This window comes from Pithys albifrons, chromosome 6, assembly GCF_047495875.1.
Source record: "Pithys albifrons albifrons isolate INPA30051 chromosome 6, PitAlb_v1, whole genome shotgun sequence".
Classification (NCBI taxonomy): domain Eukaryota; kingdom Metazoa; phylum Chordata; class Aves; order Passeriformes; family Thamnophilidae; genus Pithys; species Pithys albifrons.
In genome coordinates, this window is record NC_092463.1 from 38,985,440 (window position 1) to 39,087,344 (window position 101,905).

The 101,905-nt window shown below is 40.7% G+C and overlaps 1 protein-coding gene across 1 annotated transcript; it reads left to right on the plus strand.

The window, feature by feature from the left end:
• Positions 1–3,951: 3,951 nt before the first annotated feature.
• On the plus strand, positions 3,952–98,680 carry LTK (leukocyte receptor tyrosine kinase). Its single transcript, XM_071559450.1, has 29 exons — positions 3,952–4,031; positions 40,798–40,911; positions 44,858–45,013; positions 45,667–45,889; positions 52,837–52,976; positions 54,899–55,036; positions 62,662–62,814; positions 63,877–63,977; positions 65,566–65,732; positions 69,728–69,822; positions 74,724–74,825; positions 76,084–76,261; positions 76,781–76,931; positions 78,990–79,121; positions 79,650–79,806; positions 81,107–81,289; positions 81,828–81,926; positions 82,421–82,573; positions 83,315–83,425; positions 84,085–84,271; positions 85,021–85,111; positions 87,207–87,271; positions 90,178–90,307; positions 91,487–91,584; positions 93,804–93,896; positions 94,476–94,577; positions 96,479–96,613; positions 96,968–97,058; positions 97,779–98,680. The coding sequence occupies exons 1-29, from the start codon at positions 3,989–3,991 to the stop codon at positions 98,550–98,552; spliced, it is 4,362 nt and encodes a 1,453-aa protein (XP_071415551.1). The 5' UTR covers positions 3,952–3,988; the 3' UTR covers positions 98,553–98,680.
• The last annotated feature ends 3,225 nt before the right edge of the window (positions 98,681–101,905 follow it).

Here is a 101,905-nt window from a genome sequence, read left to right on the forward strand (position 1 = left end):
TGTGTTCTTGTTAACACCTTTATTGTCTGATATTTGAGGATTTAATTTGCATTGAAACCAAGTCACACTTAACAATTAGATTTAACCCGTTGTTACCTGTTATAATTTTAAGGGGTAAAGCCTGACCATTAACTATAATGCACCATTTGGTGTAACTGATGTTATCTGTGGCACTGGCCCCACTTACTTTTTGTAAAGGTTTGCCCTCGGCACTATCTGCAGCAATCAAAATTCATATTTTGTTTGACACCAGTTAAAGAGCTTGTGTGTGCACCAGATATAAAATCTAGTCCTGGACAGTTTTACTTTGTAGTTCCTTTGTAAAGTAATCCAGAGATCATGTGTCTAACCATCATCAGATCTTGCTTAGTTTTTATGGAACATTGAATTAATGTATTTGAAACCAAAATACTTTTGTAGCCTTTTTGCCTGTGGGAAAGGTTAGACTGAGAATTTCCAGGTCCCTTAGGCTGTAAAGAGTTTTATTATTAGTTTCAGCTCACATAGTTCTTCCATGCATGAAGACATGAAGCTTTAATGGCTGTGGAGTAAAGCCAAAGCTTCTTTCTTTCTTTATTTATGTATACTAACACACAATTTGTTTTATGGCTAAGTGACTGCTCTCAAAGTCTGACTATAGAACCTCAAAAATTGTCAATATCCTCAGTAGAAGAATCCAAGGGCAAGTTAGTTTTGTGCTTAGACATCATCTTGATGGCTGAGATATCTTTGGTTAATGTCTTCAGATTTCCAGATGTTTTTGTGGCAGTCAAATCTTATGTCTGTTAAACAGTTTTGTAGAGCAGCATTTAGGATGCTGAAGCAGGTTGACTGAGCACAAATTTCTTTACATACTTTGTTTCAAACAAGTCTGTACTTCTTCATCTTAGTGTGTCCGGTCTGTATTATCTCACAACATTCACCTTGCTCTGCTGGATATTATTTCTGTCATAAGGAATTTTTGTTTAGCTTTTGCTTTACATCTTGTTTTTCATGCAAGGTTTATGAGATCTCCGACTGCATTTTTCTCATATTTTTCTTAGTTCAAAATGTCATGATACAGATTTTTGTACTGGCTATGCTATCAAAAATGTGCTTTATCTTTTTATGCAATGAGTAGCCCAAAAGAGAACAGTATCCCCCAAAGCAGGTGTTGGAGCCAGGTGAACATTTGCCTTGCCTTGTGTCCATTGTAGAAAAGCATTTGCAATCAATAACCACAACAACGCTTTCTTCTTGCATATGAGAAATATTTTCCACTGTTTATAACTTTTGTCCCCTGAGTGTACTTGCAAGTGAAAACTCCAACTTTCTTTCTGTCAGTGACTAGACCCTCATGGCTGGAGCTCTGCTTGCTTTGCAGCAAAGTGCCTCATCTCCCTTCAGTTCTGAGGGATTTTCTTGGTAGCATGGCAGGAAATTGTCTTGTAACCCTGTTCTGAAAGTTTTTGAGATGTTACAGGGTTAGATCAAAGTTCTGTGCTACTCTCTGTGTTGTGTTTGCAGCTGTGCATGCCCTCAGAAGAATAGAATAGGATAAGCAAATTTGCAACCTTCTCCTGGGCTCCAAATATGTTGTTCCTGTGTTGCTCAGCCAGAAATGGTATCATTATTTAAGACCAGTGGTTTTTTTCTGTTGCTGGTATCCGGATTCTGGCAGTGCATTAGTGCATAAGTGCCCAATTTAAAAGCTTGCAATTGTAACAGTTGCTTCTGGACTGAACATCAATCAGTTCAGTTGTCTGATGATGCAGCATTGTCCATTGCTCCTAATTACCTCTACAGGGGTTTCCCCTGCATCAGTGGTGTTACTGCCATCCTCTTGTTGTTGGGCATTTTCTCTTGCTATGCATGCTCTTGTATAATTTGCAAACTGTTGGTGAGTGGCACTTGCTTGTAATTCCTGCCCCTATTTCCAAATGCTGGGCATTGCTCAGTCTTCTGTTTTCATGATCTGTGTATCTTCTTGTTTGTCCATGTCCTGTCCTTTATCTTTAAAATCTTTAATTTCATAAAGTAACATTTTTTGTCTGGACTGGATGACATTCTTTACTTGGCAGATGTGGATTATCTTGACGAGGATTAATTACGGACCTTCCAGTAGACCAAAGTCTACTTTCCTGAGCCAGGACTCAACCTTTCAGAACTGTCTAATGAGAGAGGTGGTCAGAGATTAGTCACCTTCTCCTCTGCTTTTACTCTACACTTAAAAGCATCACATGCATCTATCTCTCTTTAATAAAATGCCTCATAGTTCTATAATGAACCTTAGAATTCATCTGTCTTTGCCAAACTAACTGAAAACCATGGAAAATATGAATATCTTTAAAACCTGTAATTATCAGAAGCAATGTTATTTCATGTGTCTCTGCTGCTGCTACCAGTTCTTTGCACATACAGATTATTTACATTTCTGTTTATGGGAAGGTTCAGATAAGTATGGAAATTTCTGAGATGCCTCTACTTTTTACCAATTTGAGGAAAAAAATTACCTGCTTTGCAATTGCAGAGCTTCAGCCAAGAAAGTTATTTATGAAGTGATGGAAAGCTGGCAGCATTTTTTCTTTTTTTTCCTTTTTGTTTTTTTAATGGTCTTGGTCTATTACTTAGCTTGAGGGACAGTTTACATAAATGTAATGAATAAGCAAAAAATACTGTCTTTCTTGCTACTATACTTTTGTAATTGATGTGGCCATGGACGAAAGCCTCAGAATGGTGTTTACTTCCAGTCATCCAGGTTGTGCTCAAAAATATGCCCCTGTAAATCTTTTGAAAATAGTAATGTGCTGCTGAACAAAGAACAAATTCATAGATCTAAATACATGGTTATGGTACAAAAGTAAATTCTACCCTTGAACAGTGCATAATTCTCAGAGATATCAGTGGAAGATTCACAGAAGGTTAAGTAAATTAGTTAAATTTTTAGTCTAATCTATGAACCACAATTAAAAATAGAATGCAGGCTTCTGCCTGAAAAGTGCCAGACAAAGCAGACCTATCAGGGTTTTAATTTATGTCAGCTCCAAATCTCTCCAGTGCCGGCATCATGAATGGTATTGTACTCAAGAATCAGGTACTACCTGTTAAATTCACAACGGCCACAATAAATTATGGTAATTTGGACTATAGCACTCCTAAATTAGAGTAAGGATATCCTCATGGAGTATTAATCAGAAATAATGTATTCTGATTATTAAAAAGAATAGCAACTTTAGAATAAACTTCCTATGAAGGAAAAACCCACATGCAAACAAACTGAAGGTAGAGTGAACTGGTGTAATTGAAAGGCTGATGGACCAGAAGATAAAGGAGTTTAACAAGTAAAGTAATTGAAGAGTGAATGCATAGGCTTGAAGGTGGAGTATCTGTGCTTTACTGCTCTTCAGGTCCTCACTGCACCTCTCTCCAACTGAGGCTGTCTTGTTCAGGAGTTAAGTAGTTTTATACGTGAAGTTAAGGGAAGAAAGGTGAGTATCTAGGCTATATAAGTAGGTCTATATGTATAAATAGGTCTGATTTCTCTTTCAGGACAGTCAGTGAACAGACTTCCAGGTCAAGGGGATCCTTGCTATCATCTTAAACACGAACGGAGTTTGGTTCAGGCAGTTCATGTGTCTCGTGTGTGTCATTGAGCCAGCTGAAAGGGACTGAGAAGGAGGAACAACCCAGTAAGATGCTGAATTCAGCTTTTTCTAGTGACTACTAATGCCTAAAAAATTTATAGATGGATGTGTTCCTGTCTGAAGAAACTGCCTTGTGGATTTGCTGATCGTACAGGAGCGGTATGCAAAACGGGAGGAGGAGGAGGGAAGGAAGGGAGGGTGGCTCTAGGACCCATACGAGCAGGAGGTGGGAATTCTCCTGCAAGGCAGCAGGAGCCCGAGCCCGAGCCCGGACTCAGAGCTCCAGCGGAGCCCACATGAAGAGCCTGGCGCGTCCCCTCCAGAGCTGCGCACCCAGCTGGGACCTGCCCACGCCCCGCAGAACCATGGAGTGGCCCCCACAGCTGGTGCTGTGGGTTATCACAGTGGGTAAGTAACTTACCTTTCTTCCCTTCCCTTTCCTTATGATGCAAAGCCCCTCTTATACCCAGAGACTCGGACTTATTTCACTGCCCCTTCCCTTTTGCCTTTAAAACCAGAAAAGCCTTATTTTTCACAGTAGAGAGTTGAAAAAGGAGGGATGAGGAGTGAAAGTACTGGCATGAAACATACATAAAGTCAGTGATATGTAGGAAGACAAATCATGGTTATTGATTCTAAGTAAATTTTGTTCACTGAAATGAGTAGGTGATCTGCAATTTTAGAAAGGCACTGCTGTTGAGGCAGACACTGTCATTGTACCAGCGTTCAGCATGAAACTAACAGCTATAAACTAGGACCATTTTGCTTCTCTGGGTACTGGACTGTTTTCTTCAGGACTATTTTGGAAAGGCAGGTGAAAGTAAAGCTCCAGAGTAGTGAAGGTTGCTTACAGAAAAAGGTGTAGTTTGGAAAGGATGCTTTGTCTGAGGAGAGAGATGAGGGACACAGATAAAGGGAAAAGAAGGTGACACTGGGACTATGAAAGATGGAGTTATGAGCCCCCATCCTAAAAAGTGGTGCTCAGGCTGAGTTTTGAAAGGAATCTTTGTGCTGCTCTGTCTGTCAATGTCAGCTTTGATTCTGAAACACAGCAAGAGAAATGAAAGGACAGCAGGAGAGAGGAGGGAGATAATAGGAGGGGAGCTGCAGTAAAAGGACAGAAGTTGGGAGCTAGCATGCACACAAGCCATGATGGGACAAGAAGGTAGGAGTGGAACACATTTACTACATGTGCACAGTGGCAAGCAAGCTTGTTATGAAAAATAGGATAGAAAAGCCTGTATCAGGATATGCTGAACTTTACAGAGAGTTGCAGTTATGGTAGTACCCCCAGCGCAGAGACAGGGACTACAACTTGACCATTAGACGAGGATCAGGAGACACTTCTGTATTTCAGGCAGGAAAGGAGGAAGAGCAAACAGGTTGTTGGGTGCTAGAGCTAGATCTTGCTAGTGCAATGAAATTCTCTCACTGGCTAAATGATAAGCTTGTATATATTTATTTTTATATGAAGACACAGCAGGACATCAGTTTTTAAGTAGGTTTCATTATTTAGTTCTATTTACAATTGTATACCAAGGCATAGTACAGAGTTTTTAATTTCAGACTTCTTTTGGCCTGTTACTCCTATTGGGAGGATGGAAGTTGTTTTACTTTCAGAGTCCCAGGACAAGAGTATCTCATGCAAGAAGAGCTGTATGTCCCCATAGCCTCAGTTTTTATGGCATGTGGTCTCATCAAGAATTAATAAATATCATCCCAATGTTTTTGACAGAATGACTTTCACCACGCAAATAAGGTTAATATAAGGAACATCTATATTTGCTGTGTATCCCAGTCTGTGATATAAAGCATAACTGTATTAGGGAGTGAGATTTTAAAAAAGTGTGTTTCAGAGAGAGCAAGTAAAGAGCTAAATGAAAATAACCGTACATTTTACAATCTCTGTCCAATCTTCTGCCAAAAATAATCTTAATCACCCAGGGAGAGACTTGGATGCATGAGCCTTTAACTGTGTAACTGCTGTCACAAACTTCACATGGGAGTTCCTTGTCTCATGGGGCTATTATGGTCAGCTTTCAGACTCTACACAAATTATTTTAAAAACCACTTGTGTTTCCACTGAGGAATTTTTGCTGGAACATATTCTTGGAGTGGCCTTACATTTTCTTCTTTATTTGGAAAGCCCAAGGTCTTAGTGATGAGGGAATTTGCTGATCCTCTTTTCTCTCTTTTGTTTTACTGACTGGCATATTCCTTTTTAGTGAGTTCTGCCATAAAAGTATGATTTCAGAGTTCCTATCCATTGAAAATTTTTGGCACACCAAAACACTGGAGGATACTGGAACTCTTCTCAGTGCAAAAATTAAGACTACGAGAAAATTCAGAAAGCTGTAGAGAACAGCAGCAGAAAAACCCTCAGAAAAAGAACCCCCAAAGCAACAGTAGGAAAACCAGGAAAGGATTCAGTGCACAGACGTGCCTTGTTTAGTGTTAAACTGACTTCGTAGTCATTCAGAGACTGAGGTTACACACTAGCCCCAGGCCTCCCAAGATGGCTTGGAAGAAGGTGAAAAAAGACACAAGATGAATATTTGGGAGAATTTTTCTTTTTATTTTAATTTTCTTTTTATTTAAGCATTACTTTGAGCCTTCATATTGGATGATTTTCTTCGATTATTTGAGCTTTGTGGAGGGAGTAGGTCAGTCCTTTTCTCTTCTACAAGAAACCAGGTTGTCCTTGGCCAGATGTAATACTCTTGCCTTTGAATGTGGAAAGCCAACTATCTACAAAATTACAGTACAACATACATTCTAAGCAAATCTCAAATACCTTTCCAAAAGTATGATCATGCTTATGTCATTGTTCAGAGTTTAGCTATTGACTATAACCACAGTCCATGAGATAATATTAGTAGAGGTATTTTGTCAGGACTTTCTTTTCAGGCCTTTCCAACAATTGTAGTGGGGCTATCACAGAATAGGGTCACTTATATTTAATTTCAACCTGAGAAATGGTTATGGTTTTGGGTTTTGTTGAATCCTTTCTAAGGCATAGAAATATAGGAAGGTTGATGACAGGTTTAGAAGTAAGACAACCAACTTTTTGCTTATTTGTGGAATGGTATATTAGCATGGCAGTGATGAATGTCCCATTCCTGAATGCTTGCATCTGCCTAACAGTTTTCAGAAGCCCCAGATGTTTTGTTTCTCTTCCTGGGTGTATCTGCCTCTCAGGACTGAACTGACTTGTGTTGTGGAGGGAGTATAAACTGGTTCAAGTTTAATCAGTTCACATGTACACAAAGATATAGGAGTACCTCATTTTGTTGTAAGCCAATTTATAATAAACCAGTGCATCCATCTCATTTAGACAAACCTTTAGTGCTTTGTGTAACCCTTTCTTTGGATGAGAGTATGCCAAGACTGGAAGGGCTGGGAGCCCGTGTTCTCTTTTGCCTCTTCATTGAAGAATTTCTCTCTTATTTTCTTCTTCTTGTGCTTATTTCTGCTCAGTTAAAGTAGCACACAGCTACAGTAGTGGTTTCACTTAAATTGTTCCAACCAGGATAGCACCAAGTGATCCTTGAAATTTGTTTCAGGAATTAGATCCACAGTCCTTTACGCTAGAAATGACAGCATGTGTCCATATACATGCCCTGTCCAGATATGCAATTCAAGGCACTATGACTACCATTGGAAGTCAAATATTGAGTGGATGCCTTGAAATAAAAACAAGACAGTTCTTTTCAAGTTACAGACATTACAAAGTTGAAGACCTTTTGAAATACAGTAGAAAAGGATAGGATAGATATATGGGAATTCTACAGCAAGGGAGCACATGCAAATACTGGAGATTTGTAAACTACATCAGGAGGGAGGACTAAGTTAGAGGAGGAAGAAATCAGGTAGTGAGCCGTGTGTGCTCTTACTTTAGAGCTGAAAACAATGTCTTGAACTCAGACATAGGAGAAATTCATCCTTTTGTTTGTGTTACATAGCTGCACAGTTTCTAATGAGTCCATAAGATCAAAGTTGGAGAAAAGGATGCCCCACTCCAGCGAAGTTTCAAAAACATTCCTCTCCCACGCCCTGGAGTCCTAAATAGATACACAGGAGGGTCCCTGTCTTTAGCCTTCTTCTATGTGTGGCAGGGTACATGCTGGCTGTGCTGGTGTGTAGAAGTGCATCTGTGATGTCTGTGACAAGAGTGGAGAGAAATTTTCATCTTGAATTAATTTTAGTGAAAAATGCTGATATAGTAACACTAAAATTCTTTATAAAGCCTTCTAGGTTTTGAATTGTTATGTTTGGCTCTTTGTTTTGTGCATGCACCAGTCAGTTAATATTGAGACATTCAAATATGTCTATCTGTTTTAATTCCCTTTTCTTTTTTAAATCCAAATTTTTGCTCAGAGAAGTCTTTATTTTAAAAGTGTAAAACATGACTTAATATTGAATGTTTTGTTTTGACCTGAACTATTCTAGTTCAGCACTCCCTGACACGTGTCTCTCTTTGAAATTTTATAAAGCTTCTGAAAGATTTTTTTATGTTGACCTGTGATGGGTTTTGGTTGGTTGGTTGGTTTTCCATTTTGTATTAAAGCTGCACAGTTATTTTGTAATACCTCATACCGATTTGTACTTAGATTTGTGCTTGCAAGTGTTTATCCTTAGGCTGATGTTCATTATTGTACATACAGGCAGTGGTTGGTACTGTTTGTAGCTTGGTATTGGACCAGATTCCTCAGAAATAAAGGAAAAAAAGACAACTTTCTGCAAACCTTTAGTAAAAACAGCTGCACAAAGCAGATGCTGAGAGGTGAGATAGATGAGCTCTTTCCAGGAATAAATGGAGAGAAAAGAATACATGGGTTCTTCATAGTTAACTCAAATTGATGGACCTCTGTGGGCATACAGTTAGAACAATGTAACATCTTGCCTTCTGTATCTGGAGACTTTTATCTGAGACTCTTACAAGTAAGCATGATTCCTGTATTGAATCCTTAAATCAGAGGAGGAAAATAATGACATTAATTATGTTAATTAATTGGATCAGGCTCATAGTCTTTTCCTGCCTCTCAGCATCAGTCCTTCCTCTTACAATTCCTCTTCCTCCCATTTCATGATAATTGCTCCTCTGCTTCTCTCCTCTCCTGGCATAACAAACTCAGTGCTTTGATGTGGCCTGCTGTCAGCAGGACAGGGAGTGCACAAAGATGAAACCTGTGGCAGGTAGGAGAGCAGGCCAGCTTGGAAAAGGGAGTTGCAATGTTTGATAAGAGGTGACTTGCAGCTGGTCTGACAGATGTGCTCTGAGGGCATAGGGAGCTGAGGTCTCTGTAACAGCTCTTAAGAGAGAGGTAACAGATCACACTGGTGTGTTATGTGCTGAAAGAGGAACATGTAGAGTCCTTTATTCAAATTGTGACTGGTGCAGCACCATTAGAGGTTGGAGGGTCTGTGCCTGGGAAATGTCAAGTTCCTGCCTTTTTATGATGGAAACACAAGATGGAAGCTCAAGGTGTAGGACTTTTACAGTTGAGCAAATGTAGCGTCAAGACCTCCACAGGTTTCTGCAATGCCTAAAGTACTACAGCTCCCAGGCAAGTGACTGGGTGTCACTGAAGCATTTTACCTCCCTCAGGTGTGCTGTTTCTCAGAGCTTTCCTCAAGGTGCTGTGCCTCCACACTGCAGCTTCTCCCAGTGTGTTTCACACCAGCACAACTGACCCTCACGGAGTAAAGCAAATAGAGGGAAACGACATAAAAGGAAACAGAGGTGACATTCCAGCCTTCCTCACCTAGAAAAAGCAACGCTGCCATGTGTACTGAGCAAATAAAGAGCTCAAAATTTCAGTGAGATGCTCACCCACAGGCCAGGTTTTATCTTTCTAGGAGAATTTCAGGTTGTTTTCTCTATGTACTCCTTAACATAAGTCTGACTGAAAAAGCATTAAACTACAGAATTCTCTGCTTGTCAGTAAAAAACTTGTTAAGATTTTCAACTGGCTTTATTTTAGGCTATTGGACTGCATAATTGTTATAGGTCACTTCCAATTGAACTATTCTATTCCACGTAAAAGTAAAAACTCTGAAAATGGTGCTGATTGACTTTAAAATCTACTGTACAGCAGGTTCATCAGAGTTAGAGGTAGTCAAGAATGAGACTGAAGTATAGAATTATAGAATTAAAAGTGAAGTCTTTTCAAAATGCACAGTTTTATCCTTGCCTAACTTTTGCCCTATCTAATGGGACAGCCATGTCTTTCAATAAGACATCACAGATTTTCAGCTAATTAGTATCTGAAATCCCATAAGCTTTGGCTTATCAGCCAAGAATGATGCATTTATTCATGCATTTCAGTTGCTCAGTTAGGTTTTTTGGTTCTTTTTCTTTTCTTTTTTCTCCCCCCCCCCCCCCCCGGGCCCAGTTGTAGCACAGCATGTGTTTGAGGGCATAAACAACTAAAATTTCTGGGCTAAAAGCATCCACACCTCTCCTTTGTGTCTATGTTTATGGTGGTACATATTTATATATTAAAATTATTGGAGTGATAAAGTAACTGAGTGAGAGTGACACTAGGAAGTGACATGAAGGGATGTGATGCTGGTTTTTGGGGCAGAATTAAATGCAGGAGATGAGAAGTGTCCGTTCCTATGTTGTCCTGATGAGTTTTTATGCTATCCTGGAACCAAAAGTAACCCAGACTGGAATCTTTTTCTTGCCTTGAATCAGAACTGACCCAGTCATAGCAGTCATATTGGAACTTCAATGAGAACTGAACTGGATATGTTAGTGATTAAGAGTCTTAATTCTCTGAAATCACACTTCCCACAGTAGAGATGTCATGGGAAGCACCTGTTTCTGTGCAGTAATGCAGATCTGGTTTGGGTGGCTCTGCAGCTTTGTGACCAAGATCTTTTTCTGTATGCTGAGAGTGAACTCTTGAGTGATTGGGCACTGCCCTTTGTAGCTCTGCCTCACAGTATCTGCTTCTCTTTCCTGGGCTTAGGGAGGCGGGAGGAAACTGGGGGTATATACAGAGAGGATACAAGGTGGCCAAATCTGAGCAGAGGAGGAGGAACTCTTGCAATGGAGACCAGGATCCAGCCAGTGTGATTTGGGATTACCAAAGAAAGGGTTAGCAGCTGTCAGCCTGAACTAGAGCAACCTCAGGCAGAGCAGAATTCAAACTGGAACTGAACTGAACAACTGCTTTGCTTCACTGGATAATTCATTTGGCTGTTTTGCAGACTGTGACGCCTTGACTAATATTTTAGACAATGTAAGGAGCATGGCTGATTATGCTTACACACTTCTAATACCTTAGCTGTATAAATGGCTTTTTATTTTGTGTTTCTGTTGTTACATTTAACTGCAGTTTTAATTTTCCAAGTATCTACTACTTATATTTTTTTTCCTACTGAGCTCTGGGTGATTAAAACCTATTTGTTCCTTTGACTTTGGCAAATAGAATCAGAGAAAAGCATGACCATTTGACACTTCCGTGGTCTTTAACACATTTTTAGAATTTACTCTGTGGCATTCTGGCGTGTACTGTGCTGGAGTTCAGATCTCTTTACATGAGTAACACTTTTAAAGTATGTAATTCACAACAGGAGCATTTTTTGTGTTTATAGTCACTGCAGGAGCCCAAATAGTATTTAAAATCTCTGAAAGAAGCTTTCTTTAACCCCATGCAGGCTAGCAGTTTAATGTCTAAGTTTAATGAGACTCTCTCCCCTCTCTCCCCTCTCTCCCCTCTCTCCCCTCTCTCCCCTCTCTCCCCTCTCTCCCCTCTCTCCCCTCTCTCCCCTCCCTCCCCTCCCTCCCTCCCTCCCTCCCTCCCCGATCAGCAGGCTTGTGGGGAGAATTGTAAAGATAAAAGGTAGAAAATTGCTGGTCTGACGTAAAGGCAGTTTAACAGGGCAAGCAAAAGCTATGCATGTAAGCAAATCAACACAAGGAAGTAGTTCACTGCTTCCCATGGGCAGGCAGGTGCTCAGCCATCCCCAGAAGAACAGAGCCCCATCATATGTAACAGTGGGAAGGCAAACACTATCACTCCAAATGTTCCCCCCCTTCCTTCCTCCTTTTTTACTTCTCCTTCTATATACTGAGCTTGATGTCATATGGTATGGAATATGCTTTTGGTCATTTTGAGTCACCTGTCCCGGCTGTGTCACCTCCCAGATTCCCCTGCACCCCCAACTTTCTTGACAGTGTGGCAGTACAAAAATCAGAAAAGGTCTTTGCCTTGTGTGAGCGCTGCTCAGCAATAAAAAAAACCATCACTGTTTTCAACCCTGTATTCAGCACAATTCACAAAAAACACAGCCCCACACCAGCCACTGTGAAGAAAATCAACTCTACCCAGCCAAAACCAGCACACAAGAAAACAGAATTTCAGAGATAGAAGTGGTGATTCTTCTCCTGGTTTCCTAGGGCTCGTGAGACTGAATGAACATGAAGGAGGTTAACATTTGGGCAATGTTTAGCTCATCTCTCCAGCATGCATGCCCATCTCAACCTCTCTGGCCAGCCCTGAATATCTTTTTTTTCCTGAATATCTCCTCACAGTCATTGAAATAAGTGTCTTGTGAAACGAACCTGTGTGATTAGATGACTGAATTTAGGCTGTCTAAACACACCCTGATACAGCTGTCTGTATATCCTGTCTATATACCCTGATATAGGGATGTCTGCTTTACCTTCTCTGCAATAGAGGAAGTGCTCAATGCCAGCCTTGTCCAGCTTGATGTCAGTGGGCTGACAACTGCCTTATGAATTTGCAACACTGTGAAAATACCTACAATCCTGTTTTCCTAAGCAGGAAAATACTGCTGTTAACTCTCATCGGGTTATGGTTTTGACCCTTATTTTTGGACCAGGTTAGTTTGTTTTTTCATCCAGCTAACAAAACTTTCAACAGTTTTAGAGAACAAAATCCAGACTAATAGTCTGAATCCTATCATTGATGCTGCATTTCTGAGGAGTAAGAGACACATCATGATGTTTTGTGGGCTTCAAGTCTCTTCTTAGATCTTTAGACAAAATAGCCTGTTTTCAACTTTGACCCATGTATAGAGTGTTATTAAGAGGAGGTGCTCTTAAACATTCAAGGATAGGACTGAACCTGTTCAGAAGGTGGAGAGCTGGGGTTTACATTTATCATCTTAAAGGAAGACACTAAAATAGTTTTGAGCCCAGGCTTAAATTTTATACACAAAATATTTTACTGGCTCTGGCATGCACAGAAGTGTTCCCATGAGTTTAAAAAAAAAAAAAGTCAGCTACATTTAAGAGTAGTCTTAAGCAAGTCCTTCCATTCTTGGAGACCCAAACACACAAAGGAGCAAGAAATAAAGCTGGTGAATGTACCTTTGCTTAGTCTTTCTGAGCTCAGCAAAGGGTAAAAGTATAGCAAGAACTGTTTTTGTGGTACCTAAGCTATCTAAACTCAGGTTTTGCATCACAAGATAGGGTTAAGAATTATTAAATTAAAACAAACATATTTATGAGCCATCTGGTTTCTGAGTCTTTCCAGTTTGTGTTTGCTATCCTGGGTAACTATTAAGTCATTTTTGTTGCTGTAATTTTCATGTCATTACATGGCTCCAGAAACTGCATGTTTAAGAAAAACACTGCAGAGAGCTGAATTCAGAATAGAATTACAAGCACTGGCAGCACTGGAGACATTTGTCATTCTTTCAGTCATCCTAACATACTACTAAGAGTAAATGTATGAAATAAATCAGTTTTTTCTTTTAATATGTCCTTAAATTCAAGTTGGGCAAAGAAAGATGGAAGGTTATATTACCTGTTTCATTTACAATACGGTAAGGGGAGTCAGATTTCCTAGAACTGGTTTCCATAAGGGTTTGGAAAGGCTACTTAGGCCTGGTGCCTTAATCCTTGCCTTATTTTGTCTGTTTTATCTCCCTTATTCTGACGCAGTGAGACTTAAAATAGTATGATCTAGTTCCTTAAAATAGATCCAGTGTGCAGAATTTTAAAAAATTTTTTTAAAAGTATAATTAAGGGGAATCTAAAACTTCATTTCAGCAGAAATTTACTTTTAAAAAAGAGGCTTATTCTTTCACATTGAATGTTGGGTTACTGACAAGAATCTTGGAACAGCTTTGACTTTTCCATTGGTGGAAGAAACACAAGTGTTCTCCTTAAAGGTTTGCATTTGTATTGCATTTCCATACTGTATCCTTATCTGCTCCTGAGAAGGCACTGCACCAATGAATAGATGTAGAATTCCCTCTTGTTTCTCTGGTGACCTGATTAATATTTTTCATGCCAGCCTGATCATTTGTATAACAATTTTCAGAGTATAGTTTCAACTTAGGAAAAAAGAGAAGATAGCTGTAATTGCTGGTGTTTGTTTCCTAGGTACAAAAAATATTGGTGTTATTCCAAAAAAACCACTTCTGTGAATGCTGACTAAAAGACACTAATCAGCTTCTCTTTCTCAGTCCCCCTCATCATCTTGACAGATCTGTGTTCCAAATGTTAGGAGTTTTATTAAGTCAAATTTAGTTTTATGGTCTTGTAACTTTTCTGACTATTTCACCTGCTGTGCAAAGCCATTCCCAATAATGCACACTTTGTCAGGCCTACTGCCACATCTTCATCTTTTGTTTGTGGCTTGGTACCTCTTACACACAGTGGGTGGGAGTGCCTGGCAGGCTGAGCTCAGTGAAGGATGCACTGGTGTCTTTAGGTCTTGTAAGAAGTACACGGCTTATTTCTCTGGTTCTGTTACTCACACCTGGCATGAGTTTTAAGAGAATGCAAAACAGTCCACCTCATGTCTCTATTCCTTGAGTTTCAAAACCTAAATTTCCAGATGTGTAAAGTGGAAAGAATAAGTGTATGCAAGGTATAAAGCACACATTACTCTGGCTATGTGTGCTTTGAAGGCAGACATTACTTACAGCAGCAGAGAATGTTAGCTGTGATGCAAGGAAGACATCTCAAATCTTGGCTGACAAGATGTTTAATACACTGCTTGAATATGTGCTCAGTTTTACATTCCACCTTCTTATCCTCCTTAGAGCATTTGTTTGACTACTTTCCTCTTGTGGAGTCCAGCAAGCATTGGAAGGCTCAGCTGTTAGGAAGCCCATTTGGGAGTTTCAGCTGGCACTGGCAGACTCCACACGCTGCTGGAGCATTTGCTGGCAAAGTTCTGGTCTCTACCTTGGAAGCTGGCAACAATTTCTAGCTGAGGATGTGAGGAAGGTGTTTGAAAGGTGTTTGACTCTAGGGCTGACAGGGATATGCTGAGGAGATAATGGTAGGGGTAGTTGTTTTTCCACCTTTGTTGGCATGGTAACTGCATCTTCTTCAGAGACACAGGTCTGGGCACTGCACTGAGTGCCCTCAGCATGTTGATGTGGAGGTACAGCAGTGCTCATGACTGCCTTCAAAGCCAAATTCAAGCTGCCCTCACAGGGCTGTACCAGGGAAGCCTGCCCCTACTGGAGTCCTGGGAACTGAGCTGGCTTCCTGCCATGCCCCAGAGTAACTCCAAAACCTAGTCTGCTCTGAGAAGACTCTGAGTAGGAGACAATGAAGTAGAAATTCAGTGTCCCAACTGCATTTACTCTCTACCCAGACTTCCAAAAATATTGTTATATAAAAAGATACAGTAAAAGATTCTTGCTTGGATACTTCAGATGTGGTCATGGCACTATGTTAGGTTACACAGCACTCTTTCTTAACACAAGATGGAATTCTCATCTAAGCCACTCCTATGTGGAGGAATACACATAGATATAGACATATACAGCTCTTTGCCTGTGTGCATGTGTGTAACTTGGTTATGTGTGACTGTTGGTTAATGCAAATCTATAATTGTCACTGTTATAATTACAGTAAATTCTATTGGATTGCTTTTTAATTGTTAAATGATTTAATGATTAAGTGCTGCTAAACCCTTCTGCATCCTTATCTTTTCTATTTATGTTCTTTGATTCTATTTTGACTTTTCCTTGTGTGTTTGATTCATGTGGTAAGTAATAAATTGAAACTTGCCACTAAACTCTGTTACAATTGCACTTTCACAAATTCATATTAAGGCTTGCTTCTTGCCAACACCTTATGCTGTAATTCTTTAAGCATCACAAACATTTATTCACAGCACAGGGCAATGCAAATAGAATCATATAATCATTTAGGTTGGAAAACAACTCCAAGATGGAGTCCAACTCTTAACCCAGTACTGCCAAGTCCACCACTAAACCATGTCCCCGAGTTCTACATCTGCACGTCTTTTGAACATTTCCAGGGATGATGATTTCATCACTCTCCTGGGCAGCCTGTTCCAAGAAACTTCCCACTGTCCAATCTAAACCTCCCCTGGTGCAACTTGAGGCCATTTCTTCTTGTCCTATCACTTGTTACCAGGCAGAAGAGATAAACACCCCACCTTGTTACAACCTCCTTTCAGGTAGTTGTAGAGAATGATAAGGTCTCCCCTGAGCCTTCTTTTCTCCAGGCTAAACACGCCCAGCTCCCTCAGCTGCTCCTTGTAAGGCTTGTGCTCCAGGCCATTCATCAGTTTTGTTGTTCTTCTCTGGACATATTCCAGCACCTTAATGCCTTTCTTGTAGTGAGATGCTTCAACATGTGCTTCCAAAAGGATATACTATCTACTACTGACTGTGCAGTTCCCTCAGAATGCATGCTTTGTCGCACTTTCTTGTTAGTGTAAGTAAAGTGATGTTTATACTCTGCTTGCAAAGGAGCAGTAGCTTTTATTGGCCAGGTAACTGACTGCTGTTGCCATAAGGGTTCTTGAAAGTGTTTGGAATACTTCTAGTATTTATGGTGTTATTTGCAACTTTCTGATGCAGAGGAGTTGAGGCTTCTTCAGAGGGATCTGGTACCGAAAGGATGTTTTGAGATGTGTAATGCCGTGAGAGCTCTGGAACATGTTCTGTTGAACCCTCTCTTCTCTGCTGGGACAGTACCTACTGGAGTACCAGGTGGGCAGTGGGACTCTTGACAATCATATACAGTACTACTCCAATACTTATTTGATCTTTTCCTGTGGATGGTAGTCTGCTAATTACAGCAACAATTTAGGCTCTTTAGAGCTTAAAAGGTAAAATGATATGCTGGATGAGCAGTCCAAGCATGACCTAAATATACAGAAACTGACAGGTTGACATTTGGTGGGCCCGGTGAGTCAAGGAACCCATCCTTGTCTAGTAGTGACTTTCTTGATATGAGAAGAGTGTGCACTGAAAGTGTAGTAATTGTGTGGAATTAAAGAATGTTTCAGGCAGTTTCAGACCACTGTGAGGTGTTTCATCACCTTTCAAGCTGTCTTCTATAAGACTCCATGTTAATATACTGCACTGAGGGCGCAACCATATTTGCATTAGGACTTGTCATGATTCAGGCTTTTAGTGAGGATGAACAGAGAAGAAAACACCACAAGTTCTTGACCTCATGTTATTTGTTTTCTTCATTGTGCTGGCTGGTGTCCTGGAATCAAACAGCTGTCTGCTGTTCATCTTAGCTTATTCATTTGGGGACTGAGGAATAGAAACCTAATTTTTCTCCCTTGTGTGTGGACAGGTTTGGAGTGACTCCTTGCCAGCAAAAAAACTTTAGTCACAGGCCAGCAATAGCCAGCAACAGTCTCTACTGGGATATATAGTCTTTTTCGTAATTCTCTGCTAAAGACATGGTTAAAGATGAAAGGAGCTGATGGTCTCATACCATTTCCTCTCCTGTGATCTCCAGGGACTGAGTGCTGCTCTTGTGATTCCAAAAGAACTTGGTAATTCAGAAGGTAAGCAGTGGTGAAGCAGGTCTCCGGCAGGTCCTCCAGCAGCCACACTGTTTCATGAATTCACTCTAATAGAAGAAGTTAGTTTTTCTTCTCAAACAAACATAAGAGCTTCAGTTGAGATAACCAGAGTATTCAGTATTTATATGTTCTTTTTATTTGCATCAAATGTTTTTGGTGTGCTTTTTTCTCAGCCATATAAGCTCTTTCCAGATATAACCAGAAATGCATCCAATTATGTTTCCTTACTGTCTGCAAATTAAGCTCAGGAGTGATGGGAGGGACTGTCCCCAGTCATTTTCTTTCAGGCACTAATTTGTTCATTAGCGTTTAATCAAATTATCCATAGTCTGAAAGGAAGTCAGAAATTTTTCCAGGAATATTTGTTTCTTTGCAGACACTGATTCTGGTTTCTCTTATTTGTTGTTCTTGCACTGATTTCTCCCTGGACCGGTGGTCTTTTTTGTGACATTCTCATCTCCACCATGAAGCTTAAGATAGGCTGAAACATCTTTGAAAGGAAAGAATAAGGGGGACTCTTGTCTTAAAATGGATTAAATCATTGCTGGTGTGGTCTAGCTATTAGTCATTTCAGCTTTCTACTACTCATTCTCTTCCATAAAGCTGTCTGAGTATAGGAACTGGAGGTATTTTCAAGGCAGTTTGTAGGTGTTAGGAGTATCAGAATAGCTGTGCCAGCCTACTCGAATAATTCAGAAAGTTGTCAAACCCCAAAGCTCCTCCTTGCGGTAACGAGAGACAGTAATATGAGGTCCTCTTTCTTGACAGGGAAGAAATTTCTAACTTCGCCATTTCTATTTTGACACTGATTCTGAAGGGTTCCTTTACAGGAAAGGAAGACCTCATTATATTCAAGGACTTCCTGTCAGAAGTAAAAGAAAAGCCTTCATGTGAAATATCCTACCTTAGCTGCATTCTAATTGAGAGGTGTGGTATTGTAGCCCAAAGATCTTGTCTCCAAACCACACTTCACACTCTAAACCACACCTTACTCTCTTGGAAGCCAACAGTAAAATAAAATGAAATTGAAGAAAAGGAAGGATCCTTCTAGTCATAGTAATTCTTTATAACACAACTGACTGTCTTCTGTTTCACGTGTTCTGAGAACATGGGAACATTTGACTGTCAAACCCACTGCCTTCTATATTGCTTCATTAAGGCGTAAAACAAATAAAAGAACTGAAATGCAGGTGATCACTCTTCTTGTTTGCAAAGTCAGTTTCCTACCAAAAATGAAGTGGTACAATTCATAAATCTTGGTTATGTTGTTTTAGGCCATGAGCAAATACTTTGTCAGTTTTTTCAACCCAAAGGTGATTATTTTGGATCAAAAAGTAAAGTTCAGGTCTTGGCACAAATGACAAAACTGTCTTTGAAAATAAGAAAAAAAATGCCAAAAAGCTGTAAGGTAGTCTAAGTCATGCTTGACTTTTAGTCCTTTCAGGAAGTTCTGAATACCATGGCTGTCCCACCCACTAGGAATCTCTTACACAAAGTTCGTTGCTCACAGCAGTAATCTCAATTGCAGTTTGGAAAAGATTCTGCACCTCTTTCTTTGTGCTGGCTGTGAATGAAGGCATTCATGCTGGAGAGTCCTCTCTCAGATGGCAAATGCTTTGAACAGTGTGAATGAGCTTAGTCCTAATCCTTTCCATAAGAGAGCTGTGCAGATTTTAGAAGACTGCCCAGATTCACCTTCCTCAGAAGACTTGGTACTTTGAACAGTGAAAACATCACTCTTTTTAATGTTCAGCATACCATCAGGACTCCATCCTTATTAAGTTGTCTCACTGTTAAGAAGACTGTTGATTTGAGTTAGTATCCTAGCCCTGTTTGCACAGATTAATTTCCTAATGAGTACTCCAAGTCTGAGCTTTTTTCCCAAGGTCCCTGCTAGTTTACAGTTTTAATTTTCAACAGAGCTGTCACCAACTTCATACATACCTTAGACAGCGACTTTCTTGCCATGCTACTGGGGCCTGTCAGGCCTCGTTGACAAAGGACATCAACAGGGATTTCTAAACCAGTCTCCCACTTCTTGTTGTCCTGTGCTGTTTAGGAAGGTCTTCTTGATCTCTATTGTCCTTGCTTGAGATACTTTTCCCTCCAGTTAAGCCCTTGATTTTTGACCTCCTCAGACTGGATTGCTGCCTGACTGCCCCAGCACTACAGTTGTTTTCAGCTGCGTTGAATTGGTGACTGTGAGGTTACCTTGTAACTTAGTGCTCCTGTAATTGCTGTACCTCGCCATTGCTGTGCACAGACCTGCTCAGCTACAGAGGGCACACTTGTGGCCAAGGCCACAGCAGGGTGGCTTCAGGCAGCTTGTGTATCCCAGCACTTCCCTTTTTTACACTCTACTTCTTTAATCTTCTTCACTTCTGGGCTGTGGCACACCATGACCAGGTGAAACTGCCTCAATACTTCGGGTGCACTGATTTCTGCTCTCTACTTCTGAAAGGGTGTGTTGTGATGATACAGAACTACCAACTAGTAGCTCCTCCTCATCCTCATGTCTCATTTTGTCTTGTGGTCATTGTTTTCTTGTATTTTTACTTATCTGTTGCTTTTTGAGTGTCTTTATTTCTCTCTTGCAATTAATCTGTGGCATTTAGGACTAATGTGGCATGATTTGTAATTTAGTTATGGTGCTTTTTTTGTCTGCTGGGCTAGACCATGCAAATTATACCTCCAATTTCTTCATTATAATTCATTTAAACATGAAACATAAAATTCACGTCCATTTCTGGAGAGAGAATGGAGTAGCAGCCTATAGCAGCCTATAAGATAATTTTTGTCATTAAAATAAAAAAAAATCTCTTCTTGCTTTATTAGGGGTTGGGATTTTTAAAAAATGTAAATTGTCCTCTTGTTTGACAATTATATTATTTGCAAGTCTTACATTCTTTTATTTGCATCCCTAATTAAATATATGTTTTTATGTATACATAAAATTGGAAAATTAGTCATTCTTATCAAACTTCAAGCAGTTCGTCTGTCTCTTCTTTGATCCTATCTTTCCATCCCTCTTCTCAATTCACATGTTTTGGTTTAGTCATAACCTGCCTTGCAATATTCCTTCAGAAATCAATAGATGTCTGATCTAGGGAGGGTCTCTATTCTGATTTTCGGCTTATGCTCACATGCTTAACATTTGCTTCTTTATGACTCTTTGTTAATTGCCATGACTGGGTTTCATGATGCTCATTTGTCTCTTCCTTGACATGATTTCTAACCATTTCTCTCCATTCAATATGAAGGAATGTCCTGGGAAGTAGGTGGTTAGGGTTCATTACAGATTAACCAGAAACATTTTTCACAGCAGTTATCCTAGTGATCTACCTAGTCATAGTTGAGTGGATGTTTATGTGAGTTCTTTCTCTTTTACTTTTGTTAATTCCTTTGCTGGAGGCTGTGCCAGTCCTGATAGAACTCTGCATTTCCCTGAACTTCATATAAAATTTTTTTAAACTTCAAATTACCCCCTAGAGATCCATTTCCTTGGAAACCATTGTTTTTTATGCCATGTGACTGCTGGACAGGGTCTGCTCCTTCATATGTATCTTCAGGATTATTCTTCAAAGTAACTTGTTGATGTCAAAGTCCTTCACAGCATAATATAAACATTCTCACCTTTTTCAATGTCCTGACTTTTCTTTAGTGGCATGGACAAAAAGAATAGGATGTGACCCTGAAGAACTTACAGGATGCATCAAAGAATGAGCAGGATTAAAAGTGGTTCTGCTCTCTTTTTTCAGATGACAGTCTGGGCTCTTAACACGTGTTGGGGTACAAAGTGAATGTGTGACAAATCAATTCACTGTGTGGCACTTTCAGCCAGCCTAAGCCAGTTAGTAAATGAGTAGTTTAAGGTAGTGTACTAAACTCTTCCTGTAATGATTTCCTCTCTCTGTTAACTAGCTTAGATTTAACACCCAAGTACTAGGTGGCTGAAGTCATAAATCCCATTCATATATTTACTGGACAATTTATGGTAAGACATAGTTTAATCTCCTAGTAGTACTCTTATGTATCCCACCTTTTAACAACTAATGTCTATGAAAACTAAATTTTGATATGGAGCAATTGTAAACTCTCCTTCTGGAAAGGAATTTGGCAAATACTGAGGGGAGACTTGTGGCAGTACTTCCATATTTTCCTGGCAGTGTTGCAGAGAAACTGTAGAGGATGGAACGTTCCATGCTGCTCCATACAGCTGCTGCCAAGGTACCGGTGCTAGGCATACTGCTAGATGAAAAAAAATCCTGTATTTGTAGTCTCATATGAAAATATAATTTGAGAAACATGGTGCTTTCTGACAAAGGAAAACCACAAGACTACAAGCTCTGATGCAGCTGTGTAAATCTGATACGTTAACTGGGAAGCTAAATTACAAGTTGAAATATTTGTATTGTAACAGAAAAATAGGATGAAGCAAGTTACTGAGAAAAATAGGTTGGACACGAGAAAGAAAATTAGTTGTTTGTAAGGTTGTATGAAATACATCTCCCTGGCACACAGACTGTAAACAAGAGTACATAAATGTCAGTAATCAGATTGTTTCAAATATGATGGAAAAGAATTCTCTTAAAAAAATAAGAAACAGAAAATTCAAAGATAGTATGCTTCTGAAACTTGCTGTCCATGAACAGACCTAGAAGGTCTCTGTCAAAGGACATCAGTTTATTATTCTTTTCTATTACATGTCAAGCATCTGAATATCACCATGGAAGGCAGGAGCTTGCTGCCCTAACCCTTCCTGGTCTATTCCCTGGAAACCTGGCATGTTCTTTAATATCTGTACCAAACAGTGGATTGTAAAGAATGCAATACCAACAAATAAACTAAAAAATACCATTAAAAAGAAGAGTAAAGAGGTAAGCTAGGATATGTTTTCTTACATGTTTAGTCCAAAAGATCTCAGAAGTAATTTTTTTGCTATGTTTTGGAAAGCTGGTTGAGTATGTCCTTGTCATTAGAAAATCACCAGGTGCAGGTGTGATTTTAAATTCATGGGTTTGTTGCAAATTTAGGTTGTGGGGAAACTGCAAAGAATTCAGGAGCTGTAGGAAATGTTCATGCGTGCAAAGCCATTATAGGCTCCCAAGAATAAGGTGGGTTTAAGATAAATTTCTATTCCATGAAACACTGTGTATTTGCCTGCATTTCTATTGTTAATTAATCAAACCTAATATAATTTTTCCATTGTTTTCCTTAAGATTGTAATCAGGATCCAGCATATCATTTGGGTTACCTTTTACGCTTTTTAGGTGTCAAGAAAATGCTCACTTTCTTTTCGTACTGAGATACTTCCACCATTGAGGCTTTCTAAAACGAGTGTTATGGCAGAGGTACCACCAGCCAGTTTGTTAAGGACTTTTAAGTTCAAGCTGTCTAGAGCTTGATTTTTAAACTGTTTCTGCCTGAGGAGGTAGTGCTCTTACATTCTTATATGGAATTTCTGTATTGTAGGAGTTCTCCCCCTCATAAACACAGAATCTACTGTTAATGGAATGATTTGCCTTTTCAGCATGATTATTGAGAACCTCATGATTTCTATTTGGTAAATATCCATGTCTTTATTCCCTCTTGTACTCTGTGCTACCTAATACTAAGTGATGTGCATTCAAATCTCCCAGGTCTGAGGTACCAGTGATGTTATATGGTGTGTCACTGATTCATCTCTAACACGGCCTTTCCTTCCTATGCAGGTTTATAACCTCATAGCAGCTTCCCCCATATCTCAAGAGTTTTGGAAAGGTGTGTACCCAGGAGCCAATTGCAGAGACAGATACACCTGTTGCTGGTTCACTGGATATCTGTTAATAATTTGATACTTCTAACCTTGCTGAATGACCTCAGATTCTCTTTCTTCTCTGTATTAGAGAACATTCATCCACTTCTTTAATTTCTGTACTGTGGTTATTTTATTGCTCATCTCTATCCTTGTGGTTATCTGATATATGTCACTGTCACATGAGAATAAAAGCAGCAACCATGACTTCTTAAAACCAGTTGAGGAAGTTTTGTGCATACATCAGCAAAGAAAAGGGTGAGAGGTTAATAAAAAATGCTGGTAGATTCGACAGATAGCACTTTCAGCTATTACACATGTGATCAAATAGATAATGGAGTTTTGTCAGCCACTAAGGTGCATCAAAACACCAGGTGTCTGATCACTACAGGATGTGTAACATAGAAATGAATGTTAATTCTTGACTGATGTGAAAAGAATGAATGTTGAATTCTGCATTAGACAGCATCCACTGTCCTTTGTGGTAGAAATGTTGCAAAAATACATAATTTTCATGGAAGCAGCTGAATTAGCAGAAAAGCCTTAAAAGAAGGTGACAACAATGTAGAGCATATGAACATCTTACTATACTCATTCTTGGGTTACCGTGATCAAAATTCCATAACAAAGGAGTTCAGGTATCATGAGAAGGCTTTGATGTGCCTGATGAAAGAAAAAAAAATGAGGTTTTCTTTATTATTTTCCACAAAACCTGTGGAATTGGGTGATTTTGAAATTAGCAGAAAGCATTGAATGGCACAAAGGGTATTGGCTGCTCACTCCTTCATGAGGCTAGATTCTTTGAACACTGATAATTGCAAAATAGGATTGTGACCTGACCAAGGAAAGAAAACTTCAGAGACTAAGTGATAGGAGTTTGTTTATGGGTAGAAATCACTAAACACTCAAAGCCTTTGTTACAGGCACTGTAGCAGCATCTACACTTCAGAAAATGGTCAGAAGTAAGACTAGCAGAGCAATAGTTTTTATAATAACAACGTGATACAAGAAAGAGCTTGCTGCACTCTCTTAGAACTCGCTTAAGGGTTTAATGTCAGCCTCGAATGTCAAGTTTCTCAACAGCTGTACCAAGACCAGTGTGCTGGATCAGAACCAAAGTGCAGCTTCATATCAAAGGAAAAGAGCCATCACTTTCCATCTCCTGATATAGAATGGATGAAAAGCAATTGTCTGTGTTAAACTGGTGATTAACTGGTGCATTCATCTGATGATTTCAGAATTTGGTTATTTAAGATATCATCATTAACCTACTTGATTTATTGATCCAAATTCTTTGTGACCTAGGCTCCCCTATAGTTAGATTTTAATTTAGAGAAGCAAAACTGGTTTTGGCTTAGTGATATCTTGGTTTGTTCTTAATACTTACTTAGTATTTTTTGGAGAGAATATCTATGCATAGGGCATAGCTCTACATTTTGTGTATTGTTTGTTCTTTAAAACTCAGAAGCCTTCAGGGAAAAAAAATGTAATTTAGCTGTGGTGTTTGAAAGATATGGCACTCTTTTTAAATTAAATCCTTTGTTCCCACATATTGCACAATACTTCAAGCAGCAGGGAAGTAATACCCTCTAAGTTGCAGCTTGTTCATTATAAAATCCAAAATTAGCTAATAACAGGTAATTATCCACAAGCTGCCAGTCACTCATTTCAGCAAATCTCTTAAATGCTCCAGTTCATATGCAAAAACCCCAGTCCTTACTGTACTCTGAACTGAATTAGTAGAAATATAAATAGCTAAAGAAAATAATATCTAACCCCACAATGTTTGGCTCCACTGAAATATCACTTTGCTCAAAATGATTCATCAAATTCACATATTTGGGGACCTGGTTGGAATTCAATAACTTCTACATTTAACAGGATTCTCCAGCGAAAGTCAATTAATGCTGAAATGGTTGGGAGGGAATACAGTGTGCTAAGGAGCCAGAACAGAGGAAAAGTTACAATAATGTCTTCTGTGGGTAGGAATTAAGACTGGGTTTCAGTAGAGAGGAGAAAGGCTCCTGCAGATCAAGGCCTGTTTTGCAGGAAGGAGAAATATGTGATCTATCTAGGAGGAAACTTTGAGTATTTGTTGCTTGGAAATATTGAGAACATTGAAAAGCATTGCTGTGTCACTAATGCTACAGTCTGATTTCTTCATGACATTTTGTCCAGTTTGGTGTCCACACCAGACTATGTGTACTTTATGTCAGGGTGGTGTAGCCTGCCCAGGCATGGAATCATCAAGTGTGTGACTAACTGACACCAGTTTTACCTGAGCAGCCAAGTATGCTGCAAAAACCAGAGGACTACAGGACCCACGGAGTCCCCTGGGTTACTGCCACAAGTCCAGACAGTGCTGTCATACAGATTTAGATGAGAAAGGACCACAAAACATTCAACCTGTACTGGGACTGCTGGAAGGGTGAAAAAAATCAAGAGCTAGCTGTGATACTAAACTCTCAAATCTGTGGCAATGGAGCATAGCTTCTTACAGGTTTTCTGGCCCAGGACAAGTGTAGGAGCCAAGGATTAAGGCTGATTCCTTTTCCATGTGCCAGTTGTATCATTCCACTTGAAAAAGATAGTTGCCTCATTAAATAATGATGTGGTTTAAACTGTATCACAACAGCTGCTGTGGTATTGCAGGAGTGTCAAATAAAGTGGGTAGCTGAATGCGTGCTCTGCTTGCGGGAGCAGCAAAAAATAATAGTATGAATTCTTTTCAGTGGCTTGATTTTTCTAAACCTCTGAAATCAGTTTTGGACAGTTTAAGTAACAGTATCACACATGCTAAGATTCTTCCTCTTTAATGGAATATAGTGAAAGGAAGTTACTTTTCTTAATTTCTAAAGTGCTGATTTAAAACTTTCCAAACGAATTGTCCCATATACCAGATCTACCATCAAGGAAATTAAGTACTCACTGTGCAGCATGCCTGATGCCCTGATTTTTTGAGGTAATAAATAAATTCCTTGAGCCTCTGTAGTTCAGTTATTAGATTGATTTCTAAAGAAAGAGCAGACTTAGGCTCTCAAACCAGTAACAGTGTTTTCTAGGAATGTCTCTACCAATGGAAAACATAATGAAAAAGTAAGATGTGCTTTTAGAGTATTTGCTGATCCCCTTCATATGAGTTGCAAGTTCAACTGGATGTTCACTGATTTGCCTTTCCCCCTCCCACTGTCAAATAGTCCAATATTACTGGGAATGCCAGAAGAATAATGGGCAGAAGAACCTTTATTCAGTCTTGGTTTATGTGTTAAATGCAAAAATCATCAAGACAGGATATTCTTCACAAAGTCTTACAGCCACCAACAGATTGTGACTTTTTCTGTCTTTTCTTAAGGAAGAGGCCTCTCTTTTTTCTGGTCCATCTAACATTGGCGTACAGTACACGAATGAAGCAGGTGTGCAGAAAGCTGTATGACATGGGCTCCAGGACCTTCTTTTCATGGTCATTGCCTTGTCTGCTGATTCATAATAACAGAGCTCACAAACTGGGTGGAAGGGGATATCTTTTTGAGAGGAGCTAGGATGCATAGCTGACTATTTTTCATTTCTTCCATTTGCAAGACCTGTGACCTTTCTATGTCCTCTGGAAAAAAACCCCAAACAACAACAACAACAACAACAACCAAAACAAAACCCCAGCTAACTGAGAAATAAAGATTGTAAGGTTTCCCTGTCTTGCTTGAGGGTTTCTGAGCTGAAGATACAAAGCAATGGGTTTTCACACACACGTATCTCAGGAAAGGTAACTGAAGTGGTTGTTGAGTGTGTATAGATTATAAAGTAACTTTTAAAACATGCTTAAGAGCATTATGGCTTCAGAGAATGTGGGCAGAAGAAGGCTGCTGCTTTTGGGAAGGAGAAAGAACTTTTTCTCCTATCAGACATGTGATGGACATTAGTATCAGGAATTACAGAAAGTGCACTGAAGAAAGGATCAAATTGTCTGTTGAAGAAGAAATGTGTATCCTTTCCTTTAACCAAAATATCTGGATTTTTCCTCCAAGAGATCAAGTAACTTTAGTGTCTTTTTCCATATGTGACCTAAACCAAGCTTTTTCCCCCAAGGATATAAAATTGAGAGCCATTTTCTCACATGATTTAGAGGAGTGTATACTGCATATTCCTTCTCCTTTTATATTCCTTGGAGAACATTTTCAGTACACAGTGTTGGACAGTGAATGCCTTTGGTCATTATTTCTGTCAATAAGAGAAATGTGATTTGTACCTAGGACTACTGTCCTTTGCATGCACCTGATATTTCCTAAGATTCCTAGTAATGACATGTCCTTCTCTCAGAACTAGGGCAAAGTATCCCAGGCAAGAGCAAGCCTGTCACATTTCAAAAGTTTCTGTCATCATTAAAACTCAGTCTGGCTCATTTCTTACATTTATCAATATCTGAGCAAGCCTTTGACAAAAACACTGATTTTGGGGAACATAATGTTTCATATAAGAATATGTTGCAGTCTACATAGGATAGAGCCTGATTCTATTTTATCTGCATTATCTATGTGGAATGTATTATTGATCAGAGCTTCTACCTATGTCTAAGCTGTTAATAACCTATAGCAGAGCTGAAAATCGGACCCAGTTTTTCAGGTCTTGAGGGTTACTCTTACCCCCTGAATTTCATAACAGATGTTTCACGCAGCTTTAAGAAACCACAGTCTTGTATAGCTTAAAAAGAGGTGGACAGCAGCCAACTTTCAAATAAACACTCTCTGCTCTTTCATTAAAAGAAAACATTATCATAATATTAAATTACAAGTCAAATGGTGAAGGTATCTTTTCTTGTGTATGAGATACTATCCTTTGAAGTCATAGAGCCCAGAGTGATTTTCACATGAGGGTGACCAAGAAGGAAAAAGGGAAAAAGTAAATAAAACAGTAACATTGGTTGTTTTTCACATTCCTCTCCTGGTTATAGAAACACATGTGTTTGGATAACAAGTTTCTTGTTACCCACATCTTTTTCTTTCCCTGAACTTTAACACCCCTTATTCTTTATTTGTTGCCTAGGATATGTTACCTTTCCGGTATGCTTCTCCATATTGACAAAAAGGGCTAACATTGCAGCTATACCTTTGTAAAATATTTTGAAGTCAGATATTCTGTTCAAACTATCATTGATGCTGTTATGAGAAACTGTAGGAAGCTTGCCAGTGAATCTACCTGAGATAAAGGAGAAATTTCATGAAAGAGCTGATAAAAGACCAAATTTTGTCCTGTTACATAGACAGAAAGTCTGTTAGATGAAAGAAATTACTAACAACTAATCCTACTGATTATTGCTATTTTTCTTCTTTTTTGAACAATGCAAATAGAACTTCTCACTCTTGGACTAGCACGCTAGCACTGTGTAGAATACAGAACCAGGTGGTCAAGATGGGAAGTCAGGAAAGAGACCTGGCAAAGCAGCGTCTGAGTCTGCCTCATTCTACATTTGCACCAACAACTTAATTGGACTTTGATTTCACACAGTGGTCTTGTGCCCTGACCCCTTCCAGCTCAGCTGGGGGGTTTATCTGGAGCTGAGAAGTGTTTTAGTTGGCAGCTGCTGACTATGTAGATCATCATGTATCACAATACATTCTAGATGCTACAAGAAAGATAAATCTATTCTGTTCTTGAGTCTACTTTGGCTTTTCTGGTTCGGAATAATATTTTAAGAATCCCAGAGACTTACTTTTAATGCAAATTGTACAGTTGCTACCCATTAAAGTTTGCTGTTGACTGTCTTGGAGAAATTCTGATGTCCACTTTTGCTGTCTGGGTAACTGGGTGACATTCTTGGTAAAGTCTTGCTGTTCTGGTTTCTCAGCATGTTAGTGTTTTAACTGCTTCCCAGTTCATTTGTTATTATGTGTGAAGGCATCATGCATAGTAGTAACAATTGCATTCACCTGTGAATCTGAATTGTTATAGTGATGAAGGATATGTTGCCAGTTCCATCACATCGAAATACTTGCTATTTGTTCAGATTACCTTGGTATATTTGAAATTTTTGTTCAACTTAATGAACCAAAATGACCATAGTAGCCTTAACTATAATAATCCAGATATGGTTTATAGTGTTTTGCTCTGTTATTAGTGTGAAACTGCACTTCGGAAGTAACATTAATGATAGTAGCTTGGTAATAATAGGTACCATTTCTGAACAGATTTATACCAGCATTAGAACAAAGACAACCAGGAATGTCCCAGTTCTAGCACCTCTCTCATTCTACTCTATGCTCTACCTACTGCTGACTTCACTCCATTTGTACTATGTTAGAAGACAAGTTTCGAGCCTCCTTCTGACACTGTCATACTCAGATCAGTACTTCAAGTCACATATCAGCTTCTGATAGCAGATTAAATTTTAGTTCTAGGAGGATAAGAATTGGGAGTTTTTACTGTTGCAAGAATTTTTACTTTCATTACAGAGACTCTTCATGTACCTACCAGCATTAGATGTAGCCATGTAACTGTAAGTGTCCTTACAGAATTTATATTTTAACAGCATTTTCCAGTTTCCTAGGAAAAAAGTCAAACATCTGGACCTCTGCATCTCCTCCCTCTTTCTTAACCACTCTGCTCAAGTCATGTGTGGATGTATGGGTTGTTTATTTCTTCTCTTTTTAAAGTTGCTTTGGGTGGGGGAGTGGTTTAGAGGAGTTTATGTATTAATTTCTTTAGTAGTGAATTTGTAATACCTACAAGTTATCTTTTTTGATAGATTTATTTAGACCTTTCCCAATCCCTTGCTTCTCCTTGGGTTGAGATGAATGTCATCTCCTGGGCAGCCTCAGGACAGATAAATAAATAGAGATGAGTAGAAGGTACTAACTAGCAGGCACTTTCAGTCTCTGTCTTTCTTTGGGGTTGATGTAACTCTTTTTCCCTCTTGTTTCTCATTAAAAAGAAGAGAGAGGAGAGTAATTTAAAAACTGATAGGTAAAGGCAAGGAGAGTCTAATCTTTTTAACAAAGCCATCAATCATTAGTAAGGGTGTTGAAAGAAAAGGAGGTAGAGTAAGTTCAGTATTATATGATTACTGCTGATTCCATAAGGAGGATTTTGTGATTTAGAACAGAAAAATACAGTATGCCCAATAGCAGGAAACTGCTGAACAATATTCTTAAAGATTGGTATGAAATGGGTACCTACTATTTACTGATGGCATTATGGGTATTGACCTGACCTTTTTATAATTAAATGTGATTTTTTTCAGCTTAAAACATGTCATCTGGTGCTTTTGCAAACTGGCTATATTTTTTCACTGCCACATCTTGGAAACAACTGTATGTATTGAGCTGATTAGTTTATATATTCTCTATTTAGTTTAACATTTGACTCTATTCCCATTGTTAAAAAGAGGTGGATTATTTTTCTGGTTTCACTGCTGGGTAGACTTGTGCAAATATGAATATTATATTTGTATGTGAGGGCACAGAGCATAACTGTGAGAAGCACTTTGCATGGAGCATTGAGTATTAACATGGGAACCATCTGGGAGCATGCAAGTTTTTAGGCATCTTTCTTCTTTTACTTGTACGCTTTCAGTGTTGCAGAATTCACTGGTAGTCACGTGCCCTTCAGCAGTGAGTGGATTTTAGTAGATTTTAACAAAACTAGGAGATGACACTGTGTCTGATATGAAGCTGCAAAAGGATGGAATTACCTGCCATGTATAGGTTAGCTTCTGATCCTTCAACAATCTCCAAACAGATTCATCAGAAGTTGAATGTGACAGAAAAGCTTGTACGATTGGACGGGTTGAGAAGGAAATTAGTGCTGGCTGTGACAGTTCTTCCTTTTCCAGGTGAACCACCAGTGTTGATAAGATAACAGTAACCAAGTCTTTGCATCATACTTTTCCTTTGTTTTGCTTAAAGCACCTTCCCCAAGAGGTTGATCCTATCACTTGTGTTGTTATACACACTGACTCAAAGGGTTAATAGCAGGACAAGAACGGGAACCTGCCCTGGAGCAGTGTCTCTGCTATACGGTGCTGTGCCCTTAAACCCTCTGTTTCTTTCCTGGAAGAGTTACCAGAGAAAGTTGTGTATCTAACAAACTCTGCTTTTTATGATGTACGGAGCATCCTTACAGCTGACTTACTCTGTTGTGCAAAGATTAAGTACTCTGAGGGGAATCCTTAGATGATGAAGAGCTGTTGGTAGTCATTTTTGTGTGGAAAGTAGATGAAGGAAGAAGTGCAGGAAGTGCCTTTGTGCTTGTACAGTCTTTGTGAGCAGAGCAGCCCCTGAGGGATTCTTGGAGCAGGGCATAGTTTTAGAGCATTCCTAAGGCTCTTACTAGTAAAACAAGAATGGATAGGGACATTAAGCAACCTCGAAGAACAAAGGAGCTCAAGGAAAGCTTTAAGTCACCTTTGTTCTCTCCACTGATGTTATGTGAAATCCAGTAATTTAAAATAATTTTCTTTTTACTCATTTCAATTCTACAGGATCAATTCCATATTAATTGCAATAATTCAGTCAAAAACTGAATCTGAAAATTATATTTCTTTTACTTTCTTGCTGGCACACAATTACTATTTTGCTGCAAAATGTTGCAGTGCTGTTACATGAAAGCTAAGGAGTGGGGACATGGAGCTCCTGCCACAGGCCACAAAATGCGGAGACATCCTGAAGCTGATAGCTGAGCATCTCCCACAGGGCAGCTGTCTAGCAATTATTTATCCCATTTCCCTTTTACATAATTCTATTGGTTGCTCTGGGCAATTTACTGAAGTGTGGGGTGGGGTGGGGGGTTTGTTGTGTTTTGTTTTTTGGTTTTTTTTTTAGCATCTAGATATTCTGTCTCATGGGAAACTGATTTTAGAACTATTATTTTATTTCTAATCATGATGAAGACTCAGAATCTTAATATTTTTCACAAACCAAATTGTTCCAAATTCATGCTTTGACTTAATCAAAATGAGTCATTCAGTATGACAGTCTGTTTTGAGAGCATGAAAGTATTTTTCTTCAGCTAGGTATTATGTCATTTTACCATATTAATGTTACAAACTGAACTCAGAGCAGATTACAGGATAAAGATGACACATTCAATCTTAACAAAATGCTATAATAGTTTCCACGAGATTATTTGGAAGATATTACTGTTTCCTATTGAATAATGAAACCAACGTTTCCGTACAAAGACATGCCATGGGAAAATGGTCACAGCTCAGCATTTTACAGTCATCAGCAGAAAGTGGGGTTTTGGGTAATCTTGTGAAGGAGCCCTGCCCTTTAGCTTTTCAGTTGTCTCTGCTTCTACAAGCTTTGAGTTTTCCTTCACCTTCCATTGTGACTAATTATGCCTCTCACATCTTCATATGTGAATTCACACATTCATATCTCCTTTTAAACTGCAATTGAAAAACCCTATAATGAGTGCTGTTCTAAAGGAATATAACAATTACATTTCTTCCTTTTCATTTATGTGAAAAAGCACAACGGTTTTGCCTTGGAAGGCAAAATGTATTTCCATCATGTATTCTTGGTTCTTCTTTGTAGCTGCTTGAAAACCTCTATTAAGAGTTGAATGCATCCCTCTAAGTTTTTTTAATCTCAGAGTTAAATATCTAATGTAAGCCAGACATCCAAGTTATGTTCCCTCTGGGATGATGGTTCTTTGGCAATTCATTGTAAAGCAGGTATCTTAGCGCCCAATTTCATGTTCCTTTTCCCTGATGACAAAGCCAGCTTGAAAGGCTTGCATCCTTCCTCTCTCCAGCTTGTTGTCCTTCTGGTTTTGGCAGGGGATAGTGTGGCCTGCCTGTAAACTAGATTGAAAATATTAAAAGGTTAATCTGAAAAATTTAACTAATGAGAAAGGGAAATTTTCTTTTAGAGTGGATGGCAATTTTATTGCAGAAAAATAAAGAAGTGTTTTGAGGTTTGAAAAGAATAGAAAAGGTTCTGAGGAATCAAAAATACTTTTTTCCCCACTTCTTTTATTCACTTAACACTTTGGATTTTTTTTTCACTTTCTTCTTTTTTCCACCTGTGTTTTGGCCAGTTTTCAGGAACCCAAGGAGATCCATATTCCTCATGGGATAAATATGGTTCTGCATCTCTTAAATAATTCTGTATTTTTCTTTCCCCATTAATGTGAGTGGAGGAGGAAGGGGAGAAAAGGTACCAGATTAAGAGTTCAGGAATTCTGCTGTCTCTGACACAGGTGTGTTTTTGACATTCTAACAACCAGCCCAGCCTGAAAAAAGAAGAGAAAGTAAAAACTAGAGCAGAATGGACTTGCCCAGAACAGTGCACAATGCAAAACCTACCCTTTTTTATCTGTTACCAATAAGCTCTCAGTATTATAAAACTGGACATACAAATATTGAGCAGCTGTGCTATAAAAAGTGAGATCTTTCAAAGTTAATGTGACAATATGGGCACGCATGAGTATGTGCATGTGAACACTGCATAAATAGTAGATTAGGGGGATGAAGTAGATATTTTTGGATTTCAAGAAGTATTTTTGCATCCTATTTCTCAACTGCAATTAAAATAGTAATTCAGATTCTATTTCAGTAGGTATAAATGTACACTGAAAACTGAATAAGAAATCATAATTATCAAGTTGCTATTCAAAAGCAATATGCCACATGAGGGAAGTAGTATCAAGAGGAGGACTCAAGAATTCCAACTTGCACCTTATCCAATAGGTGAGGTTTCTGAGAAAAATATGGATGGCAGAGGCACAACTTTTTCTGTGTGAGTTCTGTCTATTAGCCTTAGCACAGGGATGGAAACCTGCAGTGTCTGTACTTAGTGCCAGAGCTTAATGAGTCTTTGATTTTTAAGTGAAGCATAGTGATTTTATTAGAAACAAGTATTTGATGCATGAAAGAATGAGTATGGACTCTATAAAACTTTGGTTGCACAAAATGACTCAGAAAACATCACTGTCTAGGGAAGGAACTGGCCACTGAGTGACCGAATAGAGAAAGTGAGGAAAGGAGAGACAAGCAAGGAAATGAGAGACAAAGTAGCACTTTGTGTAACTAGAGGAAGCAGGCACGCTGTGAGCAGCAGGAGAGAGGACTGCAGGAATTCTGTGCAACCATAAATGTCTAGTCATTCAGCATGTCACGGAAACTGCAGATGATCTTTGGCAATCCAAGTGTATATTGTAACAGGGAGTTACTGGCTGTGAAAAGCTCTTCCAACTGATCCACTTACCACCCTTCAAGAACATTCTTGTCAGTAGTCAGCAGGTGGGCAAGGAGGTGGCATTCTGTCTCTTGTGGATGGCATACCAGATGGTATTTCAACATCTGAGGAGGTTCTTTGAAGTAAATAAGCATCCACTACCAAGTATAGTCCATACTAGCATAAATGACTGGGTTTATTTTCTCAGAATGTAACTAACTCTTAGAAATCTTGTTATGGTGCCAAACAAGGTACAAGGCATATTTCTTAGATGTGATTCATGTTCTGCATATACAACGGTACAGAAAGTCAAACAAACAAGCAAGTAAGTCTCTATGTATTCTGCTAGGGAAATAAGTTGTATAAGTCTTTGGTCAGTGAGATGCACATCTATATTTTCTGGTGAAAAAAGACTGTATGGTTTGACTGGCCTCCAGCTCACTGCAGGGGAAGCAACCTTCTAGACTTGTTAGGCCAGACTTTTTCAGGTGGTGATAAATTAGAAACGAAGGGAAATTATAGAAAAGCAAGAAATGAAAACACTTGTTTAGCAGAGAGTCAAAGTGTCGAGAATATCATTAATCAAGGCACCAAAGACTGAAAGAGGAGTTCTTTCTTCAACTGCCTATTGCCAATGTGATGAGGCTGGCTAATAAGCAAGTGGTTATAGAATGCAATTACTAATTTCTGAACCTGTAATCTCTCAGACTAGCTGGGAGGATTTCTGTGGTTAGAATCAAAGGTCAGGAGTATGTTTGGAACAGCACTGTACAGTAAAAATGATATTGCCTCTTTCTCCAACCATTGAAAAAAATTACCTTGAAGGACAATTAATACCTAAAATAAATGTTGATGTGTTTGCTGATGACTGCTATAGACTGTCAAATCCAGCTAAAGATCTGGATGAAATACTAACTAGCCTGTTGTGTGCAAGGGGAGAAAAAAAAAGCCTTGTGTGCGTGTGTGTGAAGCCTTCAACCCAAGTGGAATATTGGTGGTTTCATTCTGCTAGTATGAGAGTATATTTGCAAACATTGAGTAGATGACAATATCTGAATGCAAATCCTCATAGCAATTATTAGGATAATATTTTACATCCCTTCTCAGGAAATAAAGAATTGATGTAAGAACTGACCTCAGCACTAAACTCGGAGGTTCTACAAGTGGAAGTGCTTGTGCTTGAATACACCTTTCTTTGAAACAGAATAAAAATTTTAAGTGGTCCGATATTCAAATAAATAGACTTTAGTGCCTAAATAACATCTGAAAGTGTTATATCTTGATACTTCCAAAGAGGTAAATCTCCCAGAATTTAAAGCAGTGTCATATTAACACAGTTGAAAGAAAGTCTGTAGATAAAAAAATTCAGACAATAATTGAGTTTGTGTAAACTGCTGGAAAGCCACAAACCTATAGTTGAAAGGCTATGCTATTACAAAAAATAAGGAAAGGCTACATTAGTTGCAGTAAAAAGAATTTGAAAAGTTGGAAATTTAGCAATATAGGAAGAAAGCAAATGAAATTAAGAAGAAACCAGCAATAAGCCTAAGGAAAATTTTCAGGTAAAGAAAGTATCTTAGCAATGATATGACTCTGTCATAGATGTATGTGGTAGGTTTGTCAATAATAGAGAAAAAAAAGAAAAGTGTGCAGTAAATATTTGTTTCCTAGGAAAAAATAAACCAAGCAATTGATTTTTCATTGTCACATAGAAATAATGCAATAGCTTTGTTAACAACCCAAAAACATTGTGAAGAACAGTTATTAAAATGCCTAATTTGTAAAACAATTGGTAGATGTCTTGGCTGACTTGGAATTGATTTCCATCATGGGTTCTGTAAGTATTTTCTGTAATTTTCTTCTCTTTTGCAAAGTAACATCAGAATTCAGGAAAAAGTCAGCTCTGCTGGTATCTTAATGCTTTCCCCCCCCCCCGTAAGATGCTGAAAGAAAAGGAATTACCTTGTCTGTGCTGGAGGCTTCTGATTTTACTGTGGTTACAGAAAAAGATGCTGTGTGGTTAAAAGACACCACATTTTTGCTGTGACACTTGACTGTTTCTTTCTGATCATTTTATGTTCCTTAATGGCAGACTTAGATTAAAGTCATGAACCTCCTTCCTCTCCATCTTAGATTTTTTTCACTTAAGTGTCTTTTGCTGATCAATATAGAGAAATCATGGAGTTGAAAAGAGAGAGTCCTTATTATTTGTTTAATGCTGAAATTCATGTCATACAAAAATTACATATAAATGTGTGTAAGGACATGATGTGGGGCTATCAGACACATCTCTGGAGGTTCCAGTTTCTTTTAGTGTCTATGTGCGCTAGATTTTCATTTCAAAGAGTTTGAATGAGTGCAAGAGAAAAATAACTGAGATATAAAGTAAGGCTGTAGACTGGACTGGAGTGCTGCAAAGCTGCTACTATGAGTCCTCTTCTGCTCCACCATAGCCAGAAATTCCTTGCTATGAGGAAATAAAAGAATGGGTGCATGTTTCTGTGGGTGCATATGGACTGAGTCTGGAGGTTTTCTGTTCAAGTGTATTTTGTCTCTCAGTGAATTCAGCCTTTCTTTCCTCTCATTGGCCCAGTTTCTTAAGTGGCATCTTCTTTAGGGTGAATAGAGTTGTTCTATGCATTAGAATAAACCCTTCTGGCTTTTTGCCAAAATGAAATCAAATGTTTTTGTTGTTTTGTACCTTGTTTGTCTTGGCCAGCACCAATGGCAATGGGGATTTTTTTCCACACTAAAGGAGGAAATTTGTGTTACATGTAGCTTAGGACTCCATTCATGGTAATCTGCCACTGGACCTTGCGCTTGCTAAGGGGAAAGAAGAGGAACATCCCAAAGGTGTTTGGTGTGTGTGTGTGTGTGCACGCGCATGCAAGTCAAGCATTTTGATTAAATTTTAGTTTTATCAGGAGGAATGTTTCTTGCAGAAATTCTGCTATGACTGTACTATGTTTTGTGAGTCCCATGATATTCAGGTTATTTCCAAAATACACAAGCAGCTTGGAGTGTGTGAGGAGATGAGTGGGTGGAACAGACTTTACAGAAAGCCCTGAAGGAAGTAAATACTGAAGCTACACCAGTGATTAACAAAGATCGAGAGATAAAAAACTGAGCAACATCTCAACAGTCAGAGAACATAAGTTAGGCGGAGCAGATTTCAATTGTCAAGTTATTTTCTCTCGATGGCAGAATTTATTTTAATATGGTGAAATAGAATTGTTGGCAATATATGGCTGGTTATTAACACAGATTTTTCATATAGCAACCCCTTCACAAGGTTGGCCTATGTTTTTGAGGATTTCATTCTGATACTGAAGATGCATTACTTATCAGGGCAGTGTCCATGTCTTATGTGCAGTGCAGAATCAACTTTTCCAACAATTATGTCCCTACATATTAGAAAATAAGAACAGGGAAATGTAGTGTTTGGCAATGGGCCTGTGGAGCCCCCAAATCTCTCATCAATACAGCATGTGTCTGCTCCAGCAAGATGCTGTTCTGTTCTAAAGTTCCCTGGAGCCCCTTGAATAACTGCCTTTAATAATATAATAAAAGATGGAAAAATACAGCATTTTCATGCCATGAAACATTTCACTGTGTAATGCACATTGTCATATGTATTAAAATGGAAATTGTTATAACAGTGTAAAATCAGACCAAATATTGCTGAAAAAACTGTACACAGTAGTAAGTGAAAAAGTTGAATATATGTTCATGTTTGGAGAGCTTTTCTTTTTTATAGATCTTGAGTCCTGTTTTCATAATATTACAGAATATTACTGTTCAAATTAGTTCTGTTGAGAATATCTCAGCTGTTAGTTGTGATATATATATATACACATATTTGTCTCAGCTGCAATTCATGTGCCTTGGGTTTCTGCGCTCTGACATGATTTGACATTTATATATTGCTGAACTCATAACCTACATGGCCAAGGTTTGAAAGAATTAATTTTGCATCTCACTGACTGTAAACACCTTTTGAAAACAAATATGTTTGGTTTAGCTGACTTATTTATAATTTCTAGAAAAGACCAGGGATTATTTTAAATACAGACTACTGCATGCTTAGTTTGGAACTTTTGTATTCTCATATGCATGATTAAATAAATAAAATAGCCATTGTTGGTACGAGTTGTTCCAAAGAAAAGTCAGAAGGTACTGAATACTTAATTGACAGAAGTACTACAATGGATAATGATTTTGATATATTTGTTTTACTTTGAAAAACAGAGTTGATTCAGAAGTATAGCCCATTTAAAATTAGCTAATCTTAGCATTCTGGATCTACTACTCACATTGGTGAAGACAAGAATAGTTTTTATGGCCTTTTATATATTCTGAGATTTTGGTTTTTCTTTCCAGGGCAACCAAACTTTACATCAGGACTCTATTATTTGATATGAATAAAAATGCGCAAATGTGTATGAATTCGTGCCATAATTATGATCAAATGTCACAGTTACTAATGGAGGTTTTTATAGATCCATGACAAAAGGATCCTTAAGACAGAGCAGTGCAGGGGAGTTAATAAGAAAGGTATAAGAAAGAGTACATATTACTAAATATCAGATACTGTAAAGTTACCTGATTCCTTTGAAAACCTAGCCTCAATGCCTGCAGTAAGAAAGAAATCTGTTTCTTGGTTTTGTGCAGTGATGCAAAAGTTTCATTAGTGTTGACTTCAGATGGGGTGTTCTTGTGTGGTGACAATGAGAACTCTTATACAGGTCCTCCCAAGAGATTGCTGTTAAATCCATGTCATGTGTTGTATAGATAGCACATGTTTTACAGTAGAACTCTTCTAATCATAGAAACATGGAATGGTTTGATCAGAAGAGGCCTTTAAAGTGTACCAGTCCAACCACCCTGTCAGAGGCAGGGACGTCTCTTTCACTAGATAAGGTTGCTCAAAGCCCCGTCCAGCCTGAATGCTTTAGAGGTGTAATTGTTGCCTGGCAGATAGATCATAGAATCATAGAATCGATTGGGTTGGAAAAGACCTCCAAGATCATCGAGTCCAACCCTTGGTCCAACTCTAGTCCATTTACTAGATCATGGCACCCAGCGCCACGTCCAATCTGTGTTTAAATATCTCTAGGGATGGTGAATCCACCACCTCTCTGGGCAGCCCATTCCAATGCCTGATTACTCTCTCTGTAAAGAATTTTTTTCTGATATCCAACTTAAATTTCCCCTGGCAGAGCTTAAGCCCGTGCCCCCTTGTCCTATTGCTGAGTGCCTGGGAGAAGAGACCAGCCCTCACCTGGCTAGAACTTCCCTTCAGGTAGTTCTAGACAGTGATGAGGTCACCTCTGAGCCTCCTCTTCTCCAGGCTAAACAACCCCAGCTCCCTCAGCCTCTCCCCATAGGGCTTGTGCTCCAGTCCCTTCACCAGCCTTGTTGCTCTTCTCTGGACTCGCTCCAGCACCTCAATATCCTTTCTGAATTCAGGGGCCCAGAACTGAACACAGTACTCAAGGTGTGGCCTCACCAACGCAGAGTACAGGGGAAGGATCACTTCCCTGGTCCTGCTGGCCACGCTATTTTTGATCCAGGTCAGGATCCCATTGGCCTTCTTGGCCACCTGGGCACACTGTTGGCTCATGTTGAGCTTCCTGTCAATTAGTACTCCAAGGTCCCTTTCTGCCTGGCTGCTCTCCAGCCACTCTGTGCCCAGCCTGTAGCGCTGCAGGGGGTTGTTGTGGCCAAAGTGCAGGACCCAGCACTTGGCCTTATTGAACTTCATCCCATTGGAATCAGCCCATCTCTCAAGTCTATCCAGATCCCTCTGCAGAGCCCTCCTGCCTTCCAGCAGATCGACACTCCCTCCCAGCTTGGTGTCATCAGCAAATTTGCTGATGATGGACTCAATCCCCTCATCTAAATCATCAATAAACATGTTAAACAGGACTGGACCCAATACAGACCCCCTGGGGAACATCACTAGTGACTGGCCGCCAGCTGGATGCAGCTCCATTCACCAGCACTCTCTGGGCCTGACCCTCCAGCCAGCTCTTAATCCAGGAGAGGGTACACTTGTCCAGGCCATGGGCTACCAGCTTTTCCAGGAGTATATTATGTACTGTTACTGCAACATGGACAGTACAGGAATATACTGTGTCTTTTAAGATGTTATATACTGGTAAAAATGGGAGTGTATAAAGAATAGTAAAGAACATATTAATAAGTAAAATATTGTGTTGTAGTTGTGTTTCTGGGAAGTGGTAGGGCTATTCTGAAATATCAGGGCAATACTGCACCAATACACCGTAATGAGGGTGGGAGCAATGTAACAGGGCTTTGTTGAATATGTGATCATGCTTAAAATTATGCAAGAGAGGCTTGGTACAGAAACATCAAACACATTCCCTGTTCTTTTTATTTTGTTATAGTTGTTGTCTCCTGTTCTGGATCACAAGAAGAAAACTCTTCTTCACCAAATCCACCTCAGAACCTGTCCCTGATGAAAAATAGGATGGTTTCACTGCATCAGCGTTCTAAAACAGGTATCATAAGTCCTCTTCCCTCCATCATCCTTATTCATCCTTCAGAATCGAGGTGCAAGATAGATGCTGGTAGTCACAAACATCCTTTACCAGAAAGCTGTGACACTGTATTTTTGACTGGAATTGGAGCAATGTCTCAGAAAGGCCAGTGTAAACTTAAGGGAATTCCTTACTTCCACATTAAACAAAACCCAAACCAAACCAAACAAAGCAAGGTAATGAAACCACAAACCACCCTCCCTCCCAATCCCCCAAAACCCATCATCCCTACCCTAGACAAAACTCCCAAACCCAAACCCAAAACAAGAAATAAAAAACCAAAAAACCTCACCCCCAACATAGCAGGAAAAGGAGAAAAAAGGAAACCCCTCCCAAATCTTCATTCAGAACACTAAAATTCACCAGATTTGGGGTTGAGAATTCTTTAAATTAAAGCTAATTAGTGGAGCTGCTTTCCAGCAACCATAGAACAAACTATCTTTCTCGATACTGAATGAAGTTTTCTTTTCAAGTGGAATTTTCTTTTTCTAGACATTGTAAAAGCACAGTGAGCTGTGAGTTTTTTAAATTTGTGTCTGTTGCTTCTTGTCCTGTCAGTGGACACTACTGGTAATTGTCTGGCTTCTTCATTTCCTCTCATCAATATGTTAGTACACATTGATAAAATTCCCCTAAAACTTCTCTTCTACAGACTGAACAGTCCCAGCTCTGTCAGTCTCTCCTCTAATGAAAGATGGTCCAGTCCCTCAGCCTTCTTCCTGGGCCTGTGCTGGACTTGTTCCTGTAAGTCTGCATCTTTCTTGTATTAAGGAGCCCAGAGCTGGGCACAGTACTCCAGATGTGGTCTTACCAGTGCTGAGTTGAGATGAAGAATCACTTCTCTTGATCTACTGACAATGTTCTTCTTAATGCAGCACGGAGAGCTGTTGGTCATCTTTGTTCTAAGGGTGAATTGCTTGCTCATGGAGAGCTTGTTGTCCACTACATCCTCAAAGTTCTTCTCTTCAGAGCTGCTTTCCCGCCAGACAGGCCCCAGAATGTACCAGTGCAGGAGGTTATACCTCCTGAGGTGCAGGACTTTGCTTTTTCTTTAAGATGTTCCTGTTGTCCTGATCCCCAGCCTATCTGGTCTGCTCTGAATGACGGCACAGTCATAGGGTATGTCAGCTGCTCCTCCATTTTGGAACCTCTGTGAACTTGCTGAGGGTGCACTCTACCCCTTTTTCAGGTCCTTAATGAAGATGTTAAACAGTAAAGAAAGGCCTGTGGATGTTAGAAATGTCACACCTTCCCCCCAGGAGGTGGCTAGGTGACCTTGCCTTGCCAGAGAAATGTTCCTTATAGTGCCATCTCGCAGATATATAAGTCTTTAAAGTCCTTCATGACATACCCTGGACTGCCCATAAGCTTTCTTCAATGTAAACTTCTTCACTGCATTTTTGCAATGTCTTAAGATATGTCATTTGCTGATTGTAGTAATATAGAGATATCTGCTATACTTTGTCTTAACTTTTCATTTCTGTCATATTTTTCCTTTTTGCTGACTTGGACATAAAGTTCTCCAAGTCCTTAGGTGCTAAGGAAAGCTGGATATGAAGCACCCATAAGTGGTACAAAATGATGTCAGAGGTTTCAGCTTTCAGTGATTGTCTTGCTGTGACTGTGACTGTACCCAGTTCTTGTGCTCTGTGATTTATGTTAAACAACAGCTTCTTGTTGATCAGTCTTTCCATCACAATACAGTGCATATTGTCTCCTGTGGGAAAAAACAGTTGCTTTTTTATCTGATGTCAGAAACTTTTTTGACCGATTTCAGGCTCTTAGAGGTATTCAGATCCTCTCTGGCCTCAGGCTGTGGCAGGTAGGCTTTGTAAAGCCTAGAGAGTATGTGAATTAGGTGCTTTTCAAGCGGAAAGTTGTGTGCACCTGTCTTAGCTGTGAACTGCCTCGTTATCTGAGGAACACTCAAAGGATTAAGTCTGCAATGGTACAAGCCTTGCTACTGTAAATTGAAAGTATTGATAAGATTTGATGAAATTACTTTGTCATAAATAATAGTTTCAAGTAACTATATTAAAAAAAGAAGAGGATTTTTTCCCCTGAACTTTCACTTTTGTCTCTTCCACTGTCATGCTGTTGTGAGAGAAAATGCTTTCTGAGTTTTATGACCAACTAGAAAATGATCTAATAAAAATACTACTTGTACTGTCAATGAGTCCATGGATACTGAGTCAACTGTCAATAAATCTGAAGCAGCACAGCAGGTCTGGATCAGGACTCTACTTTGTCTCAGAGTCATGGAGTTTCTGAGCTATTGAGATCCCTAAAGCTGTTTTACTGGATCATCCAACCATGAAGTTGTGCACAGACATTTGTCCCTAGATCCAGCAGACCCAAGAGTGTGGCTCGTGTCCTCCTTTCTGTGCCTTGCTGGAAGCTGGCATTGCATGCACACACATACATGCATAATTTGCCAGTTCATCTGCTTGTAACTTCCATTAAAAAATCATGGGCTGAACACTGCAGAGGACCTTTGCTAAGAGCTATGCATTTGATGAGTTGGGCTAAGAAGATATTTAGATGGTCGACCCAGGTGTTAGGTTGAGAGAGGAAGCAAGCTGATCAGAAGTTGTTAGGGAGTGTCCAAAGTCATGGAGGAGGAAGTGACTTCTAGCAGGAGCCCACAGCCTCTCCCAGCCGACAGTGATAAGAGACTCTAACATCCATGTTTGTCTTACCCCTGTAGAGTACTTTTTTTTTTTTTACAGTGTTTTGTAAAAATGAAGGGATAGAAATTACTTCAAGAATTAGGAGAAAACTTGTCTGCTTTTGCTGTTGTGCTCAGAAGATGCTTTCCTTTCCTCTTTTTTTTTTTTTCCTGAAAGTTCAAGTGAGGTATAGGCAAACTTCTAGAGGCTCTTCTATTTTTCATTTCTCTCCCACCTGTGTTGCCTGCACAACCGCATCTCCTTGTTGTACCTCTGACCTTATTTCTGTTTTTCATATCTGTGTGATCTCCTCCACTGGAATAGAGCTACCAAAGGGATAACTTTGTGTCATTCATGTTTGCAAGATCTGAATACCCTCAGAAAATCAGAATCCCAAATATGAATGTTTAGTCTCTTACTATTTCTCATATGGCCTGGGGATGCTTCAGTTATTACTGTAATATTATTATTACTACTGAAAATAAATATCATGAAAGTTAATATCAGCTTACGAGATCTAGTCAGTTCCACTCTGTGTGGGAGAGCTTTGTGCAGTTAACATCCCTTCAGGGACTTTATATTAGATTGATGAGACAACAATGAATTATTTTTTGTCTGGTTTATAATATGCTGATTATGAAAAATTCTAGCCAGGATGATCTAGTGGTTTTGGTGCTGCAAACAGACTCTGGAGTTTATTAAGAGGGTGTTTTTATCCATTCTGCTGGAGGAAAGCAAAACTGTTTTTAAAAGATAAAAATAAAAATTTTGTAAAGCTTGCATTTCTCAGCTATTCTGCTGGAGACTGTGTCAAGTTCTTTATATTGCTAAGAGAGGGTTGACCTTAGAATACCAGTTCTGCCTCTCTGCCAAGATACTAAATCCATAAAGTTTCAATTTCCTTGTTGCACTAGGCACTATTCTCATTCAGGATTTTGTGCACTTCTAGTCTAGACCTTCCGCTGATGTAAATTCACTGTTGATACCAGTGGGAGGACATTGACTTATACCTGCCAAGAACTTGCTGGTTAGTTTTTCATTCTGGCATGTTCTTTGACCTGCTCTGGGAGATTTTCTGTTGTTATTGCCCAAGATAAACTTTTTTTTTCCTTCAACTCTTCCGTTCCTTGAGAGATATAGCTCCCATACACTGTACATCTGCTCATGTATGTGTCTGTGTTACCCCTGCCCCCTGAGTTGTGGTAAGCCTTGATGAAACCTTTGGTTTCTCATAACAGAAGTCTCTTGTATCATCGGCTCAAGCTGTTCATGGGTGGCATCTACAGACGGTTTTGGAAAACCAGACTGGGTGTTATCTTCCATTGGTGTCCTGATGTCTCAGGAGAGGCAGCAACTGCTTCTGGAAAACAGTTCCACCCATAGAGATGTTGAAGGTAGGCAGAGTTACAATTCCCCTTGAATGGACATGTTCATTCTCTCAGCTCTCGCTGTAGCTGTGGGTGGCAGCAGCAGGAGTCAGAGGCTGAGGCCTCAGGTCCATGTCACTAAAAATACAGCCACCTGCTCGTTGTGGTGCAGAACTCCTAAAGCGGCTGTCAGGACCCCAGAGTCAATATGAACCACGTAGAGCAAGTGTGCTGCCTGAGTTGTGTATGTATGTACCCTGTAAACAGGCAGCTTCTTTATATGTTCGTTTGGTATCTCCCCATTTTAGGATAAGCTACTTTTGCTTATAGCAATTGGATTTTTCTTTGGAAACTCAATCCTTTACAAGCCAGAGCTGGTCCCACATGTCTGCTGTCTGACTTGCTAAGTCTTTGGCTTTAATTTTGTTGGACATGTCTTCACTCTGCTTTGTTTGGTTTCTTCTCTTCTCATTTCTTCTATCACTTCCTTACCTAAAACCTTATTTTTTACTTTATTCTCCTTTCTCTATGTTATTTTTTTAGGGTTTTGTGCATAGTCCTCTCTTTTATTCTCATAATTCTTTTCTTCAAACTCCTTATCCATTTTCCTCTTATTGATCTCCCATCCACACTGTGTGTCTCTTGTTTTGTTGTTTTCTTCCTTTTTTTTCTCCTCACAGGGGACATTTTCCTCCTGAACACCAGTAGGTTCCCAGATAGATGTGAGTTCAGCCTGCATAGCCCCATCTTGCCTGGGAGCTTGGACTCTTGCTTGCTGGAAATGGCCATAAGTTCACAGGATGCTGTTCCTCTCCTTCAAAGGTTCACAGTTGAAATCAGATATGTGGAGACAAAGAAAAATACAATTATTTCTCTGAGAGTTGGTCATGAGGAGAATGCCGGGTAAGACAATCCATTTTCAACTGTTAAGCCTTTGAATTGCATGGTAGAGAGGAGTTCTTCCACGCGACTGTTTGTCAGTGTCTTCTCCCTTCTTGAGATCACTGCTGCCATGTGCTGGTTTAAAGGTAAAGTGGCAAAAGAAGTGAACCCAACACAAAAGAGATTATAAGAGATTACAATTTAATAAAAAATATTACGATAAATGCAATGATACAAAGAGAAATTGTTTTTAACCCACAAACTGCAGAAGTGTAATCCAGCACCGTGGGGCACAAACAGAATGGTGTTTGTCAGCCCCTGTGCTGAGACTCACATGGTTGCCCAGAGTCCAAAATAAAAGGAAGTGAAAAACCTGTTGGTGAGGATGATGATCACAGTCCTGCAGAGGTTCTGCTCCTCCTCTGGGTCCAACAGATGGTCCCAGAAGTCCCCAAACCCCAAGATAATATACCCTCCAGGTGGGAACACCCAGTTCCTCCTCTGGGGGGAGGAGAGTTCCACAATGGGTGATCTAACTCTGTGAGTCATGGAGTATTTTTGGAATCATTGATGGTCCATTAGCAGACATGACCCCTCAGGCTGGGTGTGGAGGTACTAATGCCTTCCCAGAGGGGAGTTATCACAGCTCTTATCTCTCAGTCTTCTTTCGCACCCAGCTCACATCCTGAGGAGTCATGTATGCTCTGGGCAGCTGCTGCAAATTGTCCATTGTTAACAGTTCATGGGAAATGATAGAGGGTGTAGAATACACAGCTTTGGTCACAGCCACATAGTGATAAACTGGTCCCGACTGCCAAACTAGGACACTATTACAGCAGAAAATGAAGGCAGAACTCTCAGGGCCAAAGCACACAGCCCTCTGGTAGAATGTCTGTAACAGATCCAGGTTTTGTGTGTTCCCTTCACGAAGAACACACTAGCTTAGATCTCATTCTTTTCCCCTCACATTTAGAAAGGTGATGAGTATTTAACTTTCTCACTAATGCTAGAGCTACAGCTGTAAAATGCATTTAGTCCAAAGACCACCTTGGTTACATGACTGGTATCTGTAAGGGTACAGTGGGTCCTATCATTGTTGCAAGGGTCACAATTCTCGTTTTGAAGTGAGGTTAATTTTACCTCTTTAGTAATTTCCTCCTTTCTAGTAGGTTCAGAACCATCCACTTTTACTTCATTTGTAGAGTCCAGGCAAGGGAAAAGCTGGGGCTAGAAGTAAGAATAGCTGAAGGAAAACAAAATAAAGTGCAGCAACCCCAGATCTTGTCTTCTACTCCCTTTGATCTTCCCAATATTTTACTTTCTCATTCCTGTGTGTAGCAGAATGCAGTAAGGAGGAGAAATGGGCAAAGGGAATGAATCACAACAGCAAAAGAAGGAGAAAGTCCACGTGTCGGCTAATTTTGCCATTTTCCATGTGTTTGTTTTTCCTTTGTTGCAATCCAGCTTGTAAGAACCTGGGTCAGACACACAACAGAGTTTTTTATTTCCATCACCTGACTGATTCCCATGGAGAACTTAAGCATTAGATCCCAATTTTTGTTTTCTTTGAATTCTTTGGCACTCTGCAGGCTGCCATGGTGATCTGTAGCCAAGAGTACCAGTCAGCCAAAGATAGCAGAGTTCAGCTTAAAATCTTTATTTTTTTCTTTTAAATATCTCTCTCTCTCTCTCACTCTCGCTTTTAGCTGTTGCTCACTTCCTTCCTTGCTACTCCTTCCCCATCTTCTTGCCAGTTTCACAGGAAATCTGTTGCATTTTTTGGAATTTGTTTCTAATGTCCTTTTTTACCTATTGAAAGCTGCCTTTGCTGCTTTGAGTGTTTGACAGGTCTCTACAACTGCAGGCCAGACTGGGTTTTGCTAGCAATCACTGCAGCATCTCTGGAATGAATCACAGATGTTGTTTAGCAGCTTATTTGAGCACTGCAAAACAATTCTATGTGAAGTCAAGATTATCATCTCCCTAAAAATGTTGGCATTAATATTTATTAGAATGGAATTAGTTAACTTTACTGGAAGTTGGCAAAGACACTGGCATTACTTTTTCTTAGAGAGCGAAGTTACTTTCTGATAAGCTCAGAAAGTTTACTCTCAATGTTTTAAACATGGAAGGTGACTGAATACTGTTTGATATCAAGATAGAAAGGAGGGATAGAAAACAGACAAAACAGAAATAGGAACCATGTTAGTCCAAATACCCTTCCTTTTCCCACTCATTACAGGAAAATGTTTTAAAACTTGATACAATTCTGAAAAAAATCTGACCAGGCAGGCAGAACAGGATTTATTTCTAACACAGTGACTGAGTTCTTATTGCTAGGCAGGTAGCCTGAAATGGACATTCTCTCCATGATTAAGGTTTTAACAGCATTGGTTGTTAAGAAAAGAGGTCACCCTGAATTGTTCCCGCTTTATAGAGGTTTTCCATATGGAGTTTGAGTTCTACAAGCTGTTCTCTGTTAACAGAATGCTGCTAAGCAATTTAGAACAGAACAAAGAGGACAATGAGCATGTGACCTTGAGACAGATGCCTATGTGCAGTATATAGTGTAACCATTGACAATTGTACCAAGGGATTGTCTTGAGATCACAGTAGAAACCTATACATAGAAAAAAAGTTGGCACATTTTCCAGATAATCAGGAACTCCAGAAAATCCTGCTTCAATCCCTTTTGTCACCTTTCAATTGCATGATCAAGGTCACCATCATGAACTTCAGTGTTGTTACAGTAAAATCAAAAGTGAGCAATTCAGATCTATAGAAAACCCTGTGACACTTAGCTATCAGCCAGAGGCAGCAAGGAGCTCAGCTGCTGCTGGCTGATAGGGAGGAGGTTACTGTCCAAGAATTCACATAGTAAGAATTCACAAGATTCTGCAGGTGCAGGAAAACAGCCAGGATAAATAATATAAACATGGGACTTGCGAGAGATAGGTCCTAACCAATTAAGTATCTAGCGTGGTGGTGTGTAACTCTTTTAGCCAATAAGCTGTAGTCCTAACCCCACATAAACTGTGTGCTTTGTGTAATAAAATGTCTTCACTATAAACTTCATAAGCTTGTTGGTGAAGTCCTTTCTCTCCGCTGAAAGTTAGTTTACTTTACTTCAGCTGCACCAGACTGCTTCATTGAACTGTCCTCTTTCTGCACCTAGAAATCTTCTCCTGATGGTATTTTCTCCTTCAGGATCTGCCAGCTACACAGGTTGACATCCATGTGCACACATGGGTTTCCAGTTAGCCAGCCTCACAGAACTGTTTATTTCTTAGGTTTTTGTGTCTTCTCCCTTTTTTCAGAGGGTTGGTGGTGATAAAATGCTCCACCAGCTTCTGAGTCACTTGTAGAAACTTCCCGTCTTTGACACTTCTATTCTACTAATGTGGTAGTTTCTATCCACATGAGTTATTTAACTCTCCTACTGTACAGATGACATGAGAGTAGTCTGGTAAGTGTCCTCAGAAAGTGCCTGATGTGTACTGACAAAAATGAGCACAGGCATTTCAATTAAAGACAGTATCTAGAAAAGGTGAGGCTGTCCAGCTGGTATATAAGACTACAGTTTTTGAACACTAATCTGGGAGCATGATTTAATTAGTGTCCCTCAAGCCTCTGTTGAACTTTCATCCCAAAATACACTGGATCAAAGAATAACCCTCTAACTGGTTGGTGAAGGCAAGAGGGGTAGGCATGTGTTCTTCTCTCTCATGTATTTCCTTTTAAACCAAATAGTTAGAACTGGATGTTTGTGAGGACTTTCAGGCAACATCTTCTTGTATGTAGAAAAATAATCTAAAACTTCTAATTTTTATGATTGCTGATTGAATCCAGAAACATCTACAATACATTGCTTTGTGCAGTAACTCATGCAGTGAGACCCCCTAATTTAGAAAATGTTTCAGCTTTCTTGTTCTTCTTTATTCCATTTTTCACTCCTAATGAAGAAATTGTTGTTCTTTATATTGTCTTCCTTAAAATTAATCCTCAGTTACCTTTAATGGATATGGAAAGTCATTACATAGAAAGGATTAGTAAGGAGAGGGAGGAAAACATTTGTTCAGCAGAGGAGATGGAGAGGCTAATGGAACCCAAAAGTTGAAACTCAAATAAAAGGTTGAAATTGAAGTTTGCAGGGTGAATCTTGAATCTCTTGCCTTAAGCATTAAGTAGCTTGCAACTCCAAACTTTGTATCCATGCAAATTTCTCAAAATTAAGTCAGACCCTGAAAGCTTTTCCATGCATACAAATCAATTTTAACATCTGTGTTAAGAAGAAGAGTAATATTACCTCATTACTTGAGATCTGGTTTGACATAAAATCAATAGTAAAGTTATTGCCAAGCTTGGAAGCCTGTTCCAATGATTCATCTTCTGCTAGATCAACAATGGGTTCGTTCCTGATTCCATTAAGAAAATTACATTGGCTCTGACTAGCCCTGTTTCAATAGTGGGACCAAGCAAAAAGGTGCAATTATTTACAGCATTAGAAATCTTGCTGTGGTTGGATCTAGTGCATGAGGCTTTCTCTGAAGGGGAATACCTTGATGATGATGAGACTCCATATACAGAAGTACTCTGTGTGATGCAAAGCTTCTTGTCACTTTTGCAGTCTCTGGATGCTTGACAGCTTTTGCTGTGGTGTTATAAATGGAGTAAATTTCAATACCAGGGATATTTCAGTGCAGAACTATGATGTTTCACGGGACCTGACTCAGAAGACCTGCCAATTAGAGAAGCAGTAGTTTGAGGTGGTGGCCTCGCTGTTCTACCAGATGCCTCAGTTCTCGAAGCAGAGATGACAGAATAGTCTTCCTAATTTGTGGCATTTTGGAGGTCGGTTAGGTGACTAGTCCTTTTATTTTGATATATACATCAAGTTCCAAAGTGTCTGACTCATAAAGCATACAGGATTAAGGTGCAGCAGCTGAACTAGTCATTTCAGCTGTGGGGCTCTGTAGTCCTTACTACTAAATATAACACTGTGAGGGAGAGGCCACATGCTACAAGTTCCTGCATTCAGGGGTGCGTCAAAACTGGTGACACTGTGATGTCTCAGCTGGAGGGTGGGTTGTAACTTGGTAGAGGTACTAGAGCTATGCCTCAGTGCTTGGAAGGTCTAGTATGCCTAATAGGTAAATTCAAAAGTTTTAAAGACTGTCTTTACCTTTAGTGCCTTGCTGAGCCAATTAGATTAAAGCCCATTCATTTTTGTGGCCAACAGGATGCAATGGGGCTATGAACAAAGCTGTGTCATGCAGCAGAAGTGATGAGTCCTTGGTCAGTGCTGGATGGCCTCAGATGTTATCCTACAGTGTTGTGGAAGGGGATATATTTTTAACAGTATTTAGGAGTTATATTAAAAATGAAAGCAAAGCAGTTGTTCTCCTTTGCTGGGGAGCAGAGATGGTGCAGTTGTGATTCAGGGCTGTACATTTCTGAAGCTGAATTATATTGACCTATTGAATATAATGTTATGTATATATTATAATAATTGAATTCATTACCATGAATTCCAAATGAGTTTAGGGTATCAGTGGGTATTTATGTGTATGTACAATGGTGAAAGTGGAGGTAGGTGGATGCTGCAGAAAGGCTAGTAAGAAACTCTATTCTGCAAAAGTTATATAATTGGTTTGTGGAGAGCAGAGTGCAAGAAAGGGTGATAAAAATTAAAGTTGCTTTGAATTTTTTGAAAGTTGCAAATGAGGTGATCTGTGATTTTTATATTGAGTCCAGTAGAGATGTGTTTGTAGTCTGGGTATTGCCTTCTAATGTGTTTCTAGTGCAGGACAAGGGTTAGATGATCACTTCATGCAGCTGAAGGCATTTTTCAAATAAAAAGTAATGCTAGAAGCAGAGCCTGAGCAACCATATTAACACTGTGGCCTGGCCTTCTTATCACCCCACTGGCACAGACTTAGGTCACATGTCCAGTGTAGCCCCATCAACATCAGCAGTGTGTACAGTATGGGTAAATTTATCTCCATGTGGAGAAAGAAAAGAGCTTAGAGCAATGATTGCTTTGTCACTATGTTCGCTACAATCCCTTTACAAGATAATAACATATAGTTTTAACTGCTTTTTACTGTCTTGTTAACCTGAGGTATAAGGACAGTTTTTGAAAACAAAAATGAAGTAAGGATATGTTTAAGAATCTTGCTGTATTTTTTTTAAATGACACCTGGATACCCTGAGTTTGAGTGAGGTACTTTGAAAATTCCCATTTTGTATCTCTCTCTAGTTTTTGATGTCTGATAACCATCTTTAAAATTAGAGTGCATGGCACTCATTGGCCTGTCTCTGAACTGTCACAAGTTCTTAACAATTGGGAAACTTGTGCAGTCTAGAGCGTATGGCATTTGTTCTATGTGAAATGTAAATGGCCAGACCAATCTTGAACACTACTTCTCTTTCTCCCCTTGCTTTGTGGGTGCATTGTAGTGTATTAAGGTGGGAAATTAGGTAGACAACACACAGAGAAAGTTTCTTACTCTTGACACAACCAAGAAACATTCAAGGCCAGACACTTCCAGAACATACAATGTCAGTGTTGGTTGAGGAGATCCCAAGACTTGTGCAGCTGCTTGGTTGATGTGTAGTTTCAAGAGCAAACAGAACACAACCCTATATGTGGAAAGTAAATGCTGCTGTGGGGGATGTCCAAAATTGATGATGATTTAAGATCCACTTAAGAGTCAGTGGGAATGGCTGGATTTTTTTCATCATTAGCAATCAGCTCTGCAGCAAAGATAATCTAACATGACTGCCTCAGGCTGAGTATCACTTGTTTTATATTCTCATCCATTTGTTAATTGGAATTTACATTCATTGACTTATTTTCCAGGTAGGTACTCTTACTTCTCTTTGGTACAGTGCGGAATCCTTATCGTAGAGATTCCATGAATTCTAGTCTCCTCTGTGTATGTCTATAACATTTTGTTGTCCTCTAGAATGAAATGGAAATACCTGGTGGCCCAAATTGGACGAATAGAAAGAACTTTTAAAATCATCCTGCTGTATTCAAACTGTGGAGCACAGGAGGCTGGACTATTGGCAGTGGGCTCCTTGCAACTCAGGAACTGCTTTCATGGTATGCTGCAAACCAGACAGGTTTGGAATAACCAAATGCATCCTCACCAAAATGGATGAGTGTGATGAGGGGTAGTCAGGCAGGATTTAAATGAAAGCTGAATCTCCTCGGGGATTTCTGGGAGTGCTTACCTGTCAAGGATCTCATCTGCATGTATGTATATATATGTGTTCCAAAGGCAGGGTTGAAACTCAGAATTATAGAATCAAGTGATCCTCTCTGCTTTTCAGCTTTGCTTTGCTTGATCTTTGAATGGGAAAGTAAAACCTCAAACAAACCAAACCAAGGTTTATACTGCATTCAGCAACAAGGATGACAAAAGTTTTTATTAGATTACTTTAGCATTTAATATTTTTCTTTTTTAAATAATCAAGAACGTAAGACTACTCTGTGTCACCCAAGCCTTTTCCATCCTTGGGCTTTATCTTCCAAATCTACAAGAAAAGAAACATTGATCTGCACTCCTTGACTGTGTTCGCTACTGCTAGGTTGAGTATTTCTGTCTAAAATGAAAATAACTGGAAAGTAATTATTTTTTCCAAAGTACCGAATGCTCATCTCAGACCTCAGTTTTACCTGGAGCTTACAGTTTTGTTGTGAATGTCACACAAATGATCCTCAGTAGCCGTGCAGAACCCTGCTGATGTCATTTAGGCTTCTTGAAGTGTAAGAGTGTGTTAGCACAGGCAGCCTTCAGGCTGGACACATTATCATCTTCACTTCCTTGATTTCATACATTAGTATAATGTTACTGCCTCTGTTTTGGAGACTCTGTAGAAATATCTTGGAATGTAATGTAAAAAGAAAACGCCAGTTTCACAGAGCAGTTTCATAATATGTCACGAGATTGGTTTTGATCATATTTGAGATTTAATTGTACTGCCGTCATTAATATTTTTATTTAACTAATGCTATATTTTAATGTAATTATTTTACAGTCCTGGAGTTTTGAGGGTGTGCATAGAGCCTGAAGCACTATGCTCTTAGTCTCTGAATAACTTGATGCATATGTCTAGCACAACAGAGTATCATGAAACAAGACTATTTCAGGCTATGTACCTGGATTGCTACAGAAGTATTCTTTTCTCTTTCTTCTGCAATTGGTTCTCTAACAGTAGTAATAATTCCAGTGGAAGTTCTGTTAAAGGGCAGCAGGTCCAGAAGAGATCTACACAAACCTGCCAGTCCATAACAGACCTGTGCACACATGAATCCACAGGACAGTCTGGGTGTATTAAGAGTCATGCTTTTGGGAAATATCAGGCTTAAAAATACTGTTCAGTGTGGTTGGTGTGTACCTATGCAGTCAGTCAAATGCTTCCAGAGTATTACTGACTAGACTAGCTGGGGTGCACAAATAAAGTTCCTGCACAGTGAATCAACTTGCTGGGGAAGCAGCTCTCTCCACAGGCTGGATGCCACTGCTGGAAGCTGGCACAGATATGAGTTAAATTAAACCTAAGTCTCAATAGGACATAGCAATGTGTCTGCCAGGACTGGAGCTAAGTAGGCATTTCTGCCTTCAACAGCAGAGTGTCACACAGCAAGCCACAGCTGCCTGGCAGGTGCACAGTCATGTGTGCAGAACAGAGGAGCACGTCACGGTAGAAGTTTGCAAGGTCCTTCATTAAAGAAAAATAAAGTCTTCTAAAGATAGGACAAGCACAACAGGAGCAGACATGAGAAAGAAAGAAGCAATAAATTTGGTCTCCCTGAGAGCTCAGGTGATCTGCAGGAATGTCATTCTGGATAGAAACCTGCATTAAAAAAGCAGAGATGAGCATCATTTATCATCCAAAAGACTATTTCTGAGGTCCTACCTGTGAAGGCTAATAAACATGTAGGGCCATACACATTCTGTCAACTCATCTCATCTCTGGGCTTCTTTCTCTTTTTTTTTTTAATTTTTTTTTCTCCATTAGATAAAGAAAATCAAGATCTTTTTATTTATGACAAAGGCTCCACCTTACCCTGCCTTCATGGAGGCTGCATCAGCCACCTACAGATCTGTGAATTCGCCAGTGATTGCCCTGCCAAAGAACAGGAAGGAGCGAGATGTGGTGAGTATGTGGCATGACACTTTGTGGGAACCTTCATCCCATTAGAAGAAATAATTTAGAGTGAAAAATAAGTAAAATTGATTCCATCTTTAGATTGATTCAGTATTTTACCTCCTGAATTAATTTGGCCCATTTGAATTAATTGGATACCAATTTTCTCTTTGAAAATTCACCCTAAATAGAATAAAATGGATTATAATTTTTTGATTGGTTTTAGTTTTTAAATATTGAAGGAAGGAGCTCAATGACCTGCCTTTCATAGTGTGCTGGTTTGAAGGTGAACCAGCAAGGGAAAATGAACTCACCACGAGAGAGATTATAAGTCAGAGCTAAAATTTAATAATAATATTACAATAACAACACTGATACACAAGGGAAATTGCTTTCAACTCACAATACCCCAGCAGTATAACCCAGTGTCCTGGGGCACAAACCCAAGGGGGTTTGTTTGCCCTTCTGCTGAGACCCCTGTGGCTCCCCCAAGTCCAGAGCAAAAGGAAAAGAAAAACCTGTTGGTGCAGGCGAGGGCTGTGGTCTGGGCGAGAGCGGTGATCTCCTGCTGTCGAGGTCCTGCTGCTGCTCTGGAACCGACGAGAAGGTCCTGAGGTCTTCTTACCCACCACTTATGTACCCTCAGGGAGCACTCAGTCCCTCCCCCTGGGCGGGGACTCACACAATGGGTGATTAACTCTGGGAGCCAGGGGTTGTTGAGCTGTTGATGGCCCATTAGCAGCTCCGCCCCCCTCAGGCTGGGTGTGAAGTGATAATGGCTCCCTGGGCAGCTGCTGCTAATGGCCCATTGTCCTTGGGGAATGAATAGAGGGGGTGGAATACACAGGTTTGATCACCACCACACAGGGTTAGCTGGTCCCTCCAGCTGAACTAGGACATTATCCACCCCTTATTCCACTCCATCTAGTCATTCCCAAATTAACCCCCTTTTTACCTATACATATATATACACATGTATACAATGAAACATTACAAACTCTTCTCGCTCAAAATTAGGTCCCCTTGTGGTACACAACGTGTTTCTCCATCTTTTTGCATTACCCACCAAGTGCAACCAGGTCCTTGAGCAAAGACAATCCCTCGGGTGGGTTTGCCTTTGTTTGAGGTGGGACTAACCCAAACAGTCTTTCCTAACATACCTCTCATATGGACCACAGGGACTTTATCTCCATCTACAGTATTCAAGAGTTCTGATTGGGCAGGGCCAGCTCGATTGATGGAGCCCCGGGTGTTGACCAACCAGGTGGCCTTTGCCAAATGCAGCTCCCAGTGTTTGAAAGTTCCCCCACCCAACGCCTTCAAGGTTGTTTTCAGCAGTCCATTACATCGCTCAACTTTCCCGGCAGCTGGAGCATGGTAGGGGATATGATACACCCACTCAATGCCGTGCTCTCTGGCCCAGGTGTCTATGAGGCTGTTCTTGAAGTGGGTGCCATTGTCAGACTCTATTCTTTCTGGTGTGCCGTGTCTCCACAGGACTTGTTTCTCAAGGCCCAGGATGGTATTCCGGGCAGTGGCGTGAGATACGGGGTATGTCTCCAGCCATCCAGTGGTTGCCTCTACCATGGTCAGCACGTAGCGCTTGCCTTGGCGTGTTTGGGGAAGTGTGATGTAGTCAACTTGCCAGGCTTCCCCATACCTGTATTTCGACCACCGTCCACCATACCATAGAGGCTTCACCCGCTTGGCCTGCTTGATGGCAGCACATGTGTCACAGTCATGGATAACCTGTGAGACACTGTCCATAGTTAGATCCACCCCTCGGTCACGAGCCCATCTGTATGTTGCATCTCTGCCTTGATGACCAGAAGCATCATGGGCCCATCGGGCTAGAAACAATTCACCTTTATGCTGCCAATCCAGATCCACCTGAGAGACTTCAATCCTGGCAGCTCGATCCACCTGCTTGTTGTTACGATGCTCCTCATTAGCCCGGCTCTTGGGTACATGAGCATCTACGTGACGGACCTTCACACTCAGCTTCTCTACCCGGGCAGCGATGTCCTGCCACATCTCAGCCGCCCAGATGGGTTTCCCTTTGCGCTGCCAGCCGGCCTTTCTCCAGCGCTCCAGCCATCCCCACAGAGCATTGGCCACCATCCACGAGTCAGTGTAAAGGTAGAGTCTTGGCCACTTCTCTCGTTCGGCGATATCCAAAGCCAGCTGAACAGCTTTCAGCTCTGCGACCTGACTTGATCCACCTTGTCCTTCAGTCGCTTCTGCAACTCGACGTGTAGGACTCCATACAGCTGCTTTCCATTTCCGGCTTGTCCCTACAATGCGGCAGGAGCCATCTGTGAAGAGAGCATATCGCTTCTCCTCTTCTGGTAGCTGGTTATATGGTGGGGCCTCCTCAGCTCGTGTCACCTGCTCCTCTTCTTCTTCAGAGGACAATCCGAAACTCTCACCTTCCGGCCAGTTGGTGATGATTTCCAAAATCCCAGGGCGATTAGGATTCCCTATCCGGGTTCGCTGTGTGATCAGAGCGATCCACTTACTCCATGTGGCATCAGTGGCGTGATGGGTAGAAGGAGCTTTTCCTTTGAACATCCAGCCCAACACTGGTAGTCGGGGTGCCAGGATGAGCTGTGCCTCAGTGCCAATCACTTCTGAGGCAGCTCGAACTCCTTCATACGCTGCCAGGATCTCTTTCTCAGTTGGGGTGTAGCTGGCCTCAGATCCTTTGTATCCCCGGCTCCAGAATCCCAGCGGTCGTCCTCGAGTCTCCCCAGGTACTTTCTGCCAGAGGCTCCAGGATGGGCCATTCTCCCCGGCTGCAGTGTAGAGCACATTCTTCACATCCTGTCCTGTCCTGACTGGCCCAAGGGCTACTGCATGGGTAATCTCCTGTTTAATCTGCTCAAAGGCTTGTTGTTGTTCAGGGCCCCACTGGAAATCATTTTTCTTCCGTGTCACAAGGTAGAGAGGGCTTACAATCTGACTGTACTCAGGGATATGCATCCTCCAAAAGCCCACGGCGCCTAGGAAAGCCTGAGTTTCCTTCTTGCTGGTCGGTGGGGACATAGCTGCTATTTTGTTGATCACCTCTGTTGGAATCTGACGACGCCCGTCTTGCCACTTCACTCCTAGGAACTGAATTTCCTGAGCAGGTCCCTTGACCTTACTTCGTTTAATGGCAAAACCAGCTCTTAGGAGAATCTGGATTATCTTCTTTCCTTTCTCATAAACCTCCCCTGCTGTGTTCCCCCATACAATGATGTCATCGATGTACTGTAGATGTTCTGGAGCCTCACCCTTTTCCAGTGCAGTCTGGATCAGTCCATGGCAAATGGTGGGACTGTGTTTCCACCCCTGGGGCAGTCGATTCCAGGTGTACTGCACCCCCTTCCAGGTGAAAGCAAACTGCGGCCTGCACTCTGCTGCCAACGGAATGGAGAAAAAGGCATTGGCAATGTCGATGGTGGCATACCACTTGGCTGCCTTGGACTCCAGCTCATACTGAAGCTCCAGCATGTCCGGCACAGCGGCACTCAGGGGGGGTGTGACCTCATTGAGACCACGGTAATCCACCGTCAGCCTCCACTCTCCACTGGACTTTCGTACTGGCCATATGGGGCTATTAAAGGGTGAGTGAGTCTTGCTGACCACCCCTTGGCTCTCCAGCTCACGAATCATCTTGTGTATGGGGGTCACAGAGTCTCGGTCAGTGCGGTATTGCCGACGGTGCACTGTGGCTGTGGCCAGCGGTACCAATTGTTCTTCAACTTTCAGCAGTCCTACAGCAGAAGGGTCCTCTGAGAGGCCAGGCAAGGTGCTCAGCTGTCTGATTTCCTCTGTCTCCACAGCAGCTATGCCAAAGGCCCAACGCAGTCCCTTTGGGTCTTTGAAATATCCATTCCTTAGGTAGTCTATGCCAAGGATACATGGGGCTTCTGGACCAGTCACAATGGGGTGTCTATGCCATTCCTTGCCAGTCAAGCTGACTTCAGCTTCCAGTACAGTCAGCTGTTGGGATCCCCCTGTTACCCCAGAAATAGAGATGGATTCTGCCCCGACGTATCCTGATGGCATCAACGTGCATTGTGCGCCAGTGTCCACTAAAGCTTTGTATTTCTGTGGGTCTGATGAGCCAGGCCACCGAATCCACACAGTCCAATAAACCCGATTGTCCCTCTCCTCTACCTGGCTAGAGGCAGGGCCCCCCTAGTTCTGGTCATGGTATTCACTGCGCTCTCCCTGTGAATATGACCGGGAGGTTCCTTCAAGAGGATCGGGCATAACATCATCATTCCTATACTGTCTGGAGCCTTGCCCACGAGAGACCGGAGCAGCCTTCAGCCTTGAAGAATTGCCTGTGTTAGTTGTGCCTCTTTGCAATTCACGTACCCGAGCTGCTAAGGAAGAGGTGGGTTTCCCATCCCACTTCCTCATATCTTCTCCATGCTCATGGAGGTAAAACCACAGATTGCCGCGTGGAGTGTACCCTTTCTCCTTAGCTGGGAGACGCCTGCTTCTGATGGCGGAGACTCTTGTTTGTTCTGGAGAGATATGGAAGAGTCCTTCCTTAATCTTCTCTTCCAGTTCAGCCAGTTTTGTTTCCACAGCTGAGACATGGGCTCGTAATGGAGCAGTGACAGTGTCTTCATAAATCCTGAGTTTGCTGACCAGTGCACCCACCTTGTCTTCTCCCTCTCTCCACTGCAATGTTGCAAGGTAGCGAGAATACATTTCTGGCCCAAGTCGTGCAAATTTTAACCACATCTGGGATGTGCACTGGACACCATCTGGACTTTTAGGGAATCTCTCATCCTCTGAAAAGATTATCTCCAGTACGGCTAATTCCCTTAAGCACCGGATACCTTGTTCCATCGTGTTCCACTGTCCTTGCTGTACGTGGAGGTCCTCCTTACAAAGATATCTCTCCCTCACGCTTGACAACAGTCGCCGCCAGAGGCTGAGAGTTTCCTGTCTCTTTCCAATGCCCTGATCAATGACAACATCTCGAGACAGGGATCCCAGCTGCCTCGCCTCACTCCCATCTAGAATTGTATCATTGGCTGCAGCATCCCAGATTCGAAGTAGCCAGGTCAAGATGGACTCATTTGCCTGTCGTGTGAACTCTCTCCGGAGCTCACGCAGCTCTCCCAGGGATAGGGACCGGGTGATTATTTCTGGCTCCATTTCTTCTGCTTGAGATGAAGGTCCTGACTCTTCCTCGTCATGCACTATACGAACTGATTTGGTCTTTGATTTTCTTTTCTGGACAGGGGCAACTGCTATCGGTTTCTGTTGTCCTTCTGGCTTCTCCATGGTTTGCGTGGACATGGTGCTGGTTGATGTATCTCTCTTCCTCTCTGGCTCAGTCATGGTCTGGGTGGACATGGCGCTATTTGATGTATCTCTCTTCCTCTCTGGCTCAGTCATGGTCTGGGTGGACATGGCGCTAGTTGATGTATCTCTCTTCCTCTCTGGCTCAGTCATGGTCTGGGTGGACATGGCGCTAGTTGATGTATCTCTCTTCCTCTCTGGCTCAGTCATGGTCTGGGTGGACATGGTGCTGGTGGGTTTGCTCCTTTTCTCCTCCTCCTGATGATGTTGTACCACACCAAGCAGTGTGCGGTAGGCAGTGGCCAGGGCCCAGCAGGTTGCTGTGAGCTGCACATCTCTGGGACTACCAGAGCATCTTCCTTTCACATAGCTTAGCATTTTGGCAGGGTCCTGCAGTTGTTCCGGGGTGAATTTCCAGATCATTTGAGGAGAGAAGGTCTCCAAATACTGGCCCATATCTTCCCACTTCCCGTGCCACTCAACATCATCCGCTCCCAGGGCAGGCCTCCAGCAAGTCTCCTTAGAGAGCCCAGTTCTGACCCTAAACATGGTGTATACAGTACAGAGGAGACAAAGCAACACTAACAGCAGGATTATGCTGTCCCTAACATCAAAAGGAAGCTCAATATTTTCAATGATTGTTGTAGCAGAGGTGAAAAGGTGGAAGTAACCATCTCCGCCTGTTTTCCCCACAGTCTGGGTGCTATTTTTAATGAGACCCCAGAGGTAACAACCCAAACCAGGACAGGCAGACCAGACTGAATATACATTCACAATGAAATTCATTGCTTCTGATGTTATGACAACATAAACATAGTATATTAATAAAGCAATTTTTATCCTTCTCCCTGGTATTAAAGAGAGCATCAAAACAGGCACATGGTTCCCCATGTGTCGAAATATGAACAGGCCCAGATACACCATCCACATGAATACATCAAGCAACATGGTAGTCAGGGAGTTTCTGTACCCAAATACACAAAATGAAATTGTAGTTCTGACTTCTCTCTCGTGCCCCACGTTGGGCGCCAAAAGATGTGCTGGTTTGAAGGTGAACCAGCAAGGGAAAATGAACTCACCACGAGAGAGATTATAAGTCAGAGCTAAAATTTAATAATAATATTACAATAACAACACTGATACACAAGGGAAATTGCTTTCAACTCACAATACCCCAGCAGTATAACCCAGTGTCCTGGGGCACAAACCCAAGGGGGTTTGTTTGCCCTTCTGCTGAGACCCCTGTGGCTCCCCCAAGTCCAGAGCAAAAGGAAAAGAAAAACCTGTTGGTGCAGGCGAGGGCTGTGGTCTGGGCGAGAGCGGTGATCTCCTGCTGTCGAGGTCCTGCTGCTGCTCTGGAACCGACGAGAAGGTCCTGAGGTCTTCTTACCCACCACTTATGTACCCTCAGGGAGCACTCAGTCCCTCCCCCTGGGCGGGGACTCACACAATGGGTGATTAACTCTGGGAGCCAGGGGTTGTTGAGCTGTTGATGGCCCATTAGCAGCTCCGCCCCCCTCAGGCTGGGTGTGAAGTGATAATGGCTCCCTGGGCAGCTGCTGCTAATGGCCCATTGTCCTTGGGGAATGAATAGAGGGGGTGGAATACACAGGTTTGATCACCACCACACAGGGTTAGCTGGTCCCTCCAGCTGAACTAGGACACATAGTTATTGCTACTTCAGTGAAAGGCAAAACCTTATTTTACATGTCTGCAGCTGGATGAGCATTTCATTCTGGACGCAAGATCTAAACCTTCCCTTCAGTGGAAGGTACTAATTATCTTTCCAGTGTCATTGTCAGTGTCATGGTCACCAACAATGTCATCAGTCTTTCCTTACAAGTTCCCAGTTCAGAGTTCTTCTTGCACATCAGGACAGAGAAATCCCCTGACAATATATGAAGTGCTGAGAGCATTGTTTATCTTTGTTGCAAGTACAGTGGCAGAGATCAAAAATAATCTTTTGATTTGCTTTCTTTTAAGTGGACAGAGAAAACTGTGATGCCTGCAATGCCATATGCAGAAAGGCCTTTACAAACATATGGCAGCAATTTACTACTCTTTAGATTAAGGGAGCTACAGTTTTGCACAGTATCTAGAGAAGAACAGCACAGCAAAATCTCAAATACTTACAGAAGCAAATATTGGCTTTCTGATGGTGACTCTGGAAATAAACCAATGAAACCTATTTTGACATTGAAAAACTCTGTAGCATAGTTTGGGTGGCTTGGACAACCACAATGAATTTTCACTTTTGTTGTTGTTAGTGTACTTCCATAAACAAGTTTCTCTATTTTCCCGCTTTTTTTTATTCTCCATTGTAGACAGTCTCCCAGAGGGCTCACACTGCTCTTTCGAAGAGGGTCTGTGTGGCTGGACACTGAATGAAACTGCAGCATCTCCTTGGTCTATTCAGGTCTTTTCTGAAATGACTCAAGATGACCCATTTGTAGGGTCTACCTTGCAAGCCACTGGTGGTAGGTTCCTCATAGTTCTCTGTCACTCTCTGTGTAAACATGTACACAATAGCCTTGAACTTAAGTTTTTTAAGTTGGCTTAAAAATTTGGGCATCATTGCCAAATGAACTTTAGCATCAGTATTACGTATAACAACTTTAAATATAGCTAAAATTAGCTTTTGAAATTGAGTCAAATCTTATCTCAAACATTTTCTGCAACAAAGTTAACACAAAACTATGAGACACTAGGATTCTCCCTCACCTTCAAAAATCATACAATGAATTTTTTTCTCTCTGTGTATAACTCTTCCCTCTGTCTTATTCTTATGAGCTATGCAATTCCAGTGTGCTTCAGCAGCAATATGATAGCTGCTGCCTCACAAAGCAAAAATTGCCCAACAGAACTAAGCAGCTTGTAAAAGCAAATCTTGCCAGACTTTACCAGTGAAGAGCATCACATGCAAGCATATCCCAAGTGATCACACTCATTCTGGGCCATAAAAAACCACAGTAAATAAAGAGTCAAAACATTCCCAGAACTGCAGAACTGTCAGCTTGGTAAGTAAGAAGGAGAGAGGCCAGACTCTCACAAACTTGTGTTGCAAGTCAGAAGTGCTAGCACACATGAGTCTTGCCTCACAATTCCCTATCAAAATGAACGGAGTGCACAAGCGTGTCCTGTTTGCCTCTTGAGATCTTGTATAAACTGTCCTTGGGAACAAAGACTACAAATAAGCCCTTCTGGACAGGTGTTTTCTCAGTAAGAGTCATGGATGCTAATGGTATGGGAATTAGGGGTTTAGATTGGTATAAGCCCCTGTATGCAAAGATCTTGAATGTACCTGAGGTTTACACACTCGTTCCAGGAATGGGTTGGGCATATTGGCTTTTGTGCTGCTAAAATCTACCAGAGTGCTTATTATAGCCTTGCTCTGGATTTGCTTTTAAGCCATGCTTACACTTACACTTAGGTGTGCCTACTTACTTACATTAGCATTAATGATGTTAAATTATTTCAAGAGATTACACAAAAAAGCAAAAGATCATTTTGTCTTCTCTGATTCACTTTTATGTTCATAGGGCAATTCCTCTACCTGCGAGCAGACAGCACTCAGACAAGTGGTATGGCTAAGGCTTACAGTACCAGCTTGCCCACCAGCATTGCCACTGGAGACTACCAGGTATATCAGTCTGTCTTAACATCTTTGTGGAGTAAGTCATCAGGTTCCAGGCACTGTTTGTACAATTAGCCCATTCTCCTATCCCTCTGCACACTCTGCAAAACACTGGAAAGCAGAAGAGTTAACTATACTGCCTAGCTAGCTACCTGTTGAAAACTGGAAAGGAGATGTGAGGTGCGATCCCATTAAGTGAAAGCAGGACCCCCAAATCAATTATTCATTATGGAAAACTCCCCAGCCTAACTGTACCAACTATTCCTCTGAAAAGTACCCAGTAGCCGAATGGTGTGGGATAGCCCTGGTTTGTAGAAAAGGGAGCTGGCTGACAGGCCTGTTGAGCCATTCAGTGTACCTGCTGCTGAGAGTTCTCTTCATAAACTGTTTGATAGTTTTATAGGAGTTAATGAACTTGACAGTTTCATTGAGAGCAGGTGTGTGAAGTTAGAGGGATTAGATTTTCCAGAAACAGACATAGGTAATAAACTTCTGTTCACATTCTTCAGGAATTTCAAACGGTAAGGGAAACCTGGCCTGGATAAAATCACATGACTTGTCTTAAGCTCAAGTCTCTACAAAAAGATTTAGGCAGCTCTGAGATGCTGAAATTAAAAATATTGAATATTATTATAGTCATAACAGTTAGGAAAATTAAGTTGCAAGTTTGAGCTGAAGTCTAGCCTTGCCAGGGGAAAAAGAGAAAGCTTTGGTGTTGCCTAATTAGAGCTGGGAAAAGAAATACAGTGCAGGTGCCAGAAATGTAGCTTCAGCATTTATATTTATTTGTACATCAAGGTCATGTTTGCTGGGTAATTCCAACAAAATAAAATGTGCTTGGAGACATGTTCACAAAACCAGTAGAGGAAAACAGTGGCTGTTGGTTACTGTGTAGAGGTCACAGGAAATCTGGATCCATTCTCTCCTTCACTGGCAAGGATTTGGACTCGCATTTCAGGAGCAAGGAACTTTCACTGGTTGTTCTTTGCAGCACATGTCTGTGTGTTCCTTTTCTGGATCTCTCTATAATATAAAGAGCAGCTGAGCATTCAAAGCAAAGTAGAAATGGCACTTTGCTCCTCCTCTGCAGCAAACTGGAAGTGGTTGCTCCAAAGAAAGAGAAATGAGTCTTGTTTCAAAATATTCTTTGGCCTGGTGATCAGATTGTTCACCTGTCATATGGCTGCCACTATACAGATGGTGTCTATGAGTTGGGGTAAGTATATGGGTTGAGGTTTCCTGCCTCTAGAGGAAATACCCCTCCTTTCAGGGATATTTGGGGCAGGACAGCTCTCCCCTCAAAGAAGGTGATAACAAGGAAACCAGTGCTCTCACCCAGATGGTGTCTGAGGCTGTGGATATTGTTGTCAGTGACTGAAGAACAGCTGCCCAACAGGAGTGTCAGTAGGGTCTTCCCTGAAAAAATTCTGTGCTAGGAATGCAGCTGAGTCATCCACAATCAGTGAGTGGGGGTTAGTGATCTCTAACAGTTTGACTGAGACTCAGAGATTTGTTGTCTCAAATCCCCAGGAAGGAGAGAAGTGACTTCCTTTCCCTTTTTGTCCCAGGTTACCATTCTTTTCCTCTATTACAGATCCAATTCTCAGTGCATGTTTTTGGCAGCTACAATGGTACAGTCTCCTTCTCTGTCAAGGAAGAGAAAAAGGAAGCTCCAGTCACTTTGTCAATGTGGGAAAGGGCAGGGAGCTGGAGTGACCACTGGTTTCTTGTCACCTTACCAATGCCAATGCTTCAGAATCGGTAAGAGCTCCACCATCAACATCCAGGGCTTTTCCTATAGATTTAGTAAACTGTTACTATCTTTATTGTGATATGTCCCTTCCATTCTTGCCTTCTTTCAGGGCCTTTTCAAGTCATTTCTTCTTCCTTAGGAAGTATTCTGTTGCACATGCAGATCTTTGTGCAAATACACAGCTTAGCTCAACACAAGCCCACACCATGTAACTGCACTTCTGTGCAGTCTCAGACAGTACTTAGGTTTTGGGAATAGGAAGCGACTGCACTAGAAACATTTTACCAGCCTGAGAAAACCAGTGTGCTCCCAATAGTGAGGTGTTCCCAGTAGGTAAGCAGCTTTATCAGCATAGCTGCACTTTGTACTCCCACAGTAAAAAAACAGTCATGTGAGTCAAATGGGTGGTAAACCTACAGTTTAACCAATGCAACTGTCTAGTCTGGGATCTGTATCAGTGCAGCCAAGGCAGCTGGAGATCATTTTTTACCACATCACTGATACATCAATCTCAGGAAAAGACTGTTGCCCAAATCTGCCTTACACTAACGTTTTCACAGTTTTAGATGTGAAAATAGAGTGTGCTGTTGGTTGTCAAATGAAGTCAAATATTGAAGATTCAAAGAATTTCAATGTGGTCTAACTTTTTTCAGATATTTCTTCTCCCTCACCTGTGTCACTTCATCTCAAGCTTTGTAGCTGGTGTTGGCAGCTGGTTATTTTGCATGACAGGAACGTTATTTAAAATTTATTCAATCTGTTCTTTTGCATATTCCTCATGAAAGTCTGTTTCACATGAAACTTAAGACAAAAAAACTCCAGATCTATACATATACTGAATATGGAATACTGAATATGAGGTTCCTTTTGTCATCAAATATTCTTTGCATCTTTGTGTAAAAGGCCTTAAGGGATTTGGGTGTGGAAGTGATGACAATTCAGAGGCCACCAGTAGTAAAACCCAGAGAGAGAAAGAGAGTGATAATGTTGTTCTTTCTAGTTTAATTACATGATTACCTTTGGTCTCACTATTATTTTGTGTTCATTATATGCACCTTTTCCATGAATTATTCATTTAGGGTAGGATTAGTCTGCCTGCTGGCCCTGGTATTTACTATTCTTGGCTGACTTAGTCTAGAGCCCTGGGAATTAGTATCTCTTTAGTAATGCATATGTAAAGTATGACCAGTGAATTTCTCCAGAATAGCTCTTTTCCCAAGGCACTTTCATGTGGACCAATCGCCGCAGAGACCATGGGGTTCTTCAGAGGTATTTATGCTTGTTCCCTGAAGTCTCCAATTTCTGTGTCAGTCCTTAGTTCCAGTACCAGGCATGGAAGTGTCAGGGATTTAATACCTCCAAAGACATTTTCTTAAAATTTTAACAGATTCCCATTCACATGGAAGAAAAGTTCATCTCTGCCATGTGACTCTCTATCTCACAAATTTCACTTCCCACTTCCAATATCTGGTAGCACAGAGTGCTTAAAAAGTTATAAGCACTTTTGAGAAGGTCAGAAATATGAATCCCTGCATTATCTCATCCTCAACACCAGCAAAACCTTTTGACTGCTAGAAAAGTCATACCAAATCACCCAAAATAGAAAAGTTCATCTGAAACTGGTTTAAGGTTAGTAAAGTTGCAAACAATTGTAAACAAATGTGTATAACATTGCTGTATAGTCTTAGTACAGTTTGGTATAAACCATCATGAATGACTTTTCTGCCTACTTATGGGTGCTTTCAGCTTTCTGTGTTAATGCAAATTCCAGCAATGTTGTGCTTATGGAAATTTTTAGGAAAGATTTTGGACTGTCACGTTGTTTTTCTGTATCTCAAATCTTCTGGAGATTCTCTTGCTGTAGGAAAGGGCTATATTTTACTCTGATTTCTTAAAGGGATGATAGCCAGTAGTAGGTAGGAAAGAGACAGATCACACAGAGAGCAGGCATAGACATGAATTGTAGCACAAGTAGTTGCTGTAGGAGGTCCTGAATTTGATGAAGCCAGAAGTAGAGAAGCCTTAACAGAAGGAATGATAAGGCCATGGAGGTGCTAGATAGGTGCTATGTAGCCAGAGCTTCCTCCAGTGAATTAATTTCTTAGGAGAGAAGGAAGACCTGCTGCACAGCTCGCTGGTCAGCCTCCCAGTTGGACATCTATTTAGTTGGAAAACTGCTTCTGGTGATCAGCTGGGAAATTCACTTATTTTGGTTCACACCACACACAGGGAAAAAGACTACTGTCAGAAGAAAATCAAACAGGCAAAAGACCAGACATCAGAGAACTGGAGAATGTAATATACTGGAATCAGCAAAATAAGTTCAATGAGCAGGAACACTGGAACCTCCTCTGGTTAACACAGCACAGAGCCCAAAATACAAATTCCTCCCCTTTTTCTGAAGTTATGAGGAAGACGAGGCATATAGAGGTCAGAGTTTATGAGATATCTGTTCTCATGCACTGGGGGAAGAGGATCATACCCCAAGCTCCCGTTTTTACTCAGCTGAAGCAGAAATCTGTCTTGTAGTGCAATGCCATGGACCCTCTTCTGCTCTGTCTCCATGGACCAGGCACAGCAGATTGATCTCACCAAGGGTATAATGCCATGTGAGTGAGTGCCTTAAATAAGGGGTAAGCTGTTGTGTTGTATCTACATCTGTGGGTTCTAGAAGCCCCCTGGTTTGGGCTCATGGTCCTGTGACTCTCTTCCATCAAATGACTGGGGAAATTACTGTGTTGTGCCAGTGGACTTATGTACAAGGTTTGAAAATATGAAGCTATTGCTAAACCTGATAACGAAGAGGAGTGTTTCTGTAGGAAGGGAATCTAATGACAAATTCCCCACTGATCCCACAGCTCAGAGAATGGTCATCCAAAAGACTATTGATTTACATTCACTGCACCAGCATTTACTCCCAGGGTGCTCAGATCCTCTAAGTGTGGATGCCTTCATTTAAGCAAAAAGGCTCATTCATGGGTTGGAGTAAAAACAGCTTATTCCTAAAGATTTTGGCGTGGTTATGCAACCTTATACTGTCTGTGGATATCAACCAACATTTAGCTGGTGGGTGGAATACACACACTAATTTTATTGCCACTAATCTGGGACAAGTGAGTTCTTAGGCTGAATGATTAATGGGTTAGGCAGGGCAGTGCTCGATCTCTAGTAAATCACCATTGAGACTCCCTAGTGGCAGCAGTAGACATCCTCTCCATGTGCTTTTAATAAGCTATAAATGGACTGGACATCAGACATCTGTTTATTTCTAAAATTTAATGAAAAAAAATTCAGTCCTACTGTTAAAAGGAAATCCATTTCCTTTCTTCCTTGTGAATTCAGAATGTAGCAATGCACATGGGGCATGACAGAGTACCTAGATAAGTAACTAAACACCTTCTCATAGTGGAAAAAGATGAGACAGCTCAGAAAGCTAACATTTCAGGGAGTTATGGCTGAAACTTAACAAGTCTTGACCTTCTGAAATATTCTCGTGTTGCCACCTTGTTGAGTTATACTGTCTGAGGATCAGGCCCAAGACATTTGGATATTCTGTTCAGTTTTTACTCTATCTCTTTAGGGGTGGAAACGAGGATATTTTTTTCCCTTTCCCTTTTACACGTTTAAATCCTTGACTGTTTCTGGTAAATGAACACAGACGGTTGTCTATGTATAAACTATTATCTGGGGGAGAGTAGCTGGTATTGCTATCTGTGTGTACAGACAACAAGGGAAGTGGGGCACTCATTCTTGTTCCCCATGAAATGTGGAGTTACATAAATGTTGGGTGATCCTTACTAGGAGCTGGTATGTATCTCAGATTTACAGCAAACCCTTTTGGCTGCTCAGCAGGAAGTGTCTGGAGGAAACATTGTAAATAGTGATGATCATGTTCCATGATAAAGAAACATTGTAGTTTTAGGGTTTGGTTTGGTTTTTTCTACTTTTGCCTTTTTTTTTTTTTTTTTTTGGTCTTTCCTAAATCTTCTGTCTTATTGCAAAGGTTTCAACTGCAATTCCTGGCAACCTGGGGCTGGAATTCCCAAGCTGACATTGCTATCGACAATATTACATTTGGATTGGACTGCTTCACTAACGGTGAGCCACTAATGTTGCAGGATCTCTTAATGAATTTGGGTAGTGTAATCAGCATCCTGCAGATCCAGGACACACGTTCTGTCCTCCACACAGAGTGCACATGGATCAGTTGTGTTAACTTTTTCAGCACAATGCAATTTCATCTCAGACTTACCGAAGATTGCAAGGCAATTTTATGGTCTGTTGGAGTCTCCTAGCGCTCTTTTTTTGGTCTGACCTGGGTTATCCTGTATCACATAGTTGAGACCTGTCTGTGTGTCTTGGCAAGAAACACTAGACTTATTCCTTTACCCTAAGCGGAAGGATTACATCACACTGTTCTTCCCCAGTCGCTGCTGACCTCTGCACCCTGGCAATTGATAGCTGAAGGGAATTTGTTGAAATCAAGGGGAAAAGTCACCATATTTTAGTAGAGGAAAGGAAGAAAACAAAGGAATAAAGTGACTCTCTGACAATAAAGTTTAGATTGCTGCAACAATTTTGTTTTACACTATGAGGAGGTACATTCACTATCACTGCCAGATATATAACAAGTTTCTTTGCTTCCTTTCTGTGAACATGACTGGCAACTATATATTCCACAGAAGAATGGAGCCATTGTACCATGTTAAACATGTTATCAAGAGTTGAATATTCTTAGCAGACAATGGGAAAGAAGTTAGATACTTGAACCATTTGCCAATACTAGAAATTACCTTCTTTAGGTCCCTGGGGCAAAGACATATGCCCTGTTATAAAGGAACTGGAGGATATGTAGCACTTGAACTGTGACTTCTGTGGCTGACAAAATGTGCATTGGTGGTCCTATGCCATTCTTCATGTGTCACGACATCCAGTATATCAGCATTTAGGGTAATAACCTGTCCCTGCAGTGGCTAGCTGTAGCCTAACATAGTATATGAGAAGGCTTAGGCCAAAACCGACCTGTGTTAAAAGCTCATCAACAAAAGCCCCTTTTTCTTCCCACCCTTTTCTCATTTGGTTCTCCTGTTCTCTGTCCCTTTGTTCTGTGGGCACTGAAACCACCTTTCTATAAAATGCTTAGCATGCATAATTTTGTTTGAAATTAGGAGGAGAAGCTGTTCCTTAATGGCAATGTCATTTGTTCACTCCAACTCCTTAAGAGCCCTGTCTCCCAAACACCTTGGGACCTCCACATTCACATTTTATTTTGAAATATTGAGGAAGCTGAAGGGGGTTATTCCACATGTGCTCATGTCAGCTAATGTGTGCCCAGCTGCTGGAGTTTACTGCCTTCCTGAGAGCAGATACAACTGTCAGTTTACCCACAGACATTTTGTTGGGTCTGGTGTAGATATGTATCCTTTGGCAAATAGGTGGGGTGTAAATGCCCCTGTAGCAATGTTATCAGGGTTTGTCCATTAGACCACCCAAGTTACCGTGTACTTTCAGCTGGTGTAAATCACACTGACGTCAAGGAGCAGTTGGTCTTTACCCCATCTGAAGGCACGACCCAGAGATGTGTGAGTCACGCAAAAGAAAGACATCATGAAGGAAACATGTTTCTCGGAAGCCTTGTCCTTGCCACTGTTCCTTGAATCCTCTTTGCAAATTGACGCTTTCTCGCCTCTGAAAGCAGCTCCTTGTATTTGTCTTCTCATGACTTTAATTCAGTTAGGTTGCAGAGAAGCCCAGCAGCTCTGCTGTGCTTTCAGTAATAAAATTATTTCTCCCTGGCAAGGACAGGTTTCAGATGTCAGAGACAGAGCCAATTAAAATCAAAGCAGTGAATTCTTTTCATGAGAGCAACAGGAAGGATGTATGGCAGGAAGAAAGGATTTGCTACTTGCTAGGATGTAAATATTATTTTCTCCATCTCTTTCAATCTTTAGTCAATTCTCTACAAAACCCAGTGCAGACTGAACACACTGTTTATGTATGCAAGATGGGAAAGAAGGTGAGGTTTTCCATATACCTCAAAATTGAGAGGAAAGTTTCAGTAAGACTTAAAAGGAGAACAAGTGGGTAGTGAGGGCAGTGCAAGAGACATCAATAAGGACAAAAACCAATCAGACCATTCTTTGGACACCAGTTCCTGGGCATTGACAGATGTTTTCACTCTGAGTGAGATGGAACCACCATTTTGTTTATACAATCACCCTGTGTAAGATGGTGTCAAAGACCACATGACGCGTGTCTGTCTGGTTCATTGCAAGAACATTAGATGGACAGGCATAAAGATATTTAATTGCTTTGGTTAACTAGTGCTGTCACAGGAAGAGCTCTGAATTTTTAGTGTCTAAATATGAAAATGTGGACTGGCGCAGCAAAAGCTGTGCTGATGTTTGCCCTCCTCACTGTCTTTGCTATTACTTTTTTGTGCTCTGAACATTATATTGTTCCAATTGTTACCAAATTTTACTGTCCTGGCCTAGTAATTACATTTCATTCTATGCATCATTTCCCAAAGGACTCATTTATAAATGACAAAACTGTCCAAACAGAGCTTTTGTATAGCATATCTATCCTTCTTGACTTTAGAGTCCCCAGCCCAGCGAAGTCTGATACTGTTGATCAGTGAGTCTCTTTGCTTGAATTGAATGGTAGGCAGCGGTTTAAGCCTCCTTCCACTGATGGAAGAAGGTGTTGACTGGAAATGCAATAGATCAGCCAAAGAAATGAGGAAAGAAGAAGCTGGTGCAGCTTCCCATTCTCTGTCCCATTCTAGGACAAGCTGAAGAGTCTTCCAGGAATACTGCAACCTGCTTTAGTAAAGTGGGATCTCTGAGGACACCATTCACATCTTGAGGATACTGTGAGGCATCTTAGATTAATTTCAGCCACCAGACCTCTATTTTCATTAAAGTCCCAGAGACAGAGGAGTAGGAGAGAATTACTTTAGCTCTTTGCCTGCACAAGATGCCTTGTCTTTCTCCTTTAAACTTCTTTCTGCCCCTTTTCAGTGGGGAAATCAACATTTGCTAAAACTCACAGAAAGAAGTTCCATGCTCTTCATATTTTTCTGATATAGGTACACCTTAATACAAATTAAGTCTTGTTCCCTTCCATTCACTTACAGTCAACATGTTGGCTGTTAGAAGAGGAAGTGGAAGCTAAAATAGACTGGAGCACCAGCCCCTGGATCCCAGGACTACACTACGTTTGCAGAAAATGTCACCTTACAAATTCATGTTGGACAGTGCATAAAATATCAGCCTTCTATGAGTTAACAGCTCATGTGGACAGAGCTCTGTTCAGCCAGTCTTGCAGCTTGTCTGCTGCTGAGCACAGAGGAGACAGAAATTTTATTCCAGAAATTGAGGGATTGAGACTGGAGAAGGAGGAAAGACTGTTTGTTTGGAAATGAGTCGGTGCCTTAGGATCCTCAATTGCAATGCTGAAAAAAATACCTGCAGACACACAGATCGACTCTTTATTTTAGAGAGTCATTTACATTCCTTTACTCTGCAAACGTAATCAGACTTCTTGTACATCACTAAGTATCTGAAACTGTTGTGACCCTTGGGATTCATAATTCAGTGCAGGCCTTGGGAGCATCTTTTCTGGTCACGCATTGTATTTTTCATTCTGTTTTCCTTCTTGTATTGGATTAATTTCATTTGGTTTTGGTTAATTCCATTTTTCACTGGCTTGACAATTTCATCTATTGAAGTTCTCTATGTCAGTATGAACAGATTGTGTCAGTACAAAGCTTTCTTTTACTTTCATCCATCAATGTGTTTTCAATCAGACCTGGGGGGAATATTCTCAGGAGTAAGAGCTCAGCAAGGTCTCCATGCTTCAATTAGTTATTTGGCCTTTCTGACACAGCTAACAGGGGTGTTAATTATCGCTATTTAGAGCAGTGGCTTTGTGGCAGAGATAATTGTCCAGCTGGAACTGAGTGAGTCTCTTTTGAACAGAGCATTAAACAGCTGTTAGATTCTCACAACTGGAACAAATTGAAATATTTGCAGTGTTTTTCAACTGATGAAAAATGTTCAGTATTAAATTAACTGAAGGCTCATAAAATGGAAGAAAGCCTGTCATTTTTCTTATAAATATTTTCCAATCAAAAATCTGCATTAAAATGGGTAATTTAACTATCAAAACAGAATGCTTGCAGATTATAAGGCAAGGGTTCAGTTATTACTTTTTCCTGCTGTAAGGCAACATTGGTTGTGTGTTCTCAATGCATTCAGGTGGTTTGGATCAGCAACTGATTTGAAGTCCCTCCTCTCTGAGAAAGGGCTTATTTTTCAAGGCCTATTTCACTGGTCAAAAATGTAGTGTTTTGCTCTGTTGTTTTCAAAAAGGTCCAAACATTTACAGCTTGTGTCAAGGGTAAGCTGCTGTTTCTTAACTGTCTATGTTAGTGAGACTTGTAATATTATTTGGTGTTTTATTCTCCAAGCAAGGTCTCAGGTAGTCAGAGTTGGTTGCTGAGAGGGGAGTGATCTGTTAGGTTTGTTTACTTACCATGACACCACTCAGAAACAAAGATAATGACTTTTGCTCTCACTCTCTTTTACACCTCCACTCATTTGACCGTCCAGAATTGTCACCTGTCTGACCAGCAGAGGATCAATACCTGGTATCTATTCTGTCACATTATTCTTTTCCTTAAGTCTCTTGTAATCACAGCTAGTGCAGTTTTCTGTCCAAGGAGCTTATCCTGCATGAGATAAAATGAAGGGTCTGTGTTCATTTGTGTGAAGACCCACTGACTTCAGCACTGATACAAGTAGCTAACCCTAAGACATGGGCTCAAAAGAGTAATACAAAATTATGATTTTTTAAAACACTTTTTCTACCCCAGGTAATATATACTTAATTTAGCCAAATGCTTGTACTTAATTCATTCATGTAATCTTGAAAATTTCCATCTCTCTTTTCTACCATCCTCCCATATCTCTCTTCTATTCTACAAACTATTACAGAAAGACAAGCAAATCATTTTGGTGGGAAACGCCAGTACCCACGTGAGATTAATATCCTGGATGAGCATCTTCTGAACCCCCTGGAAGAGCCCTCCCTCCCAGGTACATGATTCAGTATTGGAAACCTGTTTCTTGGCTACAAAAAGTGGCTCTATTCCTGTCTCCTGTGTGTGATTTGCCTGCCCCATAGCAATAAGGCAACTACATGTAATCCCTGCCAAAGATCTGGAGATCATGTCAGGTAGTCTGTGTTTGGCTATGGGAAAGCAGTTTGCTGGAGCCCAGTTCACCAGTCCTTAAATAGCAGGTCCTCTTCAAAGAAAAGCAAAATCTCTTTAAGTAAAAGCAGAAGATGTATGACTCAAATTAAGAGTGTACGAAAGGCAGCTCAGAAACAAAAGGTGTAGACTGGTACAGAAAGCTGGAAATAGAGATTTACTGGGATTTGGTGAGTAATGAAGTTGAACAAAGTAAGTGCAGAATAGGGGTGTAAAGATGAAAAACCAGGAAAGGGAATTAAGTGAGGATCAGGAAAAGATCTGAAGAGTGGGTTTATCTCCAGTCCATGATTTATTAAATAGTGTGCAGGAAATAAAGTGAGAGGGAGAAAACACAAACAGTGACTATACACAGAGCAGTAGTTGTCCTATGACTAGAACAAAGTGGGGACAATATAAGTACTCTGTGATCTTATAATTAAGAGTTGTGTCTTAGTGGATTGTATTATGAGGAAGCTTCATTAAATTGAATGAATAAATGTAGCTTTAATATGTACTAATTTTCAAGTCCTCATATTGTGAATGCAAGTTTAAGTATTTTTTGTATGATTATACTTATAATAAGAATGTGATCAAATAGATGTGTTGTTTTTTTAAAGCCCTGTAGGCAGTATGTACCACTGCAATGAGGTCTTTCCTTTGATCATATATTTTTTATACAGAAATGGTTAATGTTCTATGTGAATAATAATAAAAATAATTGTAATTTTTTTATCAAAATGTCATTAAGGAAAGATATCAACAAGAACAGTAGTTTGTTTCACTTGTACTTGTCCTTTGGTTAAATAGGTCTGTGAGTTATTGCACATGTGGCTGGAAAGCTGCCAGATGGAAAAGGCCTTGGGGGTGTTGGTTGAGCATGAGCCAGCAGTGTGCCCAGGTGGCCTCCGTTTCTGGAGGTATTTAACAGATGTGTATATGTGGCACTTGGGGACATGGTTTAGCGTTGGACTTGGCAGTGTTGTGTTAACAGTTGGACTCAATGATTTTAGAGGTCTTTTGAACCTAAATGATCCTATGATTGTGTCTGAAAAATAAAGGGAAGCTCACATTTGACCCAAGTCTTGCAGTTTTGGTCACAGGAGATGCAACTGTTGTTCTCTGGTGGTTCACAACCTGTGGTGCCAGTGGTCCACATGGGCCAACTCAAGCTCAGTGCGACAGTGCCTATAAGAATAGCAATGTGTCAGTGACTGTGGAGAAGGAGGGCAGGCTCCGAGGAGTGCAAGTCTGGAGAGTGCCAGCCACAAACCGATACAGGTGAGTATCACTGTGTCCTGGATAGGCTGCCACATTTAACTACTTTTTCTTTGTGGAGTTTCAGCAAGCATAAGTGTGGGACAATCTGTACTGAGAGGGTGGATGGGAAAAAGAAATAGGAGTGGTAGCTATAAGGATCTGTGTTCTGAGCTACTGTGAACCATGGAAGGGTGGAGTGGTGCCTTGGAGATCAGATGAGGAGTAATAATGGGTGTGCAATCAAGTAGAAATGCTGCCATCATTTTAGTTCTAAAGCCTCTGACTTCTAGGTTGGACTATACTAGCTCATGCTCTTTGCACCTGAAGTCTCTGCTTCCTGTACTCTGGTGTAGGATTAGTCTATCCTCTTGAGCAACCTGAGCTACATGTGTCTCAGAATAAGAATAGCCATGAGCTGCTTCAGGAGAGGAGCCTGATCTGGAGCAATGCCTCTGGAAAAGAAGGCTGAGGAGATCTTGCAGATGGACTTTGGGGATGGGAAGTGCAAGAGTTTCTTTAACTACTTACTTTTTCTTGCAGGATTTCTGCCTATGGAGCAGCTGGGGGGAAAGGAGCCAAAAACCACAATAAGAGGTCCCATGGAGTCTTCATCTCAGCCACCTTCCACCTGGAGAAAGATGAACTGCTGTACATCTTAGTGGGGCAGCAGGGAGAGGATGCCTGCCCTGGGGTGAGGGCCACCAAGCATGTATGGGCAGTGACCTTGCAGATATGATTCAGTGGGTGGCTTGGGGTTTAGAGATAAAAGACAGACATCCCACTCAGGAGAGTGGAAAGAACCAACAAAGCAAGTTAGAAAGACTCAAAACAAATATAAAGAACTTTGAAAAGAAAAACAATCCCAAAATGCACAAACAAACATGAAGCACAGAGGAACTTTGCTTAAGTGCCCTGTCTTTGAAATAAGTTCTTTGTCAGCTTTCTTGTGCTTATTTTAAGCAGAAACCTAGTAGGTGAGAGTGGTGTGCTCCCTCGTCTGTTTTTCCACAGCTTAGGTTTCTCCCTGTCTGCCAGGATTTCAGATGACTTACTATTATTTGTGGAAGCATCCAGCAGTGTTGTGGCTGCACTGTGTTACATACATTCCAAGCTTAGAATCTAAGGTCTGGATTCAAAGCCTATCAAAACCAGTGAGAATCTTCCCACTAACTACAGTGGCCCCTGAATTAGCTATTTGTAGTGATGAAAAAAACCCTTAGAAGAAATGGATATGAATATGTGTCTTCTAATGCTGGACTCAATGATTTGAAAGTCCTTTTATCACTTAGGCTCAAAAACTGCCTCTTTTCAGCATGAGTTCTTTGATACTGCCTTTTTCCAGAAATGTGGTCTGGTAAATCCTCCCCAGGAACAAAGCTGTTTTGTCTTTTCCCCAGAGACTGATGTGTTTTGGAATGCATAAACTTTTCTTGTAGGCATTCAAAATTACTGTTTACCTTGCCCAAAGCATATGATACCTTACCCTCATGCTGCAACAGATTCTAAAACCAGCTTTCCTTCAGTTTATATAGTACAAGAATTGCATCTCTCTATCTATACATTTGTATATTTGTAGTTCCCTTTCCAGTGTGCCCTCTGGTCTTAAGTCATAATATGAAAAGTTGTCCATTATTCCCTTGCATTTCAAGACTCCAAATTATGAAATATAACCCCCCACCAACTCCCTTTGTCACATACTACTGGAAAAAGTTTTAGTGCGTTTTTCCCTCTTTCAAAGCCCAACTTTCTTTAGCTTTGGAAATCCTGATGAATCTGCATTTTGGGTAACAAATTTTTATCTTCCATTTTTTTCTGAAGAAGTTCTGTGGCTCCAAACCTTTATTTTCTCTCCTTAGATTTGTGACAGTTGCTTTTCTCTGGTCTTCATTTACCTTATCATCTTTTGTTCTCTTGCTTGAATTAACCAGACAAATGGCTGCACCAACTAAGAAAGGCCAGTCTCAATCATGAGATAAGATGCAATTGGCAGAAACTGGAACATAGGATGTTCACTTGAACGTGATGATCATTTTCTTTGCTGTGAGGGTGGCTGAGCACTGGAACAGGTTTCCCACAGGGGCTGTAGTCTCCTTCTCTGGAGATATTCAAAAGCTATCTGGATATGATCCTGAATTATGTGCTCTAAGGAATCTGCTTGAGTAGGGAGGCTGAACTAGATGATCTCCAGTGGTCCCTTCCAACCTTACCCTTTCAACCATTCTATCATTTCTTGTGAATGAGAGCACACAAGAAGCAAAACTGGTGCCACACAGGAATAAGAAACTGGATCTCCAAGTTATTCCTCCAAGACATGTCATTCTTAACTATGTACAAGTGACCTCTGTCTGCTTTATGCATTTATCACCTTGAGAAATACCTAAAAGTACAGCAGTAATAGAGTTCCAAGAATTATTCCATAATGCAAAACATTGTAATGATTTTGGTTATAAGAAATTCTAAATGTCTATGTGAACTATAAATTATATGATAAAAATAATGAGTTACCATTATTATATTTTCACTTGCATGTATAATGTGAGTTTGCAGATCAGAGGTAACAAGACAGATCTATCCCTCAGTTGTTGGTCCTTGCAGAAGAGTTCACTTTCCATAAAGATAATCTACATACTGGTTTATATATGTCTGATATACATGGCAAACATTATGATATTATTATACAGAAATATACAGACAACTCTCAAGAGTTGGACTTCATGGATACTTGAGTGCATTTCTCCTCTCCTTCCAGAGTAATCCTGAAACACAGAAGATCTGCTTAGGAGAGTCATCTCTCATTGAAGAAGATTACCAAAAAAAAAAGGCCCTGAGGGAATGGGCTGGAGGAGGTGGGGGTGGAGGAGGAGCAACCTACATCTTTAGAGTAAGTATTTCTTCTTTGCATCCTGCCTTAGTAGTGTCCAGCAGAGCAACTAGGTCTCACTGTTAGTCATGGCATATGATAGCCAAGTCTTTTAAAAAAAGTGATGTAAGAGGAGTCTCCCTCTTCTGTCTCTCCACCCAACTTCTGTCTCTCTTTGGTTTTTGTCTTTTTAATTTATCTCTTTTCATATCCCTGATCATATTTGTCACTATCACTAAGCTAGTTGAGCGGGTTTCTCAGTTCTTAACAGCTCAGATCTGGGAATTATACCAGGATCCAACATTAATACTGGCAGCAGTCCTAAAAAAATGAATCCCAAAACCTTGGTGTTCAGTTAAACAGTTACTTTTGTATACAGCAGCATGATGCAAAATATTTTTGTAATGATCCTGTGAAACAATTAGTAGCACTGCCCTGACCTTGGACCACTCTTCTTTGGGATGCTTTCGTGCTCTTTGATGAGTTTATGTGAGTTCACATAACTAAGGGATGTGAAGTTTTTCTGATGTTTGATGGGGGGTTTTCCAGCAGAAAGATGGGATTTTCGAACCTTTGCTCATCGCAGCAGGAGGAGGAGGAAAAGCCTACCTGAAGGCTCAGGACAGCTCCCTGGATGATGTACCCTTGGAGAAATTTGAGAACAGCACTGCAGTATCTGGAGTCAGTGGAAGGACTGGGGCAGCAGGTGAGATACTAAAAACCACACAAGGTCTGAATCAGATGGCTGAATACAGACATTGTCCTGTGGGCATAAAGTGAAGGGCTTCCCTTTTGATATTTTGGAAATTTTCTGTGGCAGTACTTTTTAGAAATATTCTAGATAGTCTGTAAAAGTGTCACCATATAAAGGACAATGGAGTGGAAAGGTGATGAGTGCTCCAGTAGAGACTATTCCATAGGAGGACTCCTTTCTTCTATGAACAGACCCAGTGGAAAAGACATTTGGGGTATGCAGCCTGTAACAATGGCCTTGAAAAGAAGATTTTTCCCTGTTACTGTCCTGAAACCCTATGTCCTGGTTCAAGAATGATACTTCCCAGTTTAGTGCTGCCACTGAGACTCTCCAAACAACATGCAGCTTGCTCTCTGCAATGTGGTGGAGAGAATTGGAGGCACTAAAGGTGAAAATCACAGGTTGAGATACAAACAAATTACTGGAAACAGTGAGATAAGAAAGTGAAGAGTAACAACAACAATATTAGTAACAAAGCATATAAAATAGGCAAAGGATCCACATGTAATTGCTCGGAATCAATTTTATCCAGCTGTTCCCCCCAGCTTGGAACTGTCATTACCCCACTGCTCCCTTCACCATCCTTACTTGACCGTACTGAACCCCTTCTCCTTGGAAGAGACTCTCTTCCCCCCACCCTGGAAATGATGTGAGATGGTGTAGAAAAACTTTTGAGTCCTAGCTGTGCCCTCTACCAGCTAAAAACCTATTGCGCTGTTCTGGCCAGATCCAGGACACCCTAACAACAAACAATTATATTATGGGAATTATACCAGAAATGGAAGCTTATTTATAATCTTGTGTTGGCTCTGCCTGGAATCCATACCTAAGAGACAAAATAAATCTAGTGGTTGTCCATCTTCTGCTGAAATAAATTCACAGAGGGGCCACTAACCTGAAATGAAGAAATCCAACTTATTTCCCTGGGGAACTCAGCATCCCACATGGCTGAAACCCACAACCTGTTATCCTGAAGTAGAGTGGTGGGCTCTGTATTTCTTTAGTGCCACTAGAAATTGGTGCTGAGGTGATGGCTTATGCAGCATATACCACAGGCTGTGCTTTAGATTTCACTTGGTTGTTACCTGTGGCAGCAAGGAGTTTGTCTGTATATTCTTTTAAATTAAAGAAAAATTACCTTGAATGTAGGCACTTAAGAAATTAATGAGGGCTAATTTCTGTCTTTCAGTAGAGCACCTCTGCTTGTGCTTCCCTCACCTGTTCTTGTTTTGTTTTCTCACTCTGACTGAAGGTGGAGGTGGTGGCTGGCAAGACGAGAGTCTTCTCCCTCAGGCTGGGAAGTCCCTTCTGGAAGGTGGACAGGGAGGTCAAGCTTGTTCCCAAGCACTAGCCAAGCTCCAGTGGGCCACCTCTGGTGGTTTTGGTGGGGGAGGAGGAGCCTGTACTTCAGGAGGAGGAGGCGGAGGGTACAGAGGTAGGTCTGCTGAAGGAATCAGTCATGATACCTAATTTTGTGTCCTTCAGAGTATCTGCAGTTAAGGGTGAACACTCTTAGTGCAGAGGGATACTGCTGCAAAAGGTGACTCACAGGTACTTAAAGCTGAACACTATGAAACCCACCCTGCTCTCCACCATCTCCCTATAACTGGGGAAATCAGGTTATAGAAGTGTTCCTTTGTGATTTAGTATTTGGAAGGTGTGATAAATCACTCCTTCATCCATTCATAAGTTACCCACCTATGTTTCATTTCTTTTTTGTGTTCAAGATAAATACATTTTTACCTTGCTGAACTGAGAAAAATCTACATTAGATAAAGTCACTTCACTAACCTTGGCACTGGCTGGGTTAAGTGAGTGTTTATATGTCAACAACATTACACATACTAATATCATTGGAAGGTTGCAGAGTGATCCCAGGAGATAAGTGACAGGAATGAATGCAACACTTCAGAGACATAACATTTTTTGCAGCATACAGCACTGATCAGCTAGCCATACTCTTCTCTCCCCAGGGGGGCATGCCTCTGATAATGATGATATCACAGCTGGTGGGCAGGATGGCATCTCTTTTGTGAACCCCATTGGAGAGATCTTCTTGCATCCCTTGGCAGGTACAATATACTTCTTATTTCTTTCCTCCTTTTCCCTTCTTCCTCTCTATTTCCTCTTTCCTGCTTCCTCTTCTCCTGTCTTTGCTTCTTATTAATTTTCTTAAAGCTTATTTCACTCTGCAGGTCAGATCTGTAGCTTTGGTCATTTCTTTAAATATTTCCATAGTGGTCTGGGGCCTTTTTCCCCCCTCAACCTCTAAACCGGGACAGACACCAGTGATCAGGTTCAACCGCACATCTTCAGTCCCTGACTTTTCCAGGTCAATTCACTTCAAGGCCTCTCTGTTTGCTTAAGGAACCCAATATCTTCCATACTGGTCCCCATCAGGCTTCTGACATGTCCACACTGTGTTGGACTATCTGACCTCCTGCAGAGAAAGAGAGAAGTTGTAGGTACCTGCTGCCTTTTGTTTTGTTGGGTGTTTTTTACCTTCCCAGAACAAGAGAGATAAAACTGAACTAAACTCACCTGTTGTGTCGAATTCCTTATTCAGCCATGGAGAGTCACGGTGAGGTGGAGGTTCAGATCTATCTTAACTGTAGCCACTGCCACTCAGACAACTGTAAGCGGGACCCCAACACCAACCTGCCAGTCTGCCAGTGTGAGATGGGGGCTGTCCTAGCCAATGACAATGTCACCTGCACTGGTAAGTTGTGAAGTTTTAGCCTCATTGGAATCTGTATTCTTTATATCATCTCTCCTTCTGGCTTTTTGGATGTTCAGTTCCCAAAGTTATAGCTAGTGGCTCCAGTGGACACAGAGTTGTGAGAAATGTCAGTCAGATGTATGGCTGAAAATTCCTGATGACCTTTCCTTACATGCTGACCTGGATCTTTGTTACCACCTCCAACATTCAGGTTTGGATTAGTTAGAAGGTAAAATATCTGTAAAGAAACTTGGTGTAAATTTCCTGAATGGGCACAGTGTATCAGATATTTAAGTGTAATACCTCTCCAGGATAACATACCACTTACTGCTGAGTTATTTAAGCCACAAATTACTTCCTTCCACAGAGGTTTCCCACTGTGCCTGTCAGCTGATGCCTTGTACTCACTGTTATTTCCTGATACAGTTTTTTGGAGTTCCAAAGCTTCAAGACTGTAGAGTTTCAACTTGTGAACAGTGATGTTATCCTTTTATAGAAAGCTGAATAATGAATAAGAAATATGTGGTTTATAAGTTAGTTTTCTATCTTCACAATTACTTTAAAACTAATTAGGTATTTTTTCAACATCCGGGGCTGTAGAGGGATCTGCTGTAATTTTTATAGTATGGTCTGACCATAATCTCTGTATTGTTTTCTGTATTACAAACAACCTTCAGACGGATGCATTACAGTAGCTCTGGTTGTTTTCTGATTAATGCACCTCTGTTTTTATTTTTCCAGTTCCCCAGGGTCTTACCCCAGAGGAACACCTGTCTCTTCCGCTTCTCCTAGCTGTGGTGTCTGTGATAGTGGTGCTTGGAATGGTCTTCACTTGTGGCAGCCTGTCTATCAGTAAGAAACACTTACTTCTTATCACCCTTTGACTTGGCTTTTCCCAGTTAAATTAGACAAAAGGAGACCACTCAACCATATGACACTGTTTTTAATATATTAAATATGTGAAATATATATTTAATATATTAATTTATTAGTGCTGTTGTCGTGTTGTCAGAGGGACAGGGAAAAAGCAGTGATAGAAAACATCACCACCTGCAGTTAGGCACAAGCATAGTCCTAAAGGGTAAGGACTGCTCTTCTCTGGTATTTGCCAAAGAATGAAAAAGCTTCTCAGTAGTTGTTTTCTTAGCAACTACTGCTATGAAGCCACAATTTGCAATTAAACATATCATTCATTCAGGGAGAGCATTTGATTTTTGGGACTCGATGTCAGCAAGATATCTTGTGATACACTCTCCTCATCCAATGTACAAAGAAGCATAGGAAACCTAAGTTGCTCCCAGGGGATTAGGTACTTGCAGAAAGGACTGTTTGCATATCCAGCATTAAATGTCTACAGAGTACAAAGAAGAGCATGATACCAGCAAGCTAAAGATGCTTCCTGAGCATTTATAATTACAGAATTGGGTTCTTTCTGCTGTCTGGCCAGCATTATCTTTTCTGTCCAGGTGTTGATCTTGTCCATGTATTTTTATTTATCTCCCCACTTGCAGTTTATCATCTTAAGAAGCAGCAGTTGGAAGGAGCCAGAGCACGACTGCAGAGCCCAGAATATAAACTGAGCAAAATCCGTACATCTGCCATCATGACAGATTACAACCCCAACTACTGCTTTGCAGGAAAGGCTGCCACTCTGAGCGAGCTGAAGGAGATCCCACGGAAGAACATCTCTCTGCTTCGGTAAGAAAACAAGGGCCACCTGTCTGACTAACTGCAAAGGACCTAGACCATGTCAGTCAAAATATAATAGATATGATACTTGTTATCTTCTCTAAGATACTTTGATTTCATAAACTTCTCAAGCAGAAGTATAAAGTTATGACTCTCCTGTTCCATGTTCCCACACACAGCTTCAAGTATTTTGCCTTTGCATTTTCATATGATGTCCTGGAGTGCACTTGCCTCCTGGCAGTAATTCCCTTCCAAATCCATAGCAGTATTTCTTTTTCAGTATTTTCCTATCACAAGGAAATTTCCTGTCAGAAAGAAATACATGTTATGTTGTTCTTCAATTCCATACCATCCAGATGATATTGATCAAAGTTATAAACTTTGGAAGGAAAAACTTGGTCATTCCTCATGTGCTATCTTACACCCTCTCCTGAAGATACCAGTCTGCAGCCACCTTATTCTGTAGTTCTCCATTTTTGTCTTGTTTTGCTATTGCCATACTTGGTGATAGGGCTAGCATTGAGTAGGCTGCTTTATTCATTCAGAACCAACAAGGATCCAACCTCATTGTTTTTGTGACAGTGACAGAAAATACTCATATTATTTTCAGAAGCTTTGAGATGAAAGCATAACTCTGTTTTTGATCTCATGTCTTACAGCAGATTCTAGTCCTACTCTTGGAATGGATTAAGAGAACAGCTGGTAAATGTTGGATCCAGAGGCATGTAACATCTGTTCTCTCTCTTCTTTTTTTCCAGGGCACTAGGACATGGTGCATTTGGTGAGGTTTATGAGGGAACAGTGGTGGGCATTGCAGGGGATCCCAACCCTCTTCGAGTGGCTATCAAGGTCAGTACCCACAAATATATTATACAGCAATAATTACTCATAAGAGCCATATGACTTTATTACTATTCCAGTTGGTCATTCATGTTTATCACATGCATAATGGCATATGCGTGATGCAGGTTTTCACACATTGCTACATCTGGGAATTATCAGCTTTGATTTTTAACACTAACAGCACTAACAGCAGCTAGAAGGTAAAGCATCTGTCTGTTTGCTGCATGCCTAATGGCTGTAAGGTGTGGTCTAAGTAGGAAGAGAATCAAAAAAAGGGCAATCTGTTTTGTGAGCTCCATTCCCATTGTTCAGTACAGGTAGAATCAGTGCCCTCAGCTTGGAAGTTTTGTGATTTAGTCACCTGAAGACTGCATGTTATGATTAGTCAAAATAAAACAATGCATTATCTATCAGCATAAATAAATATGTCTCCCTTGAAATAAGACATAACCAACAGTTCATCCCAGCAGAAAATCTGCCACAATGACTTTTCTGCCACAATGATTTATATATGTGAGTAGCCAAGAAAAAAAGAAACTTAAAGGAAACAAAAATAGTAGCAAACAGACATTTTGGGGACATTGAAGACTAGAAGAGGATTTCTAAATCTTGTATAAAGAAAAGAAAGCATTGTAAAATATTAGTATGAAGCATTTATGTGACAGCAAGCAGTAAAGGTTTACAATAATATCTATATATTATTGCTTCTGCTTTTCAGTGGATTTGAATGCTTTCCTCTAAGTTTCATACATGATGTTATCTTATTTAAAAATTTGTGTTGTTTTTCAGTTACTTTCTTTTATACTGAGAGTAGTGCTTTTCTACCATATGAGAAAATTTCTGGTAGTTCCTTGTTATTGCACAGTGTTAAATATGCTGTTGTGAATATATGTTGTGATATCATGGTAATTTCTCTGTCACTGATGATAAGACATAACAGGCTGATTTTCTGTGAAATTGCTACTTTTGCATCAGGATTTGTCTGTTACTCAGTCCTGAAGTTAGGGATGTCCATAGCCTGCCTTTGTCATTTTATAAGCTTGTAACTCGAAGAACCAAATCTACTTCTGTGAGTTCAACTCAAGAATGTAGCCTTCATTAATGAAGTTTTATTTATCCTGACTTTCAAAATACTCTTTAAATAAAAAATGGGAAAGGATCGTGCATTATGGCATTTTGAAATTCCCTGTGCCACTGCATGAATGTAGCTGAAAACTCAGGACACTCATAAGCAGTTGGAACTGCCCAACTCAATTTCACTGTCCAGACTGGAGGAAGCACCAGAGCAAACAGAAGGAGATGTCACCAGTTTGGAAAACCTCAGCAACGATGGCTACTTGTGATCCACATATTGTTTATGGGTCTTACAGCAATTTAATAGATGATCTCCACTGTCCTGTGTGAATAAGTGATTGCACTTATTTGAGATAGCAAAATGCAACCTGCCTCCCGTAGCCCACACTGATGACAAGAGCTGTTCCCATGCCACAGACACCACTCTGGGTGTCCCACCTCTCTGTGTGCAGTTTGATAGTTGGCACTACACACAGCTGTGACCAAACCACCCCCTGAAGCTAAAACAGTGGGCACAGTAGCATGTGCTGCTTCTACTGCCGCCTGTGCACCCAGTTCATCTGTAACAGTGGAAGATGCTGTCCAAACCTGCTGGCAGGAGAGAAAGGGCATGTGGCAAACATTTAAATCAAGTTGCTGTAGGTGTCATATGCCATGCAAGCACATGCAGCAATGTGGACATAAAAAAAAAAGTGAGAATAAATCAACACCTGTAATTTTAAAAATATTTTGAAGTCTATAATTTCCTGCCTAAAATCTTTCTTGATGTGTACCTGAAGCTATTTTTACTCCAGAAGTGTCCATGGAGCTAAAGTCACACATAAAAATCTTGAAGTAGGTCACTAATTTCCTATTCTGACTTTAACTACTAAATGGGGCACATGCACTGCAATAAACTGGGCAGTGAAAAGATGAGCCCCTCCTTGAAGGTTCCTGAAGTGATTCATGTTATATGCTCATTCATGTTATATGCTCATCCTTTTGTTTCTTTGGTGGTATGAATCTCACTGTCTTTACCTCTCAACAGACACTACCAGAAGTCTGCTCTGAGCAGGATGAGATGGATTTCCTTATGGAAGCATTGATTATCAGGTACAGTTTTAAGGTTTTTCTACTGATGGTGAGCAGGGAGAAAAAAGTAATGCAACTAATCATAGAAACATTTATCCACTTGCCTGGATTCAGAAAAGAAATCCAGTCTTACTTTTTACCAGATGGCATTTTAGTAGCATGTAAGTTCCTGGTTTCTGCTACTTGCTTGTCTCAAACAGCGTAACTGAGCTTCTTTTGTTGCCCATCTTTTGTGGTGTAATGCCAGCAGGCAACTTGGCCCGAAACAGCAGTGGGATAGAGAAGAGAATCAGAAGGGACAAAAAGCTCATGGTTGAGATAAAAACAGTTTAATACGTAAAGCAAAAACTGTGTGTGTAAGCCAAGCAACATTAAAGTCAATCACTACTTCCCACGTGCAGGCAGGTGTTCAGGCATCTCCAGGAAAGAAGGGCTTCATCATGAGTGACAGCTACTTGGGAAGAAAAACACTAAACTCTGAATAACCCTTCTCCACTTTCCTTCTTCTTTACTGAGCTTTTATTGCTGAGCATGATGCCATATGGTATGGGATATCCCACTGGTCACTTGGGGCCAGCTGTTGTGGTTGTGTCCCCTCACAATTTCTTGTTCCCCCAAAGTCTTCTCACTGAGGGGAAGGGTGTGTTTGTGTGTGTGTGTGTCTGTGAAAAACCTTAATGCTATGTAAGTACAGCTCAGCAGTAGATAAAATATCAATGTGTTATCAACACTGTTTTCATCACAAATCCAAAATTTAGCACCATATGAGCTACTGTGAAGAAAAATAACTATCCATCCAAAAAACATTATAACAATTTAGCAAAACTTTCTATTGATTAGTTCTGCTGGTTTTGTTCAGAAGCGTAAGAAGGCACAACACTTTTCACAAGTATGTTCTGCATTTGAAATATTTCTCTTTTCAAAGAATCCTATTACCCTCTTAACAAGTATAATTCATGTCCTGGAGCCCTTGCTAAGTAAATTTTCAATGATGAAATGGAAAGTAATAGGAAAGATAAAGATTAGAACCACCTGTGCAGTTATTGAGGTGTTCAGCCTCTGCAAGACCAGCACCAGAATGGTACAATACATGCTGTGTGCCAGGGAGGTAAGTTTTCAGGCTTGGATGTTAGGGCTTAAGATATATTATCTCTTGCAAATAGAAGTTAACAGATTTTTATAAGGGCAGATTTGGCAGCTGAAGGAGAAAGTATGAAAAGCTTTTCCCGTTGTGGCTTTCAGTCAGCAGCTAAGTGTACATGCAGCTGTTTTGTTTTTCCTGTCTGAAGAACTGTTTGCCATAAGGATAACTTTTTTGCAGTGAAGGTCCTGGGCTTTTACCTTTTCTTTGCACACAAATAGCTGAGTGTTACATTCTGAAATCTCTGCAGGGATATGGTAGTAAATATGGCTCTGTCTGTGTAGCTTGCACAGGTGGAATAAAGTCCTCTCAGTGCTGCCAGTTTTCTTAGGTGTGTCCTGGCTTTTGATGTCTTTGCAAGCTTGACAGAACCTTTGTAAGATTCCATCTGCATGATCTTCTGGTGAACTGTAAGATCCATGAAAGCTGCCTTGAAAAGATACTAGACAGCCATTCCTATTACCACCTGTACTTTAAGTATTCCAGTCTTGGATTTACCTCATTAACACAAATCCATAATGTTAAACCAACAGTGTAGTCAAGAGTGGCTTTAAAATAGTAATATAATCAGGGTTGATCATAAGTGAGATGAATTTATGCATTTTGAATTTGTGCAACGTGAAGTTCCTCTTGTCATTGTTTGGCCTAGCTCACACCTAAATGTTGGTTTTCTGCTATTAAAGCATGAATCTCATGACATAGTGCCATTTCCTACAGCTTGCAATAACTCTGGCAGCTGAACAGGAGGTAACACTGATGTGTGTGTTTTTTAAAGAGCAATTTTAATCAGAGTGCCTTGATTCCCTTAGTAGCACATGACTCTTTTTCTCCCCCAAGTTCCTTTCTATTTTTAGTTCTTGTATTATCCAGGTAATCACTATCTAAATGAAGAGGTTGCTGTCTAATGACTGAGTCTTACTGAACTTCTTAAGGCAGTTAAATGCCTCCCTGACATCCGATCCTGTCAGCTCTCGGAAGATAAGCAGGGTCAGCCCCGGATTAGTACTTGGATGGGAGACCTCCTGGGAAATGCCGGGTGCTGTAGGTTCTAGTCCTGAGGACTTCAATGTCACCGTCCAAGCTCGCTCGGCTGTGGCAGATGAACCTCAGGACTTACACAGTGGGGCCAGTTCTGCACACGCTGAGCCTCACCTAAAATCCACTGCGCAGGCTGGAAGGGCACACCCACATGGAGACAGCCCTTCCCAAATCTTCGTTCGCAAAGCCAAGCCACACACACACTGAACTTCTTGACAATCTCAGCTTTCTTTTGTGAAAAGCAGAAAGCCATCACATCAGGAGCTGCTGCAGTAGGTATTAGCCAAGTCCTTCTTTGGTAGACTAAATACTGAGCTGAGCTCCCCAAACTAGACAACATCATATTTAAAATAACCCAATGCTGAATTAAAATCCCTACTAGTCAGATCTTTGTTTCACAAATGCCATTAAAATTCATGTTTAACTTTATCGCTCTGATGTCACTCTCCTCTTTCTCTCTGTGTATCCATGAAACTCTGTCTTCACATACAGAAGGCTCTATTTTGCATTTAGCTTTTCATACCTATTGTTGAAGATTTTTCATGGAGAAAGCAAGGCATAACCCTGGTCTTGGGGCTGTCCAGAGAGGCCTTTTGATATGGCTGAAGTTTGTTTCATAACTTGCACCACATCAGTATTTGCTTCAATTCAGGTTGTCAAAGATGAAGGAACAGGGAGATTGTGATGGAAGTTGGCCAGGTACTAATGCTGTCTTTCTCTTCCATGTTGCTGTGATGTTGGCTTTCAGTAAGTTCAGTCACCAAAATATTGTGCAGTGCATCGGTGTCAGCCTACAGATGCTGCCTCGCTTCATTCTGCTTGAGCTCATGGCTGGAGGAGATATGAAGAGTTTTCTTCGGCAGAATCGACCCAGGATGGTGAGATAACTTTCCTCCTGGGCTTGTGGTTGATTTTAGTATGACTGGTTTTGTATTATTATGAATTGGATAAAGGCACTGAAGCAAAGCTAGGCTGTGTGTGTCCTAGCTCTTACATATTTCTGGATACCTACGTCTCTTTGCTTGAAGTAAGTAAGTAAGTGTTAGTGAGACAAAATGAAAGCATGACCTGAACTACAATCCATTAGTAACTGAGGAGGAAGGAGTAAAATTCTGTCCTGCCATTCCAGAGTTCTCTGTCAACTGAACTATAAATTAAGGGGCTTTCTTTCTTCAATGTCTGCCTGTTTTCTGTGCACTGTGATGGTACATGAGGAGCTGAAGTTACAACACTAATATATAATAATGGGAATTTGTAGCGCTAGGTCCTCAGCAGGTGTGCATCGGCACCCTATGGAGATGCACAAATTTATACTAGTTGAAGTGCTGAGCCAATTTTATTTGATGTATCTCTGGTTTCTGATGATCAGTATAGTAATTTCTTCCTACCCTTCCTGAGAGTAATAAAGAAGTTCCTAGAGAAATACAGAAAATTTTCCTTCGGGGAAAAAATAATGGAGAAAAAATAAGCGGAGTTCCTGGAGAAAGACTTGTTTATTTTTCTTAGTTAGGGAGGTGCAGATGGTGAAGGGTTAGTACCAGTCCTGGGGCCCCATGGTAAAGCATCCCTTTTTTGCATACTGCTCCTGAGGGTAATTGCTATTCTACAAGAACAGATGTCAATGAATGCTGACTGCTGGTGCAGAGACGTGCAGTCAAGCATCTTTGCGCTCTCTCTGAGTTCATGTGCTAATTTCTGTTGATAATTTATTGACTCACTCTTTACAAACGGGTGGATTTTTTTCTCTTCCACGTCACCTTCTAAACCTGCTGGTCTTTCAATTTATCCTTAACTAGGCTATTCAGGCCAAGCCATAAGTCTCTCACCAATGCATGTACTGCACTCAAGAGAGATAAAATTTTCTGAAAGTTTTTTACCCCAAATAAGAATTCACTTATTTTCTTTTTGTTCCTCTTTGACACTTTTAACCTTCCACCATTCTGAATGTATGTTTCTCCCTTTCCCCTCTTCTGCCTCTCTCTGTTTATTCCCTGACTGAACTATATTCTTCTACTCCACTATTCTTCCCTTACTATTTTCTGTGTGCCTTTTTCCAGAATCAGCCATCCACACTAACAATGCAGGACCTGCTGAACATAGCTAGGGATATTGCCTGCGGCTGTAAATATCTGGAAGAGAATCATTTCATCCACAGGTGAGGAAAACCAGTTCCTTTTGATGGGCCTCAAGGTGCATGAGGCTCATACAGTTTTAATTTGCGGTGGATTAGACAGGACTAATCTCCAGGGGGGTGACAGGTATTTCTCCTACCAGTATAGGTGTGTTCTTAGATGTCCAGGAGGGTCTCACTGGTTTGTTTTTGTTTTTTCCATTCAAAATGAGCAGTTTTAGGTATTAATTTTCAGGTGCCTGTAATGTAAAGACGTTTGAGATTAGCCCTGTAGTCCACTAGATGGTAGTGTCACTCTGTGTTGGCTGGTAAGATACTAAGGTATGGTTTCTCTCCTTCCTGATCTCTTTATCTTGACTTAAATGTCTTTCCTATCCCACCAGCACAGGACAGCTCATCATATTTGAGCCACTGACCAGGGAAGGGTAGAACAGGGATTATAGGAGACAGAGCACAGCTCAGGCTTCCTTCCCAAGTCAGTGGCTGACCTGCTATGTGGCCTTGAGAGGCCCACATTTGTCTGTTCACACTTATTTTTACTCTTTTTTAGATCAAAAAAACTATTGATATGGAAGGCTCTAAATACAAACATAATATAATGGAAGAGGTAAAAGTTATTGTAGGTCTCCTTTTAAGACTCCTAGTTGGACAATGGACTTCTATGCTTCTGATTATGCACTGTTTCAGTTCATAATGTTCCCAGTCATAGCATGCAACTGATTTCCTTACTATGAAGTGCATGCTGAGTTCAGCCGTTGTGTGTAAAGCAAAGAAGAGAGGTGCACAAGAGGTCACACAGGCTTTAACTGAACGGACATGAAGCCTAGAGATCTGGAGTAGACAATTGGTTCACCCACATGCACAAGCATGTGTACATACACATTGATATTGCATGTGGCAAAGAGGCAGAGATAGGCTAGAGTGGGTAGAGATTGGAGAAACTCAGGGAAACAAGTGGTAAGCAGCAATTGGAGCAAAAGGCCATAAGGTTGAAGTACAGTAATATGTTATGGCTTTATGACTTCAACACATGAAACAGTTTTCAGACTGCTTTATGTTAGAACAATAAAGAAGTTCCTGTGAAAAAGTATTAGTTTTCTGTCATTAAAAAAGAGCACTAAGAATGTGAAACAAGTTTTGGCTCTTGGATCTCTTATTAACTACATGAGAGGATCAGTATCCTAATTGGAAACTTCTGAGTTAATTGCTACGGCATTATTTTTTAAAAATCCTTACTATAATAGTAATATCCTTTAACAGCAGCATATCACTTTTAAAAAAATCTCTGGGTCAGTTTTTAAACTGTTAGATCTCAATATAAGTGACCTAGGAGTGGATTGATTTTGTTCTAGCCAACAATTCAGGAAATCAGTATAGAAAGAATTTCATTCAGTTTCTGTATTAGTATTTGTTAGTTGTGTCAGTATTGGGAAGTGAAGAAGGTTATCATTACAGATCTCGGGTATCCTAGGGGTAGAAGGTACTGTAGTGGGGTCGTAGAGAGTACACTAAGGACAAGTATTGTCATCTAGGAGTCACAGCTGATAACGAAAGAGAAAGTTGAGCCTGATTTCCAAATCCTGAGGAATTTTTCAAGGTTGGCAATGGGAAGAAACATATGAGTTGTTCAAGAAGCTCATTTTTCTTGGCATTCAACAGGACCCCACAGTGCTTGATTTTTAATGAGTTTCTTTTCAGAATGCATATTTAAAATGAACACAAATTCATCAGTCTTGTTTGGGAAGGCATCACTGCCATTTCTCACAAACTAAACCTGCACCCAGCAAATAGCTGCTCCCATGTGGAGTTTTGCTTAATTCCATGGGAGACATCCAGAAGCAACAAAGTAACAGATTACCAAACCTGGTTCTACATAATTTTTCTAGCAGTTTACCAAGAGTATCCTAACAGCTTCACATCTGTAACTGATGAGACGCCCCTTTTTTAAAAATAATAAAGCAAAAAAGAAATCTGTCATGAAATGGTTGAAGCAAGAGGTTGCATCTGTCCCTCTTCTGATAGTCATGCTATTTTCTGTCTTAGTGAAAGAAGATGAGAATGGGGAATGCTTGGAAAATGCTGGGTAGGAAATAAAATGCAAATGCATTTTATCTTTTTATGGTATATGCAAATACATTTTATATCATTTGGGTAAAGATGACTCAACTAAGACTTGCAGAGCAGGGTCTAATATTCTTTCTTTATTCCTTTGGAATTAGAAATATTATTTTATTTTTTTAAAGAGATATAGCTGCAAGGAATTGCCTTTTGACCTGTACTGGAGCAGGACGAATAGCCAAAATTGGTGACTTTGGCATGGCCAGGGATATTTACAGGTAAGTGAAAGGCAATTTCAGTCTTGTGAATAACTTGGTAATCTGTATCATTTTGGCCAGTGTGAACTGTCTCATGGTAAAGCAATGGAACCATTCATTATATGTCTGAATTTGATGGCCAATTAACTAACTGGTGGTAACAGACTGTAAATTAACATATCGATGCTTACAAACCAATCCTCTTCAACTGTGGCCCCAGAAAAACCACAAACACACGTGGACACTAAGCCGTGCTTAGACAAATTTATTAGCTAGCTGGTCATAAATAATTTTAAATTAAATTTAAAAAACCCACAAAAACCATACTTCTCAGTTTATGATGTCAAGAAGGCTTGCTGAACCAACACCCTGGCAAGTTTGATGACTTCAGCTGTGCACCTAAACATCCTCAGTTTCTGTCTCAGTTGCAAAGAGGATATAAGATACTGCACTATTTGTGTTGATGACTTTTCCTCTTTCTTACTTGGCCCCCATTGCTGCATGCAATCCCCTACTGCTGTTACTGTGATGATAAGATCTGTTATATATTGAAACCCTTTCAGGCTCTATGGCATTCTCTGTGTATTTTATATTTCCCAGAGCAAGTTACTACCGCAAGGGAGGACGAGCTATGCTTCCTGTCAAGTGGATGCCACCAGAAGCTTTTCTAGAGGGTATTTTCACTTCCAAGACTGATACCTGGTAAAAAATGTCTTTTAATTACTTCTACTACTCACTGATAAACATCAAGAAATGTACTGCTCAAGAAAAGATTGTTTGCTCAGCAGGAACCTTAAAAAATGTCAGAATTTCCTAGAAAAATAAGTTTTCCATCTGCATTCACTAAAAGTATGCCTAAAGAATTAAAAAGAATTTAAAAGTCTAATGTAAATGGAGGAGGCACCAAAATTTGCTATGCATAAATGTTGAGTATCACATAAAGCCAATCAAGAAGTGAGAAGTGAAAGCAGATTAGATTCTCTAGAAGTCTCAGTAAAAATCCAGAGAAATACCATGAGACACTTTCCTCAGCCCTCATTATTTGGCACTCAGTTTCTATCTATGACAAGGCCTGTTTAAATACCTTCTAAATGACTCTCTATACCACCCAGGATTACTCTTTTGTACATTATTTTCAGCTGTATATAAAATGACAGCAGCTTTAGTCAGAAATTATTGTTAGTTGCTAAGGAAAAATATTTGTATATTGATTTCTTATGTAACTTGAGCTTTTTTAAGGTAAGCACTCCCTCAACAGTAGTACATTCATGCACAGGTGCTGAGCAATGGAAGCTTTCCAGCTGTGTAAGAATGGCTCTTTCTCTGTACAGTAGATTCTTCAATATACTGTACTGAGACATTCCCTTAAATGCCACACTGACCCAGTTTCCTGAAGTTAGCGGTGCCGGAAGACAAAGGATTGCTTATCAGCACCTAACTGTGAGCAACCAGCACCAAGTATTTTTAAGGAAAGTGCTACAGTTTCTGTAACAGGCTATTTTAAGTTACATGCATGTACTGAAAATTACTTTGACCTTTGCAGCAAATAGTGACTCTCAAAATTCTGATCCTGCTGAAGTCCTGACAGAACCATCTTGACTTTCCTGTGTATGTCATACATCATTTCCAGCAGCACTGCCTATCTGACCTGTGGGTGTAAAAAAAGAACAACAATCAAAACAAACAAAAATGCTGCTGCCTTTCAGTTTCACTGGATGTCTCTTACTTGGTTTTATTCTTGAGCATCTTGTTCCCAAACACTGATCCAAATGCTAAGGAAATTTTCCTGTCTGACCATCCAGGTGCCACTCTAGCAGTCACACTCACACCAACGAAGCTAGTTAGAGGCCCCTTCACAGCTACACACACCACACTCACACAGTCAGACCAGGTTTCCTCACCAACTCAGCCCCAGGTTTCCTGTAACAGATGTCTGGATCCTTAAAATAATTTAATCATGGAACAACAGCAAAATAACAGCTCAAACTGATGCTTCCAAAGAGGGACCTCAAACAAAGGAAATCCTGGGGGTTTATACCCTCACAGTCTAAGCATGCCCAAGTCTGTGTCTCTGAGTGTTTGGTCCCTGGCTATGCCACTGGTCCCTGTGCCCTTTGTTATGCAAGGAGTGGGTGCCAGTTCATGGCCTCTTTCCTTCACTCAAAGCTCAATCAGCAGCTGCACTGCAGATGCTCACAGACCTACCTGTACCAAATGTATTCCTCAACAAAAACATCCCAAGTCTTCCCAAGTAGACAGAAATCTCCATGGCAGATCTATAAGTTCAGTTAGTCCATACAAAGCAAAGGGTGCTCTGGCATTTCCTGCTCTAGGAACAATGAATACAGCAATAAAAACACTTTTGGAGTTATTAAATATTTTGAAACCTCTGCAAAACCAGTTTTGGAACTTGAGCAAAGGTATTGATTGATTGGGGGTTTTTTTAAGTAGAAGTTAACTTATAAACACACAAATTGCATATTATTGTGGTTGGACTGCAGCTTTGAAAGGTTGTTGCTGTGGTGTTACCTACACAGGTTCATGCTAGCTTTGTGGAGCACCAATGAAACCTAATCTGTATTGTTGGCTGGTTTCTGACACAGGTCCTTTGGTGTGCTACTTTGGGAGATTTTTTCTCTAGGCTACATGCCCTACCCTTGCAAAACCAATCAGGAAGTGCTGGAATTTGTCACGAGTGGAGGAAGAATGGATCCACCAAAAAACTGTCCAGGACCAGTGTAAGTATTTCCTTACTCTCAGAAGCCAAGGTATAGCAGGTATCAAATAATGTAGGCAAAGAAACCTCTAGTCATGAAATGGTGATTGTCCTCAGTGTTATGTGGGTATTACTAAATATCTCCTGAGCTATTGCCTCTTGTATACAGCTTATAGCACTATGGGATTTGCTTTAAGTAGTAGTTCCCTAAGGAGACAGGATCCAGGGATACAGAAATGATATAACCACTTTTATTCTCCTCCTTTGGGCTGCGTACCAAGTGTTGTTCCTTGGACCCATGATCACTTCCTACTGAAACACTTTTTTCATAATTGTCTTTCTTGATCAATACCTTTTTTTTTTCCTTTACATTAAGGTACCGGATCATGACACAGTGCTGGCAGCACAGCCCGGAGTATCGGCCAAACTTCTCTACCATCCTGGAAAGAATCAAATATTGCACACAGGTATTGCTCTTTGGTATTTGGGAGGATGATAACCCATGGAATGTCAACTATTCAAAGACATCAGTTTTAATCTCTGAAACAAGTCAAGAGTACGGAGAGACTGACATAATTACTTTACTGGTTGTGGAGGTGCTGATGACGCAACTGCTTTTTTCCAGTATCCATCATCACTCTCCCATCTTCAGCTCAGCCAAAATGAAAATACACTGTTCCTGTGCAAGTGGATGCTTTTAGCAGTCAGCCTGTTCAGTAGCAATGTCCTTTATTTTGTGACAGAAAGATACTTAGAATCTCTTTCAGGGTCCATATTCTGACTTTTTCTAATGTTGCCCAATAGCTGCAGCTGAATATTTATGAAGTAGAGAGGGGTAATGAAATGGCATGGTGAGTTCCCCATCTAGTAGCATTTTATAGCTACAGGTCTGGATCAAACTTCCCAAAGGAGAAATTTAATGCTAGTGACCCCCAGCTTAGCCACTGATTCCAATAAAGCACAGCCTCTCCTTAAAGGAAGCATGTAAATAAGAGAGCATTTTTCCAAGTACCAACAGCATGTGATATCCAGATGGAACATAGTACCTTGTGCAATATGTAGGAATATTGCCCAAACCTGATGGCAGTCTCTCCCAAAACCTTTTTCCATCTCATAGCTATTTCTTTCAAAATGCAGATGTGACAGTCACCCTGCCAATGTAACAGATTCTTGTCTCTGCTTTTTAGGACCCTGACGTGATCAACACTGAGCTGCCCATGGAGTGCAGCCCCACTCCAGAGGATGAAGGGAGTATGGTCATGCGCCCAAACATTTCCAGTGGCATAGTGTCACTGTTAGTAAGCCCTTCTCTCACACCTCAGACAACACCTAAAACAATGGAATCCCACCATGTTATGCATAAACTTGTACAGTGTCCACAAGAGCTACTGGTGGAGAACCTGAGCAACCAGACTGCCCGAGGGCCCAGCCTGCCATGTGTTAGCGATTTCAACAGTGGTGCGTGGTTCCAGCAGACCTCAAACCAGAAGTTGGAGCTCAGCAGTCCATTAGCCCACAGACTTAAAAACAAACCAAAAAATCTTTGGAACCCAACCTATGGGTCATGGGTGCTAGAGAATATCTGTCACTTCAGCCCCAGCTCCAAGTTCAAAGCAAATCCAGAGCGGGAAGATTCAGGCTTTGATGGGAATTGCAGTTCTCCTAGCTCTCGGGCATCACCAGCATCTCCAAGTCAAAGCAACTACCCGCACCTGGATATCAGTGGAATAGAACTGGTGAAACTCCAGGCTTTTCCCTGTGGCAACGTAAATTATGCTTATGATGACCTGTGCTGTAGTGCTGAGCACCAGCCACCAGCTTTAGCAGAGGTCAGAGCAGCTGTGCTAAGGAGTTCTAGTCTGCACAGAGATGAAAAGCCTTTTTATAAAACAGAGAAAACATCAAGAGAGAGGGACTCTGGTCTGTCTTTGTCAGATGACCTGAGTGTTACTCCAGTATAGTAGAAATGGTTCTTCCAAAGGTCAGGGAATGTGTGTGTCTGGAAGGACTGCTTCCTATTTCACTTACTTCCTCCATTTTTGTTCCTTCAGATGGGTGAAGTTTCAACATCTGCAATGTTCTGCTTCCTCCATCAACCTGCTGGATCCCCAGATCATTAACGACATTTGCATTTCTATCTCTGTCCTTCCTTCAATGTGTTCCAGCTTAGAGGTGGAGAACAATGGCATTGCTACTCTGATTCAGAATAAAATACCTAAGGAATGGACTCCTAAATATGCTAAGGTGAAAAGAAATGGACCTACCATCCAGCTGCAGCATTTGGATGGAAATGAAGACCAACACAGGTCGTGCTTCTTTCTGACAGAAGAATCCAAAAACTTGTACTGTGCCAGCAGCAACCAAATTGCAAATGCTGCTACATTCGTGAGAGCTTTTTACAGTCCTGATGAATTACTAATGCTCATGTAGTATAAGGGAAGTAAAAAAAAAATAGCAGCCACATTTGCATCTTTATTAACATTTTTTGCATCATTTTATTAGTAGACCTTGGTGAAAACTATTGCTCAAACTGGAAGCAGTCAGGAACAGTAGGAAAGATTAAAAAAAAATCAGACTCCTCTGAGAATGTGCTTTGAAAACAAACAATGAAAACAAGCAGTACTTGGTGGAGCTGATAGTATCCCTTTGAATAGTGGAGGAAATGTGCTGTTCGCCTCATGGTGTAGCTTTCTTCACAGCTCCTGGCACTGAAGGGGGCAGGTGGTTTTTCACAAAAGGTAGAGTGGCATGGTGTGATAAGAAATGGACTGTCTTTACCTTTTAATGGACTTTACTTGAGATGAACTTCATTTTTGTAAGAACTTTGATATTCAGGATTAACTCCCTGTGCTCTGTTGGTAAGCATTAAGCTGAGGTTCTTGGGTAACTGTCTGGTGTTTGGTGTACTGGAGTTCTTGGGTTTAATACCTCTGCCTCTGAGATGTAAAGAAAGACACACAAATGAAGGGCAGAGTGAAGGGAAATCTAATGCAAACACTACTGACAGTGCTTTTTATACAAGAAAGTAGAGCAGCTCAACCATTTGAGAAAGCTAAAACCATGACTTTGCTTCACACAGCTGAGCAGGTCATTTTTCCTTGCCTTGCAAGCATAATACACCAACTTGCTGGTAAAGGTAGTTGTTTGGTTTGAAGACACCTCATTTCTAAGGCTTTATTTGGTTTCTTAGGATCTAAACTGATCTTTCCTGGTTAAAGCTGGCAAAATAAGGAGGTAGAAAAGGCAAATAATTTGGATTAAGTCTGAACAGTCTTGGAAGCATTCTGTCCTTGTACCACTCGTGAATGTCACACTGACAACCTACATGCTGCCTTCCTGCGTAATCAAGTTGGGTGGTGAGATGGCAGTTGTAGAATACTCTGGTATCTTTCTGAGGTAAGAGATTCTCTGGTACATGCTTTATGCTTAGTATTCAGCTGCATACACAGGCTGAAGTGCTATCAAGAGAGGGTTGGCTTTGACCACACAGACATACCATTCTTTACCTCATTTAGGGATGGACACTACTGAGCTGTGGTAAAGCAAAGCACAGAGTGAAGAGTGTGAATCCATCCTCAGTGAAATGCAACTTCAGCGCAGGTTTATGCTTTGTTGGTCTGACTTTGTTGCAAGCTTCCTATAGTTTTAGGTCTTTGACTTTAGAATTAATAGTTTTCTATAATGTCATTTGAGTGATAAAAGTATCTTAAGAGCAGGTGTCAAGAGGATAGGACCAGACTCGTTCCAGTGGTACCCAGCAACAGGACAAAGGGCAAGAGGCACAAACTGAAACACGGAACATTCCACCTGAATACAAGAAAAAAACTTTGATATTGACAGAGCACTGAAACAGGTTCCCCAGAGAGACTTCAGAGTCTCCTTCTCCAGAGACACTTGAACACCACGTGGATGTGATCCTGTCCAACCTGCTCAAGGTGAACCTACTTTAGCAGAGGGGGTAGGACTAGATGACCTCTGAAGGTCCTTTTAATGCCAACCCTTCTGTGATTTCCAGACACAAAGGGTGATGATGGCCACCTGTCAGCAATGGTCCATATGGTATGGAAAAAGTTCCAAATATATGTTTTAAAATGACAGATGGTCATTAAGAGAGGAGTCCCTCTCTGTGGGGCAAATTCCAGTAGCAGCATGGGGACTGAGGGGCTTAGTGACCAGGGCAGATAGTTGACCTTGCCTCCTGCCCTTCTTTCCCTTACACCTTTGCTTTAATTCTCTGGCTTCTCTCACATTTAGCTCATTGCCTGTCCTGTCTTACATCCAAGAGCTGCTATAGCCCAGTGAGACAAGGCAGAAAAACCCATTTATCAGAAAATTTTCTCATTCTTTCCTCTGGTAGAGTCTAATATTTTTGGTCATGTTTCAGACTGGCCACCTCTGGAACATTCTGGTCAAAAATAAATGTATCTACTCTTAGTTAATTAGAATTTTATCAGTTTATCCTTATCTTTTGGATTATATTCATCTTATGGTTTATATATTGATACTTTTTCCCCCAAAAGTGACCTACCAAACTCTCCAACAGTTGTGAGCTGGTGCCAGCCATTTAGCCCCTTCTTCCCTGAATATGTGATAAGGCCACAGCAGAGTGCAATGAGGTTAGTTCAGCTGCATTGGACATGATGCCAGCTCACTCTTCAACCCTTGTAACAGGCTCTGTCCTAAGCAGAGTACTGGTGGTCATGACCCTGTTTTTGCAGGCCCATTATGACTTTGCTTTCAATTCTACTTACCACTCAGCACGGGTTGGAAACTGGTGGCAAGAGAGGAGTAAAATACTGATTTGTTCAGAAGTCATGAGAAGGTAACCATAAAATCTTTTCTTCCCTCAGACTCCTTATGAAGTAGCAGGCACAAGACAGTTCTTTGTATTTAACGTGGAAATGACTATATAATACCGTCCATATGGTCACTCAGCTTGGGCTACCACTGTTTTCCCCATATGTAGCACTTGCTTCAAACTAATTCATAAATTTAGAAAAGCTGATAGTGATAAAATAAGGTAAACCATTGAAAAGTGAAGTGAGAGAAGAGCACAGTTCTATTACCAGTGCCACAGGCAGTCTTGGCTGCAGCTATGTCTTCTCTTTATAAACAGAATGCAAGTTCAGCACTTTGCACAAATACCCATTTTACTGAATAGGTGCATCAAGGTAGTTATTTAGAGGAAGCACATAGACAAAGCTGCATTGAAGCAGAACAGAACTCCATCCTGACCAGGATCTTATCTCTAGGAGTACTCAAGAGTGGGGTGTTGAAGAGCAACTGTAAGAGTAAGGTGAGCATGTACTGATAA

What these genes read in the sequence shown, in the direction of transcription:
- LTK (XM_071559450.1), top strand. Translation starts at nt 3,989, where the DNA reads ATGGAGTGGCCCCCACAGCTGGTGCTGTGGGTTATCACAGTGG. An exon ending in ATGGAAGCATTGATTATCAG is followed by an intron (nt 87,272 to 90,177) that starts GTACAGTTTTAA and finishes GTTGGCTTTCAG; the next exon opens with TAAGTTCAGTCACCAAAATA. An exon ending in GAATCAAATATTGCACACAG is followed by an intron (nt 97,059 to 97,778) that starts GTATTGCTCTTT and finishes TCTGCTTTTTAG; the next exon opens with GACCCTGACGTGATCAACAC.